The following is a 143,030-nucleotide window of genomic DNA, read 5'->3' as shown; positions in this document are numbered from 1 at the left end:
TCTTAATTAGCGCAAATCTGACACATGCTGTTCAAACTAACTTCCAGTAAAACTGGGCTCCTGAGACAGGCACCTGGTGACACAGCCCTGGGCCACCATCAGCTCTAATGGCTGGTGGCCTGTGCTCCTGGAAAAGCCCAGAAGCAGGGGCGGTTTGCCACCAGCCTCCCCAGCTGTGCCAGGAACAGGAAACCTCTCCAGCACACCTGAGAACGGGGCAGCCCCTTCAACAGTCGCAAGCTCCCTCTTGCCTTACTAGGTTCCTGGACACTGGAGAAGCCTGTAGGGATGTCAGGACTGTGTTTTCTGCTGCCTCAATCATACCTCCTCAGAAGACACAGAAGACATAGCTAGATATATCAACTTTGTAGCTTGTGTTTTAATAACAATCAAAAAGTGTACGTGTATATACACAAAAAATACATATATATATATAAAACATATATATATTAAAAAGTATCACAAAACATGGTAACCATCATCCCAAAAGAATCCTTAAGAAAACCAACCTCTCAATGCACTTGAGGTATTAAAAGGTAGTACTGAACAGAGACTCCTTTTATGAGTTAAGTGTCTGAGCAGGAAGATGTTTAGATATTTAGATAATCCTAAACTACTGTCTTACACACTCATTAAGCAGAAGACTTCCAAGTTTGTCTGTATCACTGTTCTTTAGAAATTTAATTCCTGCAGGACAATCAAGTGACTCTACCCTCAGGAAACAGGAAACAAGAAATATCGGTAAACTGACATTTCTTCAAGTTTTAGACACAAGCTGACCTACTAGTGTCAAAAGAAAACAAAAGCTGAACAGACATACAAGAGCATGGGGGAGGAGTGCTGTGTTTTTCATGAAAAAGGGAGTTGCATCATTCTCTTCAATTTGTGTAACAAGACTTTCCCAGCATGGTCAGGAATGCAAGGGACAACACAAAGCAGAATGTGAGAATTAAACTGGTGTACTCAGCATTCCTCTAGAAGATGTCTGAAAATTTTATAACAAAACCAATTTTTAAAAAGTATTAGTTATTCAGTAAATTATTTAGCCACCATGCTGTGAGCTACACAGTTGTTGTCACCTTCCTTACCTTTGGGGGATGGAGACAAATTCAGACACTCAACAGAACTCGAACTCACTATATTCTGCAACACTGAAAATGAGAATTGCTCACCATGATCACTGTACCGCCGCTGTTTCTGGCTAGAAGATATGCTTCTCTGAATTTTGTGATGAGGAGATTGTCCAGTGCTATTATTAAGATCATTACTTGGCCTAACTTTGGCAAGTGAAAGATTGCTGCTGGAGCTTGAATCACTTGCATCCAACTACAATACAAATGAGAATATTAAAACAAGGAGTTCAGACAAAACAAATTAAACATCTACCACATTATGGGAGCATTAACAGGGAAGCGAAAGATGGCTCTACTACACGGCAAATGTTGTGACAGCAAGGAAGTTGCTTAGAGGCCCCAACTTCTCTTAGATTCTTGTGCAACTTTCTTAGGTAAAATTCAGCAGAATTTGCAGCTCCTCAAAGGACAATCCAATAGAGAAAATCCATCTCTGCTTTCAGTATCTGTATCTCTACTACAGTAACCTCTCCTCAGAGAGGATGCATTTTGTAGAAGCCACCACATCAACTCCTGCAGCAGAGGAATCAAGAGCAGCTTACTGATGTCAAACCCTCTCAGCGTCATACGAAAAGGTAATCTACAATGCAAGAACTTTTTTAGGTTGACAGGTTTTGTCCTTGGTTCTCTTAAAATATTTACAGCTGGCACACTCACACTTGAGATCCTAGACTAAACAGAACAGTAACTGGCATACAAAGAGGAGTAACTGCTGATCGAGCAGAGTAGTTTTGGGGAGCGTAAAGGCAAGAGTTTACTGACTCATATCAGCGTGAGAACAAACACACAGTGTCATTTGGACAGTTGACATTTATGAGGAGAATAACATGGTTTTAAGTGTAATGGACTTCTGAGCAGGAATGCAACTGCCTATAGTTACTGAATTAATTTTTGCTTTTAACTTCACTAAGGACCCTTTCCGATTCCTTTGTTTCATTGTAAGAATGGTACTTACCTCCAATGATTTCCTTCCTAACAGTAAGTATGTAGCTGTGATTTCATCATACTTCATTTTACTAAGTGATTCTTGAATTTCTTCTTGAGAATATCCCATTCCTACCATAATATCTAAAAACCAAATACATATTCTGTAAGTAAGGGAAACACTCTGATGTTTAGGCTGGCTGAGTGTTGAAGTTGAAGAGAAAAAATGGAACATTTCAAGAATTAAACAAGTCAATTAAGTGTGAGAACATAAGCCTGACAAAATATCAATATTAAAAGATTAGTAACTTTTTCCCAAATGGCAAGTTAAAAAAAAACAACCACAAACCAAACCCAACCACCCATCACGTAAACTGTATTATGTTCTGAAAAAGACTTCATTACCTATTCTTTTCTGGTCCGAGATGTCTAATTCTGGTTCAAAAAAAGGTTTAAGTTCATCCTCCTCATGCCCTGCATTGATCCACCTGTCCTTCATGATTTGCTATAAAAAAAAAAAAACAAGGTTTGTTGGTATAGTGTACTTACCAGCAAAGAAAATGAGCTGTTGAAATAACAGCTCCCTCACCTACCGAACACTAAGGACTTTTCTCATTTTTCTTTTCCAGAACAGGCCCCAGCACTTACTTTTGTTTTGCTCCAGTGAGGAGAATCAACTATGTACATCAAGCTGAGGTTCTTCCCAACCAGCTGCATTCTAGCACATAGCTGAGAGCTAAAAGCCCGTAACACACACCAGGAGCAGTGTGCCAACTCTCAAGACCAGTAGGTCCAGGCTCAACTGTGGACATCCATGAAAGTCAGTATTGTTTTGGCCTTTCTCCTCCATAATGGTACAAAATGTGGGTGAAAGGCAAACACACCATAACCTAGCAGCCAGTAATTGCAGTTAACATTTGAAAATATGGAAATGATCATCTATTTACGCAGGAATCAACAAGGTAATCCCTCAGAAAAAGCTGTATGACATACGCAGTGTAGTCTCACATTTATTTTGAAAGCAACTGTGGAGTCAAGTGTTTTGTAACCATAGTAAATAAAATCTTAAAAAAACCCCCACCAAAACAGTCATATGCTCTACTCAACAACCTCCCTGCCCCAAACCTAACCCAAATAAACTATTCAGGAATGGTATGACAATAATAGGTTACAGCTCAAGAATACAGTTTGCAAAATACAATGTCTAGCTTTCTGATGCACCTTCTTTGTGCCATTACCTCTAGAGTGCCTCTTTTTGTTGGGTTTAGCACCAGGAAACGTTTGAGGAGGTTTTCACAGTCTGTGGACATGTAGAAAGGAATCCTGTACTTTCCCCTGAGCACTCTTTCTCGAAGTTCCTTGGTAACAGAAGAGCAGACTGTAAGCTATAGGCAGCAAATCACTTAAAACAGATAAACATACCGTATGTATTCTACAAAAACACACCTTTAAGTTCTGTCCATCGAAAGGAAGAGATCCACTCACAAGAGTATAAAGAATAACACCTAAACTCCAAACATCTACTTCAGGTCCATCGTATTTCTTCCCTTGAAAGAGCTCTGGAGCAGCATATGGTGGGCTGCCACAAAAGGTGTCCAGTTTATTTCCGACTGTAAACTCATTGCTAAACCCAAAGTCTGCTATTTTAATGTTCATATCTGCATCTAGCAATAGATTTTCAGCCTGGAAGAGAAAGAATGGTTTGAAAGATAAAATACTTTGATTTAGAATGCTACTGTCTGTTTTTACTCATTCTTAAAAGGCAAAAAGCTGGAATACCTATAAACATTAACTTACTTGGAAAGTCTTTCGGCATGCTTTAGTCTACCAGTCACGGATCCCCTATTTTAAAAACCTCTCTACAATGGCTTCAGACTATGGGAGCCGTTATGCTACCTGAAAACTGTGTTATTACCACCTATCTGTTTTCTCCACGGAAATGCATCCTGCGCTACTGTAACTTACATTTTCATCCATTACAATGAAAACAAGATACAGTACCGCTATCCTTACTTTATGTGGCATTATTGCAAAAGTTTGGTAATACACATAACCTTTAAACTTTTTTCAAGAGGGGTTTTTTTTTGGTGGTGGGTAGTTTGACATCATTAAGCTATTATATGTTAAGCAAGTTATGTGGCAACACTATTAATATAAAAGGCACAGTCTAAAGAAGGGACACATCATTTCAAGCTGAGCTACAAAGCAGCTCAGTTTCATCATCATGACTGGTCCAAGACCAGAACTTTTCATACCTTCATACCTCTATCAAACTACCCTTATTTCTTTTTAGATCTCTCAGCTAACACTGACCTGCATCAGATTTGAATATGACCAAGGGTGAGATACAATGTTTTAGCAGCCTTTAAATTAATAATAAATAAAAGCCTTACAAATCCTTTTTACTTGAAATGGTTCTATAGCGTAGACATTCTCAAAACTTCCAACAATACTGCAAACAAAAACTTGCAACAATACTGCAAACAAAACTTGCAACAAAACTTGCAAAACACATGCAAAAAAATAACTCGGAAAACTGAATTTATACTACATTTTAGTGGCACAATAAAGATCAGACCCACAGGTACAGAAGCTGGTACACATTTCACACACTTTTTCCTACTCACCTTGAGGTCTCTATGAACAATATGCTTTTGATGGCAATACTGCACTGCAGATACTATCTGGATAGAAAACAAGTCCAATTATATAAGTGACATTTCAAAGAAACCAGAGTTTCAATCACAAAGTTCAAAATTTTTACTAAAGTTATGAACTTAGAGCTACCTAACCAACTATTACAGTGACCAACATATATGGGGAAAAGCTGTGAAGTAACTTAGGTGTTTGTTATTTGATCTATTTCACTTCTACTACACTTGAAAGAGAATTTTGTTTTTCCTGTGTGGCTAATTATAGACCAGTAGAAGCAATGACTTTCAGAAAGGTTACTTAAGTATTTCCATTCCAATACTATTCACAGCCATAAAAGCTTTCCCTGTGGACTGAAGTTTTCCAGGCCTTCTCCAAAGGTGATTTTTCATGCCGCAGCATGGAAAGAACAGAGTAAGAAATGGGCTTAGCTATTAGAGAAACTACCGGGAAACAGCTTGTTTGTCAAAACTTTTTCAGTGAAAAGCAACTGTGCATCTCAGGTGTGCTGTCAAAGGGTGTATGGTTTATTGTATTTTGTACAAGAGCAAGATCAATGGAAAAAACGCTATGTCTCACATGTAACAGAATAATTTCTTCCATCATAATTTCCAAGTATCATTGAGTTTTTCCTGCTTTATATAGAAAGCTGTATAAGCTATTTACACAGTACAGTGTCCTAGTACATTCCTTTAGAGTCAGAAGCATTGCTGCAGCTCTACATGTATGGAAAAGGTTATTGTTACACGATCACAAATGCGCTCAAATACATTTTACTGTCACATGCACGTGGTCAGAATTGAGGCAGATGTTACAACTTCTTAAAAGTGGAACTGCACATAAAGTGCACATAAAAGTAATTTACTGTAATAACTATGCTTACATGATGTATTTCCATTCTTAAGGTGTCCAAGACAGAAAGATGAGGTATCATTACTGTTACAAAAATAACTCATCGTCAGGCTGCCCAGCTTAGCAGAAGGATATCTTGTACTAGTAAGAAGAATACTTCTTTCTCCCTGTATTTAGAGTAGGTTAAAGTAAGGTAAGTAAGGTTCTTGGTAGGTCAGAGACCTGCCTGACCTACCAGTCAATTCTGCATGACGCTTAAAACACCAATGTTAGTGTCTTTGTGCCCCAGTATTACTGAATCACACACGTGAAAAAAAATTTCACCTCAGAAACCAAGAAATTTATGGAAAGGTGAAATATTTCCATTCCCTACCCTTTCAATCTGTTTCTGCTTGTTCCTTCATATATTGGTTCCCTCTTACAGACTCCAAGTTCAGCTTTTTACAGTTACTGAAACTGCCGAAGTGCTCTCACGCCACCACTTGTACCATCCTTTTGGTTTTCCTTCCTTTCTTCTCTGCTACCATTACTTCAGCGCCAGTCACGAGCTCACTCTGCAGGGGCTTCCAAGGCTGACAGCATGACAAACACCCCAAGCTTTATTCAGGACTGCAGAGACATGGCACCATACCACTTGCTCCTAAACTGCTTTTACTCCAGCTAAGAGCAGAAGGTCTAGCAGATGATCAATCACTAGTTTCCTTTACAGATGCTTCTGAACTACTCTGCATTGCAACAGAATAGCACAGAGACTGCAGACGCGAGTCCAACCTAAATGGAAGGGAAATAATGTGATGCATATGACATGAATAATTGAAGAACAGCTCTCGTAACTGAATGAAAAATAGCACAAAGCTGCACTGGATTGACTCCCTTGTCTTCCACCTTCCATCACTGTTTCCACTGATAGCTCCTTCACCCCCAGCCTACTTCAGTGTGAGAAATTTGCTGATGCTTGGCAGGTGGGAAGAAGGAGGGAAGAAAAGCAGACTTTTTTTGCTAGAAGCAACAACTGAAGCATTGAAATTCATTTTGGGGGAGGGATTCTTTATAATCACAGATTTTAAAGAACAAGTTAGATCAAGTTTTCTCTAGGCAGATAAACCATCCTTCATAAGGATTAAATGACAAAAGGATAGATAAATGACCTCTCAAGGTCCCTTCCACATTGTGGACCATTTTTATTTTCCAAGACCTGTCCTAACATCTACTTGCGTTAAAAATTCTACACTGCATCTGCATCAAAACTGTGGGAAGAGGAAAGGAGGCCAGAACTAGCTGCAGTAAAGTGAGGGAATAAATACACATGAATTTTTCATTCAGAGGGTTCCCCCTGAATCAGATTTTTCTGTGGAAAAAAGACTGAACCAGAACTGCTTGTAAGTCTGTAATAGCGGAAGAAAAATGAGGTGACGTTAAGAATGCAAGACATTCTGGATTTGAATTTCTCACACATGGCTGCACAAAAGGAGTTTGAAATGGAGAACTGCAGAGAGCATGGCTGTATTTTTAGTGTCCGTACTCTCTCCTGTGTTCCTTGTCAAGCACGGTATTTTTTTTTCCTGCTAAAAACCTGAACTATGCATAACAAACTGAACTAAAAAACATTTATTCTTTTTTTTTAACAAGCAAAAGGGAGAATTACCAAATTCTGCTCTTTGCCTGCTAGAAAGGAAGTGCCTTCTCAGATAAAACACAAGTGTTTGATCCAGAAATCCCATCTACTAAAAGAAGAAATATGACCTGAAAGCAAGATACAATACAACCTACTGTAAGAACTCAGTTCAATACCACAGCACAACTGCTGCTTCAGTTTAGAGAGCCACTCTCTGTTAAACCACTTAGCAAATCCACAAAAAAAAAAAAATTAATTCCCTATTATGTTCTAAGTCTCTAACACAGAAACAGCTGCACTGAATCAGTTAAAAAGTCTACAGAGAACATTCTCCCTCCAGCAACGGCTACAAGCTATATGAAGCTATTCTGGGACTACAGCAAGGTAAAATGAATAGCTTTATGACCTGTAAACCCAGCAAGATCTAGTTTCCTTTGACACTGTCCCACAGCCAGAGTCCTAACCTCTAATAAATGCCAAGCTCTGATCAAAGTTGCCCAACTCCTGTCCTGCATGCATGTTCTTCTTTCCAGCAAAGCACAATGAGTTCGTGCTACAGGTTCTCTCCTTGGGTTATTTCTAAGGTTCTCTCTTTTTTGTCCAGCTGCTCATGCTTTTGCAGCTCTCAAGAACTTCCCATCCTTGAGATAAAGGTCCTCCAAAATTGGTTGAGCTCCACAGCCTGAAATCAGCTGTTAAGGAAGGAAAGAGCACAGCTGCCTGCACTAGCAGATAAAACTTGTAAGAAGAAACTGAAAACGTGCTTCTTTGTATTTCAGTGAATTCAAGTGAGGCCATCTCTTTATCTTTATAAACAGCAATTACTCTACCAATGTAAAAAAAACAATGAAACAAACAAACAAACAAAAAAATCAACAAGCTGACAATCTGAAGTGCATAAAAATCAGCCTTTGGTAAGCCAAATACCCAGCTCAGCAGGTAATTACCTTTCAAATTCTTTCCCTTCACATCTGTTTTTGAAAAATGAAGCTACATATATCTTGTACTACCCACATTATCCCATAAAATTAAGCACTGAGTGTACCTGTAAAACATGTTTGACCTGTTTCCACAAGTTCTCACTTAAAGGACAGTTGAATTGTTAGGAAAAAAAAAGGGGGAAGGGGAGGGGGGTAATTGCTGAACAAATATGCAGTTTTCAATGGAATTACTGCAAGATCTTTTCCCACACAGCTCCTGACAAACGAAATGGAGGATCAAGAGCAGAGAACCATACCAGTAGATGTTTTCACATCTGAAAGAGAACAGCAAATCCTTTCAAGTTACTCTGAAGCTCTTCAAGTGACATTACAAAGAGCAAGTCAACAGTCTGGGATTTAGAAGAGATGGCTGAAGTGGGAACAACTGCTCCACAACCCATCACATCTACTCCAACACAACACAGAAACACACACCAGAAACCCTCAATCACAAAAGCAAGCTCTCTACCTGCCAGAATATGAAAGGGAGGGAAGCAGCTTTAAGAAGATATGCAAGATGTTAAAGAGGAAGAAAAATTTTCCTTACTACCAAGCTGTATAACCCCAACAATGACAAATCACTTCTGGGGATATGAAGTCTGCAGCTGCTTTGGGGCTGTCCTGTTTATTTGTTGTGACTTTTTCTTTTTCTTCCAAAAGATTAAAGAGAATAAATACAAGATTTAAAGAGATGAGAGAAAACAAAGGAACAAGGATCTCACAAATACATTCCTTATGCTGGGTTTAATACACTTCTGTTTTTCTTTACTTTCATGGCTACTTTTGACCTTATTCCTTATATTGCTTTCACACAATTCTCACTGTATGACACAGAGGGAGCAAAACAGTTGTGGCACAGTTTCCTGTTTCCAAAGTTGTTCCTCTTGGTCACACTACCTACACTAGAGAAGAGTTTTCTTTACAAGGCATTTTGTGAAAGTCACTGATTAATTTCCTGGAAGTCTCATATATTATATCAATTTTTTTCTACTTTTGCATGGCTAACCTTAAGAAGTGAAGCCGTTAGAGCCTCCCAACACTGAAACTGTCATGTCATTGCCACATTTCACCAGTTTAAAACCCCTACATACTATTCAATAAAACACTCCTGTCCCTATTCATTATTTCACTTCATAGAGCATCATTAAGCTGAAGCATAATTTTGATACTTATTACTTTTCACAAGATTATCTAGGTTATCTACATGACTAAAGGGATAAAAATAAAGTAGGCATTTACAAATTTCTGCACAATAGCAGAAACCAAAAAGTTATTAGACCAGTCAGATCCGCAACTGAAACTCTAAATGCTACAAAAGCAGAGATTTGGATTTAAATTAGTTATGCAAAAATATCTGCTTATGTCCAATACCGCTTTTCTGTAGAATGAAATGCTTTTTACAGATCAATGACATTCAACATCTTTGCAGCGCTAGTTTGTCCATCATAAAAAAAGCTGAACTAACAAGCTGGGAAATTACTTTTCAGTTGACTATTTAGATCAACTATTAAACTGCATCTTTTCATGTAAGCAGGTGGATGTGAATGAATTCCTGTTACATGCATTGCCTGCGTTTTGAAACTGGCCTATTTGTAGCCTGTTACATCTGAACAACTTCCAGAACATTAAGAGACCAACTGAACTAAGGATATATGAAATCACCCAGAGGAAATGCATTTTGGAATGAAATACACTTCCAAATTAAGCAGTCACTGTGTTCTTGTAATCCTGGACACCCTGGCACACAGCACTAAGGAAACTAGCGCCACTGAAGGGACTACTAACCCCTCTGAAGTACTACTGTAACCGAAGTATTTTATTACTCAGGGCTACAAGTCCACAAGATGCTGAATGTTACTAGAAGTCGAATGCAAAGGACAGCTGTTTTACTCATTTCAGCACTAAAAACTTGAGGTTACAGGGCAAGCTGATGCATAGGAATGTAATACATACCTGTCTAAATTTAGCTCTAGCCTCCTTTTCCTTCATTCTTCCATGTGCAACCAGATAGTCAAACACTTCCCCTACAATTCAATAACAAGATACATTAATGTCAATTTCCAAACGTAGAGATTTTCTCTAGCAGTTGCCCACAGCAGCTTCACTGAAACGTATTTCAAGTTTATGATCACAGGTTAGCTTAAGAGAACAAGGCACAACTGCTATGCAATTTATTACACTGTCATCTCTACACAATAATAACTGCGTATAGAAAAAAAAAATTTCTTCCTATTATTTGTGATGGGAATTGAGCAACATACTTCTGTTTTGTGAATAAAGATCACACAAGTCCCTTCACAAACTTTCTCACAATGATCTTCTTTCGCCCCATAAAAAAAGTTTCATATATGAGAATACCTCATGATATTTGTAAACACTGTCATACAAGCACTAGAATTTTTCTTTGTGCACGTGCATAAAATGTTTCTAATAAAAATCAGAAACCTTAGCTTTAACCTAGGCTTGGAAGAGGTACCTGTAAGGAACGTCACAATAAGGAGCCTAGCTGGACACACTGACATAACCCATCACAGAACCACCAGATCTGTAAGATACACTGGAAAGTATTACTCCTGAACAAGCCCAGTGTTGTACGGCTGTGGATGACTAAAGTAGATTACTAAAGCAGTACTAAAGATCTCTTGTGTTTGGGCATTTTTTCATTTAGTCAATTTATAGCACATCAACGTGGACTACAACATTTTAACTTTACAAGCAGCGAACTCACTCATGAAACACTGACATGTTTGTGAGAGCAAAACCAAGTCATGTACGTAAGAACATAAGGACTCCTACAAACACAGACTAGAGGCAGTTTTAAAAATTCTTTGCTAATATGCAAAATTAGTGGAAACTTTAGAAGTGAATCACATATGTAAACTCTCTAAGAAAAAAAATGTTTTGTAGATAGCCACCTCACAAGGGCAGAGCTGAGTAACTCCATTTTTTGAACCAAGCAACTCCATCCAAATGGAATAAAAACCCCAGAATCATACAGCAGGAAAAGTTGAGCTGAGCAATCTGAGGGAATGTGAGGATTTTCTATAAAATAGCTTAACTTCTCTCTGTAGTGTATTATTTAATACCCAACTCAGATGATGTTCCCAGCTGTATTTCACAGCTTTTTCTTCAAAAACCCTGAAGGAAGAATTCAGGAAAAATTACAACACAGAAAGACTTGTTCACAATTTATGCAAAGTGCTACAGTTGTAGCAGTAGTTTCTTTCATTATGCAGCCTAGGATTTTCATGCATCCTGTGTACCCAGCATCTTGATACAGTGGAAATATGGGAAATTGATGCCTACCACTGAGATTACAGGTGTTCCTGTCTTGCACAACATGGCACATGCAAAGGGTACTGTTCATGGCCATTTAGACCAGTGAGGATGTACCTCTCGATTACTATGAGGAAGAGACTCACTGCTTTAGAGATCTGATGGCCTTCCTACCTCCTAGAAGCTAATCACTAGATGGCAATAGGTCTTCGCTTTTAAGTCTAGTACCACCAAACAGCATACAGATGTCTCCACAAGCACCTGTACCAGTCAATATTTTAATAGTATTTTACAAACTTTGTTTTTGTTTAGACAAATCGTGGCTGAGCATTTAGGGAGCTGCTAGAAGAAAACACAGGCAGGTAGAGAATCATTACCTGATTCATAATAACTCATTAAACTTCACAAAATCTAACATCCAAGTCAGAATGATGATTTTCTCTGAAAAGAAGCCTATCTCCCTCCCAAAACTAAAGAAAAACCTCTACTATTTTGAGATTACCAGCTACTCATGCTAAAGGGTCACACTGATAAAATGAGTGCTATTAGGTTTTAGCTAGCAAGGAGTAATTTAAGCCCAAATACCTTACTTCTAGGTCTGGCGAAAATGCCTGACATGGCATAATGAATGCTTTCACCACCCCTACCAATCAGGAATAAGTGTTTCAGTTCTTCCTACAGTGGTGTAATGCTAAGCCTACAGCTCTTGACAGCAGAAGGTCTGTGATTAAGCCATGTCAAATGTCATCGACATCTAAAAAAAAAAGAAGTTGCAGTACTCATGCTTTTGAAAGCAACAGCTAAATGAACACAAAATGTTTTATGTTTTTATGGTTTTACCAATTATCTTATACAAAATAGGACACCACAGGCAGGGAGCAAAGTACAATAAATTGAGAAGGTTGGTATTTGTTAGGGATGGGAACAATCGATGGACGAATAAAGATTCCCATTAAATTTCAGCTGTGAAAATAAAGCAAATGTTATTAAACTGCAGTAAGTTCAGAAGTTAGTTTTACCTGATTATATTGCACAAAGAAGTCCCAGAGAACATTAAAGATTTTGCTTAATATTTTACACTACCATTACATTAATATTTGCTGAATGAGAAAGCAAAACTTTAAAGAAAACAAGTGCTTTCTCCCACTTGACAGTTTATTTATATGTGTCACCACAGCAGTTACTTACCCCCACTTGCATATTCCATTATTAAATAGAGAGTTTTGTCAGTTTCAATGACTTCAAATAGCTTCACTAGAAAAGAAAGCCATTTATTAATCAGTTAACTAGTTGCAGAAGTATTATGTTAACCCCACAGAGAATTCTGTCAAAGAAACAAACTATTTGCTTACTGCTTGACTACATCAGACTATTACCCTAAAGAAGCCTGTTCTGTTCTTAAATGGAAAATACTGTCAACTCATGCAGAACAAATTTTCTCAAGAAACAATACTTTGTTTCCCACACATGGGAAAAGTAACTGAAACAGAACTTCAAAAATCTGAGCATCAGAAATAGCCCTTTTTATGCATTGAACTGGCACACATGGTGACAAATGAGTTATCAATCAGTTTGCTAGCAGTCCCGTAACAACACTCTATCATTTCAAAGTATAATCCAAAACAACTTTCTGATCACTTTTTAGTTTTGGTATATGTTTATTTTTAATGAGAGCCTGAATTCAGTCAAAATCAGTATTACACTCAAAAGGAACAAAATTATCAGCTATACAGCAACAGTTTTATGCAAAGGGACCAAAGTGTTCTGGGTTTGGTTTGTTTGTTTGAATACACAGCTCTGAAAAAGTATTTATTACTGCTACCCTACATGAAATTTAAACCCTAGAGCAGAATCATCTTCTAAAATCATACCACAACAATTTTAACAGTGAAAATGCTAAATTTCTCCTTATGTGAAAGAAACAAGATACCTATATTTGGATGATTTAAGATCTTCATTATTCTTACTTCTCTGAAGAGCTGAAATAAACATAAAACAAGAAATAAGTTAATAAAATAGGTAAAACCCATTCTTTCTAAAGCCTGATCATTTTCATAATACTTAAAAACAAAGGGCAAATATTACTATTAGCATATCAGTGAATTTCATGAAATAAACACTTACTGGAAGGAAGAGTTAAGTGCCTGCTTCTTTTAACACCCCTCCCCAAACAAATTAACCCTCAAAAAACTGAAAACAACCACGAAGCACTCCAGACAGCTCACGAGAGAAGTGATCTTAGCTCTGTGGTTCACAGATGTTTGGGGCATTACGAGCCCACGCAGCTTCTTGCTGGCCAGTAGGCCAGTACATCTCACATCATCTTTCACCCCTTCACAGAAAATACTGTTTCCAAAGTTTTGTGAATCCTCACCACAGCACCTTTTGCAGACCACTACAGCATGTTGCTGGTATGAATTCACCTCTTTTCAGTACTTCATTAAAGCCATGGAACTACTGTGCTACAACAGGACCTCACAGGTGAAAAATCAGCTGCTTATATTGCACAAAAAGTATGCTATCCAACTACACCAACAAGTAGGAAGTTTTTAGGAGCTGAAAAGGCGAGGCTCTCCTTTGGTCATTCAGAAGTGTTCCTGTGAGGCAACTGAGACACGGTAGCATCTAGTCTTGAGTTTGTCACTGCAGCTCCACTGACTCACTGCCAGACATCCAGCCTTTGAGCCTGCTTAGCCAGTACAACATGCTGAACGTACTTGCCAAAATTAACAGACAGAATACAGTGTTTTCCCTGACCCCAGCAGACAGAAGAAACATCATTACTTCAGGGGTTGAGTCTCAAAGGGATCAGCTTGCTCCCACCCTCTTCACCATCTACCTTCCCATGCTACAGGACTGTACTGCTTTCATTTATGTAAGCATTGGTGTCAACCCAGACTGACTCACAAGGTCCATGAATTAATTAATAGAAAAATTTCACAAAACACACAACTCTCCCAAATAAAAACACTCTACCTCTCAAGTTTCCTGCCCAGGTCCCTTGCCCACCTCAGCACATCTGTTTTGGCAGGACAGGTGGTAAGTAAGTCTAACTGCCCATTTGACATCAACCCTAATGCCATTACATCAACAGTGCTGCATCCAGAGACCACATATTGATTGTAAGGATCTTGGCTCTCCCCCCACAGCCTCTCTCCCCACAGCACCAATACCCACACGAAGGGTTTGCTTGAGCTGTTACTTCGAAAGAGTTCAACTCTGCCTGTCACACACAGTAAACTCTGTCCTCCTGCAACTGGAGGATAATACAGGAATGACATATCATTAACAAACCACAAATGAAAACAAAATCTATTACTGATCAGCTGTTAATTATCTTCCCCTCTGTAAACTCTTTTGCAGCAGACAATTAGAAGATGCAAGTAAATCTGCGTGTAATACTAAAAATGTCATAGGTGGTGTTACTGCAATATAAAACACTGCTTTTAATCAAGTTGGTTAATAGCAGATTAAATAAAAGTAGTTCCACTTCTTCCAGAAAAGACCCAAGATAAAAAAAAATATCACTACTACTATTATTGAAGTGCAAATGTTATTGTATTTGGAAAACCCCCAAAATTCTCTTTTTAGGCAGTATGCTACATGGCAGTTAAGAGTGTAGCTGTTCTGCTTCTGCAGCTCCCCCCTTGCCAGCCGAAGACTCCAGAGGGGTTGATGTTCTTAAGCGCTGATTATTTTCTAAGAGCCCACTTCAAAAAGAGGGCATAATCAAGAGGTTTTATAATAAACCTAACGTCAACTTCTACAGAAATACCAGCAACATAACAGATCATACTGAACTTAATGTAAAGAGACTGAATCAGAATGAAAGTCCACAGCTCCACAGGAATGCAGACTTAAGAGAAAAGAGTTTTGTAAATAAGAGATAGCAGCACTGTTATTAACAGTAAGGAAGCAAAAAATGCTACTGCACTATTTGCCTCAGGTCAGATTTCAGATAAAGACATTTAGTATGTCTGCTTATTACTAATGACTCAAAAAAATCTATAGGTGCACTTACTCAATAAAAGCAAAACAAAGTGAAACACAGGAAACAAACAGAAAACAACCAAACAGTCAAACCAAAATCTTTGTGCCTTTGTGTCTTTTAATAAAAGAAAATGAGAGGTGGGATGTAAATAAATAAATAGGAAAAAAAAACCCAAACAGACCAGAGATCAGCTGTTCTAACCATTCTCTGCTTTCTGATGTTTCTGCAAAGGCTAAGATTTGCGGAGCGGTCCTCACTGCACTCCTCAACAGACCTCCTCCCCCATGTGAAGAAAACAGTACCTGGACGCAAAGAAAAACCAAACAGCTTGCCAAATACATTTACTTATCATTATCCACGTCTGTGCCTGACACTTTGCTAGATGACAAGCTGCTCAAATGCAATCAGGATTGATTGATCAAGTCTATTTTTTGGCCATGCAAAGTAATTTCAAAACCTATGCATGTGTGTTTTCTTTTTCTCCAGAGGCACAAGTAATCTGCCTATTTTTTAATAATCTATGTTATTCCTGGAGCTTTTTCATGTATCATTAGACAAGGTAGGCTACTTCACCATCACTCTCTTGATCAGCAGAAATTTAAAAGCACTTGAATCCGTAACTATTTTTTGCTTATTTTTTCATTCACTTCTGCTGAACTTGTGTATAATATACTCTGAATACTCCACTAATACTTTTAATGGAAGCTTATATAACTGAAAGCCTCTGGTCAGCTTTTAAAGTTTGGATGAGTTTGCTTAATTCATTCTCAACTGACTGTTGGTATCTTCCACCCCCAATACTCAGATAAAGTCCGCTGGGTCAGAATCTCATCAAGGGTAACTCCACTGTTGATGCTACAAAAGATTCTAAGCAAACATCCTTAGTCTGCTACACAAATAGATTCTAGACTCAGAGAATCATAGAATTGGTTGGGTTAGAAAGGACCTTAAAGTTGGTCATCTAATTTCCACCTCTCTGCCACACACAGAGACACCTTGCACCAGATCAGGCTGCTGAAAGCCCTGTCCAACATGGCCTTGAACACTGCCAGGTAAGGGGCAGCCACAGTCTCTGGGCAGTGTCTCACCACTCTCATTATAAAGAATTTCTTCCTAATACCTAATCTAAATCTACCCTCTTTCAGTTTAAAGCCATTCCCCCTTGTCCTATCCCCACATGCCCTTGTAAAAGTCGCTCTCCAGCTTTCTTGTAGACCCCCTTTAGGTACTGGAAGGCCGGTAGATGGTCTCCCTGGAGCCCTCTCCAAACTGAACAACCCTATCTGTCTCAGCCTGTCTTCATAGGAGAGGTACTCCAGCCCTCTGATCATCTTGGTGGCCCTCCTCCGGACTCACTCCAACAAGTCCATGTCATTCTTATGTTTGGGGCTGCAGAACTGAAAGCAGTACTCCAGGTGGGGTCTTAAGAGAGCAGAGCAAAGGGAAAGAATCCCCTCCCTTGACCTGCTTGCTGGTAGCACTCCTTTTGATGCAGCCCAGGACATACCTGACTTTCTGGGGTGCAAGCACACACTGCTGACTCATGTTCAGCTTTTCACCAATCAACATCCCCGAGTCCCTCTCCTCAGGGCTGCCCTCAAACCACTCTCTGGTCAGCCTGTATTTGTGCTGGGATTGCCCTGACCCAGGTGCAGGACCTTGCACTTGGCCTGTTGAACTTCATGAGGCTCTCAGAGACCCACCTCTCAAGTGTGTCAATGTCCTCAACCTTTTCTTGCAGTTTTTAAAATACTGATTGACCCATGGTCAGAAAGAGCAGGGTCCATGTTAAAAGTGATGATTAAGAACTCTGAAAAGCTTTAACAAAGAAATGGCCCAAACGAGTGGCAAAACATCTGCACATAATGAACAAAAAATATTTGGCTGAGGAGCCAAGATCAAAAAAGGAAAACGAGAAGTGATATAGTACTAGTACAAGGGCTTGGTAAAAAAGCCCAAAACCTTACATATAATGGCATTATGGCATTGCTAATTCAAAAGAAAAAAAAAAAGAAACCCAAAAAACTGCATTTTTTTTTTGTCTAGGAGGAAGTGAACTACTACATCAGCACTTGTTTCCAGTGAGACCGATACTAGAACTGGGTACACAAGTACGTTTGCGGACAACAGGCATTATGACTAACACCACCAGCATGGGAAAAAAGCTCTAAGAATTCCCTTTTCTTTCAAAGCAGGGAAGTACCAGTTACAGTTTCCTCTTCACTAAGCAAGAGCAGCAGAGTAGTAATTAGGTCCTAAAACAACAGTTAAGAGTAGCTGCATGTGGCTACCAGACTTCCTCAGTGGCAGACAAGAAACCCAACTCTTCTGAAGAGCTGCACTGTTGAATATTGAGCTGTGAGGACTGCAGCCACCCACAGCTTACTGCAAGGGCATACTAAGAATTACTGCTCCAGAAAGCAAAGCAAGTCCTTAACAAAGTTAACTTCTTTCTGGCAGCTGAAGTATCAGTGTGGAAGACATACTACAAAGAAATCAGACCTGGCAGCCTTAATTGCCATTTGTTTCCCCACCTAAGGATGACGAGGCTACACTGCAACTGAGACACCAAGCACCACACCCTTGTCTCAGAGCAGCCCTTCCCTCTCCACCATACCTCAAATATTTTATCGCTCTCTCCAGCAGCACAACGACAAGAAGCACTTCCATCCTAGCTTCCCTGCATCTACAGGTTGTGTGCGCAACTGGCTTCAAAAGCAACAAGTCTACGGCACTGCTGACAGTGGTGCGGGAAAAGAGGCAAGGGTTTGCAAAAAAAGCCTTAACCAAGGAAAACTGCTATGTAGCGTTGTGCATTCACTCTGCTTACTGCGGCAAACAGGCATTTAAGAAAATTCGTTTCAATTTTTGAATTGAGAACAGACATACCTTGCTAAATTTTCTTCTGTGCTCATATAATAAATGAGCTTAGAGAGGGCAGGACATCAGCAATCTCACTCCCCAGATTTGATCCGATTTCTACCCTGCTGTTTTGTACTATTCTTCCAGACTCCATTAAAGAAAACAAGACCAATTTACAAATCACACTTTATAATCTAGTTTTATAAATTGTAAATAAAAATGAAATTACAGATACACAAGAGGACACCAAGCAGGCTGAAACCCAGAAACCAAAGGGCCCAAAGGCTTGTGGCTTTGCTAACTGAACCTGTGACTTGTAAAGCATTTGCTTTGTACTTTAATACGAGCTCAAGCTAGCCCTGTGGCCCAATGTCAAGACAACAATATTTGAAGGGTTAAGATTTTACATTTTTGATTGAAAACAAAATGGCCTCTCTACTTTTCTCTGACCATGCTTCCCATGCCCTGAACCCTCTCCTTCCTATCACACAGCTTTTGTTCTTCCAAATGCTCCGAGAATTTAGTAATTTTTTCAGGTCTTCCCAGTTGCACAGATCTGCCACACAAATCAACTCCACCTAATCCACGGCATTACCTAATTTGCATTTCACTTCCTCTCTGCATACCCAGAAATCACCAATAACTACAGAGATTAAACTGAAAAAGAAATAAAAGAGAAAACTGGAACCACATTATCTGCTTTTACCCATTCTACAGAATCAGCAGGAAGCTGATACCTGCTCAGATGAGAGAACCTTTCTTCTACAGGCTATTCTTTGCCTCTCAACCAAACCATGTAAGGTAAGAACTTGTGTGTTTTTCCAATTTACTTTTGCAGTATTCATTTTGATAAAAACATCTCGTTGCACGATCTCTTTAGTATTTGCATAAGATCCGAATGTGTATATTCTCCAGTTTACTCTAGTTATGCTATTTTGTTTGCAGGTAGTTCTGGGCATTCTCTCATTCAAACAGAAATATTGTAAGGAGCTTTTTTTATCGAAGTACTCAAAAGTAAATAAAAAGCTTTTTGACTACAGCACTTAAAAGGACAGAGTTAGAAAAGTCCTAGGTAAAAGGAACATTTAAATGTACTTCCTGTAGGCACTCCAAAGCAGACCGGTTGCCTTGATCAAAGAGCAGGATTGATCACTACTTACTAAAATAGATAAGGCAATACAATTGTAACAGCACACATTAAACATTTGAGGCTAGAGGGAAGAAACCAGAATAGCCATGCCCCAATTCATTCCATAAAACTGCATCACCTCTCCTGCTGCAAACTACATGAAAGGCATAGATACTACCTGGCCTCCAGCACACAGGCAGTATTTTCAAGTTTAAGAGGACAGAAGGTAAACTTTCTATTTGTAAGTTTAAGAAAGTGACCCGCATGAAGAAGACATGAGGACATAACACCATGTACACAGCTCTGTACGAGTTCACCTTGAATAACTGCAGGGTTGTCAAAAATATGTTACAAAACTAGTTATTAAATACTGTAGTCAGATGTGTGCAACGTATGCAATGCTTCAGATTCTCCAGCACAGGCATTCAGGGTTAATAGAAAGTGGGAGTGAAAAAAACAGTGCAGTTGGAAGATTAAATGCAAAAACCTACCTTTTGTAGACTAGTTGGGTTCAACTGTGTTTTGTCAATTATTTTTATGGCAACCTAAAGGAAGAGTTCATAATCAGTATTTTCCATGTGAACACTGCAGCATTATTACAAGATGGTCAAATCCAGCAACACAAATTGAAAACATGAACGTTATACAAGAAACCACTCAGTTTCTTCAGCCAATTATGTACTCATATTTGAAGTAAAAACATTTTAAATTAACAGCTAAACTGTAATTTATTTCTACTGCAACAAACTAAACAACAGAGTGGAAAACAAAACCTCCCGAGTATTTTAAGCATACTAAGATGAGAATCCCTCTTAGTCTTTTGCTTGACATTGAGACCATCACGCTTACAACAATGGAAGCTCCAACACCAGAAAGTGCCCAGATAGAGAGCAGTGTGCCTACAGGTAATAGTTACACAGTGTAATTACACAACAGATTACAGAGTACTGACTGAGCATTGGCAGTTTGTGAAGATGCTTCTAAAAACAGAGATTTCAGAACAAAGTAATTCCAGACAGATTTAGCAGGAAGTAAGTTCACCTTTGGAAATGCACTGAATATTTGTATCAATTTGCTCCCTGATGGATATGAAAAGAATTATCACTCATTCATCAAGAGAACCCCACTGGTTGTAGTACAATGATTTGGGCAAGTTCACTCCTTTACTGGTTCTCATCTTTTCATTAAATACTGCACAGAAATATGAAAGAAGAACATAAAAATTTCACAAAATAATCAAAACCTAAATTCAGTACCATGGTTAACTAGTCATAACCTGATGATTTGAGGCAATGAACAGGCAAAAGACTAGCTTCAGTGCAATGCAAGTTGGATACAGGATGAGTTAGAACAGGAAACGTGAATCTTTCTAGAATTACATGCCAACTGGTATTTTTCCTTTCTAAATTAAAGACTAAACATACCAGAAGAAACTTTACAGAAGCCAAGGAGATGGTGTCTCTCTAAAAAGCAAGATGCTGCAACTCAGCTGATTATAATACCTCACTGGTGCAAAGCAAGGGCTTTCGATTCCCCTTCAATTTTTGGCTCAAACAGTATATGCTGCTACTCCCCATGCCACATCTCCAGTTTCCCTGCATCACTTTGTGCTGTCTTTCTCATCTCATTAACTTGGGGTTAGTAACATATGGAATAAAGAGTATCTTACATCAAAGCAAATTCATATTCATACACTCAAGCACAAAAAAACACATGGATGGATCATTATGATGGAGAGAAGAAGAGGGGAACAGAGCGTTCAATGCTTGGGTGCATCACAGAATTGTGTGACGGATATGGTGTTTTCTGAAACTGAGCTTCAAGATTTATTTTGAGCCCTTCTAGATGCAAGATTTGATGATACATCACCAAAAAATCATTTAAGAATACTTTTGCTTTGGGGAGTATTTTCTTCTAAGGTATGCTACTGAAATTAAAGATCACTATTTCCAGAGGCAGAATTCCATTGCAAAACCCCTTGAGAAATCACTTCAAAAATACAAATAAACACATTAAGCAATAGGTATTTTTACATTAGCAGCTGTGTACGAAACCAAGAAAGATTTTTATCTCTACCTTTATGCCTGTTGAACTATTGTCATGAAGGTAACAAAGTTACTCATTTCCTGCAATCCCTTATAAATCCATGTTGGACATAGGATAAGCACTGCCCTTGTCAACAGCAGATGTTATTTCAAAGTCAGTTGGTGTCCCAGGACCGCCCATGCCACAGAAAATGGCTGCTTGCTTGGTAAGTGCATTCCACTCAGAAAAACGTTGCAGTTCTGTGTTCTAAACTGTAATGATTATGGTCAATCTTTGGAAGATGTAAGCTTAAGGTTATTGGGTTTCTGCAAAACACAGCTCACCTCTCTCACTTGTGCATTGGTGCCAGATGATCAGAGAGGTCTCTCACATTGGCAAACAAAGTCAGCCCTGGAGATACAGGAGAGGTACACACCTCAGTTTTCTTAAAGGCAGACTCACAGGCCTGTTCAGTGCACTAATTATGGCCTTAGAGGCAGGACGAATTTAGAGAATTCCTATTCATGTGAACACTGAGAGTACAATGTGTTAACACTGGCTGTGAGAGCTTGAACCCATCATCAGAACAGGCACCAAATTCAGGTGTCTTGATAAGGTCTCCAAATCACAGGCAAAGGGAACCTACCCCCAAGAATAGTTCTGACAAGCCTGAGAAAGAAAATCCTCCATTTTACTAAGCATAGTTAAAAAAGTTCAAATTGCCTTCCACTCTGCTCTCTTTGCACAAAGTGAATCTGGAACGGTTTCAGGTATTGTGTGGTATGGCCAATGCTGGAGGAACACAAGTCCACCTACGCTGTTACACCACTGCATCATCTATTATATTCTGTGTGAGATCGTCAGTAGAGTTAAAATTAACTTTGCTTTCACCATTCACAATAACACGACTTAAAACATTCCTCCTACATTACTTGAATGAGGGAGTTAAAGCAATCAGAATTTGAGACACTGAGCAAACTGGCCAAACTGCTACCATTCAGAATGTTTTCTCACTCTTAAATTTCACTTTTTCCAAGAGAAGAACAGAAAGAAGATGACAACAGATTCCCTGGAGTCAGACTTGGATCCTGAAAGAATCCTGTCTCACTAGGAAACTTCAACTTCCTGGCTATTAACTGAACACATGCTTTTAATGAACAGAAGGATCCATACATTTTTGGCTGTGATTCCAACCACCTCAGTAACAGCAAAAGGTAGTTTTATCTCTTAAATTGATTTTGCAAGTATGAAAAACTTGCCAGAAGAAATAACCTTTGATAAATTACAACAGAAAAGACATGGCTTAAAGTAAAAGAATTAACAAAAGCAGGTTTACAGTGAAGACTTTTTGTTTTGAAAGAGCAGACTTGAATAGTACTCTTCTAGACAGAAGATCTTGAAGGAGTGTTTCCAAACACCAGCTCTAGTGAAGTGAAACTAACCCCACCTCCATAACTCTGCAGTGAGAAGGCCACACACCTCTTGGCAGGACAATTCAACTTCCTCAGTTAGGCTGATGCTCTGATCACCCCCCAAAGGGCAAAACATTTCTCCCTTTCCGTAATTTGAGGCTGGGCTCTTAACATACATGCTGCAAGCACACTGAAGATGGAAAGGAAAGAGAGCCCTGGAACTCGGTCCAGTTAGAAACATGAAAGCTGTATCTCAAGCAACAGGAAAATTCATACTCAAGGACTCCAGGTATAAGGAGATGAGCAACTACCCTAGAAGAATGCTTGAACAAACATACCATCCTCCCAAGAAGTGCCAGAGAAGTGCTGATATGCTGCATGATTTATTCAGAAGTTAATCAGTGCAGAGATATAAAGAGGGAATTGCCATAAAGTGTAATTGAACTGGAGACTTAAAATAACATCAAGAATAGCCACACAGATAACAAAAAGAAGTAGAGTTCAAATACAGCAAGTATACAGCAGAGATTAAAAGTCATTTAAGTGTGACTCCCAAAGCTAGTATTTTATTGTAAGTTTTGGTACATAAGATGGAAAAAAGAAGAGGAACAAAGACAGGACAGCCAGTAGGAATGAGTGTGTAAAGCCAGAAAACACAGATTCAGGAAGATGAGTGCTGCATAGCTGAGGCCAGACTGAGAACTTTATCCCTGAATTCTGAAGAGTGGCAGGTTTAAAATGGGGGGAAGGGGAGGAAGGCATTCTTGTAGCATGGATTTCCAACATCTATCAAGAACAAAATGGCAGCAACAGGTTTAGAAATTACCAGTCGTCCCCCGTCCCCTGTCCCGTTCCCCCCCCCCCCCAGTAGAGCCATTTACCACAAAATTCTTGAGCTCAAAACTCACAAGGGGAAATACACAGACACAGGCAGAAGGGTTAAATGACACACATTTTCCCAAGTTAATTCTGCCCTAGGGAGACAAACAATGTATGACTACCTGGACTACTGTAAAGCCTCATCTAGGAGGATGCACAGAAATTACTGACCTAGATGAGGTGAAATGTGCACAGAGTTTTTAATTAAAAGAAGTGGCTAAAGAGATACCAAGTTGGAAGTAAATGAGTAAGAGTTCTTCAAGGACAAGACTTAGGACCAATCTTGTTTAGTATCTGTATCAGTGGCCTTGGCACATAAAGTCAAACCATAAGGATTAAGTCTGTTGAAGGAATTAAGATGCACTATCAAATACAATGGAAAACTGATATAAACAACCTTGGAGATGAGTTAGGAAAGAAAGCAAGATTCAGTGAAGTACAAGGTGCTGCTGCTCATCAGTAGAAACATCAATGTGACAGCCATGAAAAATGTTAACACCATCTAAAGACTGATGAGGTAAATACTTCTGTAAGGGCACAAGTAAACTAATGACACTGCTGCAAGCTCAGGAGTGTTGCATCCCAACCAGAAGGAAGTGAAGCAGGAGGGCCAGGAGACCTCCTTGGATGGATAAGGAGCTGCTGAGGAAAATTCAATTGAAAAAAGAGGCTTACAAAAAGTGGAAGCAAGGACAGGTGGCATGGGAAGAGTACAGGGATGCTGTCTGAGAAGCTAAGGACCAGGTTAGGAAAGCTAAGGCTCAGTTAGAATTAAACTTAGCTAGAGGTATTAAAGATAACAGGAAGGGATTCTACAGGTATGTAGCAAATAAAAAACAGAGTAGGGAGAATGTAGGCCCCCTCAGGAAGCTATCAGGAGAACGGGCTACACAGGATTTGGAGAAGGCTGAGGTTCTGAATGACTTCTTTGCCTCGGTCTTCACTGGCAAAGGCTCTGACCAAACCACCCAAGTCTTGGAAGGCAGACGCAGGGACTGTGAAAATGAAGAGCTTGCGCCCACTGTAGGAGAGGAACTGGTTCAAGACTATCTTAAAAACCTGAAAGTGCACAAGTCCATGGGTCCTGATGAGATCCATCCGCGGGTCCTGAAGGAGCTGGCGAATGAAGTTGTGAAGCCACTGGCCATCATATTTGAGAAATCATGGCAGTCGGGTTAAGTTCCCGATGACTGGAAAAAGGGAAATATAACCCCCATTTTCAAGAAGGGGAAAATGGATGACCTGGGGAATTACACACCACTCAGTCTCACCTCTGTGCCTGGCAAAATCTTGGAGCAGATTCTCCTGGAAGGCATGCTAAGGCACATGAAAAACAACAAGGTGCTTGGTGACAGCCCGCATGGCTTCACTAAGGGGAAATCCTGCCTGACCAATTTGGTGGCCTTCTATGATGGGGCTACAGAACTGATGGACAGGGGTAGAGCAGCTGATGTCATCTACCTGGACTTGTGCAAAGCATTCGACACTGTCCCACATGACATCCTGGTCTCTAAATTGGAGCGACATCAATTTGATGGATGGACCACTCGGTGGATAAAGAACTGGCTGGATGGCAGCATGCAAAGAGTTGTGGTCAATGGCTCAATGTTTTCCAGCTGGAGACCAGTGACGAGTAGTGTCCCTCAGGGAACGGTGTTGGGACCGGTCATGTTTAACATCTTTGTTGCTGACATGGACAGTGGGATTGAGTGCACCCTCAGCAAGTTTGCCGATGACACCAAGCTGTGTGGTACGGTTGATACGCTGGAGGGAAGGAATGCCATCCAGAGGGACCTTGACACACTTGTGAGGTGGGCTGATGCCAACCTCATGAGGTTTAACCATGCCAAGTGCAAGGTCCTACACCTGGGTCAGAGCAATCCCAGGCACAGCTACAGGTTGGGCAGAGAAGAGATTCAGAGCAGCCCTGTGGAGAAGGACTTGGGGGTGTTGGTCAATGAGAAAATGAACATGAGCCGGCTTCAGTGTGTGCTCACAGCCCAGAAAGCCAACTGTATCCTGGGCTGCATCAAAAGGAGCATGACCAGCAGGTTGAAGGAGGTGATCCTGCCCCTCTACTCTGCTCTTGTGAGACCTCACCTGGAGTATTGTGTGCAGTTCTGGTGTCCTCAACATAAAAAGGACATGGAACTGTTGGAACAAGTCCAGAGAAGGGCCACGAGGATGATCAGGGGACTGGAGCACCTCCTGTATGAAGACAGGCTGAGGAAGTTGGGGCTCTTCAGCCTGGAGAAGAGAAGGCTGCATGGAGACCTCATGGCAGCCTTCCAGTATCTGAAGGGGGCCTGTAAGGATGCTGGAGAGGGACTCTTCATTAGAGACTGTAGTGACAGGACAAGGGGTAATGGGTTAAAACTTAAACAGGGGAAGTTTAGGTTGGATATAAGAAGGAAATTCTTTCCTGTTAGGGTGGTGAGGCACTGGAATAGGTTGCCCAGGGAGGCTGTGAATGCTCCATCCCTGGCAGTGTTCAAGGCCAGGCTGGACGAGGCCTTGGGTGATATGATTTAGCGTAAGGTGTCCCTGCCCACGGCAGGGGGGTTGGAACTAGATGATCTTAAGGTCCTTTCCAACCCTAACGATTCTGTGATTCTATGACACTGGGGAAATTGTTATCCAGACTATTGTGAAAAACTCTGATAACATAAATCTAAAATACGCAATTATCATCAATGCTGTACAGTTCACCTACCAAGAAGAGAAACTTTTACTCATCTATCTTACAAAAAGAAAAAAATTAAGTTTTAAATACCTTCAAGGTATTCCTATAAACTAGCTTGTTAGCTTCAAAGGAATGTTACTCATTCTAGGTCAACTAGGACCAATGGCTACATACTGGAAAATATTTAGGCTCTGAACTGATTGAATGACATTTATTTCATGAGAGTGAAAGAAACTTAATACTTGAATCTTTCAAAATCTGGCCAAAGATTTTGCACTGTCACTTTATATGTTGAAATTTCAGACAAAAATAATGAACCAGAGGTCAGCACACAGTTAAGCGCAAGTAAAGAAAATTCACTTCAAATTTTGCAAAGCAACGTGTGACACATACTACCTACCTCCAACTCCTATACATATAATAATAGCAAAGAAATACTAACCAAGTACCCAAGGACTTGCATTTCCTGTGTTAAGTATTAGTAAAAAGAGAAGGGAACTTAAGTGGAAAGCAACTAAGCAACTAATCACAGTAGGAGTCAACAACTTTCTCTACAAAGGAACACTGACTTTAACACCAGAATACAACTGCTCATCACCAGAAGTGGCAGCTTACAAGAAACCAAAACAAATAAATAAAATCCCTCCCAACAACTCTTGCAAATTTATGTCCTCTCTGTTCCTCCTAGTGCTACTGAACTAGTATTAGCTCAGAACAAAGAAATTCCCTTAAAGTGCTGCAGTCAGCCACATAGCTTTCTTTAGAAGTCCTTGCTGATATCAGCAAACATTTACTTCATTAGATGGATCGGCAAGAAAAGGTCAAAAAGGTGTTTCTCCCTCTTTCAGTACACAGAGTTGCTATTAATAAAAGAGCACTAAGAAATACTTGTAACAAGCAAACAGGACTACAGTTCACCAAATCAGAACCATCATTAACTGCAAGTTATTAATTGCATTGCAGAAACTAGTTATGGAGCTGAGTTAGACACTATGAAAAGATACAGGAGAAAGCTTGTCTACACCACACAACGCTGAGCAAGACACACAAACCAGCTCTGAACAAACTGGAGTGTCTTCCTAAGGCTGCCCAGCACTGCATATGCTAACAAAACTCCTGGGAGAAACATTGCTTTGGCAAGAAAATACTGTGCTTGGGCTACTCAGACCATAACCAAGAAGATATATTCATTCTCATTCCTGACTTCCCCTCCAGTAGAGCCCCAGTAGTGCAGTACAGAGACATCAAGAGGCAGTGTTTGCAGCAAGCTTAATTGCTATATATCAAACTCTGTTTTGGGAACAGAGAATTTAGCAGAGAATTCTAGTAGCAAACTTGAACACAGTTCACTTGGAGAGGGACTTGTCAAAAATACAAATTTAAGAGATTATTTTTAAGAGAACTTGTTTTGTAATAATTACTAAAAGATACAGTTTTCCATTTTAATCATACATGAGTGGCAATATCTCTAGTAAAACATGCTAAAATGTTCACCTGGATGATATTATTCTGAGAGAATCTGCACACCTACTGCAATTCACTACTGTTTACATTCATACCACTTTACCTCTCTGCCAGTTAGGATGTGCCTTGCCAGTTTTACTTTTGCAAAATTCCCCTTTCCAATTGTTTTAAGGAGTCTGTAATTTCCAATATGTGGCTGCTCATCTGTGCAGGAAGCTATAGAGTTCCTGCAGCGAGCTCCAGAGCGCCCAGTCCGAGAGGAAACTTCCTGCCGTCCGTCTCCATGGGACGTGTGCTGCAATAAAAACACACACAAATAAGGCTGAGAAATAAAGACAAAACACATCAATGATGAGAAGCATACAACATGCAAAAATGTTAGCAATGCCTCTGAAAAAAACCTTCAGAGGATCCAACTCACACTCCAGATTCACACTGAACTTTGCTCTGATGGGGACAATAAAGAGGTTCCAAGTTCATAACACAGTATCAATTTCATCACCTCGTAAAGACCAAACGGAACATCACCTAAACTCCAGCAATAATTGAGCATTTTTAAGTAACTTACGTGGACTGCAAACCAGTTATAGAACACAGATGTATTTGGTATTATTTCCTATGTTCATTACTGTGCCTAACTAAAGCAGGAAAGCCTTTGGAAAGGAGACATAAAGCTTTTCCAAAAGCACACACAATAAAATTTTCACCTTTATTGGACAGTTTAATTCTTCTGACAAAATAATAAAAGGTTTCCTTTTTTCACTAGACTACTGTTTCTGCAAAACTTCACAATTGAAAATACACAGGACAGCCTGGAGAACAAGGAAAGAAATCTTCCCTAACATATAGAAACCTCAGATATTAGTAGGCTGAGCACCAGTTACAGAGATGCTGTCTACAACCTGTTAAGTTCCCTTTACTTGGTTTCCCTGAACAGCTGTTAATAAGAATGAATGGGTATTATCTCATACCTACAACAGCCTTTATTCATTAGATCGCATGGTTAAAATACTGGTATTTTTTCATTTCCTGACAGCCTGTTTATGAAAGAGCAGGCCCCCTCATGTTCTCAGCTCATGGTTGAGCTCTATACACCAACTTCACTGAAGTATTAGTTAGAAATACTCAGTAGCCTGCCATTATGAAGCAAACATCTGGCTATACAGAATACGACATGCTAAATTCACAGCCACCCCAGAAATGCCAGATCTTGCTCTTCTACTACTACTACTCTTGCTGAAACCCAGAAGGGATAACAAAAAATCTGTCATGCAACAACACTCAATATGAAAATCACTGTATCATAAGGATACAAGATCATAACCCAAGAGCTAACAACCATTTTGGAGGCACAACTGAAGAAATCCATGCTTACATGACACTTAGCAAGTTTCACACTTTTATTTAGTAACCTGATATAACCTTGTGACCATAAACTCTGGCATCTGGTTTGTTAATTCAAGCTCAACAGCTGTGATCAAATTCTTTTTTTAAAACACATTGATTTCATTTCAGAAATATTACTGATAGAAGTATATGGCAACTCTTGGAGAATAGTTTCAATAGTTAATATTTTAAAAAAGCCACACACAAATACGTGGTGCATATGATGTTTTAGTACCAAACTGGTTTTAGCTTCTCCTTACTGCATTGCTACTGCATTGTCACCAGGCCTGTAATTCCCATATAGGTACTAAATTAATATGATCACATTAGTCTTTCACTTTAGTAAGTTATATTGAGCTCCCTAAACAGGCTGCTGCAAGAGCGATTAAAGACAAGGAAACATTTCTTACAGTTCTTTTCAGAACTCTCTCCTATTTTTCCAACATGTTTTTGTGGGGCTCATGCTAGAACTGGACATGCAGTAGGATTAAATACAGAAAATGCATCTTCTGTTCAACACTCCACTGATTTTCCATGGACAGAACTAGCCTTCCTGGCAGACCAGCATCTGTACCTGACCACCCAACACTGATGCTAACTCTTTTTAAGAATTATTGCTTCCCATTCCCTTACCACATCTAATAACTTTCATTGCTGGTTCCTTACTTGCATGATCTCATTTGGCTGAAGTAAAATGCAGTTTCCTTACATGCAGGTTATTACGCGTTCCCGATGATTAGCCCATCCTGCCCTATTTAATATTCTAGCAACCTTTATCCTAGTTTTCAGGAGCAGTTGTATACATTTCTTCCAAACCCACTAATCACTGGCACAGGAACAAGAAGCACACCTGTTACAAGATCCAGTAAAATTTCAGTGCCTGATAACCGTTCATTGTTCTCAATAATATCTTGAGACCTAGAGCAACTGGGTAAGCGTTTATCAATAACGCTCAAGGAGAAGGACAACAAAAGCAGTTGCTCAGGTGAAGGAACTACTAAAGCCAGTGAAATCCTGTATTGGCAATTTCACTATTTTGTATGCCCTTAATGCCAGGCTGCTGGTGATGGCTGTTCAGACCACCTTAGCCACCCCTGCATGTACTGGCATAGCAATGCTCATCCTTTACACTTCCCTGCACTTCACCTTCTAACAAACCTTGCAGCAGCACACAATGCAGAGAACTTCTCTGTCAGCTCCTCTGGTACCTTCTAGTGTCAAATTATTCAGACCAGCTAAAAAAAAGCAACAACTGCTGACGCTAGATGCTAAAAGACTCCTACACTACTGGCCCAGTGATCATACACTGGGATGTTCTGTACAGGGCCGTGAGGATATTTCTTGGATATATTAGAGGAAGGCTCATTTTAAGTACAGCATCCCAGAAATACAGCTGTACTATTTACACTGCACTTCACTGAGCTGATAACCTATCTCAGTAAAAGAAGTGTACTGCAACTATTTAGACTACAGCCCTTTCACACCTGGATATATGGCACAAGCACACAAGCCGGTTTCAGCAAGTATCTGCATCTGTGCTCCCTTGCGCTTGAAATAATAAGCTGTGGTAGACCTGAGCTAGCTTATGAGGCTGTTGAGATGGAGGCATCAAATATTGTATATTCCCAAACCAGAGAATCTGCATATAGATTATTCAGAACTGATCTTACTCATATCCTACTTCATATAAACTGAATTAGGTAAAATAAAAGAGTCCATTATATTACCAAATTCTATTCCACACAGTAAACCACCCCAGCTAATGCATCTTCAGAGCCTCACTATCCTCTGTTGAGGAATGACTTCTTGTGCTCTACCATATTTTTCATGCTTTCTAGCTTTGTGCTTCCCAGGAGGAATTAACAGCTGTGAACTCATTTGGACTAGCGCTGATAAATTTAACACAATCTCCTTGTATGGAGCCTTCCATTTCCACCCTAACCCAGATCATTTCTTTTTAAGAATATGACCTTTTTCAGCTGTGTTTTTTGAATTTCAAGCTGCGTGTTCCTAAGCAGTTCAGTTCTCTCCAACTGACTTGCTCATAGACGTGTTTCGCTCCGCAGAAATCTATTTGCAACCATATTTAATTTGGGCTTTATTTCACAGAATTAAACCTATCAGCAAGACCCTCCTCTGTCAACTGAACAGAACACAAGCTTTCAAATACATGAATAAAACAGCTTTCCAGTTTCAACACAGATTTTCTTTTGATTATGGAAATGAAAGAAGACGGCTTGGTAGCATATAGTACTAAAAGGCATGAACTCAGAACAGAGTGAAAGTGTTTCTACCACTGACATAATTTTCAGGAAGCCATGACAGGTAGATGGTGTAGGCAAAAAAGCAAAAATATAGATGGTCCAGAAAAGTTTAAGTCATGCATTGGCTTGGATAGCATTTGGTTGTAGTCCAGTACTTCCCAGAGCAGAAAGATAAAAAGCAAATAGACTAAAAAGCTCCCATCTCAGCCCAAAGGAATATTAATAGCATTCTCTACTCTCTAAACTGAGATGTAGGTCATCTGTCTTTTCCCAAGCAGACCCTCACCTCTCCTGATTTTGCCTCCCTCATCCATTGAAACACAAAGATTCTGATCAATTTCAGGCTTCTTTTCCACATCCACATTTATATGGCTTCAATAATGGGGTCTGTCCTCAAAACATGAGCTTTAAAACAAATGTGTTAATTTGTAGGAAGTTTACACACGCTGTGGTAGGCAAGCTGTACTTCCTGGACGTGCATGCTGTGCAAGTGTAACACTCCCTTCATGACACTCACCATGGCTGAGAGATTCCCAAAATACCTGTTTTCATGAAAAAAAAGACCTTTATACTGCAGATGGGGAACCAAAGCAAGAAGACATTGTGCAGCTTCAAGCTAGCCATAGTCACCATCTCTTTTAAACGAAGCCTTCTGAAATCCACACGACAAGAAAGCACTTTCTTCTGTATCCTGGTATGCATCAGGTTCCATTTAAAAAATCTTTTAAAATACTGTAAAGGGGGTGGGGGGTGCACATAGTAGGAGGGCTCCCTAAAAAAAAAAACTATCAATTTTCAAGCCAACAAAACAACCTCTCTTTCTCTCTCAAAAAAGCATTCTCTTCCTCCCCACCAGCCCCACCCCGGTATTACTCAACCCAGAAGGAAATGGAGTAAAACATCTCCATTTGTGAGAAACCTTACTGCAAGGGAGGGACTGAGCCCAACACCAACTATATTTGGAACACAAAGCAAAACCCACCTTTTCGCAAAAGCCTTCCCCCACTGATGAGCCGACATCCTTTCATAGCCAGAGAATGATTAGCATGAAGAGAAAGAAAAAAGAAAAGAAAGTAAAAAGCAAATGAAGTATGAAGGTGGCAATAACAAAATCTTTTTGGTAGATGTTAGCTTTATCCAGTATCTGTATGATTAGAGGTATCTTAACATTCAGAGCATTAGACAGGGCAGAAGATGACTTGCATTAAAGTTCTTATACTGCTTAAGAAGGTGCCGATAGCTGAGAACCTGGAAGAGACAGAATCTGATATCCATTTGAAGAGCTGAAAAATATTAAGAAATTAGAATGCTCAAGACCTGCAAAAATCCATGTTTATTTACAGTAAGTAGGAAGCTTGCTTTCTACAACAGGGAGGACAAACAGTATCAACATTTAAAGCATTTGATCTATAGAGTAGTGAAAACCACCTTCTCATCAGCTAAATGAACTAATAAAATGTAATCTTACAAAAGTCTCTAGGAAAGTTTATTACCTTGGCTGTTAGCTCATCTTCATATGAAATACTACAAAGTGGTATTATAGAATTTCTTGGAAAGCTGTCAGACCAGTAACAATTGTGATGGCCTCATTCATCTCAGCATTTTGAATTATAGTAAGAAAAAATTGTACTTAGAGCCTATCCCTTACAATATTAATACTTTAAACATTCCACGACATAAGGAACATTTGAGACACTAAACTGCTTCATTACTCTAACTTGGGCACACAACATATAAAGGAGACACGGTAATTTCTGGCCATGCACTCCCCAGCAGCAACCTAATTTATTAAAAAAACTTACCAGGAAACATACCATACCTTTAAAATACAAAAACAACCCCCCATTCCCCCCACCCAAAACCCCAAAAAAACCTTAATTTAAACATGTGAAGACAAATTTCACTGCAGCCCTTCCTAACAATGCGTTGTATTTTGTTTCCCCCTTATCACATCTTTAGGAAGACACAGACTGCTGAGTACTACTTAGGGCAAGAGAATAAAGGTTAGCCCTAAGGATATTCTCAGAGGCAGTATCTTATTGTGCAGATATATACATGAAACAGCACAAAAGAGCATCTGACAAAGGAATTCTACCGGAAAGTCCAAACATAGATTTTTGGCAAACACCAAGAGGTGCCACAGCAAACACTCAGCCACAACTGTCCATATACCAGTTACTGCTCTAGGAATTCTTATGTCATCATATATTATAAGATATTATTTTCTTGTATTAAAGAATAGGAAGACATCAGGTGAAGATGTTCTATACGTGTCCTCGGTTTACTTCCCTCCTACCACTGGCCAAGGCATAAATCAGGACATGGAGCAAGGTGGATTTGTCAGACCCAGCATTCCCGTGCCGATGTTTGCATAACCAATTCTTTCATTCCAGCATATGTAATTAAAAGGCAGTTTTCAGCCTAGCTTGCTAAATAATCCATCCTAAGGCTGAACAGACATTGTTTCCATCTCATGAAATTTTAAATGCTGTCCTACAAATGAAGTTTAATACCACATTGGATATCAGTTTATCAATCCATGAAGGCAGATTTATTCACTGAAGTGTGCTACAGCCCTACCATTATGGATGCCATGATTGAGTGGAACAACTGAAAGGGTCAGAACTCAGCAAGGGAGACAAACAGACCTTCCAGAAATACATTATAGCTGGTAAAGGCAAGAAAACTAATGTGGATGCTTCCATTGCCAAAAGGTGAAGAACCCACTGTACAATTCTCAGCCTGTCATAATACTCATTCATTTAAGTGGCATGACACTTCATGAAAATGACTGGCTAGTTTAATTAGGTCATATTTGTCAAATAACCAGTTTAAAAGGAGAACCTGAACGGTAAATACACACAGGCTATACTCTTGACACACATTCCCAATTCTCCCTAACCTCAGCGGGGAGGGTGAAATAAAGGAAAAAAACCCAGGAGCAGTAGTCAGGACAAGGCAGCTACAGCTCAAAGCACAGCAATGCAACCCCTACACCAAGCAGCCTGATGGAGGCAGACGGCAAGGGGTCTGACATATGGGAAACTTTTGCTTGGCAGAAGGAGCATTACTACCCAAAGCAACACTTACACGCTCACAATTCTGGCCTCAGATGAGTGGGAAGAGCCAGTGACAACTGCACCACTGCCCTGAAGATCAGAACGTGAGAGCATCGATAGCAAAGCACTACCAGGCTTCACTGAAGGAAGGATGCTCTCCTTTGCAGAAATACAGGGTCTGGCTCAGGAGCGTATAACCACTACAGGCTCTGCTGACGTATTTGACATCACTTGGTTCATACTCTATACAGCATATGAAAGAGAGTGAATCTGTAATTCCATGATTAGCACTGAACAACACAACACTGAAGAAATCCTGCTTATATAATCAAAAAGCTAAGTCTGGTGTCAGAAAAGCTTTTTAAAAGCTCTTTTGTTGCCTCACATTATCAATATCTGACATTCATCATATCTTTCCAGCCAAAAGTTCCCTTACTGCTGATTAAGATGGATATTTATTGACATCAGCCTGAGGAATAACAGCTGAAGAGCCAACCATATTCTACTCTTCATCAATGATACTGCCAGCTAAGTTGTTTCCAGAATCATCACCGTCAGTAATTACATACTAAACAGAAAAAAAAACCCAAACCCAACCCTCACAGTTGGCTTTCAAAGAACACACTGAGCTTGCAGACAGAGAAGTTTATTTAACCCTGCAGGAACAAATTTTATTCAAAAGTTATTTTTTGTTTATATGTGTATACATACCCATAGACATAGAACACAACAAGTTGCTGCTTTACAGGCCAAGAATCTTGACCCAAGGGTTTCATCCAGGAGACCAACTTTAAGTGTTACCACAGGTGTACTCAGTACCTTTCTGGTTTATGTTTTAAGAGCAGTAAGCGTCTATTCATCATTTGTACTAAACATTTTTAGAGGCAGAAGATCTTCACACTAAGCTGAGCTAACTTTGATGTGCCATGAGTCTAAAAAAGTGACCTTCATTTCTGATCTGGCTGACATCCATTAGGCAGCATTATTTGACTGAGAAGAGGAAGTTGCAGACACATGCTACTTACATATCATATGAAAGGGAGATCTGGAGAGACAAATGCCTCCACTCTTAGAATTCCTTTGACTTGAGTCACCTGAGACATGTAGCCAACAGGAATTGTCCGCTTGCATCAACAAAAATATGTCTTTTGACTTGAATTAAAATGGAGAATTGAGCAGGTAATTATATTTAGGTGAGTGGCTAAAAAAGCCTAGGACAACGAATACAAAGTTTAGTGTACTAAACCCTGTATTTCCTCTTGTTTATTTTCTTTCCATAATTTCTGTAGCTGTGTTCTGTTTTTCAGACTGATACTTCTGAAACCATAATTCAAGACACGTTCAGCAGCACTAATAAAATACATGAACTAAGTCTGACTTTTTAACAACTACTGGAGCAAGGTCCTGTAGCTTAGTTTTTCTGAGTTACTGAAATCATGTAAACAAGGTAAAGAAGATTGCTGCAGGAGCAGAACACCATTAATTTGTGAAAAGTGTTCACTGTAGTTACGTATCTTTGTAGTTGTGACAGAATGCAAGTTATCTTAGCCCTAGAGTGCTGTGTTATGACCGGCATAAATCAAACCAAAACAAAAATAGTAAGACTCATTTGTAGCCTTCCCCACCTGAACTGGATATTCCCATCCTCTCCTCTGCGTCAGTATTTGCAGCCACACAGAATGGGGATAAACCCACTTTTTGGAGGGGTTCATTTCAGTCATATCTGAGCATTGACCAGACTTGTCCTACAGCCCTGCAGTAATCAGTGCTGGCACAAACCACAGGAGGGGAGCCAAGGCTGATGCCCCTAGCAGCTCCCATCAGTTCAAGCTGACAGTAAACCCAAATGATTAAGCAACATGGCACAGCCTACTTAGCAGAGCTGAAGAATGAAACTTCCCACTTCAAAATGCGAATATACTTGCAACGTCACACAAGCTAATCAGGTAATTTTTTGAGAACCAGACCTATCGGGTATCCCAACCAGTAAGAAATGGAGAAAAAACATTTTCCCAGTCTGTAAAACTTTGAAATTAAAAAAATACATCCCAGATGAATTCCTAAAACATTTTTAGTTATCTTGCCACCTTCACCTAATTTATTTCAAACCAGAATACTTATGACAACTGGTGAAAAATATGGAAGAATGTAGATGGTCCCTGCAGAAGAAAATCCTACCAGAACTCTTGCCATAGGCATAATTTACTCCTCAGCCCCTTCTTTAAAAGAAAAAACCAAACCCCAACAAAACCCAAACAGGATTTCAATCTATGGGAGAAAGCATTCCAATTACAGATATATCTGTAATAGGAGAAGACTGATAAATAATATATAGAATAATTCAAGATTGCATATTGTCTGCAAAAGCTCTAATGTACTTCATAGCTAATTGCTAATAAACCAAGATGTACCACACTAACTTTCACAGCATCTTAAAAGTAAATTTTTGAACCTAACCCTGACCTTACTATCCTTTTTAACGTAAAAAAAGCATATTTCTGCTGCACAGAATCCTTTTGTACAGGATTGTACAAGCACAGTTACCATCACACTGACATTTTTCAATAGCAAGTTTTTCACATTAGGCATAACCATGGAGGTAAGAGCCCATTTTAGTCTTGCTTTTCCTCAAATTACTTAAATTTTTAATTCAGACTGGCCTGCAGTACAACACATTCTAAACAGTTACCTTTTGCCCTCTCCCAAGAAACCCCAACAACTGTGCATGAACAGGTGTAAATTAAACTGTCCAAAGATTCCTTTTCTATAAAAACCTTAAAAAAGCCTACCAGCCTCCAAACCACCTGTATTTCTCTGTTTCCATCTTCATCTTCGCACTCTTCGGGAACTCTTTTTAATGAATATTTGTCCTATTCCCCACAATCTTGTTCCTCCTGCTCCTATTTCTTTGCCACTGGTTGTCCTCCATCCTGCCATATGCCCATTTCTCTGTGCCCAGCATCTTGGATTTCCTACTGTCTATCTTCTTTTTGCATTATGTTTCCACACTCCTCCCTCCTCCATCTTCTCTCCCTCCTCATCACTAGGAAACAGATTTACTCCTTCTGCCACCTAAAGATCCTTCTTCTGTGTCTACCTTGTCCCCCAGTTTTGGATAAAGGAGGTTTCTACTGCTTCTGTTGCTTTTTCTCCCACAGGCAGGACATAATTTTCAGCAAGACAGAAAAGATCTGATCCCCTCATTCACTTCTGTCCCCTATGCAGCTGGCAGCCATTGCTACACAAGATGTGGCAAGAGAAGAGCTGCTCTGTCTCTCCAGTGAGAAGCAGCTCATCACAGGCCAACAGCCAGCTTCCAACTGTCCAAGTGTGAAGTTCCTGTGATCACAGATCATCTGGGATACCTCTGCTCTCAAAACCAGGTGACTTGGAGCCAAATTTTTTAATCTCAAAGGCACCGAAAGCTTGAGAGCTGTGAGTGGCTTTTGGAGAAAGTCATGGCACCAGTATTTCCACTTCAGCAGTATGCCTCAGTTAGAAGTGGTATACACTGCCTTAAAAAAAACAATCAGGTACTGACAATTAGACCTTCTCTATTCAACAGGAGCTGCCAGCCACTGAATGTGGTTAACTGCAAGCACAGACAATGATAGTTTATGCTCACTGTCATTCTGGAGGCTAACTTCATTTTCAAAACTGCAAGTATAGGCATGGATAAACTATGATCAGCATGCTTCAACCAGATTCAACACCAACCAAGCCTTTGTCAGCAGTGGTAACGTTCCAAGCAGAGAGAAGGCACTAAAGGGGTCCACAACCATAGCCCAAATACCTTGGCACCTCTTCAGCCTCCTCTCACCGAAGCTTCAGAGAGTACTATGAATATTAACTAATTAAACTTCTCACGTGAAAGAGAATCAAGAGCTCAATTTACCTGTCAGCACAATACACCCATTGATCTCTGGGGTGGCAGAACAGTTAACTGAAGTATGAAAATTGTTACATTTGGTATTAAAAAAAAGAGACCTGGCATTCACAGCTGTAGGGGTAATTCAGAGAGACTAAATGTCAGATTTAAATTTAGTTTTAAGCAAGGATGAAGAGAACATGTTTTGGTGAATTTCTAGATAGCCAGAATATAAGAGACAGCTTCCTGAAGGATATGATACTGTATGGGGAGGGGTTGGCTCAATGGACCGGGTGAGTACTCGGATTAATCACTCCCTGCCAATATCACTAGCTACAGGTATTTCTGTGGTCACCAACCCACATTACAGCAACTGAAAAATATGCCTTAATCTAAACCTAAGGCAATTCATCTGCAAGCATGACAATCCATGTATGTTAAATTATAAAGACTACAAAACAGAAGTGTTAGACCAGTATTTTGAAGTGAGAACAATGTGCCTTAAGTGGAAGACATGTAAAAAATCTAACTTCAAGTGCTAGAACACACAGCTTGTGAATAATGTATTTCCTTGAGCACATACTCAGTCTTTCCCCCATTAAGTTATCCAGGGTAGAGTTTGAATTAATTAGAGAACCCTACCTGAATGCTTTCTAAAATGATTTACTGGGTGGCCTCTACACATATACATGGAGCTTGAAAACCTCAGTCAGGTCTGCTTACAGACCAGAACAATTATCCAAATAAACTGTGTATAGTATTTTGTAGTGTATGCTACAACTTCCAACTCCTCCCTATGGCATAGGAAGGGCTGCATAGTATTTTAATTATTTTCTTCCACAAGGCAGGAAGCTCATTGAGATTTTACAACCAAATATGCTTAGTTAGCTTTTTACCCAATAGAGCCTTTAGCCTGCAGGTTGCATCTACTGCTAAAACAAATAAAGATCACAGAAGTCTGAAGTGCCTATTATGTCAATAAAATCTAAATCCCTAGTAATGCAGTAATTGTTCCATGCAGCATGTTTCCTAACGCTTTGTCTGGTCTTGTTTTAAACAATGGGGCTACCATCACTTTTCTCAGACTATTTATGGTCAGGAACAATCCAACAGTTTTTCCTGATATTTAACCAAGGTTTCCACTTTTTATGCCAGTCCAAAACATAAGAAGCCCTCGTAAAAAAAGCCTCCTCCATCAAGTTTAGCATCTGCCTCCTAAAGAATATCAGATAAACTCTACAGAAAGCTGAATACAAAGTTCACTGATCGACTCATTTTAGACTACAGTGAGTGACAACTCCCTTCTGTTTATCATTTGGGAATATGTCAGAGCCTATGCAGAAAAATGGTTCGACAGCATACATAGGGATCAAGTAAGTTTTAACTTAAAAGAAATACGTTCCTATCTGCAGAAAGGGAGTCTCCTACTGAGCTTCGTTTGTGGCTCTCTGCTCATGTGGCAGGACTTTTATTTTTCCCCCTTCCCTTCAGCATGTGACCTGTGTGATTATTAATATTGTGTTTGACTCAATCTTGTGAATAAAGTGTCAATTCCTAAACCCTGGCTTTGTTAAGGAAAAAAAAAAAAAAAAAAGGAGAGGGGTGGGGGTAAACAGATCCCCTTGTCTGAAGAATAGTTCCAATAAAGAAACCCTTTTAATGTCATCTGAACAGGTGACTAGCCTAACAGCGTCATTATCAGCGAGAACCCTGCAAATTAAGCAGGGAAGAGGCCCATTATCTAGGTCACCTAGCCCACCCTACCAAAGCTGGATTATTACCTTCTGTTTACCAGAGGTTTATTTGGCAGCTTTCAGCAGCAAGTTTGCATATTATAAGACAGCAACCAACCGGGACCCCCCTCCCCACTGCGGATCTTCTCTTCCCGTTACCAACATAACAAATCCAATCCTCGCCACCGAGATACACTCGAATAAAGCCTCAGAGATGGGACACCGGGTTGGGGGAGGGATGCCCGCAAATGTTACTAAATGGGCAAACCGTGCTATGGGGGAGGGTATTTAAAAATAATTTTAAATAAACCGGTTATTTGGGAACAGCTCAAGCGGCAAGAGGTTAATGTCAGCCCTCGGCAGGGCGATGCCCCTGGCTGGCCGAGTCCCGTCGCCCCCCGGGGAGGGTGCCCGGGCCGGTCCCCCCGAAGCCGGCGGTACTCACGTTCTCGGTGTCGCGCTCGTTCACCGTGGGCAATGGAGTCCGAGTGGACATTTTACTTCACTCGGGCGGCCGCGAAGGCGGCGCGTTCAGACACACACGGGCCCCCAGGGCCGGGCTGCGCGTCTGCTCGGAGATGGTGGTCGCAGAGAGCCACCATGAAGGACGAGGTGGCTGGCGGGGGGCGGCGTCGCGTCGGTGCCCCCCACCCTTTGGCGGCGCCTCACGCCCGAGCTAGATCCTCCTCAGGGAGCGGAGCGGCCTCGCCTTCTCCGAGCTCATCCTACGGCCAGGCCGGGGTCCGCGGGGTTAGCAGAGGGAAGGGGAGCGCCTCATCAACCGGGAAGGGATGGAGCCAGGGGAAGGAAGGCGGCGAGTGCGCGGCAGGGGTAACGCAGGGCGGGCGGGAAGGAGGAGGCGGCAGGGCTCCGCTGCACAGCCGGGTTTCTGTCGCCGGCCCCTCTACGCTGCGGCCCGGGGCACGGCGGCCAGCGCAGGCCCGCCGCTGAGGGGACTCCCCTCTCCTTCCCCCGCCGCAGCCCCTCTTCACCGGGCAGCCGCTCGCATCCCGGCCCGTCTCTACCCGCCTGCTCCAGTCTCCGAAGGGCCTGCACCCTGCGGGCCGCGGCTGGACTGGGGAAGCTGGGTGCCCGCCTGTTACGCTTGCCTGCCTGCCCCCTGCCCCCCGCCCCTCCGCCGCTCCCAGACGAGCCAAGATGGCCGCCCGGCTTCCTCCGCGCGAGGCTAGCTCCGACGTGAACCGGAAGGGGCCGCGCCGGGGAGGCCGGCGCCGACGGGTAGTTGCCAGAGGCCGCGCCGGGGCAGGGTGTGGGGCTGGCAGCGGCGGAGCGGGTAGAGTTGTTCTTCGTGTGGCGATCCCTCCCCTAGCGCCGGCCCCCGGGGGTGGGTCGGCGGGACACCTGCCGTCCCCGGGGCTCCGCCTGGCGCTGCTCAGGCATGGCTCGGTTGTCCTTCGCTTCCCAGAGCAGCCTCGGCGCGGCATGAAGCGGGGGATTAGGGTGCGTAGGGTGTCTCCTACACAGGCCTTGGGGAATGACGAGACCCCTAGTGCGGCCGGGCAGGGAGTGAGGGGAGAAACGGTGTGAGCTGGGGCAGGGAGGTCGGGTGTTGGAGAGCACCGTGGGGCGGAGGGGGTGAAGCCGCTGCGAGCAGTTGCAGAAATGGCAGCATCTGTAGAGAAGGGACACGGGACAGACCCTGCTGCCCGCTCACAGCCAGCAGCAGGAACACTTGCATGGGGCCCACAAACGTGTCTGCTGTACAGCGGTGGTCAGGGTGCGGTGCTGAGGTCGTCTTCTGTCAAAGCATGTCCTCCCTCTTCTTGACTTCGCCACCCCAGGGGACGGTGTGTGGTAAAGAGCTCACAGGTCGTTCGGGAGCTGGGGCTGGTGTTGGCAGAGCTCACCTGGTGCAGGCAGGCGCCCGTACCCTGTTACAGCACTGCGTTTTCGTAACAGCTGGTTGCTTGTTTGATTTGGTGGAGGAGGGTGGAACCCAGGAGTATCAAAACAGTCTTAATATATCCAGTAGTTACTCTGCACAATCATTTTTAAGTGTAGAAGGAATATGGTATAGGTGTAAGTAGATCTAGTTAGGAATTAAAAGCAAGACAGAGAAGTAATTTGTGTGTATTCAGTATACAGGTGTTCTAGAAACAAATCTGTATTACAAAGAATATGAACCTCTGTAGGAAAAAAAAAATGCTAGAAGTTGTGGGATTTGGAGAAACTTGGCATCTCAGGGGATCTGGAAGCCTAGATCTAGCCTAGAAAGTGAGATAAACTAAACTTTCTAAAGTGTAGTTTATCTGACAAACTTCATGCTTTGAACTCTGTTCTGCAGTGTAAGTAATATTTACCTCGCTTTTAGAGACATGAACAAGGATAGACTTTGAACGCCACCCAATAAATAAGTTCATCTGTTACTTCATCATCAGGACTATAAGATGCTCTGCAACACCTGACTTGAGGAAGAAAACCAATGGACTTGCATGGTGTTTTATCTTCCTTCCTCACTCTCAGATTAAGCTAATGCCTTGCTCTGTGTCAACAACAGGAATTTGGATTTGAATACTCACCTCTTGTGCAAATGAGCCATATTTCTGTGCATACATACATCTGTCCAGGTGTGTATATGCTCAGGTGGTACATGTGCATAGCGGAGCCACTCTCTCTGAGTAGCAGGCAGGACCCTTTGCATGGAGAAGGGAATGGGATTTGCCTCTATCTGGCTTGCCAAGGTCAATCACAAAGTCTGAAGCAAAGCCAAGGAAAAGTATCCAGATCTCCTGGCTCTCTGCTTTTGCCACAGGGCTGCTGCTTCATCTCTTTCTTTTCTGTTGCCAGTAGGATATGTTCTTTACAATGTGTTTGTAAAAAACTGTAATTGACTTATGCTCTCACCCTGAACTAATGAGACCACTCCTGCCAGCATGAGAAGGTTGAACTGCAGACGTTGGAGCCGGCTAGCGACGTGCAGCACACCGGGCACAGTAGTGCTGTTTGCACCTATGGGTTTGCCTGTCTCAAGCTCTGGCAAAGCTGAGATCTGTGAAAGTCCTGTGCACAGGTGTGAAGAGGTATTGAAGTAAACTAAGCATTGTGTTACACGTATTTATATTGCTGTTCCATGGAAGCAGCAGTCACTCAGAATCTGGTGGATATTTAGGTAAAAATGCTAGGCTAGTTGATACAATAGGAGTTCCACTATTATCCTCAATAAAGCCCACATTTAATACAGTCCAAATTAAAAGGGGCTGGGAAGGGGTGCAGGCAAAGGGGAATTGTGGGGCAGGAGTGTTTGTGTCTTTTAGAGTCACATTTCTGACTGGCAAAGTGATTTTGAACCAAGAACTTTAGAAGAAATTATTGAGACCACAAAAATAACAGCAGCTGATTTTGCTGCTTTATTGCCAATAAATGGCAATATTGATTAGTGCTGTTTTTTTTCTGTGTAGCAAAGCTTGCACAGGGAATGGCAAACTGCATAGAAGCTACTGTCTTGTATTTCTTTGTTGCTATATTCTGTTTCTCCAACTTAAACAGATGAGTTTCAAGTGTATTCATTTTCTTCTTAGAAATTTGGCCATAGTAAAGAAACTGATTGCATAGGTTTCCTGTTTCTTTGTTGCCCATAAATATTCTGCAATGTTATCAGGTGCTACTTAAGCTGCATGCGCAAATTGGAAGGTGATTTTTTCCTATCTAAACACTCTGAATACTCAGAAAACAGTATGATAACAAAATTATGCTTTCTGGTTCTTATGCTATTGCTAGCGATAGTGATTTTGTAAGTGGGACTTAGATTACGATGTTTGTGTGTTATCCAGAATAGGCTGCAACTTGCGCTTTGAGCTGTACTGGCTACAGTGGTAGCAGCTGTAAAAACTTGGTTTTGCCAGTAGAGTTGGAGAATATGACTCAAAGACACAGGAAGCAGATCTGCTAGTTAAGGTGCCTTTTTATGTCACTGTTTTGGCTGTCACTGCAAACAATATGATACAAAATGATATCATTGTGGGGAAGAATTTAGATTTTTTTTTTTCTTTCTGGACATTAGAAGTCCAGAATTTCTCTAACACTGCATTGTACAGACAGAGCAGACCCTGACTTCAAGAGCGTTTGCAATCAGAGCAGAAAAAAAATACTGAAATTGATTACAATTGCTGGACAAAACATAAGTATTGATTTTAATGTATTCTGATGCACGGATTTCTATTCTACTCACCTCACTGTAAAGGCTGGGGACTGAAAGACATCCGCTGGTCGAGGCAAGTAGAGAATCAGCTAATGTAATTGTTATAGCTGCCTCGTTGTGCACAGCAGCTATGACGGTGTACACCTGCTGGGAATCTGCCCAAATATGAAATCATTTTGGTTTATACAAATATATTACTTTAGACTGATAATTGTTAGCTCTGGTGCAACTTTCTGGTGTTTCTGTAAGCCTTTACTGAACGCATTTTAAAATGCGTTACTTCCATAGAGCTGTAACCACTATTTATGCATTATTATTCCAACACCTTACTGTCTTTTTCTTGTAGAAATTCTGTGGTAATCCCAATCAGTGGAAGATTTCCAGGACTGTTTCATCATCAGTGTTGTCTTTAAAACTAATCATTTTGGTTTGAAATCATTTTTTGTATTTGTTTTTAAAATTGCAACTTCTACAGAATACATTATCTTAACAGTGTTTTATAGTAGGAAGAAGTGTGCGATTTTGAAAATGGAAATGGCAAAGCTATTGATAGAAAAGGACTGATTACTATCTGCAGCCTGAATCAATAGTCCATGCTCAGTTATAATGAGGCCCAAGTGCAACCCACTGTAAGGCCAAGGTGAAATGTGATTTCAATGTCAGAGAAAACAGAAAGAGAAAAGGTTTTCCTCCTCAGTTTCGTGTACTGCAGAGACTGAGATCTGAAAGTGGAAGAAAATTTTGTGTGTTGACTCCTTCCTTTGATCTGTCTCCATTTAACTTCCAGACTTGCTTTTCCATACAGGAAAAGAGCAAGTCCGCAGGGGCAGCAGGGCGGCTGTGGCGGTGCAATTGCTCTGCATTCCTCATGGACTGGAGAGACTCAGACTCTGGGCTGTGACTGTGAGAAAATAGGAGCAAACAGTGGTGGTTCCTTGTCTGTATGCCTCATTAAATTCCTTATTTGTAAGGCCAGGCACACTGTGCTTTGCCTGCAGAGCCATGTGGCATGGTGCATGGGACATTAACCTTCGTGATGGGAACGCTATCAAGTGCCCAAACTGCACTAAATCCACCACCAGTTGATGCAAATGCCTATGCGAATCATGAGCTCTGGGACAGAATCTGCTCTGGAGCGCCAGCTTAGAGCATTGGTGTCATGGGTTGGCACAAGATCGGTGTTCAGAGAAGTGAGAGAATTGAAAATATCTCCTTAGTTTTATATGAACCTGATGCCTTGTAGGTTACAAAGGACAAGTAGCCAGTTGGTGGTGATGCTAGCTCTGAATTTGACTCCATATGTTTGAAGCTAAAATAAGTGTTTTATAACAAGCCTCGTCCATTCCAACTAGTGCGTGACCCTATCAGAGCTGCGTCTTAGACATAAATCCTTTTGGATTCTTTGCCATCTAAGCCAGGTATGTTACTGTTCCCCCCACATCATTTCCTGAGTGGTTGGTACTGAATTAAAGACTTGATTCACAAGGATGGGAAAAGAATAGATGACTGTAGCAGACATAATGTTTTTAAGCACAAATTAGTAACTGGCATGCCCGAGAGTTTATAGGAAGTAACTGTTTATAGTGGTGAAATAAATTTGTATGGTCTCCAAAGCTTTGGCAGAACCAAGCCCCGAAGTCCCTCTGTGTGAATTTCCCTGACTTGTGTTTGATTTAGATTGTATCTTTCATTTAAATATTACCAGAGGCAAAGAATTTGTGGGCAATCCAGGGAAATTGTCCATGTGATTGTTCCCCATCACTGCTGGAAATTCTTGCTTCTGCTCTGGACAGGCCTGCTAATGACAGCTTCCAGCTATGGCATCTCTCCTGCCTTTGTCTCGTGGATCATCAAACTTTTACTCCCAACCAGAAATCAGCTCAGTCCACAGCCATCTCTTTAAGAGACTGAAGAGGCTGAAATCTTGCAGTCTGTCACCAAAAGGCATCCTATTCCAGTTTGTAAGCACTAGTATGCACATTTTCCTTATTTCATCTGCACCTTATCTGTTGGTCAGTGCTGCCTGTGCCAGACATGAACATGGTATTCCAGCTGTAATAACACTAAACCCAAATATAGATGTGATGCAGCTTATTTTGCTGATGCCACATTTAAGAAGCTGTTTATCCCTCTCAGATACTATGAAGTCTGGAAACTCAGGTTCAGCTGTGACTTTCTTGCTGTTTTCAGTATCTCCGACCCTTCGGCTCCATGCACGTATCCCCTATTCTAAAACTATGCTTTATTATTCCTACAGTATGATTTTTAACTTGGGTCATACTCAAACATGCATTGCTTACCTGAATGCAATTTTGCCAACTGGTTTGCTCCACACCAGTGGCATGTTCTTTAATTTCCACCCCTTCTCTCTGTCTTGGTGCCATCTGCAGAACTCAGTAGTAATCCTTTTGTTTGTTGATAGTCCTTGATAAAATACCAGTTGGCGCAGATAAAGAACTGACTGAGCAGGGTTACAGGAACATTTTTTTTCTGTTAAAAAGTTGTTGATAAGTAGATGCCACCTTGAAAATTCACACCGTGCACTAGCCATCCTAGGGTGGGAAAGGGCTAGAGAGAAAATAAACAACTTGGACCAAACCCAGCTGATTACCAGGGTCTGCCAGCAGGCAAAGGGAAGGGGTGCAAGGACCGAGGCATGGATAAATGGTTACAGGGGGACACTGAGCCAAACATCCCAGGGTGGCACCCAGGGAGCAGTACCTGCTGCCTGCGGTGCCCAAGCACCCTTCCAGGAACACTGTGGTGCTGTGTCAGGGATGATTAGTTCAACAACCATTTTATATGTGTCACGTTGAGTTGATATTGTTCCGGTTTCTTAATCAACATGTCCTGCTGCAACAAGTTGAAGGCCTTAAAGAAGTCCAGGAGTTTTACATCAGCTTCGTTGCATGTATCACTTGATCTTGTAATCTCCTTGGTGAAAGATAAGTCAGTTTGAAAGGGTCTCTTCCCATAAACTCTTGTTGATTGGCATTAATTATATCTCCCTCCTTTAATTCTTTGTTAATCTAGATCCGTATGAGTCATTCCATTTTACTGCTGGGACTCGTGTCAGGAGACAAGCCTATAAATACTTAGATCTTTCTCTCTACCTTTTCCAAAATCTTTCCCAACATCTGCTTTCCTTCAGAGCTTCCCCACTGCCCAGAAAGTTACTGGGGATCACACATAGCTGTCGTACTGTGCTTGTGCATTGAAAACATCCTTGCTAATCAGCGTGACAAAGCCAGCTGCATTATATATGCTACTGAAAAAAGGGGTTTTGAACAATGAATTAGCTCTACAATCATAAACTACCTTTGCAAAATCATGGGAGGAAATATTTCATTTGCATGTTTATTTCGAGTTTCTATCACAACCTACACAACTATGCCTACAAAGGGCCTTTTTTAAATGCATGGATGATTTAAAAAAGGGGATTTATAGAAGACCAGCCAGAGAGATGCACAGCAGAGATGGGTTTCATGTACCGTTCCCAGCATGGTGCTACACAGCACCTTTGTTCTAGTGGTAAACTACCTTTTGCCTTCCATTCTCCTCAAACAATGACTGAAACCCAGGAAATGGACAAACAGTGCCATACTTATTACTGTTACTGTAGATGTGTACTAATATAATCACTTTTTGTTTGTTTGTTTCAGAACATCAAGGAGATGACAAATAACATATTTGGGCTTGTTTAATAGCAAAAGATGAGTTGCTGGTTTGAAAATATTTGCTAGAAGGTCAGTAGCTTCAAATTGAATTGGAAAAATTCCAGATTAATGCTGTTGCCCCAGTACTGATTAGAATTCACATCGCATAAGACCATAAAAACACTTTTGGAGAGGGAGAGGATGTTTTATCATCTAAGCATAGGGCAGTTTTAAAGATGTGTAGAAGAACAAAATTAATTAGGGGTATTTTAATATTATCAAAATAAAAAGAAGGAATTAGGACTGTATTAATTTAATTTCAAACACATAGGTAATAACCTCAACTCCTGTGTTCGTCTGCATCTGTGTTTATCTGAACAGGTATCTGAAATTGCTGGTGAGCACCAGGTTCCTCCTGGCTGTCTCTGCATGAGCCTGGCTGGCACTCCCTGCAGGGAGGACATGCACCCAGCTCAGGCTTTGGAGGAACAGGACATCTTCATCCCAATATAGTAAGGGCACTGTCTCTGCTTCTTTCCAGCCAAGAGTGCCAGTCACAGCTTAGCCTTTTATTCACTGATGACAGTAAACATTTTGGGATTAGGGCTGCGGTCTGTATGAATCACATAGCTTTGTATGACTTGCTAGAAGTGCCCAGCGCTATATAAACCTAATAAATGAATAGTCCCTTTTGGCACTGAAGTCTGTGATGGTGCAGGTATTCTCTGTTGAGAAAATTCAGCCTGAGGCATACAGCTGAAGAGTTTTCTCCATGTATCATGGAGTTTCCCTTTGAATAGCTTGCATCAATTGTCTTTCCACATGTTATACAGCATCACATGATTTACAAGCAAATGTCTAACTACAGCTATATGACATTAATTACCATTCATTGCTTTTCTTCCCTTTTGCCCTTCCCTTTTCTAGCATGGTACTTCTCCTGGGACTTATTGGACCAAAGTCTCTTTTCACTGTTCATGGAAACACCATTGGAGTGGCCACTGCTGGGAGCAGAGGAGGCAGGCAGCCATAGGAACCCACTTGCCTGGGTTGTGCTGCACTGGGGGCTCTGCACCCCTGCCCTGCCCTCACTGAATACTCACTTTGCTATCTACCTTCTCCCTGGCCTCTTTACTACTCTGGCAACAGAGGGATAAGTCTTGCTGGCAGGATATCCCCTTGCAAATACAGAATCTCATTGAGCTAATCAATAATTCCTGTCATTGCCTAAAGTTGCTAAAAGTAACATTCCCTTCCCTATTTACAGGAGATGCTGAATCTGGAGTTGGTACTATTAACACCTTTAACATTTCTCCCATTAAGATTTTCTGCCCATAAAAGGCTTTTCATAGTTTCTGTTGGTTCTGGTTTTACTTTCTTTCATGGCTACTGAAGCTTGAGCCACCTGGACTTTGAGGGGTCAGCCCTTTAAATTTGTTTTAAAACTCACAGTAATTACAGAGTTTTCAATCTGATTCTGAAAAGCAAATAATATTGAAGAGAAGCATGGGGGTATGACTTTGGATGCTTTAGGAACCTTTTTCATTTACCCCTTTTTTCAGTAGCAAGATGAAAAAAAAAAGAGAGAGGGGCAAAACACCCATGGAAAAAAGCCACCAATAATTTTTTATATAAAACTTCTCTAAGACATATTGAACAAAGGCAAGGTTCCTCCTTCTGGAAACCAGCAGAATGGAGAGGACTGGGTAGATTTTTAAAGATTCAGTAAATGCTTGCTAATATTTCTCAAAGAGCTTTCACTGAAAGCACTTTACTGTTTCTACATTAGCAGGTGAAATGGTTTCAACCCCAGTAAGCAGGGAGATAGGAGCAGTGCTGTTTCATGCTGCCTTGCCCTGGGAAGGGAAAGGAAGGGTGGCATCAGAGGGGCTGGGACCAAGTGGGCACTGGGAAGCTTCCCAGGGGAGAGGAGGAAGGTAACACACATGTGGGACACAAAGGAAGATCTGACAGACTGGAAAAACATACGGATCTGAGGGATGGGGAAAGAGCTAGCGGATGGAAAAACATGTAGGCACTAACTCTGGGAGAATTTTCCTTTTCAGTAAACCTGCTCCTCTAAAAAGGAGGAGCGAACTGAGAGGCCATATTAGGTCCCATGCTGCATATAGTCCTGGATGGTTTGAGTTCTTGTTTCCTAATACTACCTGGCTTCAGTGAATATTGCAGTTGGTTACTGAGGGGATGAGCCCCTGTGACACCCTTTAAGAGAAGGAAAACTGTTCTGCCTCCTTATGTGAAGCAGATGACTTGCTTTGGCACTTGTCCCCAAGGGACATTGCTGAAGGTCTGAAGCGTCACCTCTCAGAACCACCTGAGAGCAAGCCTGGCTCACTTGGGGCTGAAGTCTGACTGCAGTGAATTGAGTGGGGATGTTTGGAGGACGTTAAAGGGCTCCTTTAGTGGGTCTGCTCGTTAAATGAAGACGTGTTGTTTCCATAGGTCTGTGATTGCTCCATGTTTGCCATCCGCTGCCATGTCCCATCACCCCCTCTATGGCATTGTGTCCTTGGACTTCAGGATCTCTCCCAGGGCTTTTTAGGAAGACCCAGCACAGACTGGGAGAGGACTTGGGAAATGCACTCTGTCCTCAGCAGGTAGCAGTGTGGGGCAGGCACAGCCAATGCACCTCAGCAGTACTGACAAATGCTGTGTAAGCATCCATACATTCACACCCATATGTTTATGTCTGTCTGCGTGTGCATGCATATAAACAGGAAACCACCTTCTGCTCCTTTCATAACAGACCCTTCTGGATTCTCTAAGTGTGATGCGCACTCCCCTTGGGAATCCATGGAGGCTGTAATGTATAACAGAGAAGGATTTATCATGATCTCTGATGTGAACCTAGAGAAAAGACTAGTACTGTTTTCTAAGTAGTGCATTGGGTTTGGGTTCAGCTATGTTGCTTTTAATATTTTATGTATGTGAATGTGATGTACTGTAATGAAAACACTCTTGTATCTTTTTCTAGGAAGTGCATCTTTCAAAACAAGGAACGATGTCAAATGATGGAGAGGAGCTTTAGGTCTGGAAGGCACAAGAAAATGCATAAAAGATGAAGTCCTATTTATGTTTCTCGCATGCATGAAAAAAAAAAAACCCAGTCAAAAACCAACCCACCTACATTAAAGAAATGCTATTCAAGCTACAAAGTAAAGCAGCCAGCGTGTGGCTTCTCTGTACTTGCACATTAGGATCCAGGCTTTAATTACAGAACTGCACACTGCCTTTCCAGAAGCTCTGGCATACAGGACCTGCTTCTGTAAGGGGACACAGAGCTGCGCGTGGGAGAGGAATCCCCTTTGCTTTGCCACTGGAGGTGGAGGGACTGCAAAACTCGTGGATGCTGAAGTCCAAGGGAATTGTGTGCAATCAGCTGTAAAGGCAGCATGGAGCCCACACGCTGGCCAATGTGGAGGAGAGAAAGTCATGGAGCTGTTAGCAGGGCTGTGCTGTGTGGTTAGCTGGGTTAGAGCAGGTACCTCTACCAGGAACAATATAAATGCATTAGCGCAGTAGAGCAGGCTAATTTTCCCTAAGCTCAGCAGTTAAACTCCTTTAGGGCTCGCACAGGGCTGCTTCAGGTATGTTTCCAAGCAGGATTTTAGCTTAGCTGTTGTTCTGCAGGTGGGAACCATCCATTTTGTGTGTGGAGGTGAGCCTGGCTGGGAAGCCTTGAGGAAACAATGAAAGGAGGAACATGCAGAGGCAGCCTTCCTGTGGCGTCTTTTAAACCGGCAGCTCTGTAACCTCAGCTTTCTGAAGGTCACTTGCACCGGTGTTTACCTCTGCATGGGCACTCCTGGGTCGCAGGACACACACTGGAGGTTCCTAGCAGGCCCACCATGCTTTGGTGATGGGGCCAGCAGCAGAGCCAGAGTGCCAAGGCCTCCAGGCAAAAGTGTGATGGGATCTAACAGAGTGTTCGTCACTGTGGAAGGCTACCATCCACAGTGTGCCAACTGACATGAGGTGCAGGACCAGAAGGTTCAAGCTGATGACAGAGGAGAAATGCAGATGAGAATATTTTGTTCATCCAAGGCATTGAAGGGACAGGTCCTAATGGGGAGAGGGACTCCTCTTTTCTCCTTTTGTCCTCTGAGGTCCATCTCTTCCTCTCCCACAGCTCCTTATTCCAGCTTGTCCCTCCTCATCTATCCCACCCCTACATCAGACTTTCCCCCTCCTATTCCCTCTGGATACCCACATCTGTATGTCCATCCCAGAGCTTTCCCAAGAGGTCAAACACAAAACATGTAATTCCCCAGCCCCACCCTCGCCCGGGCTTTCCCAGCACGGCAGCCAGCCAGCACATCGGGGGCCAGCCCGGGATAGAGATTGGAGCCTGGCAAAGCGCAAGTGTCTGAGACAGGTTGTACAGTGAGAAGCCAGGGCTGTGTGACAGCAGGCAGCGCTGCCAGCCTGCAGAGACATCCTGTGCCTGAGCAGCCCACGGGGCGGGCAAAGGCAGGGCATGTTCCTGCAGACTCCATTCGCAGTGGCTGTGTGGTTGTAGCCATCAGAACACAACTTGTGGATCACTCTGCCTTATTAATCTGGGAAAATAACTGGCTTGCTTTCCATGGGCGTCCTGCAGCGTCACCAGTGCCGGGCTGCGTGGTGAGCCGCTTCTGGGAACTGACTGCAGCGAGGAGCAGGCACTTCTGCTGGAGCCAGTGTCTTCTGCTTTACACCAGGCAAGGGTCTGGCTCTGAAATGTGTTTCAGTTGCCCTCTTTCCTGTGAAGCTGAATGCTTGCATGGTCTTGTGGGCTTGTAAGCATCTAATAACTTAATAACAAGTCGCATTAATTCATCTTTTTGCTCTGCTTTTACTCATTAGAAAGATGGAAGTAATTTTTTAAAAATAAAGCATGGCATATGCCACATGTGGGAAGTGGTGATTTCTAGCTGTGGACTGAGGGGGCAAAAACTGTATAATGTATAACTGTATCATAAATAATAAGTCTGATGTCTGCATTACTGTGATTTTACACTAGTCTAAAAGTGGAGTCGTGAAGCCGAGACTCAGCCCCAATATGTTATCACTCCATTGCAGAGCTACTAAACGTTGGGAACCAGATCCTTGCTGAGCAAGAGGAGTTTCATTAACTTTATCCTTCAGTTGAGCTAATGAGCCAGGCTACAAATCCTCTGCATGATTCAAACCCAGTACTTCTACACCAGAAGGTAGGCTGGGGTAGGTGTGGAGTCCTGGACAGAAATCAAGGGCTGGCAAGATGTCAGGGAAATATCTGCTCATCTGGTCTGCCTTCAGTGCAGCTACCCTGACTTGTCCCAACTGATGTGCTGGCCCTGAAGTCACAAGGCAGCACCCAAACCTGCAGCATGCTGTTCAGTGCTTCTGATTTCTTTGGGAGACATGAGTGGTAGGCAGGATGAGGTCCAAACCTCCTTGGCAGTGCGGGTTCAGAGGAGCAGACATTTGCTGCTGACTTGCCAACGCTTAGTCTTCCTCCAGCATACCCACATCTACAGCAGATCCGCTGCCTTGGGGAGCTGAGATGTTTGAGCTCCATTTGTGGCACATGCATTGAAATGCAGAATACAGGCAGGGAGATAAACCAACCCAACCCAAACCACACCACAGCAACAGAAAAAGCCAAGGTACAGCTGCCCAGGTGGACTTGTGTCCTTCCAGCAGCTGCAGACTGTGAATGAAGAAGGAAGATGAGGCCAGCGTGAGGTCCTCTCTGCCCTGCTGGCCCCTGCCATGCTCTGTGCTGCTGGTGGTGCTGCAGCAGGAGACGGTGAAATGTGTCTGACTGGACACTGCTGCAAGGGGCCCGAGGCAGGCTCCCCCCCCATACACAGGCACACACAATCCGCTTTGCAGCATCGTGCACAAGAGGCAGAGCCACGTGCCATTTGTCCCTATGGGTTTATCCGTCCTGACCCCCTTGGGCTGCTCTATCTCCACTCCAGTGCTGGGAACAATGCCCTGCTCCCCATGCTGCTGCTGCCCATGGGTGCCTGCACCTCTTGCTGATGCAAGGTGGGCTGCCTCTTACCCTGCACATCTGCTGTGAGCTCCAAGAGCTCCACAAAGGCCTGATCCTCCTTTTCTGCCAGGGAGACAGCTGGTATCTCCATTGCCGGCAGCAAAGTCCTTCTTGATGTTTCCCTGCTTAAATAAGAGAAAACTCAGGCTCCATCACCGCCAGAGAAACGCTTCCTGCCCAAGGGAAGAAGATATCCCCTTTCCTCTCTTTCTACCATAAACCCTTTCATTACAAGCAGTAGTAGAGTGTTCACTACAAGCACACAATGGGGGAAACCACAGGTTTGGATGCCAACCAGAGATTTTCTAGTCCAGTGAATCTCACAGTTTTCACATCCCCGGCAGCCCTGCTCATTTCAGGGCCGCCCCCGTGGCAGGACTCCTTCCTCTCCCTATGCTAGAGGAATGGGATGGTCCTTCAGTGGGATTACCTTTCCACAGGAGGGTAGACCCCATCCCCATCCCAGCTCCCCATTCCCACTGCAGCTCCCCATCCCATGCGTGGGGCCGGCCACCGCGTGCTTCCCCAGTGAGGTTACACAATGGCTGTGGAGCGGCGTGTCAGGACACGGCGTGTGAGTCACCAAAGGTACTGGAGTCTTACATAACCCCAGATTACATCTTCGGAGTGAGTGCACTTCAGCTGAACGGGCTGTCAGGAGCCCTGACAAAAGCGGCAGCCTGGGAGGAGCACAGCAGAGAGAGCAAAAACTGCTGTTCCTTCCTTCCCCCTGATCCTTATATCCAGTCCTTCTGCTGAGACCTTCTCCAGATCCAGGAGGCTCTGGGCAGTCAGAGGACCAGGGCAGCCCTCGTGTGTCCAGTGGTGTGTGATGACAGCTCCTCCAGGATGGGCTTCACTGCAGGGTTTGGCTTTGAATCTGAATTTTACATAAACAGACTGAATTCACTCCAAAGCTCACTGTCCTCTGCTCCTGAGCCAGGGCTTTGCCTTCTCCAACAGCTGAGTCTGTTTAGTCCCACGTTTCCCTCTGTGCCTGTATGGCAAGTCTTTCCTAGGATTTCTGCCATTCTGTCTACGTAAGCTGCACATACTGGGGTATGGTGACAGCAGGACTGCACACCCAACCCATGACTGACAACACGTGTCTGAAACCTCTTGTACAGGACCCGTTTCAGGATCTCAGCAGGGTCTACCTGGGCAGAAGGACTTTGCTGGACCAGCAGTCAATCCTGAACTCCAGCAAGGAGGCTGTGACACAAACCCAGCTGCCAGCTTGGGAATGCGGCATGCTCAGAGGTGTAGTCTGAGAGTGTAGGCGAGCACTAGAAGAGTTTCCAAGTGATGGGATAAATTGCTGATTGCTTAACTTTGAACTGAATCCACCTTCTAGTTTCTGCACTGGGCCCAAGCCTCGTGATGGAGTTGATGGGTAAGCTCACTTGTGACAGCCAAGGTATTTAGTGTTTCAGGCTCAGCTGAACGTTGATCAGGCAGCTTTTCTGGCTCCAGGCAAACCCAGGGCCAGGGGAGTGTAAAGGGTTTCGGCATCACATGGACCACCAGGATCCCAAGCCAAACTCCATCCAATGCTTGCCAGCTCCCACCAGCAGCCTGATCCAGAGCTGGTGGGCTAAGGACATACCTGATCAGCTCTTGCTGGGCTGGTCACGTTTCTCCACCAGGAGGAAGACAGGGAGTGGGAATCCCGTGGCCAGGTCCTGCCCCTGCTGAGGTTGAGTTGGGTTGGTGAAGGGGAATGAGTCACCCGGGGGGTGGGAGAGGGACAAGAGAGCAGGACAGAGTGCTTCTTGCGTAGGGAAGAAACCAGCAAGTGAGGGAATCTCTCTTTATGAATTGGATGATTTCTGCATAAACAAACTTTTAAGAAAGTCTTGGCTTCATCTCAGTGTGGAAGGGGAACACCGTCTGCAACCGCTATATTACGGGCTCCCCATACGGCTGAGGCTTTATGCAGAGCAGCAGAGCATGGCATGGCCAAGGATTGACTCACCAGCAGCCAGGAATGGCAGCTCGTGGGAATGGGAAAACCAGAGGCACAGCTCAGAGATGAATTTTGCCAAGCAGTGTCCACCATGGATGCCAGCTGGGGCTGGGATCTTTGCTTCCTCCAGGCGTGCACTAGCTCAGGCTGGGGCACCCTGTGCAGCACCTTCCCCCCGTGATGTTCAGAGCCTGTGAAGAGGTCAAGAGCCATCTCTCATGGCTGAGAAGTCCCTCTTCTTGTAGGCAGCAGAACCCAAACACCTCCCCCATATGTGGATGCCATGACCCCAATCGCATACATGTGTATCATCTCCATGTGCTACAAACACAGGCCAAACCTTCATGCATTACTCATTCCAGCAAGCCCAGAGGGGTCCTGCATTTGAGCCAGCTGCTTTCCAACTGTTCCTCAGTCTCTTCCAAGGTGGAGCCAGCCCTGTCGGGTGGTCAGGTTTTGACAGCCCCAGCGGCCTCCCGACACAGACCAGCCAGGTGCTGCTGCGCGGGGCAGGGAGTGATGGCTCCGGAGTCAGGGCTTCCCTTCCTTGCAAAGCAGCTAATCTTAACAGGGTACGTGAGCGTCAACAGGTGCTGTGCAGGGAAGGGAGACAAGGGGATATTGGTGCAGCTGGAGGAAGTATTTATAGCTGCTTTTCACACCCCCCCGTATAGATCACATCTCTGTTAACGTATGTAACACAATCGGGAACCTGAGCTCTGTGTTGTCCCATGGCTGCAGTATTTCCTGTGGAATCCCCCACGGGACACAAAAACAAGCTAAAAATAAACACATTAAAAATGAGGCACATACTGAAACATGTGCATGCCCCTGCTTCCTCTCCGGCCAGTGAGCCGGAGTGACAGTGAGTGACAAGAGGGGCAGAGAAGAGGACAGACCTTGGAGAACTCTGTAATAACTGCTCTGGTGGGTTCCAGTCCCCAGAGAGCTCCATGCATGCAAAGGTGAGAGCATTTGCTGTTGATGGGGTTAAAGTGTCCAAACATAAAAAGCAGGAGGTTATGAAAAGATTACCTGGGAGGAGGAGAGCAGAAGCAGGTTGGGAATCCCCAGCACTCCCATATAGTTTAGAGAAAGATGCAAATTAATGTTTTCCTATACGTCAAGAGTCTGGGTCACAGCTGCTGGGCTGCCTGTTAGGCTGCAAGCAAAAGGCAAAGAGAGGGTTTGGGCCCTGGTATGGATGCTCATGGGCCAACACCCATGGGTAGCCCCCTGACAAAGCATTCATTATTGCTCTGCAGGGCCTCCCAAGCCCCCATGGGCAGCCTCCTGCTGCTGCCACATCCCTGCAGTCAGGCTCTGGACACCAGCTCCACTGGAAATCATGGCTGTGATAGAATGTAATTTAGCTCCTGGAGGGAGCAGTGAGGAGCAGACAGGACCTGGAGAGGGTGGCAGCATCACCTGGCAGCTCAGCTTCTCACTCTCCCTAGGATTCCTCCTCTCTTCTGGAGGAGGACTGGGATGCCAGGACACTTTCTCCCTTCCAATGGGGAAACCCGTCACCTTGCTGCTGCTGTCTGAACGATGACTGACATCTGCATTCTCTATAGGATCAGCCATTAACAGCATACATCATTAATTAGGACAGCACCAGAGCTCCTTGGAGCTACAGTGTCCCTTGGAAGGAGGGGAGCTAAATTCCCTGGAGCTGAACTGAACCTGAGCTTCATACCCTCTAATTACCTCAGGCTGCTGTGATTCAGATGTTCCCAGCAGCGAGCACGCAGCAGGCAGCAGAGTGAAGGAAGGTGGCTCTTTCTGCGGATTGATTCAGCCGCTGCCTTTGTTCCAGCGCTGCCACAGCTGCTTACCCCGCACTCCTGTCACTGGATTTTGGCAAAGCACGTGCTCCTGGCTGCCACCAGCATGTGCTATTTGTGGTGTCACTCCAAACAAAGGCAGCTCTTTTCCTGTCCCTGCCTCTTGCCACGAGCACAGAGGCAGAAGCATCACTTACAGTATGGACATCATGGGGAGGGATAGATACTCTGGTCACTGCTCTAACTGCCTGTCAGAGCCTTTCTCTTGCTATGGGGGCACGTGATGTTATAAGTGAAAAGGTGCCTCAGATGAGCTGCTCTGGCATATGGTCCCCTTCCCCCAGCACTCTGCTATTAGCTGCCAGAGATGAAAAGCTGCTATGTGCAGAGATAGAGCTGGAGGTGTCAAAGATGTCACCTGCAAGCTGCTCCTTGAGGGATGGGGATGGGATGGCTGAAAACAGACAGCTGGAGGACCAGAGCGGCATCATACTGCAGCAGAATGCAGCCAGGGATAGGTTGCTCAGCCTTCTCGCACCCGGTGCCCACTGCACAACCCACCTCCTGCTCCATGTGTGTCTGCATCCCCCACACTGCAGGGGTTGAGCATTTTGAGGACCCCTCCATGCATGGGAACAGTGGGAGGGAGTGGCACAGCATGGGTGTTGGGGAGCACAGAACTCGTCTCCTGCAGTTCACCAGTTAAACTCCCTTTCCAAAGGGGCACATTGTGCAGAATGAGCTGCACATGTACAGGCTGATCAGCTTTTAATTTTTGGAGTGCTTTTTAAGCAGCACCAAGGGAAAGGAGTCAGCACACTGAGAGAGAAATAATCTCACCCATTCTGTGCTAGTGGGGAAGAAGGTGCACAGGGATAAAGGCTACCGGAGTCTACCTCTGTTCAGTGTTTGGAAGCCAGCCCATGTCTGTTTGGATATTTCTGAATATGCAAGCTAGAGAAGAGGAGGTAAGGTCCTTCATGTCTAGGCCAGCCTCTGTGGTGGCGACTAGCCAGGCAGGCTGGATTCAGCATCCCACTTGCCCTAGGCTTGGAGTACAAGGCCGCCCGAGTTTATCCCCTGCTGAGGGCAATCCCTGCTTTTCCAGTGCCAAAACCGAGATGAATCAGCCCCCAAACACCTCCCACCCTGGGCTGATATACTGAGAATAGTGTCAGGAGCACTTAAAAAAAAGCACAGTGCTATTAATACAGATTGGGGGGTGGGGGGAAGGTTGGTTTTTGAAGCTGGATTATGGGGTATTTGAATAAGAAAGACTTGGAGTCTCTGTATGTCATCACAGCTGCTGTGGAGGCAGCCACATCAGGCTGTCCTACTCCCCATCCCAGATGGATGGAGGAGAGGCAATCCAGTCCTCACAGCACTGCTAAGATGGGGTTATATTTTTGTACAATTAAACACGAAAGGCCACTGCCCTCTCTCCATCTTCCATTAAACCCATTTTCTTATGAAACTGGAAGCATTGATTAACAGCCTGCTAGGGGAGACAAATCCCTGGAATCTTTCCCTGTGCCCAGGAGGCTGTCCCTGCTCCAGGGTAAATGTATGCCTCATTTTTTGCTCTGCAAAAAAGAGAAAGGACTGAGCTGTCTTCAAGGAAGCTACAGATCCACAGGAGAAGAAAAAAATAGAAAGAAAAAAGAGCATTTTCTTTGGAAGTCGTTTTCTTCTTAGAAGTTCTTTCTGCCTTTTTTTATTAATAATACAACACCCTGGATGTGTCAAAAAAAAAAAGAGACTACATCTCCTGGTGGGGAGCTCCAGCCTCGCAGAGCCAGGCGGTGCAGCCGGGTTGTCATTTGCCTCTTGGAATCTCATTGCCTAATCAACACGTCTGTGAAATCACTGTGTTTTCAAAGCTTAGTTTCCAGAGCTGCTGGGATCAAAGACTGGGGGAGTGGGGGCAGAGTGGGGAGGGGGAAGCCTGCTGTCTCCATCAGCAGCCCAGCACTGAGAAAATACCTGCTAGGGAAAGCCTGAACAAGGGGTAGTTTAGTGCTCAGAGCTGGGTTCAGTTTTTCAGAGCCAATCAAGAAAATAGGGATGCAGAGACCAGGCTTCCCTTTTTCCCTAAAGGGGCACCCCCCTTTAGGGAAAAATATCCACTTGGAAACGTGGGCACCCGCTTGGGTTTTGCAGGGTCTGGCTGGCCCTACCTGGGGTGGGAGTGCTGTGGAGAGCCCTGGAGCACAGGGAAGGGGCTTCAGGGGCCTTCCTGGAGCCACCCTGTCCTGCTGCAGGGGACATGAGTGGCACTACCTTCACACTGTCACCTCAGATGGCAGCAGCACCCAGGCCCAGGATAGCCACTCGCCTGGCTTTTTGACTCTGGTTGTCCCACCTCCCAGACAGACTTGGGCCAAGCACCTTTCCCCTTCTGATCTCGCAGGTATCAAGTGAGAGGAACTCAAATACATTGAAATTGCACATATCTGGGTCAGACAATGAGGTTTTTGCTTCTCTGACACCTGGAAGGACATTAATTCACTTGTCAGGCAGTCACCTGAAAGCCCTCCCAGAAGATGCAAACTATTCTTGTGTTTGAAGAGGTTAGGAAGACCTGGAAGGGGGAAATCTTTGAGAAAAACCCAACTCTGGTGTCTTCATTTATCATGAAAAATGGGGAGACACCGGTTGGAGCTTGCCTGATACTGAGCAGCTGCTTGTACTGTGAAACCACCATGTTGAGGAGCACCCCTTTGGTTCCTAGGCAAGAGGGAGATGCCCATCTTTATCTCCCAGAAATATCCATAGCCTGGGTGAGTGAGTTACTCGACTCTAGGATGCTGTCGGGAAAGGTTGGGCGAAAAAACAGAGGCACTAAGGTAACGCATGGAGCTGTTGGCCACGTGGATTTGTACCCACTGCTAATTTGCAGCTGCTTTTTGGGTGGCAGCTTGGTCAGCCCCTCCATTGGGCACCAGTAGGCGCAGTATCCTGTGGGGAGAGGCAAATCCATGTTGGAGGTGTGGGATCTCGCTGCAGGATGCTGCACTGCCCATGCCTGGGAGAGCTACATGGATACAGCCAGATGCCAGCCTCCATCAACCCATCCCACCACCCCTGTGCCAACCCTGTGCTGCCCAAGCAAAGCCAAGATGCTCAGCCTGTCCAGAAGTAGCTTCAGGCAGGATCATGTAAGGAACTCTCTCCTCCTGCACAGCTGATGCTTTTCCTATTTTGCTTTTGCTCTGTGTGATATGACTGCAGAAAAATAACATCACAAAACAGCATGAAAAAAATCCAAGATGCTCAGATTCATCCTGACTGCTGGGCAGGAGATCCCTGCAGCTGTGGGTACCCCTCATGTTAACACAGCTCTTCGGAGGTGTTTAATTATAGCATCCCAGGTACTAGGAATGCAGATGGAGGAGGGACCATGGGACAGCAGGGTGCTGCATGGTGAGTCACTGGTGAGTCCCAGCACCACTGCCGCGTCCTTGTGCTGGAGGAGGAAGGTTGAAGCCTCGAGATGACCAGCAGGACAGGGCAGGTGCCCCTGGGGGCAAAGCAGCTCCTGGCTGCATGTGCAGCTCCCTTGCACGTGGCATTTGAGCAAGCACAGCTGGTGAAGTGGCTCATTCACAAGATGCGTTACCTGGAAACAGTCAGGAGCAGCTCAGAGGATGCAGCTCCTGCCTCTACAGCATTCACTCTGCCACGTGTGGAGACGTGGTAGTTGTTCCTACTGCCAAGGGTGAGCAGGCTACATATGGCCTCAAATGTCAAGGGCATCCTTTTACCCTCAGAGCATGTGAACTGAGGGTACATGGATGGTGGGTTTGAAAGCATCCTGTGTAATACAAGCTGGAGGGTATCAGAACAGAAGTCCTCCCTGGGTATAACATGGATGTACTATATACTTTCTGGAAGAAAACACTTCATGATTTACACTGTGTGAAGGAGAGGCCGCTGTAGCTCCCCTGTCTCTCTCAAACACTTTCTTGACAGTGGTTTTGGGAGCGGATTATCTCCACCACCCTCACCTCCATCGACACCCTGCCCCATCACACGGCTCCCTGCTGTTTCCCTCCAAAAAGGCATCTTCTCCACTGCAATGCTTTGACCATCCTAGAGTGGAGGGTGATAAGGTGACCACTCTGCCACCTCCCTGCCCCGAGGCTCCCTGTGTCTCCTGGCGCCCTGTGGCAGGTGTGACCCCACTTCCCACACGGGCTGCCAGCAGAGACGGGTGTGCGGCTGGGGCCGGGAACACCCCTTCCATCCAGCACAGAGCATTTTGCACTTATTCCCCAAAATGACGCAGAAAGAGCAGTGAACCTTTGTGGGTGCTGGGAGATTGGAGGGCAATCACAGCAGACCCATAGCCAGAAAGTACTCAGGAGTGTGAAAATTGGAGAGAAGGACAGGATTTTTTCGCGTATTATTTTTTTTTCTTCCTTTCCTTTTTCCCTTCCTTTCGCTTCCCTTCCTTTCCCTGTTTCCCTGTTCCCGGTTCCCGGTTTCCCTCCCTCGGTCCGTTCCCGCAGCGAGACGCTTTGGGCCGGGCCGGGCCGGGGGTCGGGCGGTGCCGCTGGCGCACGGGCTCCCCCTGGCGGCAGTTGCCGTGGGTCCGTGCGGAGAGTCGCGCCCCTCCCGGCCCCGTTCCGCAGGCAGCCCCGGGCAGGCAGGTGGCGGGGCTCGGGCCGCAGGCGGCACCCAGGCCGGGGCCGGGCCTCCTCCCATCGCCTGCCGGGCTGCGTCCCGCAGCGGGTAGTGTCGGAGGGGCCTCACGCGTGCGTGCATACGCTGGGGGAAATAGGGTCAGGCTCCGCTGGGATCCTCGGCTGGGTTCCGCTGTGCTGCAGCCTGGGGACACGCGGGGAGCGGCTCTCTGCTGCTGACAATAAACACAATTTAGGGAGGGAAAGTGGGCCATGGGAAACTCTCAGCACTGGTGGCCTCTCTGACAGCCAGGTACCTCTGCAGGCATAGACCTCTCTGTGGGTCAGCCCTCTGACAGCTACAGCTATCTCCATTACAGACACCAAAATCCACCACCACCGACCAGCTCTGGACCAAGGCAGAGACTGCTGGCCACCAAAGCAGAGCAAGTCCCATGGAGCAGGAAAGGCAGAGTAGTCCAGGAGGAGCCATTCACACCAGTAGCTGCTCACAGGTTACCAAGTGAAGGCCGAACGGCAGCCAGCCTCTGTGAGCCAGGGCTGAGAATGGGTTCATGGGAAAGGGGGAGAGCAGAGAAAGGTGCCTGACATCCCCCACCACCCTGCTATGCGCAGGGCAGGTTGGGTCATGAGTCAGCCGCTCCTTCCCCATCCCGCACACATGTGCAGGTTTTCCTGCAGAACAGGTTTTCTGGTATTAGCGATACCATTGCTGCTGTCTTCGGTTCCACCCCCTGGCACAGGAAAAAAAACAGAAACAAAGGTAGCAACAGTGTCATGAAAGACTCTTGTAAGGTAAAGAAGCTGCAGTTAGTACCTTGTGCTCGTGGAGCTCCCAGCTCCCCAGGGCACATCACCAAACACCCCCAGAGAAGGCTCTCACGACACACAGGTACCTGTTCTCCCACTTCTCCTCCCACCAGAAATGCTCAGTTTTCCTCTATGATTCAGATAAAACCACCCCCTTGCCTGGGATAAGCCTGTCGGTGTTACCAAGCAGGAAGGCCTCACAGGTCTCACATTCCTCCAGCACCCGTGTACTATGGTCACCTTCACCTCCTGGCTTCCCGGTCATTGACCTGGACCAGCCATATCCATGGTGCTAAGCTTGGCTTCCCTGGTGCCTCCCTCCCAGCCCACCCTCCCCAAGGGACCTGTCCTGAGCAGATGAGCACCCCGACATGGCCATGCAAAGCATGGAAAGGCATCTCCCGGTCTATAGAAGTGAGGAGGTTCACCAGGACTGGTTAGTGGTTCACCAGCTCCAGAGGCTCCGTGAGCATCTCTTGCTTCCTATGGCATTTGTTTTGCCAAAGTCAAGTGCGTTGCTCCTGTCTTTTGGCATCAGGATTGAGCAGGAGCTGGCTAGGAAGACCCACCACCTCCCATCCCCTTTATTTTAATCAACATGAGGAGCGCACAGTAGTTCTGCCTACGTGTTACTACTTTTTATGGTGTTTTTTTCAGCTCTGGAAGTCTTGATTCCAGCAAGTTGTGCTACTTGCTAAAAACTCTGGCTCCTCCATTTGGCTGCAAGGTGAAGGTGGTGCTCTTGGGTGACCTCCATTGGGTAGGATCCAGCCTGCTTCCCTTACAAGAAAGGTTTCCCTTCCCTTTTTCTGTACTGCTCCGCTGCAGCAGGGACTTCGCTGTTCTGGAGGTGGTGTGTTCCTGACAGCAGCCTGAGTGGATGCGGTTACCTCATTGATCCGACCTCGTGGGGCTTGGCTGATACCATTCGTTTAAACCGGTTCTCTGGATTTTGTTAGAAGTCTATGATAGTCAGTGACTTTTTCCTTAAAACTGCGCTTTCTGCAATGGAGAATGCTAACTCCTGGATTAAATGTCAGGTGATAAATAGGAATCTAAAAGAGATTTTTTAAAATCCTATGACTTTTCCCACACAGAGCAGTATTTTCCCGTCATCGCAGCTGTGCTCCTGCATCTCATTTCTCCACTGAGCATCCTTTCCTATCAACCATAACCACCCTGATCCCCACAGCACATCCAGCCTGGGACCACCAGCTCCTCTGGCTCACTATAAATAGAGATAGACTATGAGCACAGGTTGAAGGAACAATGGAGATGGAAGCCTTTAAATCTAGGTTTCCCAACATCAGAGACCATGTGAAAACCCCTTAGTTTCTTTATTTAAACTGTTCTTTTATTTAGTCTTTTCCTATGCGAACTACTCTGTTCACAATTTGTATATCTATAATTTGTCCATAAGAGTATTATTTATTTATTCTTACTGAAATAATTCATCAACTATTCCCTAACAACACAGGGATAGGATTCTTGTGGGGAAATATACTTTCTTAATGTTTCTTTTAAAGATGCCAGCTCTGTACTTTAATTGCATAGATACAAAGCCAAACTCCATTGACGTCAGTGCTCTTAGCTGGGTTTTATTGACATCAAATAGATATAAAAATCAGTACCAAGCAAAAATTCAGAGAGAATAATACACCCACATGAACCTGATACTTCCCTTATGTCCATTGTCTGGCTGAAGTGCCTGTGTCCCTAGGCTCAGACCAGATTTGCATCATCTCTTCCCCACTTGAGAAAGAAAATACTATGCAGGAAATGTGTTTGTCACCACGGTAATGAGGTAAGATTAGCAGTGGAAAAATAGCACTTTCCAGCTCCAGCCTCAGAGAACGTCAGGGTCCTGGGAGCAGGAACAGGCTCAGCCACCTCTTCCTCCTCCTTGCAACTGTGTGGCTGCCTGTGGCCAATGTTGGCTCCAATAACGTGCGGCTGAGTAACCTTGGAGCTGAGTGATGTGGAAGGAGCAGAGTGAGAGAGCTGGGAGAAGCCCAGCCTGGGGCCTCCCCAACCTGGCACTTGGGCTGTGGCCCTAGTAAACCTTGAGTAACCACATGGGCAAACCCATGCACAGCCACAGGCCTTGCTGTTCCCAGCCTTGCCTTACTGATCTGGTTTCACCCCAGATCTGCCCTGTCATGATGGAATTACATGGCCATCACTGAAAGGTAATGGCATTCCATTCACAGAAACACAGCTTTTTTTCTGGGATATGTTACTAAAGAGTTTTAGCTGTTTAGTAAGCACCAACTCTTGAAGCGCATGCAAGTAGAAAAACTGAGATCCAGAAAACATAGTTTAACATTTATTGGATTTCCCTGACACCATAACAGGAGGAACTTGACAATGATCAGGTGAACCCCTTTTTTTTCGGTTGCTAAGCCAAGATATTGAAGACTTTTTTTCTTTTTCCTCTGAAAAACATCAAGGAGTTTTTATGCATAATTTTACAGAATTGAAAGCAGCATCACCTGAGTGCTGGGGCCATATCCTTGATGGATTCAACTGGAACAGCTCTAAGGAAGCTGTGGAGATACCTTGGTGCTGGTCCTCACTAGGTAAGGAAGTGACATCCTAGGAAAGCTGGTCAGTGCCAAAGCCCCTCACAAATTCTAGGTCTGGAGACAGACTGACACCTCTGTGCAGTAAGATGATCGTCTTCAAAATGAAAAATGGCTACAACAACTCTGTAAGACTTAAGCTGAAATTTAAGTGTACAAAGAGAATTTCACAGGCTTTAAAGAACAGTTTTCAAATTGCCTTTTTTTTTTTTATTTCTGGGTTTTCTGTTCCACATCTTCACAGTTCAGTGGTGTTACTGAATGCCAAGGAATCAATCTTCAGCAACAGCACTCAGGGGCTCTTTCAGAGTAATTCCTTTGAGAAGAAAATAGCTGGTACAGTTTGAAAGAGTAATTGGTAGGTCAACCACTTTTGTTCCATCTCTCCCTGCCATTTCCATTTGCTGCTTTCACTGGAGGCCCAGAGCTGCTGTGACCTTTATTACTACCCTGTAGCAGCCCTCAATTGAAACAGCTTTGTTCCACATTACTACATTAATTGCTCTTCAGTGATACCTCCTCTTTTCAAACATCAAGGTTCAGAACTTGCATAACTGAAATGCACCCATTTACTAAGTGAGTTATAGATCAGCTTTTCACTCTGTGGTACATCTGGCTAGTGACAAACCAACTGAGCTCTTTGACTTGGGTGGAAATTGAGATGTTTCAGTGAGCATCTCAACCAAAAAAGCAATGAATGTCTTAGCAGGGAAGAATGAAAACCTTGTGGTAATGCCTCATACAAGTGACCCCACAGAGCAAAATGCACTGTTTAAAAAGCTGACCTGAGAGCGTCACACCACAGTTACATGGGCTGGGGCAGCCACCAGCACATGTAGCAAGGGGAAATAAGCATTCTGCACATTACTATGGCTCCTGCAGCCCCTTCAAATTGCTTCCCTTTATCTTTAGTCATTGCCTCGCTACAAGCCTGAGCTGTACACTCTCAAGAGCAAAGAGCATGCTTTCATATAATGCATTCCCAGCTGAGTGAGGCCCTGGCCTCTAATGGCAATTTTTAGGATCCCACTGAGGAAAATGAGCTCAGGCAATTCTCATACACACAACAACCACCAGGACTTCAAACTGTGGTTGAAACCGCTGAACTTTCATCTGCTTGCAGTGCTGTCCTGAGCAAAGCTGTCAGCTGAGAAACTCCCAGTTGTGCTGGACAAAGAGGAGCCCCTGATGAAGGCTGCTGAGCTGCAGTAAAGCTCCCTGTTGCAGGCTCCTGGAGGGTGATGAAGGTTTGTAAAGCTAAGGCCGATAGACCTGCACTAGACCTTCCACCTGCCAAGTCACAGCATTCACGGAGGACTTTAAAGAGACTGTGCAGTATGAAGTGAGGGGAATCACCCAACACTTATCATTTCCTTCCCAGATGCCAAGAGTCTCTTTGAAGCTTGGAGCAGATTGTATCTTAACACCAAGTCGCATTTTGAATATGTACTTGCTACTTCCATCATCAGCAGCAATAAATTCAAAGACTCAGGAAACTCAAGTCAGACTTCTTCCTTTCCTAAAGAAACACTTATGAAATGAGCACTCATTTCTATTAGTTGGTGGAATTCTTAGTCAAAGATCTGGGTTAGAAACAGCAATGTGTGTGAATGTGGAGTCAGAAGCATGACACAGGGCCAGGAGTTACTGGCGGCCTCAGTGTTTGTAGAAGTCTCTCCCATCTGAAGATGACAGTACCGCTTCATAGTACTTAATCTAATCTAGCTGTGGGCTACTACTGACAAAAACATTTTCACTCCCTGCACACTCCCACCACATTTATCCAGAATCTACCATCATACAGCTTTGCTGGCATTATCAGTTCACTGAGCCTACAGATTTTTCTTTGGTGGATTTACTTCTGTGCTCCCTACTGGGAGGAACAGGTGTGTCCTGCTCATCAACATGTCTTTGGGTAGGAAAAAACAAGAGATTATCCCCTCTGCTAGCACCCTACAATTATGATCAAGTCTGCTTTAAACTGAAACTAACTACATCTCAAATGGAACATCACTGTGTGTCATAGCTGGTAGAAGCCAACACCATGCAAGAGATACTTCAGACAGAAGCCATTTCTAGGATGTGACCAGAAGCTATGAGTCGGATCTGCAAAGCTGCATCTGCAGACTGTCAGCATGAAGCAACTGATTATCCTGGTCTTAACTGACCTGCACCAGCTAAGAACCAGGCGCACAAGATCAGTAGAGGGTGCTGCCCATGCTGCAAAGAATGCTCCAGAACCATTGGTTAAGAGGCCATAGCATTCCACCCACAGCAACTGAGCACAGCTTCTTATTAACCTTTCTGCAAAGCCTACTCAACCACCTGCCCAGAGAACTTGCCCAAAGTACAAGCACCCACTGCAAAAGACAACTAGCAGGGAGACATTATTTCGCAAATCTTATTTCCCAGATCCACTGGTGCCACTGGTGAATGACTTCACTTTCTGGGTATCAGCAATGGCCGAACAGTTAATACAAGCAGGCAGGACACCCAGGGCTGAAACTGCGCCTCCTAGATGATGTTTTAAACCCTTCCCTCTCAAGCTTCTGACACCATCCCTCAAGTTCTAACCTTTTGCTTTAAGACAGCTCCCCAGGTTCTACTCTCCACATGAACTTAATGCTGCCCAGTTTTCTACTGCAGTATCAGGCAAGTCAGGAGCATTATCTGTAAAAGCCACACTGTACACCACCGAGTCTTTCAAAGATGTCAGCAGTAAGTCTGTATTCAAGTTACGAAAAAAAAAATTAAATCATTGTTCTAGTACTTCTACAGTGAGCACCAATTAAAGGTACAGTTCCAAATGCTTCATGGCTTCACCCCATCTAATGCTGTTTGCCACATCTACAAGTACTAAGTGATTAATTTCACACCAGGGCCACCTGCAACACAACTGTATGCTCCTAGACCTACACCTTGCTGTACTCAAGTTCATCACTATTGTAACTAGCAAACAATCATCTTCATCCAACTTTATGTCTGGCTAGAAAAAGCAGTTCCCTGTGGACTGAAGCCTCCATCTCAGAATTTCTAATGCCAAACCTCACATAAAAAAAAATTTAGTGTCACTCTTACCACCTCTTTTTTTCAGAACACAAGGGTGTGAAGGGCAAACACCCTCCCCAAACCCACATACTGACCCACACTCCTGAGCCAACCCCTGTTGCTCACACACCATGTCACACCAGTTTCCCTGTTTAGACAGGCTAGGTTGCTCTTTGTGTGCTTTACTAAAGGACTCTTGGTACCTCATACTGGCATTTATTATCTACAAGACTTGCTCCCAGAGCTAGGCAGGTCAGCTTCAGGGACTCCTATGCTCAAAGCACCAGATTATGCCTTGCTCATCCCAAATCAGGCTGCCACAGGAGCTGTTAAAAACCTCAGAACAAACCAACAGCTTATGCAGAAAAAAAACCCTGTCAAAACCCTTAAGAAAAGCCCACATAGATCAGAACCCAGAGTTGGCTTCTGCTCTAAGGAGCTGGCACTTGTACTCTCTACCTTACTCAACACCTGCTTCTTGCCCAGGTTTCAAACCTCAACATTAGCAACAGCCTTAAGCTAAGGCTATTTTTTTGTCTCATTCAAGAGATTGTCTTGACATTTGTCACTCCCCCCCCCCACTTTGCACATTTCACCAAGTTGTGCAAATACTTACTTGGAAGAGAAATAAAGGTGCTCAGAGTCACAAATGAAGATTGACCAAAACCAAATCCTTTATTTCCACAATGGTATAAATGTGCTCCAAGTATGTGTCCAACACAAGTTAGAAAAACAAAATAGAACATGCCAGTTGCAAACTGGATCAGTCCACTGACGTGCTGACTCCTCGGTATTAGGCTTAGTTACACATGACCAGTCACAGTAAAAAGATACATTTTAGAGTACAAAGAGTAGCAGGATGTTAAGCCATTTCAGCTTGTACACATACGAGTCACACTCCTGGCAAAAAATGCAGAGACGTTTGCATTACTATGCTGGAAGCTATATTGCATCACTTCAAATGGCATCAATATCAATATCATCATCTTTATTGTTTGCAGGCTTCACAGTTTCAACTTTAGGTACACTGGCAGTTGTAGAGTACACCACCTGTGGAGACAAGACACTTTTACTACAGCACCTACTGACATAAGCACTAATTTTAACATCGGGAGCTGTAACACCAACCCGCACAACCACCATCCTGTTTATTGCCACAAGCTGCTTAACGCATTCTGAGCTGCACAGCACGGTCCAGCACAAGAATGAATACTGCTTAGAAAACCCAAGTTCAAGCATGCTGAAACAACTAGTCTGCCTTTAGAAGGCAGAGACATGCATGTGTAGCTGTAGGAAGCAGAATCTCATGTCCAGGAACAAGAATTTAGTACTAGGAGAAAACAAAAATTTTACATACAAAAAGAAGTCCAGCCACAATTAGCTGGAGCATAGCTACCAAAGCCTAAGCTACGAGGAAGACAGTCACTTGTTCTTAACTGTTCTAACACTGACACAGCATTAGAAACAAAATGTTCTTTCAGTTCAACATGCAGTGGTACATGAAGTAAGCCACTGAATAGCACACCAAACCAAGAACAAGACAGAAAGAGCAACCTTAGAGTAGTTTTCAGTAAGTGAACCTGTCCTACCTCTATGTTTTCATCTTCATCCTCTTCTTCATTACCGGAAGATTCTTCTTCAGCTTCCTTTAGCCATTTAATAAATGGTTCTGCTTTGACACGGATTTCTTTGGCAAGCTCCTTTGCAACGTATTTCTTTGACGCCTGAGAGGACAGACTTTGCTTGAAGACTGAAGGACTTCACATCAGATCATACCCATATACAGCAAGAGCGTAACTTAGAACTCTAACCTCATCCCACTGCCGTGAGCAGCCAGTTTTAAAAAGGTTTCTCCTAGTCATCAACTTACGTCAGATTAGTTTAACGACACCTGCACAAGCTACTATACATAAAGGAGAAACCAGACACAGTATGCCAGTCACGTATTTAACTGGTATAGTATGCAAGATACTATCCCTTACCTTTTCTGCCCAGCCAAGGATAACTTCTTCTTCCAGGAGATCTGCATCATACATTTCCTTCAAAATATGCGGTATTTTAGAAATAAGCTGAGACTGATGCATGGCTACCACACACTCAAAGCCATGGAGAAGGTACCTCTGAGCTTTCTTGTTGTTGTGGCAGAACTAGAATTGCAATAAAAATGAAGTAATATTAGTTTCCCCACCCTCCTCTCCAGTCATGGCTCCGGCTTCTGCACTTGTCTCAATGAGACAAGATTTACAGCAGGTCCTGCTATCCCTCGCAGCACTTCTCACCAGCTTAAGCAGTGCTTTAAAAATCTTTGTCCCTACAGTACACCAAGCAATCCAGGCTTAAGCTGCTGCTACCAAAACCTCAACCCAACAGTTAACCTGGGTGCAAAAGGAAGGAGTGCTTACACGAAGGAAGTGACGCCTGTATTTCCTTATCTGTTCCCGAATCTTTTCGTCAAAAAGGACTTCAGTGAGAACCAGCGGGCCCATAGCTTTCACATCCAGTCTCTCTGCCTCTGCTACAATGTCTTTATCGGAAGTATCAATGACACCTTCTTCCTTCTTTTTCTGTAAGACAGGAACACTTTAAATCTACTGAGTTAGCTTTAAATGCTCTGTGTCAATACTTCATTGCACTGCTTCTTCCTTCATCAGTGGTGGAGCCAGTACTTTGGTAGAAGCTTATGCAGCTTGTTTGTAGTCTCCTTACTAACATCTTACGCAACTACAGCTGTGTGGCTACACTAAGTAAACCACATGAGAATATTCACCTTCACAAAATCAAACAGTATGTTGACTCTTTCCTCTACTGTTCTTTCCAGGTCTTCACTAAGTGTGAGGTTCTTTGCATGGTCACTAATTTCATCCATTCTACGCCTTTGGGCTTCTTCTGTTGTGTCTTCACCCCAGTCATCATCCTCCTCCTCCTCCTAAAATAAAAAAAAATTAAACCAAGAGATTCATATGTTATTACACGCTTAGTAATAGCTTAGGAGCACTTTCAAACAAGTATTTATTTTCCACTAAAGAAAGGGCTACACTACAATTTGTAAATGGAAGCTAGGTGTGAGTTCATAGCCATTTGCTGGGTTACCTCAAGCAGTTTTACCATTATCTAGCACACTCATGACATGCTCCTGGTTCAAGGAGCCTGACTGCTAAAAGCTTTCACTTGACAAGCAACACAGAGGTTGTTACTGAAAAGCTGATAAAGCTTCTAAAGAGGAAGCACAACGATGCTTCTATTCCAGAAGTGAAGTTCTGGATACATTAAGAACTTCTAGACTGCTGCTCCCTGCTAGTCAGCATTGCACCAGAAATTCTGTATCAGAGCAAGACCCCACACACCTTTATTTCCCTGCTTTTTCTTCTACTTACCACAACCTGTGGAGGAGTTATCTCCTCTGGTGGTGGGGGTGGAAGTGTCTCACTGCTGGACACAGAACCATTTTCTTTATCCTTGCCTTTTCTATTCTTCTTCTCCTTTTCTTTCTTTCCTGTACCAGTGTCACCGCTTTCTGAAAGTCAATTTTAATGTTTTATTCTACGAATCAGAGAAAGCAAAGAAGTCCCTGCACTATTACACATCTGCCAAATCCCCAAGTAAGTCTAGCAGCAAGTTATATATAGTACTCATCCCCACATACACTCAGGGCAGCTGTGCATCTGCTGGGAAACCCAGTTCCAGCGAGTCTTGCTTATCATCAAGACATGAAGTTGTACAAGTCTGTATAACAGGCAGCCTCACAAAGCAGAGGCCCCTGGAATAGGTTAGACTTTTCTATTCTAGCAAGCTTAAATTGCAGCAGGCAACTAGATGCTTACTACAGAGTGTTGCTTGCACAGTTCAAGAACACTGCAGTTACCTTTCACTTTTACTTTCTACTTTACTCTGACATTAAGGCAAAACAGCAATATGCTACTGCTGACTAGCTCTCCTCCTGCTCAATTCTGTTCTGCACAGGTAAACCCAACTTTTCACAAATACTCCTACTTGGGAAGGCTACAGGATTACAAGGGAAGAGACTGCTCATGCTGAAACTATGAGCGGAGATACTTTATCCTGACCCAAACATACTCTATGAGCATATTAGAGTCATTTTACATTTGAATTATACGTAACCAATTTGTTTTTCTGCTTCATTAGCAGCACTCACACTGAAGAGACTCCCTTTACCCCCAATAAATAAGGATAAACACTTACCAGGTGGGTTTTTGAGAATGAACGTGCAGAGTTTATGGTTTGTGTCAAGCATGCCTCGATAGCCACAGGCTTTGCAAGAGTTACCTATAGTTTGTTTCTTAGGATTGACATGCTGTAAAAAAGAACATCCTCCCGTTAATATACCACTTATAGAACAATTACTATTAAAGCCTAAATCCAATTTTAGCACCAGAGATTTTAAATGTGCTCTGCTGAAAGTGACACAAAGCATCTGAAATAGACATGCAGCTGTGAAGTTCTGAACTGCTATAAATGTAGGACTTTTGCAAAGGAGGTATAGATACTCAAGTCAGCTATGAACTTCGCACCACTTCCATAACCATCTAACAGAGCATTTCCACAGTGCTACCACTAATACAGAGTGCACTTACCAGATCAGTTTCAGGATTCTCACACTCAGGACAGAGAACAAATTTTTTAATGAATCCATCCAACATGTCTTGCAGCTTATTCGCCTCATGAGATCCATTGACAATGTAACGGTCATTCTTAACATCAAACTGGGTCTGTGCTCCCAGCTCACAACCAAAATATTTGGTAGGATCTGTAAAGAAAATATAGTTAACCACCAATGCCTATCTTCACATCCTCCCTGTGCTTTTTAAACATCAAATACTGGTTTTTTTTTCTGCTCATTATTTCATCCCGAGATGATCACATTTATTTCTTAAGAGTTGTGGAAGAACAGTATTAATGCTTTAATAGCTACTTAGCACTACCATTTCAAACACAAAGAATGAGCAAATACGCATTGTCACTCCAGACTACTTACACGTTGGAGGCCGATTAAGCGCCTTTGCAACGTCAACCATGTTGACTATAACAGTCTTTATTCCATTTCCTTTGCCCTCCACCTATTGGGGGGGGGGGGGGGAGATAAAAAATAAAGGTGTTTTAAGATTAAGTGACTGCAACAGCCAAGCCCAGCATGTATGCCCCAATTCACTACATCAAGGTTCTGCTTTGAAGTGCGCCTTCTCAGCAGAGCTAATCTGTGCTTAGTCTGGACAGAAAGGAGCAAGCACCCTCCTTGCCCTGACTGGCTGAACATCATCATTACCTGCCTCTTTCTCCTCTATCAAGGGAGAAAGTGTGAAACATTACCTACTTGCCACTAACAGTTAGTTACCTTGGCAATCAGACGGGGCATTTTGTAGCGATAGAACTGATCTGAAACACTGCGGTTGACGTTGACAGACATTTTGCCTTATTAGTAGCTTTATCAATAAGATGAAGAGATCTTTGATTGCAGTTTTTTGGTATCTTCTGTCTGGAGAAGACGGGATGACATAAACGACTGCAAGAGTTCTCGGTCTCTGACATGAAAAAATTTTCGCCACTGAGGCTGTAAGGTTCTTGCTTGTATGCTATGTTTCCCCAATACAGGTACCAGTGGCTGCGCAACAGCTCTGCAAAGTGTTAACAAACAGAAAAGAAATTAAGTTTTCCTTAACACGCACCGATTTGATATTGCTACAGAGCTACGTAAGGGACTGTATCTAGGGTGAAAACCAGAGATAAGAAGTACATTTATGCTACGGCTGTCTTCAATTTGTGAAACTGAAAACAACAGCCTTAAATTGTACTGCTAAGAACTTGTCCTCAACTACAACAGAGCTTTCCACTCTTACTATTCAAAAAGCACTCAACAGCTAAAGACTACTTTCTGTACAATTAAATCCTGAAGGTGTGATGCAATCAATAAAGGAAAAGCACTGCTTGGTTTATTATGGAGACCAACAGTTCTTGCATCAAGAAGGTCATGTGATATGTTTCAGGCTGCAAGGCAGAAGAAAAACATGCAAAATATTTGGCAAACTGTTTCAAATTCCACATAATAGCATGAACCTACCACATAAACTGAAGTCTGTCAGCATGTTGAGTAATACCAGTAAAATAAAGCAGCAGCAATCTGTAGCCCAACAGAGTTTTTACATGGCTTACCATTTTTGTTTTTTGGAGTGGAAAAAGAGTTGAAAATTAGGTAATTCTCCCTCTCACTTATGGATTCTCCTAGCAGCTTCTGTTGAGTTTTGACTTAACAATAAGCCTGATAAAGTCTGACAAAAGTTGCTTCACTGTAGAAAGCCTAGCAATGCAGAGGTACAGAGCAGTGCAGGAGCTTTTCCAGTTGTTTTTTTTTTCTTAGGGGAAAGGAGGGAGGGGGAAGAAGGGGAAGGAAGATGAATCCTATTATTAAAGTTGCCTTAAGCAGTATTCACATATTAACATGTGTCTCTATAATCAGATCCAAGAGTACTTAAGCCACAACTGGTTGACTACACATGCAACCCTGACCCCAGCATGGCTGTTCTGACACATCATCATGCTGTTATCATTAACGACAAAAGTGCTGACACATTAAAATAGCCTCCTTGGTATTTACACCTAAGAGCATATCTATTGTTGCCATGTGATCCAAGTGCCTCTGGTAAGATTTAAAGCAAAGAGATTTGTACATGCCCAATGTTCTACATTGACCCAGATGCATTTTTGCCCTTCCTCAGCAAAAAAATACACTGAAAGCTTCCTTTCAAGCACGAGGTTTCCTTCCCCAAAATGTCTAAGTGCCACCATCTAACCAGATCACGTGCTTGCGTAAGCATGGAGGAAGCAGGTTATCTCGGGGGCTGAGCATGAGCTTTCAGAAAGAACATGCCGTTTCTCCTCCTTCCAGATTACAGCTTTTGTCTGCTGTCGACTAAAGCTCCCTCTCCTGGTCTCTAGGACACCTCATCCCAAGCACCACCCCCCCATATGCTACGCACAGAGGAAAAAGCGGGAAAGCAGACAGACTCCTTGCTTCAAAGCACCGTCTCCCCGCCCCACTCTGCCCTGTGATGAGTCATAAATGCAGCAATTAAGCACTGACTCAGCCCTAGAAGAGCCAGTGGAAGTTACCCCCAGCCACGCATGCGCTCTTCAGTGGGAGAGGTGGACGCTCGGCGGCTCTCCCCCAGCCCCTGGGGCTACCCCTCGGAGGAGCAGCACCCCGCCTTCCTCGGCGCCGCGTGCGGAACTGCGCCACAGTCCGTCCCGTCCCCCCCCCCACACCCCAGGGCTGCGCGCCCCCTTCCCGCCCGCCCACAGTTCGGGGAGGCGCGGCCCGGCCGCCGCCATCTTGTCTCGTCGCATGGCGCTGGGGGAAGTGGGGAGGAGGTTGGCGGCAGGATAATTAAAGAAAAAAAATTAAAAAAAAAACATAAAAACCTGGCCAATGGCTACACGTGAAGCTTCAGGGCTTTTAAATTTCTTGCTCCCTCACCCCCTCGTTTCTCCTCCTCTCCTAACAAGGTCCCGGACCATTCGTTACACAGAGCCTCTTCCACTAGCCACCATTTACCCAACAACCCGACGCCCCAGCCTAACCTAAGGCAGCCGCTGGCACCCCCTGCTTACCAGGGCCCAAACCCACTCCACAACTCTAGCTGCCCTACTCCACCCAAGCACAGCGCCAACACTCACCGTTTTCGTCCAATAAAGACATAAACCCAACGCTGCTTGCCCCGGGCTGCGACGAAGCCGAATGTGCAAGAACAAGGCCGTAGGGGCACTTATATGCAGACGGAGAGGGTGAGGGAGGCGGAGGCGGACGCCGCAGCCTCCGGGTCCCGGCGTCCTGAGGCGGGCGGTATCAGCAGGGACAGCAGTGCCGGGCAATCTGCAGGCAAGACACAATCAGGGGCATCATTAGTGGCGACACCTGTGAGGAGAGGGAGGAGGAGGGGGGATAAGAGGGAAGGGGGGAGGGAAAGGCTGCGGCCGGCGCGCAGCTCAGGCAGAAGCGGGCGGTTGATGGCTGAACCCCGGCAATGGCTGCCCCGTACTCACCTCTAGAATGTTCTCGCTCTGACTGAACAACGCCAAAGCTGGGATCAATCAGCCAGCGGCGCGCCCCACCTCCCGGCCCCACCATTGGCTCACCACTCGCCTTGGGACGAAAGTATTGGCTGAGGCCGCACCGTCCCCCTCCCCCACTGGTTGCAACCGCTATCAATCAGCACGACGCTGCCTCCGCCTCCTTCCTCGTCTGCCCTCCCCCCGGCAGTGCCCCAAAGGACATCGCGTCTACATCGGCAGAGTCTCGCGAGAGAGCGCGGGGCGGGGGGAGGTGGGGGCTGAGTCAGTGCGGTCGGGTGCGGGGCGGGGGCTGTTGGCCGTCGCCTGTCTTCCCTCTCCTTCTGTCGGGCGCGGGGAGAGACCCCGCTGCCGCCAGCGCCGCTTTGTCTCTGCGGCAGGGTGGTCCCCTCTGTCTTCCCCTCAGGTCCGCCCTCTCGCCTAGGGAGGCGAGCAGGACGCCCCGCGGTCTCGAGGGTCCCTCCCGTGTGGGTCGGGCCCGCGCAAGCCGGTGGTGTTGGGCCCGAGTCCCGCTTTCGCTGTCCTCACGCAGGCAGCGCGGAGCAGGCCGGAGGAGCCTGTATCCGTGTTGCAGTCGGGGGCGGCCAGGCTGCGACCGGCCGGTACGAGCGAGGCAGAGCCTCCAGTGCTGTAGGGATGAGAGCTTGGGTGGGTTTCACCTCGGAATTGACCGGCAATGGCTGAATGCTGGACGTTTGATCAACTGCATTGCAAATAACTTAAAGCAATTACGTTGGTGAATAAGTTGCGTTCTTCCTGTACTGCCTAATTTCAGGGTGCAGGAAAGAGCCTATTAATTGAACTTCAGTGTCATAAAGACTCAGCTTTGGGTAGCTCTGGGTGCTTGGGCTACCTAGTAAAGGGTGATGCAATCGCCATGTGTATAAACTCTCTATTCTTAATATGAAACCCTCCTTTGCTAAATCGGGACAGTGGATGAAATATATATTTGGATTTACATGCACTTTAAAAGCAGAAAACTTTGGTCATTTCTTCTCTTTGCTCTACTCTTTCCCAATGTATTCCATCTTAACTCTTCCAGGATAACAGGAGTTACGTATTTTGGACGTTTAGAGTGTGAATAATGTTAAAGTGGCAAAGAACTTTTATTTTATCAATTGAGTGATGAGCCAGCTGTCTTACCGCTATAAGCACTCCCCAGCAGGAACTTCTCAATTCCTGTGTCTTCCTGAATAATGAAAAGCTTGATGGCTGTGTGGGTGTATGGAGGAAAAGAGAGGGAAGGAAGATAAAACTACTAGTGAAATGAAATAATGTCATATATTCTAAATCTCTTCCTGCCTGAAATTAGTTTTGAAACATAGGTTTCCCGGCTGACTTTTGATAACATGATGTGGTAGAAGGAACCACCCCTCCTGTTGAACCTTCAAGTACATCTTGAACATTTCTGGTGTGATATGCAAAAGTACTGCATCCAAATATGAAGGTGATTGATAAGTGAGGTTTTCTTAGAAATCATAAAAGCTGGGCTGTCATGAACACTTCCAGTGACACACAACAGTAAAAATCGTGTTCCCTCGGTTGGAGCAACCAGAGGTAAATGTGCACTTCTCGGTGCTGTCTAACAAGGCCCTCCTGTGTGATGACTGCTGCGCCAGTTGTAGGTCTCTTTCCAGCCTATGGAATAGCAAATCTTTGTAGTCAGGACACCATCCTCTAAAATGTCATGTGACTCTGTCTTGGACTCCACTGTCTGCATTTGAAAAAGTTGAAAATTCTTCAGTATATGTTAAATGTTTCACCCAGCAACACTTTGTAAAACTTGTGAAAGGGTTAGGGCAAAATAAAGACTCTTTTCCAAAATATGTGAGGCTTTGGTAGTTACCAGGAGGGGAAAAATATCATAAAAATGTGGGAGGCAAGAAAAGCACAGCAGGAACTCCTTTGCTGTGAAAATCCACAGTGTGTATGACTTGCTAAATGCCTCCTGTCTGTGGCTTTAGTTCCATGCTACAGCACCTATGAGGTTAATGAATTGCAAGCGTTAGAGCGTACTGCTGCCAACACCACTTTATTGAGCGGCGAAAGGGAAATGAGACCCTGGATTTGCTGCTGTTTGACATAACGAGTAACTATATAGTATATGTAGTATATAAATCAACATTATTAAGTTAAAGAGTTACCTTTTAAGATAGTGTTCCTTCTGCAAAAAAAGCAGGCCCCATCCAGTTGGAGTCATATGATATTCTGGTTTATGCAAAACAAACTATAGTCATGGATTATTGTCTTCTTGGTGCCTACTTGTTGATTTTTTTCTCACCAGAACATTTCATTAATATTAAATGTTAGATCCCAAATAGTTTTACTAATTCTTCATTTTTATAGTTTGCTCATTTTAGTGTTTTGTGGCTTGGACAAGGCAGAAAAATACTTCCTCTCCTCCCACTTTAAAATGTCATGGTTTCACAAATCGTGAAGTTCATCATTCACATTGTTTGTGTGACCTTCAAAATGCAGACTGTGTGTGCTTTGCATTTCATTGGTAGAAGCTAAACAGGTTTTTGATATACTTTTGTAGTTAAGACATTTTAAATGGCATTAGTAAGTCACATTTTGGAAGTGGGTTCATGTCTGAGGAAGTTTTCCACAGTGGACCTTAGGGCATGTTTCATTATCACAGGAATGATTTATTATCATTGGTTCAGCCTTGAACAGTTCAAGTTTGTTCTGTGTTGCCTTGCTCAGTTTTTATTAAAAATAACAAAGAGTCAATCTCTTTGATAATGCAGAAGAATAAAAATTTTATTGAAAATCTTAATGTATGTATTTAAGATGTAAATCTTCAAAAATGGGCATTGTAATGATGTGTGTTTATATTCTCTGATAGACAACTTCGTGTCCTGTGTATTCTTCAGCAAGTTTGTTGTCTATTAGTGATGTGGTTGGCTAGAAACATGACCCTATTTCAATGCCCACTTGGTAACCTTGCCCTTGAATGTTTTTTTCCTGATATAAGCGGTACAGTGGCTGTTTCAGAGCTGTTGTTTTGTCCAGTGTGGGCAGGGACCTTTAGAAGATGGGTTAGTGATTCCTCATTGTGCCATCTTCATGCTTTGGCCGTAATTTCAGTAATTTAAGGAGATGGAAGGAGGGCCAAGATCATGTACAGTTACACTGAACCCCGAGTAGCAATAGCCTTTCTTCTTCCTATCTTGCAATGTGTAAAGAAAGTTTAATTATTTACATGCCAAGTTTGAATATGCAACCTTTGGGAAGCATGAGTCCAAAATCCATTGGGATTGACACTAGACACCCATCAGTAGCAAGAGCAAAGGTTAATTCTGGGTTTGATGTTCAGGAGCTTGACATTCACTGCTGTCTGCCAGTGTTCATTTTGGGGAGGCTCACCTGGTGAAATGCCTTCCTTTCTATGTTCTATAACATTATTGTTCTTGTGTGCTATTATTAGTACTTCAGGAATTAGTAAATGCGGGAGAAAAAGGAGAGCAAGTGCATGATGTTAGATACACATATAGCCATTATTTATGGTAGTTATTTTTGTGGCTTCTATTACTGTGCAGAAATGCTAAAATCTCCCAGCTAATCTTTGGGTGTGAGTGCCCTGAAAGGGCTCAGTATTCAGCTGGCAGCACGAAGCAGGTCCTGCCCCAAATGTGTTATCTCAGTAGACATGGTGAGGCTCGCTCCTGCTCTCCCTCTTTCTCTGCCTATGTAAAGGAGGTGCATCAGCAAGGAGAAGCAACCAGCTTTCTCTGCAGAATCTAAGCTAGCATTTGGTTGCTGTAAATGCTAAGGGGAAAAGATGCTTTTTATGTGTCCCAGGGTTCCCTATTGGAATGCAGTGTGGGAGATGAGTAGAGGCTGGCTGGGTAGGGGAGCAGTGCTAAGGGGGTATTGGGCCTGACTCTCCGTGCTGCTTAATGTGAGAGCTTCTTCCAGATGTGTCTTTGCAGGAATACCCTTTCCAAATAATAGTAGTAATGTATCTTTTTGTAGACCAACTGGTATATCTGGAAGGATAGCAAGCTTCCTGAACAGCTGAATAATGCCTGACCATGTAGGCTGAGAGAAGATGGGCTAAAGGTTGTTTTGTGCATCACTGAGTTTTAAGTGGTGCGTATCTTCAGCAATGCATTAGAAAAGGTGGTATTTGGGCTATTGGGCTGCATGGCCCAGTGGCCATTTGAGCAGTCTCACTGTGTCTGCTAGGATACCATGGGTTTTCATCATGGTGTTTATTTTTCCACATGAACATATCAATTTGCTACGTGTGTCCTTTTCTATGCTGGTGATTTTTCAATAGTGTACCTTTAGCTTTGGCATTGTGCTTGGCTGGTTCTTTGACTGTGGGAGGAGTCTGTTGGGAATTTTACAGGCAGTAGTTATTTGGATGAAAAGACAAAATAAAGCATCGTTTTGAGCAAATAAAACCAGGCTGTCTGTGATTAAATAAAGGCAAACTCACAGAAAAAAATGAAGAGTGCAGATGGGGTGGAAGTTCAATCAGGAGGTGAATTCAGCCCGTCACAGTTCGGACCACATTTCACACCTCCTGTGAAAGAAGGATGCCCCCATCTTGCAGAGCTGTCTTTTCTCCATATATCTCAGCAGTATGTGGAAGTGTCAGTGGTAGAAATTGGAGAAGCCAGGTTTCCTCAGTTTGTCCAGGTAGCAGCTTTGGCTTCAGGCCTAGCTGGCAACCACTAGCATTATCCAGCAGCTGCATGCTTGTGGTTGGGAAATCTGCCTGCTATGTTTGTATGGCTGCTGCGAGAAGTGCATGTAGAAGATAAAGAGTCCCTGGAGCATATAGCTTGCAGCTGAGAATGTGCTGCCAAAGCTGCCTGCCTGTTCATTATGCCCATTAGCAACCACTGCATTTACATTTCATACTGCTACTTGTCATAGCCAGGCTTCAGACATCAAAATCTGTCTGCTTGTGCCTTGAGTTAAATCTCTCTTCCAGTATCATTTTGGTGACGTAAGCTTTCATTTCCATTTCATTAAAAAAATTACTCAGGTCCTCTGTGGCTATCGTGTCCTTTTCCAGCACCTCCACGTGTACACATGTTCTCTCTCATCCATTTTCTTTGGCCTCTTATGGCCTGGCAACTAGGGTTCTGATTATCACTGTTGATTTCCCAGCAGATCTTAACTCTAAGTAGTAAAAACAGTAGCAATGAGTGCTTAGTTGCCTATTGGCTTTCTACTTTTCCTAAGAAGTAGGTGTGGTAGCTCCTGGTTTTGTGAGCCTGTCTCCGGAACCTCCTCCAAGGCTAGGGAGACCTTGAAGATCCTAAATGCTCTCAAAGTCCTTCTCCTGTGGGCAGAAACATGTAGCTGCAGAGCTAGTTTCTAGGTGTCTGCACTGCTTGTTGCAGCACATTTTGCTCTTCTATTCTGTTCATTTTAGCATGGAGGAGTTTCTTTACTTTAGAGTAATATGAGGGCATTGCTGGGAGAGCTGGGGTTTGTAGGCAGTACTGAGACCCAGCCAAGGATTATATTTGTTCTTCTGCTGGCAGATCTAGTAGAGGAGAAAGTATCTCTGATGCTTGTGCTGAAAGCAAAGGAAGGATCTGTTTTGAAGGCAAAGGAAAATCTTTATATTCTCCAGAACTAAACCTTTGAAGGTGCTGCTTGGCCTGGAGGACAGAACCACATATTTGGAAACAGACAGCTACACATATAGCAGGAAAAGTTTTGTTTCCAAAGTCTGATTTTATACCCCTTACAGAGTTGCCTCTCTTGAAACACTAAAGGTATTTTTCAGGGCATTTCGGGTTTTGGAGTGGATGATGTGAATTTGTAGGTTGTAATCCATAATTTGCTGCTTGTTTGGTATATTCTGCCTTAAGCTTGAAGGCAGCTGGTGCAGGCCTCTTAATAAAAATACAGGGATTACCTTTTGTAATGAAGCAAGTAATATATGACTGCAATGCAGTGCCAAAGTCTTTAAGTGCTCTGGTAGTTTGCAGCTCAAATATTTATGTTACTAAAGCAAATTACTGGCCAAGCAGAAAAAAAAGCCAAAAAACAAAGTGATACTGAAAATAAGAAAATAGAGGCAGAAACTTTGTTCTATGGTTTGCACATGTGAAGTGTTAAGTATGCTTAGGATGTTACATAGACCAGTAGCAATATTAAAATAGCTGATAACACGCATGGTTTCCAAGAGTGGTGTAATCAGTTAAACCTGGTTTTGGGGATTCTGTCATGGCTAATGAAACCTGGCTCAGAGCACTAATAATGTCTCACTCTAGCCATCTACCCATGCCTCATGTACCTGACTATCAGTGTATTTGGAATTATCCACGGAGTTCAGGAGCGGGTAGCTGGGGCTGAAGAGACAGGTGAGTGCATACGTGCACATGGATACATACAACATGATTGCATAAATCTTGCTTGTTTAAGAAACAAGGCTAAAATACCCCTGAATGTGAATCCAAGTCAGACATGGTATTGACTGTAGTTTATCATGGTCTTATAATGTAGATTTTTTCTTTTTGAGATCAACCCAGGAGACACACTGAAAGCAGAAATTTCTTACAAGAATATTACCTCCTTGAACTGTTTTTAAAATCAGTGTTTGAAAGGCCTTAAGATACACAGTTGGGTCAATGAATGCTCAAGTGCATAATGGGGGCTGAATTTTGCCTTGAAGCGCAAGGATGTTAAGACTCTAAGAAACAAATCTTGTCCCCATTGATTGGTTTTGAGCCCTTTGCTTGAGATAGTTTTGAGAAACAAGCTTTCCTGAAACAGGCATTTTCTCAGAGTTGAAGTGATCTAAAATAAATGCTCATAACATGATTTGTGGCTACCACACTCATCTAGGAAACTATGGTACCAACCACTGGATTACATTAGGTGGTAGCTGTAAACATTTTGACAGTGTGACTCTTTCAGAACTTGATTTTAGGATTCCAAAGTCATTGTGTGCATGTAAGTGAGATGACTGGTATAAAACATTATTCAGCCCTTGGGAATCTAATTTATACTGACTTCACTCATGTCCTTAACATGCCTTTTTGTTAAGCCTTATTTGCACAAATACTTCTAAGCACAGTAGCATTTTTGCTTCAGTGCCTGATGTAGTCATGGGGCATCTGAATAAGCTATAACTCATGGTTGTGCAGTTCTCCATGGATTTTGTATGTGGTATGTCTTGTCTGCACTGAAGTACACAAAGTAGGGCCTTTTAAAGCTGCTCACAACCATACCACCCTCTGAAAGACAAGAGTTTGAGAAGAGTGAGACCGGCTGTTTTCAGTGTTGCTTTGCTGTAGCTCACCCACAGTTTGTTTTCAGTCTTTCTCATGAATGATTTACTGTTCTCTTTCTATCATGTTACATTTCAATTGTTGTCTCCAGAAGGAAAAAAACTTTCAAAGGGTTTTTTAGGGTTTAATGTATTGTTTGTCCTAGATATTGGGCATGACTTATTCAGAAGTGTGTAATAAATATACAGGTCCTCTTATGTCTGCTTGTTTGCAAAGGGGACAGATTAATAGATGTCTAAGTGATGGAGGAATTCTCTGTTCTAGGTCAAGTTAGGGAGAGCATGTGCGTGCAGGTGGGATCTTGAAAGTTATAAGCAAATACTTGGGAGCTCATTCAAGTCCATGGAAATTCACCACTTTACACACAGATAATGTGCCAGTTTAACTTGGAGACTTCACTTCTGGGATGTCTTTCCTGATAGTAGCTTTGTGCATTTATCCCTGATTATGGCATATAGATATAATACTTTTGTCTTCAAAGATGTATGCTTATAAATGGTTGACTTTAGTTTGTAGATATCTGATGCTTTAGTTAGTAGCAGCTACTGTGGCTATGGCTAAAGAAGGCACTCATTTTCCTTGCTTTTTTTTTTTTTTTTTTTTTATATATGGTGCACTAAGACAAGCAGTGCTGCAGCAAGGGGTTTTGATAGATTATCTGCTGCGAGGGTGAGCCTCTGTGTGAGTCTGCATGCTCTGGAAGGTGTTTACTAGCACACTTTTGATAAGCTTTCTTTTCATTTTACAGGTAACAAACTGGGAATCTCCGTGCCACTGCTGCTCCCAGAGAGACTTGTGGTGAGCAGCTGAGTCATACAGGTGAAGCCTGAAATGTCTCCGCTCGCAGATATGAGGGCATCCCATTGCTTCCTCTGCAGAGAGTCCTGAGTTTAGGGTGTTCTGCACCCTGCAAAGCGTTTGGGTGGGCAGCAGGGTGAATGACTTGTCCCCTGCACCTTGTCCAGCAACGTGCTAATTCTGGTGCTCAGGGAGGCATATGCTGTGACGTGTGCAGGCAGATCTCTTGCAGCTTACTCAATCCATGGAGCAGCAGGGAAGCAGGCAAAGCAGTGGTGGGCTGCCAAGTCACAGCCTGCTAGCTGGGTTGCTTGTCAGCACAAACCTCGTTACCCGCTGCTATGGAGTAAACTGCTCAGTAATGTCTCCTCTTTCCCTAGCAAAGGTCTTAAAGAGGCAGCTCTGTAGCTTACCTTGGGTTGTGGCAGATTTGGCTGATTTTGCCTGTTTACTTACTGTGCTCCAGGTCTGCAAACAGTGTTGTGTTTGCCATAGTGATTCCAACCTACGTATTTCTGCTGAGAGATCTTTGAAAGACTGGTCAGTATTGGAGAGGTTTGTCTCCCTACATCTCTGGACTCTGCACAGGGCTATTGCAGAAGAGGCTGTGCAACATATTCTTACAAACATATTCTTCCAAAAACCTGCTAATGAGAATGAGTGAATCAAAGGGGAGTTGTTAGTCATAGGTTTCCCATGGCAGTTGTTTTCATGGAGCACTGACTAATGGCTGCTTCCCAATGAATAAATAAAATTACTAGATAAAAGGAAGTTAAATTCTTAAGCCTTTACTCAGGACCAGCTAAGCTTTAGCCATTTTCTCTTACCACTTCTGAAAGCTTGGCGTGCATCACTTGCATGGGAGAGCTGTGCCAGAACTGTGAAGAGCTCCATATATCTTAACTCTTGCTCTTACCTTCTTACACTGTGTTTAAAGCTTTTTAGAGGGTCTGTCATTGTGCACAGTCCATGCTAAGGCTCTGAGGACAGACAGGATTGCATTTATAAATCCTGCTTTGAAAACCTCTTGATAATATGTGCTTAGAAGAAACACCTGATTTATTTATTTTATTTGTCCTCTGGCTGTGGCAGGATGCCCAGTCAAGCTGGCCAAGTCCCAGCACAGAGCAATTTGCAGCTCCATTTAAGTGAGTTCAGTTCATTTTGGCCATATCTCTGCAGCATTTCCCAGAGCCAGTCATCTGTGCTTCAGCTGATCAGGGTGCAAACTGAACTCTGGCTTGCCTGGCTGAGCTTGCCAAAAAAAGCATTAGCTAAGCAGAAACAGCTTGTAGCTGAGGGCAAAGGTGAGCGTGCATTAAGTATCCACATCTTGATACAGAAAGGATGTAGCTACACTCAAAACAGGGGAAAGGGGACTGGGCAGACAGACTGTAGCCTGAGGTGACCCAGGAGTGCAGTACCACACTGCTTGCTGAGAAAGGCCTCTTTGTCTCCCTGCATTACGCCTGCCTGTTGTGACTGAGATGCAGGACAAATGCAAGAAACCCACCTATATGGCCTTGGCAACATTTTTCTGTTTTGTGGAGTTGCTTTGTTGTGCTCAGAAAGGCCTTGATGTGTTGGACTGTTGTGTCTATCTCAGCTCCAGCCAAGTAATTTGTGCAGCTGGCTATGCAGTTCCCTATTCCCTAACGTGCAGGCTAGGGGATAGGGAAGAGTGGCTGGGTGTTGGAGCACCTTTCTAACAAGAGAATTCACTGCTGAATCTTATCTGGGAAACAGCAAAAAAGAGGCTGAAGTTCTTCCTCTGTGTCTAGGAAGGACTGCGGAGCAGAGGTGGGGAGGAGACCTTTAACTATCTCCTACTCCTTCATCACTGGCTGACCTGTCTACCTGATCCTGTGTCATACAGCAGGACAGCATTTGTATTCCTCCCCTGTTCCCATTTAGATTAGAGCTTGACCAGTGTGACCTGCATTTCCAGACCACATTTTGAACATAGCTAATGCAAGCTTTGCTCTGACAGAAGCCCTGCTGTGTCTGTGAGTATCCCTTAAAGAGACAGGGATACAGTTTTACAAGGAATGCCCTTATCAGAGTGCTTGAACTTCACTTGCCTATGCAGTTCGTTCTTGTCCTGACAAGGCTTTGCCACTTTGTTAAATTCAGTCTATAACATCCCCCCTGCCATAGGCTATAGATAACATGATAAAATGGACTTGTCTTCCAGTTACAACTGGTTTTCTTTTCAGACTGTCTTTCATATCTCTTTCTGCACTGTCAAAATGGTCTATGGACTGTGGGCCTTGAAGTCATATGACTGAACATGAGAGATACCAGTTCTGTGTTTCCCTGAACTTTGGCAGGACTGAAAAGATTGGATTTATAACTTGATCTCCGTATTTACCATATGCCTGTTTGGCAAAATAGTTTTCTTGAATGGCATGCCCCAGTTCTAAGTTCGGCTCAGTGCTGTTTGGTGGGGCTGTTTTGTGGAAAGAGCTAGCTTCATCCTCCTGCAGCAGGGAGGATTCAGCCAGGAGACACCTTGGGTTCTGGCATGAGGTAGTCTTGGCTGCTGCTAGGGAGAATCAATTCTAGCAGCCGAGAATGTCTAGAATATAATGTTTATTTCTTTCAGTTGCCCCTGCTTTGATGTCCAGCAGGGACAACCTCTGAGCCCACTGGCATGACAATAGCTTTGGTCACTTTTGGAAATTTGGGACTATGTGGGTTCAAATCTGCACCTTTTGCATGGGAGGGCTGAGATAAGCTCCATATCTGAGCTCCAGTCCTGTGTCTTATTTGAATGCTTTCGATTTCCCATTAACTGTGGAGCTTTAAAAGTTAAACAGCAAGTCTCTTCAGACCCTCTTCTTTCTTTGTTGCTTTCATTTTTGTTATCATTCCAGCTCCCTAAGGGGAAAACTAACTGCCATTTGCAGTTCACCACTGTGTATTATATTTATTGCCTTGGTCTTGCTCTCTCTCAGAGCATGAACCCAGCTGACCAACTTCTTATCAGTTTGACAGGCTGTGACTGTTGTCCTGGTGACTAGCGTAGTTGCACTATCATCATGTACAGAAGGCAGCAAAAGTGATGCTTCGACCTGTGGGTGTAGCTGTGTATGCACGTGATATGCCAGTAAGTCAGGAAGATAAGATCCAAGTCTTGGTCTATCTATGTGACAGATGAAGCAAAAACAGAATGGAAAAGCATGCAATGTTAATAGCTATAAATGAAGAAATGGGAATGTGTGTGGGAGTTGCAAATGCTCAGCTCTTCTCAGCATCTGATCTGTGTACCTGTAATTTAGTGTGTTTATATTTGAGGAGGCTTGCCCAACAGCCTGCTGTCTTTTTGCCTTTCTGTCTTTTTCTACCCATTCCATTTCTTCCATTTCCTCCTTATATGTATGGACAGGAGAAGAATTACTGTTAGTAACACTTCTGAGTCACGTTTCCCATCCAGACACACCATGCTTAACCCATTCATATGACATATACACATTCCTGTACAACATCAACTCTAATTCACTGATGTCTCACACAAGTCAATCAGACTGATTTTGTGGTGCCCTGTCACAGATTGTCTGCTGGGTGCTAACAGAATGCCCTGCTATGAACATCATACAATCCAAGTGGAAGACAAGAAACAACAGATGGAAAGAGATGGGTAAGAGAGCACAAAGAAACAGCGAGACATCATTACTCAGCACATAGGCAACGGTGTCAGCACACCAGCTGCCTAACACTTGGGACAGCTTTTGCAGGCTCCACAGCGAGTTCTTGTTTCAGCATTGTCTGGTTCACTTAGATATTGTCAGCTTTCAGCTATCACAGACAATGTGGAATGGGTAACCGAGATAAAACCAGATACTGGCTAGTCCTAACTATATGTTAGTTAACGGGTAAGAACATACTTGGGTCTTCTACCTGTGAAAGGTATATAACAAGCCTGCTGGTTTCTGTGCTGAACAGGGACAGCTTTAACCTGCTTGGGTTCAAGCTAGTGTGCCCTGTGTTACATGTGCAAATGACATGGTCATGTAGCTGTGGTTGCTGTTGAGAGGCAGTATCTGGGTAATCCCCAACCTAGCTAATCTTCTGTGGCTAGTTGAAAGTTGTATATGGCTGCTTTACTGTAAAGGCTGGCCTTTCTGAACACTTATTCCAGGCATAGCTCCACAGGCATCAACAGAATTCTGCACTAGACTCAAAATCGTGGAAAGGTAAGTCTGATCTGCTGCCTGGCTTGTTTTGCTTATAGATCTATGCCCTTAGCATTGCTCTTGCCTGTGTTTGCTTATCTGCAACCTCCAGAGGCCTTGCAGCAGATAGTACGCTCTGCTAGACCTGCCCACCCTCTGCTCACATCCGTGTATCTCCAAACAGCCTGCGCGGGGGGGGGGGTGGTGGATTTTGTGGGAAGTGTTTGTGGGGGAGCTGATGCAGTGGATCTGTCTCCTGGAACAGTCTCTATGGCGATAATGCTTCAGGGCAGGCTGTGTTTTCAGTGGTGGTCAGTAGGGAGAATGCTTGTGGGCAACATGAGCCAGCCCCCATGCCAGGGCTCCCACGGGGAGATGCCACATCTCCTGGCTGACGGATCAGGGCCCTGCTGACTAGTGAGGAGAGGTTTAACGATGTTGTGGAATGGGGCTTCTGTCATGCAAAATTCATGGTGCTAGCAGGCCATTGTAAATTAAACATTATCCTCCCTGAAAAAGACGAAAAGTCTTGATTTCATGCATGTAAAAAGTAAAAATCTAGCAAGGGGTGTTTAAAGAAAGAGGGAATTCAGGGCTGTCTTGTGTGTGCCTGACTGACGTGTCACTGAATCTCTCTCAGCAGCTTTTCACTGGAATGACGCATGCATGTTGCCCGTGAGGAAACGTAGCAGTGAGGGGAACATCACTTCAGTTTGCGGAGGAGAGGACTGGAGTGGTCTGCTTAGCAGAAACAGAGGAGTTGCATTTCTCACCTCTGCAACAGCTTCAGCTTCTGGGGTGGCTTCATGAGCTTCAGTGGGACAATGCATGGAGCTGGTGGGCAGCAGAGCAGACCTGCACCTGCTCTCTTGTTACAGGACAGCTGATAACTTGGCTCTCAGTACACTTCTCCTTTTGCTTTTTATTTGCCTGTCTATTGTCCTGCACTCATTAGTACTTCTTCTGTTACCAAGATCAGACTGTTTTCCTTGGGCTTTTCATAACTCTCCCAGGTGTTGTGTATATTGAAATTTCTAAGGGACTTGTAAAAGTCCCATGTCCCTTGAGCTAGTAGGGCATGATTATGTGGCCCTTCCTTTGTAACATGAGTTCTTCCTCTTATGGGAAGCCAGATAAATGAAGAAGAAGCTGTTGTTTGTTGTTGTTACAAAAGGCTCTTGAGATAAATGGGAATCTGGCACCAACAACTAACTGTGTAATTTCAGAAGGGTGACTGAAATGGCTGAAAACGAGTTTTTGTTGTTAATGAGTGTGGTGAATAATTGCTGCCTTTGGTTCTTTTTTAAGGCGGCATTAGTTTGCTGGATTTAAAAATAAGATAAAGAACATGTCTCAGTGGCTGATGAAGTACATTTTATTTTCATATGAATTGATCCAAGAAAAGTGTATTTACAGAAAATACAGTGCAACGTCACATGTGATGTTTGCAGGTGATAGGTAACAGAAGTGACCCATGTGAGAGTCTTACGAGGGGTGGGAAAAAATGGAAAGTTGGGGTTATAAGAAGTTGTCTTCATGATATTTATCCCAAATGGTGGTTTTCCTGGAACCAGGGTTGGAATCATGTGGCACAGCAACATTAGATGATGACACAGTGATGCATGGCTAATTCTCAGGCCATTCTAGCAAGTTTGCAGGAGACGTCCCATGTTCCTACAATAGCCCTGAGCATCCCTGCATATAATTCTCACTCACTGCCCCTGAAACACAGAGCTGAGTTCCCATGCTGTGCCACCTGGAAGAGGGCCTACCCATTCCCCATTCATTTGTGTTGTTTCTGTTTGCAGGAAGATCTACAGTTGCCTCCCCTGCCTGGAGGCCATAGTTTGTGTAGCATTATCTATAGTGCGTACCTAATGCTCTGTGTCAGTGTGGTCTTTGCTGGAGAAAGAAATGTTATTTGTAGTTTGGAAGCTGAGTTGGATCTGGTCCTGTTGTCTCTGTCTCTGCCTATGTTGTTTCTTTCAAAGTTCCTGTTTCTTTTTGGGGGGATTCACCGAAGTGGTACCAGCAGTTAGCTCAGGGAGGAAGGGCTGCCTGGGATGGAAGCTTGTCCTGGGTTCAGCAGTAGCAGTCATGTTTTTCCTTTGTGTTAGCTGGTGCAGTGCTGTGTTTTGACTTCTAGTTTGAGAACAGTGTTGGTGAAGCCGATGTTTTCGGTTGTTGCTAAGTGATGTTTACCCTGACCAAGGACTCTGTGAGGCTCATGCTCTGCCAGGGAGGAGGGGAGGCTGTGAGGAAGCAGAGACGGGGCGTCTGACCCGGGCTAGCCGGGGAGGTATTCCATACCACAGCACGTCATGCCCGGGGTGGGGGGTAACTGGAGTTACCCGGAAGGACAGGGGCTTCCGGGTGGAACTCGTTTTCTTGGCCGGTGGTATCGTATTCTCTTCCCTTGTTATTTTCCCTTATCATTGTTTTAGCTGATAGTAGCGGTGGTGATTTGTTGCTGGACTGTTCTTGTCTCAACCCGTAGGAGTTGCACTCTCTCGATCCTCCTCCCCGTTCCTCCGGGAGCGGGGAAGGGGAGAGCCCCGGTGCAGGGGGGGGGGGGAGACGGACACGGACCTTGGTTGTTGTCAGCTCGGCACCACTCACTGGGAGTGAGTGAACAAGTTACCTGACTGGGTTTAAACCACGACAAAGCTTCAGGGCTTGAGATCAATTACAAACGATGGCTGAAAACAGATTTTCTGAATTTGAGTGTATGCAATACCACCAGTGTTCATGGATTGCCAGAGAGGAAACTGGGACCCCCCAAAAGCCCTAGTTCCTGGGGTAGCAGTTCCTGGGCAGAGGCAGAAAGGGTGTCGGTGAGCACCAGGTCCTCCCAGCCAGCTCAACCCCTTCCCTTTCCACCATCGCAGGACCAGTGTGTGCCCATGGTTTCACCCTCTTAGCAGCAAGATCTGATGTTGCCAGTTTTGAAGCCAAGAGCCAGCAGTGTCTCCCAGCCATGCAGAAGCCCTGGGCTAGTGGTGCTGTCCTGGGGGTTGAGCATGAAGGATTTCCTTGTGGACTTCCCTCCTGCCAAGGTGACTTGCCCCAGCAACCAGAGCCCTTGTCAGATGTGCAGCCCACTGAAGTGACTCATCAGCCAACCGGCTGACCGTGCAGATCATATACATGTGAATTGTTTCATGTGAGTGGAAATTCAGAAGACCTGTGTGCCTGGAGTCTAGTTCTGATACTTTTTGTGGTGGTTAATTTCTGGAAATTTAACCTGTGGTTTATCAGCTCTGAAATACATACATTGGCATCTGAGCTACTCATTCGGAATTGCTTCTATTGTTGATGGAGAGAATTAGACAGTGCTGGTATGTTGTTTGACTAGCCTGTTTTCAATGTCTGTTTCTGCTTGAAAGGAAGGTCACTGCTTATGCCTGTGCCTTTTTTGTCTGGTTATAAAAGCAGTCTTGGATTATCAGCAGAGATGTAGACTTCTTCACACTGGCCATGCAAAGTTAGTAAAAGAATTCACATCCCCAGAACTTGAATCACCTGTTAACTCACACACTTGGCAAAGTCTCTGGGTTCCCCAGACAGGCCAGATGAAAACCAGGCAGATAGAGACCTGGACACAGAGGGTCCCTGCTAGGTTCTGGTTACAGGGGCTCTTTTTCTCCTTGAGGAGTTCCATCCTGGCTTGATTGTCTGATGGATATCTATCAGGGTTGTGACCGCTAACCTGCTGAATGAAAAGCTGGTACAGGATTTTGTTGCCTCAAGTTGTTTTGTTTGTGGGAAGAAGGTAAGAAAAGGTCTCTGAAAATAGACTTGAATCTCTGTGGAAGATTTCTGTTGCTGAACTTGCCTCTCCTGCTGACTCTTGCAAAGATTTTGATTTTACTCTTTCAGGAGTTTTGAAAAAATATGTGCAGTGTTTTCTAGCATCCTTCAAACTCTGCCCGATTCCCCACCTCTCATACACCCCTCACATCTTCTCTGCTCCATATCCTTGTCCCTTGTTACCTGCATCACTGTCTTGCTTTTTCATAGCCTCTCTGGGCTCCTGTCTGGTTTGGTTTACTTACTGCTGATGTGTTTTTTTTTTGTTGACTGCCAAGGCACGCAGCCTGCAAGGTCTCTTGTTTGAGTCTGACTTTGCCTTTTAAAAAGAGGCCTGAGATCTCAGTAACCCATCCAAAAAAACTGAAAAAAAAACCCCACCCCGAGCAAGACAGACAGGAAAATATACAGGGGATCTTTCTGTGCTCTCATAAATAAAAGTCAGACAATCACATGGTTTTCTAAAAATAACACCCAGAGCGAGTGTTCAGTAGGAATAATACTGACCTAGTTTGCATGTTGCCGACATGCAAAAAAAGAGTTAGTGAGGAAAATCCAACTGCATGATGTGGCATTTGCATTTGCTGAACCAGATGTGAATTGAGAGGTGGTTATATCTTATATTGTCCTCTCGGTGGTCACTCTGGAGGTTTCAAACAGAGGAAGAGGGGTGCTCTTTGACAGCATGGTCCCCGCAGTCATTTGCCTTCTGCCTGCGCTGGACATGTGACACACACACTGCCTGTGTGGTGCAGTCAGTGAGGGTCTGCATGAGCAGAAGTCTCCTTCTGTAGACTCAGTCCCTGTCTGGAGAAAGGGTGAAACATCTCTGTGATCAGAGGACCTGAATTTATGTATGTGAATTTAGCTGTCTGCCTCCACCTATGATGCAGATCAAAATGTTTTGGTATTGACTGCCCAGCTCCTGCCCTTGTCCCCCATGATCAGCACTGCAGCATAGCCCTCAGTGGGAACTGTACCTTTGGGGGTACAGAGGGTGTCTTGCACTAGCCCCTGCTTGCCTGCTCCTTCTCAGCCCACCCAAGAGGATGTTGCTCAGGTGCTGGCCTGGAGCTGCTCCCTGTGAGCAGCTCAGTATCAGTGACAGCAGCCATCAAGGGCTAGCATCAAGCTGGCATCCATCACAGCAATGGACACACTCAGGGTCCTCTGATCACTGGTCTGGTGAATGTTATTGGTTAATATGAAAGATTACTGGGTCTGGCATATGGAGAGGCCTGCTGGCATCTTGGGAGATGAGGAATATGTAGACAAAATGAATCAGTAGCAGAGGCAGGAAGAAAAGGACTTGGAGGCCCTTACTACAGGGCTGACCAGCCTTTCAGTCCCTCTGAGCCACATACCACCATAATTACATTACTGAGTGCCACACAATGCACTTCCCATCTCTTGGAGAACTGGCAGATGGAGAAGTGTCCCGTATAGCTCACCAGCAGGACAAGACATTGCCTTGTCAAGGCCTCTTTTGTGTCCCAGAAGTGATGGATGTGCTCTGTGTCTGGTTGGATCCCATCACAACCTGGCAATGTAGGGATCAGCAGACCTCACCGGCTCTTTTCCTCTTGGCATGATGTGAACTGGCAGTCCGTGATCCAGCACAGCCTTTCTGCTGGCAGCCCAGGGGCAGGAGCTGCCTCCAAGCTGCTGGAAAGCTACAGGTGGCTCTGGAGCAGCAGGCGGCCACCCCACTGTGCGGTCATGTCCTCCATGGCTTTGGCACATCTCAGCCTCCCCATGGAGTCGTGGCTGCCTGTCCTGCCATGTATGCTGAAATGCGGGCTGCAGCCCTTTCCAGACTCTGGAATGAGAGCAGAAGCATGTTGAGGAGTGCTTTGTGCAGATTTGAGTAAAGCTTTTTTATGACTAATGGATGCCATCACTTTCCCTTAAGATTATATCTTCTTTCTTCCCCCACCATGACATGAATTTCTGATTCTCCCAACAGCCTCAATGCTGGGAAACGCTCTCATTCAGGCATAGAATCTAGGTCAGCTGTTGGTAAGAATAGAGCAAGCCTTCATTGAACGTGGTGGATGGGCCTTCTGTAGGATGGTGGTTTTTTTGCCAGCTTGTTTTGTTCATAGTGAGCTCTGAGAGTTGACAGGCATTTTCTGGATGGCAGCTATAGCTTCCTGCCAGCAGGCTGGATGCAGGCATTACTGATGCAGTGCGTCACAGGGGTGAATCAATAATATGAAACATGGATTATGGCTTTTAGGATTTTTTTTTTTAACATAAGATGGGGCACTCAGTAATGAAGATCTGTCCCTCTGTTCAAGAGGATCCGATTTGTGAGATGATATGTTACGAAGATGCAGCTTAAATTTTTCCTCTGATTCCACACCTATAAATAACTGCTTTTACATATGGCATCTAATTATTTAATTGTATATGCAGATTAGGTAGTCATTTACATGCTGTCATCAATGACAGCAATGAATAGCGCTGGCAGTTATTTCCAGGCGCATATGGTAATGCCAAAGGTTTGAAATACCAGTCAGTACCTGCCATACATATCAATATCTCTCCCCATCTCTTCCCTTCAAATAATGTTAGAATAAATTAATATCACAAGGTACAGCTGCTTCTTCTAACTGTAGCACGGCAGATCTGTTGTGTTATATATTTTAGCTAAGGATACAGTCCATCTTGGAGTTCCTCATTTATCTGTGTGTGATGGCCGCTGAACATGGGTATTTAGAGGTAAGAAAATGTTAATATGCTTTTTTTCAGTTGTAGTTACACATGCAAAGGATGGAGGAAGGCAGTTGCAGACATGAAGGACTCAGGTCCCACTTGTACATAGTGGGATCCATAGCTATTTTGATCCAGAAGATATTTTACAGCTTTTTGGCTTTCCCTTTGCGTAGACCTAAACAGTTACGCAGGGTAAGGTTAGTAGGAATCAAGGCTAGGGAGTGCCCAGTTCATCTTCTCATCCTCATCAACAAAGTCAGCGCAGTCTTCTTTTTCCTGATGTAAAACATGCATTGAGCACAAAAGCTTATATTTTGCTCCCATGTTACCCATTTTGCCCACCTGAGGTATATTTAACTGTTAAGAGTGTGCTAACCGCCAAGGAAACCTCAGTGAAAATGTAGCCATAATTGGGCTTGAAAGCTTCCCATTAAAACCTTGCACAGAAAATACCATTAATACAAAATACCACTAATACCAAATACCAAAACACCAGTTCGTTCAAACAAACAAGCTCCAAGGCATCTGCTTTAAAATCCAATGATTCTGTGCTGTGTCAAGATCAGCTATATTAAATTGGTTTGCAGTTTGTTCGATTTTCAGACCCTATTGATGCCAAGGTATTTGTTGCCTTGTAGCCATGAAGCATACAAACACTACTTCACACTACTATTTCTGCTCACTAAACAGATGTGTACAGCTAAGAGGCTAATATTCTCTTTGAAACTAAAGGAAATAGTAATTTACTTTAATCCTTCATTGGAAAGTGTCTTTAATGCTCCTTTATTAATTGAGTTTCAAGAGTCTCAGCTCTTGACAGCCAGTAGATGACATGTGCTGGAGATCTATGGTCATAACAGTACAGATAACTTGTTCAGGATGGGAAAAAAAGTAGTGTTTCTGTTTTTAATTTGCTTGATAATTTAGAAACATCCTTACAAACTACCTAATTTTAGTTCCTTGAGGACCACATCTTTCTCCTTTGCAGGGAAATTCTTGCTGTGCAAGATGAATGCTGGCAGAATGGCTGCAATGAAGGAGGCAGAGGAGCACTGCCAATGTGCTGGCAGTTGGTACTGTGCAGCTCTTGGGAGCTGGGTTAGTGTCTCTGAATCTTTATATAGCACCCCCTCCATGTTGCTGAGAAGTGGGAAGTAGCAGGAAGGTGAGTTACATCCTGATACTGGCAGCAGATTAATGCATTACAAATGCTCTTCCCTTTTCTTTACCTTGCTTGTACCTGATGCCACCCCCATCCTCCCCAGGTTTTGCCCACCTCTTTTGTTGTTGGTATTTCTTTAATTCCTCTAAGAATGGGCCAGCAAAATGTGGAAAGTCTCAGGGAGCTTCCACATCATGCAGCAGTGCTGGATTTTCTAGTGCAACATCTCCTCTAAATACTTCTCTGGTTTTGGAAGAGAACACAGTGGTGCAGTGTAAATTGTTTTATTACTGTGTGTTTGGGAGGCCTGCTTTATTCAGCCTGAACTCATGCTGATAAAAAAAATAATGCTTCTCTTTGTGCTCATGCCTAGCTCCTCCTCAGGGTGTTTTTCTGTAAGTTTCAAAGGATGATTACCTCTCTCCTAGGACCCTTTTCCTGCAGCGAACCCCTCACTGTAGCTAGCTAGCTCCAGTGTTTAGAGATTGCAAAAATCTCTTAAAAGGGACCTTTTTACAGCATGAAATGGTATCTTCTTGGTTCTTCTGAGCTTTACCAGGGCTAGTGGCTAAACCAGCTCCCCGCTCACAATGTCTTAGAAGCCAATCTGTAGTTATGATTTTTAGCCTCCAGATGATGTCCAGCAGATGTACCTGTGGAGCTATGTCAGTACAGTGGGGGTGAAACATGGGAGACTGGAAATCACTCACCTCTTATGGCAGGAGGAAAAACATGCAAATGATGTAATGTGGATTTTCAGTCCCAAATCTCTGCATGTGCTGCTCCATGTAGGGCTGTGGGTACAGATGTGAGTAGGAAGTTTCCTGCAAAGTTGAACCTAAAGTTTTTACTGCTGAAAAGAACATATGTGAAAATATATTGAGAAATCCTTTTAATCTAAGCCAAATGAGAAGACTCAAATAAAACCATTTTAGGCTTGTCTGTCCAAATGGAGTTAGAATATTCATGATACAAGCTTTCAAAAAAAACCCCAAACAACAACCCCCTGGATAAAATCATGGATCATCTCAAAAAGAGACTTGGTGGTGGTTGAGCTAATGCATTCTTTACCAGACTAGCAAACAAAATCCATAATTTATTTTTTAAGAAAGCTTTTTCCATCCCAAGGATAGCAAGCAGCATTTGACTTGTAGTTTTTCTGTGGCAGACCTGCCCCCGGAATCTCCCTTGGATAACTCTTTGGATAATTTCTAGGATTAGAAACCAAGCTGTTGGGTGGCTGTTCTTCTAGGGATGTGACCAGACTGACAGCCAGTAGCACTGCAATGCTTTCTGTGGTAGAAACACTTCCCTCACCTGTTCAGGATTTGAGCTTTCTGGGCGCTGAAATGACCAGAGTGGACCCTGAATTATAGGATGTCCTGGGTTCAGCAGTAGCAGTCATTTTTCTCCTTCTTAGTAGCTGGTGCAGTGCTGTGTTTTTGACTTTCGGCCTGGGAACAGTGCTGATAACACCAATGTTTTTAGTTACTGCTCAAATGTTTAGACTGATCAAGGACTTTGTGAGCCTCATGCTCTGCCAGGGAGGAGGGGAAGCTGGGAGGAAGCAGAGACAGGACACCTGACCCAAACTGGCCAAAGAGGTATTCCATACCACAGCACGTCATGGCCCGGAGGTAATGGAAAGTTACCTGGATGGGCTAGTGTGCTGCGGGGTTGGACGAGGTATCCGTCAGTGCTCGGTTGGGTGGGGTGGGGCGAGTTATCAGTTGGCTGATGGTGAGGTGTTGTATTCTCTTCCCTTGTTATTTCCCTTATCATTATTATTATTGGTGGTAGCAGTAGTGATTTGTGTTATACCTTAGTTACTAAACTGTTCCTATCATCAACCTGTGGGAGCTGCATTCTTTCGTTTCTCGTCTCCATCCCTCTGGGAGCAGGGGGAGGGCAAGAAGGTGTGTGTGGGGGGGAGTGAGAGAACAACTGTGTGATTTATGGCTGACTGGGTTTAAACCATGACATAGGATTTAAGGTGTCAGAAACTACCCCTGGAATATTTTGCCTTCACGTTTTCCTGATCTCTTGAGGCAGAGAGGCCAAGACGCCTGTCCTTCAACTCCCTCCTTGGCACAGTATACTTTGCAGTTTGGCATAGGGTATATAGTGTCTATATTGTTTGTGTGGAGGTATATATGGTCAGAGAACAAGGTCAGGTAGTACCTCTTCTTCAGCTGCTGCCCGTGCAGGACTCCAGCACCCCTGGGCAAACAGATTACGTCAGCCTGACTCAAGTTCCAGCTCTGATGTTTTCCATGCAAGCTGCTTTCCCTGGTAACATCTTGCCCATGGAGAAATTAGAATACAGCCCTCAAACCTTTACTGAAACTTTACATGCTGCCCAGCCCACGCTGTAGCAGGCAGCGGGGGGGGGGGGGGGGGGGCATATACCAAAGCGTGGTGCCTGGGGCAAGGGGAAGAAGCTGATGGTCTTAAGGAGTTGTTGTCAAAAGGGAAACATCTTCCTTAAAGCAATGCTTGTGTCATTCTGAAAAAAAAACCCAACCTCAAAACAAACCAAGACCAGAATTAGGCAGAATCCCCAGGAATTAGCTAAAAATGTTCCAAAGGATTGGCAAAGTAGGTTACTAATTAAGTGAAAATTGAGGTCAGTTTGGAATAGGGTCCTCACAATCAGGAGGACAACAGAGGCAGTGCAAATTGTATATCACATCCAAATGTATTTTGTTCCAGTATTTGGGGCAGGGAAAGGGGCAGTATTCAGTTCTTTGGGAAACTTATTCTTAGGACTTTAGTATGGTTTCTGAAACTGCTGGGACCATGCAGCCTGTCTGTCTATCAATCCATCCGTTTCCTCATCATAAACTGAATTCCTTCAGTTTCAGACAAATCCAGGGCAGGACAGAAGTGTCAGATTAACTTCTGCAAAACGGGATGAAAATCAGTGGCTGGCTGGAGAAGAGCTACTCAAGTGAACATGCTCAGTAGCAGAAAGAAGAACATTCCTTATTTCCCCTTTGCTCTAACCATGGCTGTCAGGCAGCAGTGGCAGCTCCAGATTAGCTCCAAAGTCACAGCTCTTTGGCTTGTTTGATGTAGCACAGGTGTTGGGGAGGCAAGAGGGTGCAGCCTGGGGCAAGGAGGTGCCACAGGGAAGCAGCTTTGTTTCAGCTGTTGCTATGGGAAAGGTTGCTTGTATTAAACATTTCTGCTGCTTTATTTACTCGTGCACACACAGAGGTTCTCTGAAGAGTCAACAGGGGATTTGGCGAGGAGCAGAGCCAAGAAAACCATGTCTGTGTACCTTGGAACTGAACTGCTGAGTGGAGTCTCTGGTGTCTGATACAGGCTGTGCCATGTTTTGTTTCTCAGCAGGAACAGTGAAGGTCTATGTTCTCTCCTCAGCAATATATTTTCATGATACACTATTTTGTGTCAGCCACTCTCTGTCAGTTTGGTTAAAGCTAGCTTTAAAATTGGTTAAACCTGCCTTACAAGCCATTCAAAGTTTGTCAGGGGATCAGATGAACACAGAGATGCATGCAACCTGTGGCTGCATTGTCTCATTTCTTTAGGAAATAAAAATAAATATATGCTTTCCACAGAATGGCCAACAGCTAATTTTGCACAACTAATGAAGTCATCTCTTGCATATGACCGCTATGGCAATGCCAGTTGCAATTTCAAACTGGAGGGGAGGGTATTTTTGTGCTGTTTGTTCATTTTCTCTCTCTCCAAAAAGCCTACCTTGCTTGTAATACAGACTGGCTGTTCTTTGATTACTGATGAAATCAAAGATGCTGCATGTGGGTGGAGGAATGCATTGTCAGACTACAGCATAGCTTCCCAAAGTGGTTTTGTGTGAGTTTGTATCCTAGGGAACCACCGTGTTTCTGTGCCATGCTCTGCGTGTTTTATTATCTTAATTAATATTCCTTTCCGCCATCAATTATGCCTTTGATTCAAAGTTGTGGAGAGTACCAGCATGTTCTGGAAGCAAGAAGGGAGTTGAAAACACCCCCAGATACTGCAGATCCAGCTCGCCTGCTAGGACCAAGTGTATTTCATAGAACAGATGCTACTGAGCACAAAGTTTCCATTGTATATGCCTGACTGTGTTCATGCAGAGTCCCTGCAAAGCAAGCAGGGACATCACTGCATTGCTGGAATTGGAATAGTAACGTAATTGGACTCTTGCAAAGTCATTTAATTTGAAGTGCTAATAATCTGACTTCATCTGATTAGCATCCAGACCAAACAGCTATTGTTCAGGTCAGGCACACAACCCAATTATTATGAAGAGATTTTATCTATAAATGCAAAAGAAAGGGGAAGCAGCAAGATAAAGAGTTAAGTCAATAGAGAAACAATATAAAAATTTATCTGAGCTATTCACTGGTTGAGTGAAACATCCCCCAGACAAAGGAATTACAGTTTTTCAGAGATAGAAACACAGGCTCAGTGACGTGGGGAGGCTGTGGGCTTTTCCAGGATCTCCAGGCAATGGGGGAAACTCCTGAATGCTGGGGATGGTCCCGGAAGACAAACTGCTCTTTTGCAGTAAGCATAGCATGGGTCAGGGTGGGAAGGAGAATGAACCCCCTGCAGAACCTTGCACTGAGGATAAATAGAGGCATTGAAACACCAGGAAGAAGGGGCTGGGACAGGCTTCCAAGAAGCGCCTTTTGAGGAAGAGGAGGCTCATTCGATACACCTGACAAAGGAGATTGCTCAGAAGCAGAATAGTGCTTGTCACTGTGCTATGTCTTTGTGGTTTCCTACTGCCCTTCTTTCTGCTTGGAAGGACTCCCCTTGGGTGGGCAGCTCAGGAGCCCATGGAAGAGGCAGGTGAAATATAGCAATGTCCCAATTTCCCTCCTCAAGATGGTGGTTTTGGACAGCAAGCAATCCCTTTGTGTTATGTTAATGCTTTGTGAAAAACCTTTGTTATAGTTTGATCGGGATGCTTTTCAGCTCCCCTGCTGTAAAGGTGTAGCTTCCTTGCAGACTTTGCTTATCTAGGCATAAAACCATTAGTGAGAGCACTGTGGTAGAAGATGTTCTTGCAGAGCAGATCATCCCCACGTTTAATGGCAGAACCTGAGCAGTAAAATAGCTCATAGAGACAGAGGGGAGAGAGACCTGTGCACCCTGCATATGCTGTTAAGGCACATAGACCCAGAAAAGCAGGCTGCTGGGTGGCCTTTTGGCAGCTCCTTTGTCCTCTCCTGGTACATTCCATTCCCTGTCATTGATGCCATACTTCAATCCTTGCCTTTGGAAAGTAGTTGTGAGCAGAGGTATGCAGAATGGGTGATGATGGATTGTTGCTCCCACTGCCACAGGAGGGATATGGTGTCACCTCATGCTGCTGACGGCCTCAGCACCCACAGTCAGAAAGGCCATCCCCAACTTGCTGTCCCTTCATAGAGTGCTCCTACCTGCCTTCTCCCTGAGTCAGCTGCCTGTTTTGCCCATGCATACACATTGGCCCTGGTTTGTGAACAAGGTAAAGATAGAACAGGTCAGCTGGTTGTTGGTGTGACAGTATTCAAGGATGTGCTCTGAGGGCACTCTCATCTTGGGGAGTGGCTACCATGGCTTAGATTGGGTGGAGTGAGTGGGCCATGGAGTAAGAAGTGGTCCTTGCCTCAGGAAATCTGCCCATCTCTGCTCAGCCACTCCCCACAGGCTCATATTGTATTCCCTTGAAAGAAGTTTTCTGGGAAAATACAGCAATTCCCATACATCATGTTGCCCCAGTTTTGGGCATGATCTGCAACTGTAGTGTGTTTGTAATCTGTATACTGCAGAGAATCTTGCCTGCAGCACTGGTGCTATGACATCCAATTTCCTTCCACAGAGAGTCTATGGAAATGTTTTTTGTTAGAGCTGGCTTGTTGGAAAAATGCTGATGAAGTGAAACATAAATACATTGTGTTGGAATTTTCATGGGAAAATGTTGGTGAAGGGTTTCAGCATGCCTGGAATACATCTCTGCATCACTAATCCTCCTTCTCCGTCTTGTATTCATATACAGTGCAGCTATAATATTACAGAAGAAATATTTTAACTTCAGCCGATTAAAAATTAAGGTCAAAATGGAATGTACATAAATCCTCTCACCTTTCAACTCTTTTCACAACCTGGGAAAAACACTGCGTTGTGCAACCTCAGTACTTCCTACTGGCAACAACTCACATGTATCACCACTGCTGGAATTTCTGTTCGTCCTTCCAAATGAAATGTATTTCCTCCTCTCTGTCATTACAAATGAATCAAATGGCTCCATGATAACATGCTGGTGGAATTAAGCACTTGGTAAAAGAGCCAGAACAACATAACATTTACTTGTTTTCCAAGTAGGAAACTAGTGGAATTTTACTGTCACGCAAATGTAGAAAATCCTGGAAGAAACTGCAGGCGTTAAACCCAGAAAGGTGAATGCACGTATTTAGAATGCTGTATGGAAAAAAATGCCTCTTAAATGCATACCCCCCAAAATCAGTGTATGGTTTTGAATCAGTACAGCTTGTTAATGGGTAATGCAAGACTGTGCTCAAATGATGAAAATCCTCAAGTTCTTGATTTCATTTTTATGATAATGGAATGGAAAAATAAAAACCAGTTTGTAACTACCAAGCAAAGAGAGCATGGTAAGGGCAGCAGTTCAGCTTATCTCCAAGTGAAGTGTCTTTCTCACAGCAATGCAGGGACTTTTTGAAAATCTATTTTGACCATATGCTCCTGAGTTAAATGGTACTTTCTGTGTAGGAAAGGTTTTCTTTGTGTTCTGAGGTTTGTGATCAGAACCTTTAGCAGCCCTGGACTCGCCAATAGCGTCCTTGCACTCAGTGGGCATACTTCTTTCTCTTCACTGTGGATGTTGGCTGGTGAATAGACCTATATGTGTGCATACGCATGTGTATTGCTATAATGTTATGCCATTTATATATATATGTATGTGTGTGTTTATAAATGTAAAATAATATGAAATAGTGTATATAGTTGCTATGAAATTGCAGAATCCAGAAGGCTGAGATGGCTCTTATCTCTTCTGAATGGTGCTGCTAAAACATGAAGACCAATGTCCATTCTCCAGGGCTTTACTTCCCTGTTGGCTAACACCAGGCTTGCTGGGAGGTGAGGAAAAATTTGGCTACAGTGCCAGGCGTGATTTCCCTGCCAAGAAAGAGCTCAGGTGCAGCTGGGGCACATGGGTGGAAAGAGATAAGTCCTTCATAGAAACTATTAATAATCAACTCCCTTAAACTGAGAAGATTGTCATTGAAACAACTGGCAGCACACAGGGATGCTTTAGTAATTTAGAAAATGCTGAAAATCCCGCTGGCTTTCCCCCAGTGCTGGTGGTTAGATTGGGGTGAGGTTTTGACATCATTTTCCTAGAAGAGAGAGAGAGATTACATAAAAGGGCAGGCAGCCTATAAAAATATCCTCACCCAGCATGGGCAGGAACCAGGGTCCACTTCTTTGAAGGCTGCTGAAGCCTGTAGCAGCACAGAAAGAAAATACAAATCTGGGAGAAATGACTTCTCTTGCAGACAGCTGCTAAGATCACCTTGCATGTTTTTCTAACATTTCTAACTCTTGTTTTCTGATAGTGTTCTCAGTTGGACAGAAGGTGTCTGAACCTGCTCGGATGATGAGGAAGACAAAGTATTTCTGGGGAGCCTTTGCAGGAAGAGGCAGCAAGTGGGAGAAAGCAGCCGGGGAAAATGTAAGGATGCTGCCCAGGGCCACACATGAGGAGAAGAAGCAGCAAGAAGCAAAGAGGAGAGGGAAGCTGAAAAACATGACAGGAAAATTGCTGAAGGTGGTGGCCAGTGGAAAAGAGGCAGCGGAAGAGAAGGCTGGTGGTGTGGAGATGGCAGGGAATTTGCTGAAGATGGCAACCAGTAGGAAGGGAGTGGAGGGTAGGGTGCCTGCAGGTAACCTTGAAGTTATCTCTGGATACAGTCCTGGACCTTCTCTGCCTCTCCCAGCACTGCAGGCTCTTGTTTTTGTTAGTTTCTGGAGTAGGTGCTTTACACTTCCCTCCTCCCAATCCTTCACCTGAGTTCTTGTCCTTCATGAACTGTGGGCTTGCTCTGTATTTCACTTGCCCTTTGACTCACAAGTACTTCTCTTGCTGTTCTTATTTTTACCCCTGCAAAGACTCCTGATATGTCTTGTGAGAAAAACAGTGTACTTATGACTGACACACTGCTGAGTGTGACTGTGCTGTTCTTCCATAGGCAGGGAGGGGGAGGTAGGTTGTACATGAATTAATTGTTCCCAGTAAACATCTCCTGTGTGTTGCCTGTATTGAGGTAGGACAAGTGCAGCTTGTTAGACCCCTCTGGAGCAGCTTGCCCATTGTTTTGCTGAAGATCCTTGCATCAGCCCTTCTCTATTTTGTGTCACATTTGTTCCTCCAGTCCTGTTTGATTTTATTCTTATTACATAGATGAGGCATTTTCATAGATGAAAGTTAAGGTACAGGTGATAGCTTTTTGCCAAGAAAGGTTTGACCAGATGATCCTTGAGGTTCCTTCCAACCTAGTATTCTATGATTCTGATAGCGGAAGCTCATATGCTTCTCATTCTTCACTCTATACCCAAAGCTGTATCCTGAATACGCTTCAGAGTCCCACTGCTTCTGGCCTTGTTTAACTTTCCCTGGGTTTTCATCAGGTTTGATTTTTCCTCTGGGTTCTGCTCCAGATACCTTTGGACAAATCTTCTTAACCCTTTATTGCTCATTTTTGTCATCTATAAAATGCGTAGGACCTAATCTGCAGCTGTTGTGAAATTACATTTAACTGTTAGTGGTGGGCTGGCTGTGGTGGGTAAGATACTTCAGAAACAAGCACTGGTGGAAAACTTCTTGCAACTACTGAACTTCAAGGATTTTGTGTCTGTCTTGGTGGGGTGTCTGGTGATCAGGACAGTGGCTCAGTCGCCACAGCTTCTTGCAGACATGGAAGTCATGGGCGGGTTATGTGAATTCTCATTGCTGAGACAGTGCAGATAGGTAGCCCACCTTCCGATTTTCACCTTTGGGCAAAATAGCACATTGGCCATTTGGCCTGGTTGAAAAGTCATGGCAGGGAGAGGGCTGTGCAGTCCCAGTCTAAGACAAGAGCTCACTGGCAGGAATGACACCCTACCAGACTGTGAACAGGCAGGAGCGACCTCACAAGACAGCCTGCAGCACTTTGGTCCTGCCAGGGTTTCTGCAGAGAAGGCAGAGGATTCCTTCTAGGCTTGACTTTCACCTGTTGGCTCTTGCAGAAGATGTCCCTTCTCTAATGCTTTTCTTCTGGACAAAAGATACATTCATGGTCATTAATGAACCTGCATTGCTCACATGAGGAGGTCTGCTGGGATGATGGCAGAAAGCTACAGATGACTAGTCTGCAGGCTTAGTTAGCCTGGAGGAGAAAGGATGAAAGAAAGCAAGAGGAAAGAAACTGCTTGCCCTGAGGAAACTGAGAGGTCCTAGTGCTAGACCTTACGGGAGGTGATCTTGTGTAGGTTCTGAGGAATTTTGGGATACTTATAAACTACATGCTTCAGTACTCAGATATTAAAGTGATGGGTCCTATAGAAGAGTGAAGAAACATTAAGTTGTCTTGTTACTCTCTGTGTTGCAGAAGAAGCCATCTGTGGGTTCATTGAGCAAGGAAAATTTCTTGAAGCTTGTCATCATATTTATAATCTGGAGCATTCTGGAAACGATGAGATGGGAAAGTCTGAATCACTTTATAAGCTACTGGCTGAACGAATGTGGACTGTGGTGGGTGAAGCGTTCAGTGGAAGTGGTAGGATGTTCCTGGAGCCATTGCAGTCAGTGGGGGAATCACTGAAGTGGGAGAAGCAGAAGGAAGCAGAGTGGCTTGGCAGGAGCCAAGAGACTGGGCCTGTTTCCACCTGGAGTCCAAACTTCTGGAGGAAAGAACTGGAGGAACAGCTAATACAGTACATGACAGCCCGAATTCCCCCGCTGAGTTCCTCTGCTAATGCAAATGAGAATGCATTAAACCAGCATCTGATTCAACTGGAAATGTCATTCCTCCCCAGCCTGGAGCACAGAAGTGATGTCTTTCAGGAAGCAGGACTGCTCAGCACCTACACCTACTGCTGTCATGCCTCTTTGTCTTCTCACCTTGCCATGCTTACTGACAGTAGCCATTTCAGCTTCAGCCAATGCCTTTTAGTTTATGAATGGGGCCTTAAAATGTATAAAAGGTATGTTTGAAGGACTTCCTTTTCTGTACATTTTTTCTATGTCTCTATTCAGTTCCAAGCATGATCCCTGCTTCCTGGTAAGGCAGTGATGTTCAGGACTCTTGTTGAGTTTAGACCTGCCCACTCCCTGCTTTATCTTCTGTGCTCTCAGAATCAGATCCTTTTTGCATTGCAGTACTGCCTTTTTCTAAGTCATTGGTATTGGGCTCAGGGGCTTACCAGAGGTAGGCAGTTATTTCTCTGCTGGACTCCTGTTGGACGTGCATGGTGTCCTGCCTTCTTCACCAGTTTCTGTTCTTGTATTAAGACTGTTTTAGCAAGGTCGATGATACTCCAGTTACCCCAGTATAATTTTCTCTTGCCTTTATGTCATCATGGTGCTCTGCAACTTTTCTTGTTGGCTCCATGGTTCTCTTGCTGCTTTATCTGGCTTGTAGTTTGACCAGTTGTTTTTATATTTTCTGCATTAGTGTTTAGGTAACAAGAAAAACATATAGCAGGTTATTAAATTCCTGCCCAAGATTGAGAAAATGGATGTGGCTTTCCCCGTGATCTGAAGAGCAGCACATCTGGGACCTTTTGTCTCAATGTGAATTAAAAGTCTGTGGGTGTCATCAAAGCCTGAAGCTTTCTTGTGATGTCTTTTTGTGTGACAGTGGTAGATGAGGTGTTTGATTCTCTGAGTCCCTGGTTACTTTGGTATTTTACAGCTCCAATCTACTTATACCCTAATAGTTTTCAGCCCTTTTGACTGCTTCCATGCAAGTTTCCATCCTTTGTTCCCGGTGTTGATTGCACTTATAAATGCTCGATTAGCAGTTCATCAGGTGGGGTCTTCCCCTCACCAGCTCCAGAAGGAGGGAGGCAGGGTGGTGAGTACATGCTGGTGCATGCTGTCCTCATAGTCCTCATAGAATAGTTAGGGTTGGAAAGGACCTTAAGATCATCAAGTTCCACCCCCCCTGCCATGGGCAGGGATGCCTCACACTCAATGGGTCAAATGTCACCCATGTCACCCAAGTCTCTGTGCAACCCGTCCTTGAACACCTCCATGGGAGACATGTGGCTAGGATACACCCATTCTACTGCTGCTTTTAAAATGGTAAAATTTTTGAGTGACGGATTGATGAAATATTGAAAACTTGCATGGAATTGGAGGTGAATAATTATGTAATCTAAATATATAAAGGAAAGCTCAAAGACAGGAACAAAAATCTTATGCAAATGCTGAATTCCTTCAATAAAAAAAAAAAAAAGAAAAAGCAGCCCATGACTGTAGTAAGGTCAGAATGTGGTGAAGAAAGTGGAACTAAAAACAGCAAAGATTCCAAACTTAACTATTTGGGTTTTCCTCTTTGAGTACAGTTACAACCCTAATGAAAGCCCATGTGTAGTTGCAGTTGTCCTGGTATATAGCTGCTTCTTATTTAATTCAGAGAGAATACATGACACTTGTAAAATGGTACATCCATGAAAGCGTGGTTGGGTGACTCTGCCCAAGCCCATGAAGGAATTCAGCAGCAGCAATGAGGGAAGGGGAAAGGGAAACAATGAGCAAAATATGTAATTTGGGCAGCAAATATAGGAAGAAGGAAAAGAAAGAGCACAGAAGAATAGTTGACAAAAGGTTATGATAATAAATCCCATGCTGCAGCTGCCCTGGCACTGCAAACACCACTGGGTGCTTCCAGGGCACCTCATTTGCTTTGCCGTGGAGCCAAGCAGGGGGTGCCCGGCGGGTGATGGGCTGTGGAGCAGTGGGAAGCTGCCCCTCTGCTCTTGTTTCTGTACACAGTGGCAACGAGACACATCTGAGACCCAGACAGACCCCCCAGCACAGCCTTTCCTTTGGTGTACAGTGTCTCCTGTGGATTGTTTTGAAGACTGAGGAAAAGTTACTTGCAGTCGCCAAGGTAAGAATGAAGATTGGGGTAAGAGTTTTACCCCAATCTGCATGTTTTATTCACATGGTTTTAAAACTCCTGTTATTAAATTAACTGCTCTCTTGCTAGATGAGCCAGCTCGGCTCAGGTGTGCTTGAGTCCAAGCTCTCTATCTTGGCCAAGTTTCATTACAGAGCCCAGAACGAAGCTCCATGACTATCTTCTGTCAAAAGGATGCTGCCCTGCCCTTGCTGCTTAGCAAAGAGATACTGGGACATTTGCAAATCTCCCTCTGTCTCTCTGATGCATCTTTTTACTGCTGCAATCTACTCTGCTCAGAAGCCAATGTATCTGGAAGAAAAGGGGTTATGGGTGAAATCCACTTCCTTCTTGAGGGCCATTTCAGGATGCTATTCCTCTTCTCTCCAGCTGCTAATGAGCCCACAGTGGGGGTTTTAATAGCCCTTTTGCCTCAGCTATGCACGATATTGAGGCTGCAGGCTTTGCCCTCACAGCCTTCCCCGTCCTGCTGGACTAACACTGCTGAGGCTACAGCAATTATTTCCAGAGCCCGGCACAAGCAATCCTGCAGCTATTGCACACCCGGTACAGCCCTCAAGTAAGGTCAGAGCAGGGCTTCCTGCCTTGTGATCTCACTGCTGACCTCAGCTCCAGGGCTGCAGCATTTCTCTTTTCTCAGCAAAGCTCCCCCTTTGAAGAATGTTATTGAAGCACATGGAATACAAATGAAGTAGGAAAGATGCATTGTAGCAACAGGGAGCTCCAGGGGAAACCATGCTATTTGGAAAACTCAGCGTGGCCTATTAGATTCAGCTAAAGCCAAAATGCAACAGCAGGAGTTACCATACTTAAATCACTTGCTTTCCCTTTCCACCAGCCCCTTGGGAGCAGAGGAGGGGAAATTCCATGGCAAACTGCTGAATCAGCCAAGGGAAAGTATTCTCAATTGCAGAGATTTTCCTCAAGACCTATTTCCTGAAGGAGAGCATGAAGGTAGTGGCAAACATGGAAATAGAAGTGCCAGCTTGTGACAGGATGCTTAAAGCCTGCTGATTTTAGGGTTTAACAATGAGGATCCCTATGGCCTGTTTCTAATCATTACCCTGGGGAAGACCACATGTTCTTAAGGTCTGTTTTTAGAACCCATTTTGTTGAAGGAAATGACTACTCAGGGTAGTGCTAAGGTTACCTTAGAGCAAGTCACTGGGTCATTGACAAGCCCTCAAAGATGCTGACTAACAGTGATGGAGAACTTAAACTTTTTTTTTGTTCACTCTAATGTAAGAGCTGGAGAAAGCTTTTGTTTAACCATGAGCTGTTTTCCTGATACACCATGCATGGAGCAGGCTCACCTAGATCTGGCCATGGTTGTACTATGCTGCCCTGAGCTGGCTGCATTTTTTTGTGCCACCTTGAATGTAGAGCATTGCAGCTCTACACAGTGCCATGTTGTGCATAGAAAACAGAGCTGGAATTGCCGGAGTGTGTGGCACAGCAGAATCTTGGCTTGCTTCAAACCTGGCCAACTTAGGACCAGCTCCAGGTTCAAGCTAATGAGATTAAGTAGGGATGAGCTGACTCCATATGGAAAAATGATGGATGTCTCTTTACTCAGCTCAGTGGAATAGCTGATAAAACTTGTTTTATCCTTCTATTTCTTTTTCTAGGATACTCCAGCCCTTCATTATTCCAAATACACAGGAAGCTGCCCAAGAGCAAATATCCAGTCAGTTATCTCTGGGTGACTGTAGTATATAATCATGACTGTAAATCACCTGGTGTGTGTTTTGTCACTTCAGTGGATGACTAAGTTTTTCTAAAAGAAAAGAGACTGACCAAAATAAGCTATGGTTTGCTTTGCTTGTGAATACCTGGCTTATCACTGCTAGTGCCGGCCTGATACCTGTGCAGACTGAAAGCACTTTAAACAGAAATTAGTGATGAGAACTCTGACCACATCTGAAGGTGCTGAGAGCTTAGATGCCACGTGGGACTCAAAACCACTTCCAAACACTCCTGTGGGGAACTCAGACAGTGCTGCACAGAGGCAGTGTTCCCTCAATCTGCACATGTCCAGGGCAAGGGGGCTTTGTGCCTTCTGAGGCTGCAAGGTTGGGGAACTAGAAATGATGGTGCCATTGACTGGGTGTTGATCTGTCACTGCCTTGCTGTAGTGGGGAATTTTACATGAGTGTAAGGCAAACCCTCCAGCATGATGTCACGGTTCATTCTGGTACTGAGAGGTGGAAAATGAACTTTCTGTCACCTGCTTCAGCAGCCTCAGCTCAAAGCTGTCTCTTTGTCCAGAAATGGAGATGGCAGGGCCAGACGTACACACATGGACAAAAACTCAAGGCAGGTTTACACTGGCCTGCAAAGGATCACTTGGGTTTGCGTCTTTTTCCCTCCCTTCATATTTTCAGGTAGATGAAAGGAGGGCTGAGAAGTTCATGTGCTTTGGAGTTTGGGCTGAGGCTCTGCTGCTGTCAAATGAATAAAGCTGTGTGGTTATTCTGCTCCCCTGCCTGCTGCTGTATTGGTGTTGCACTCCCACACATGCTGAGCATCTTAGCCAATTTTGACCTCATTCAATAATGATGTAGGGGTCTCAAGGATGTTAAGTTTTTGCATATGTTAGAACAGCAGCTGGACAGATGAGGGACACAATCTATAACTCAGCCCTCTGCATTTTCCGAGAGGAAGTGGTTGGTGGGGCAGTCAGCACAGGTGAGCTGGTCACCCATGGATCTAAAGCTTTACAGCATTGGGTGCCGTGTCTTGGTCAGACAGGGAGGAACAAGGAGGAAACTGGGTCTGTTTATTACAGCAGAAATTCTGTTCCTCTCCACGTTGGAGCTTTGGTGCCTGAGGTGTTTGTATTAATTCAGACACATCATCTGATGTGTCTGAGTACCATGGCTCAGCAAGTTACTGCCTTGCAGTTGCTAACTAAATGTGTGCTTTGTCCCATTGGGGAGCAAGATCTTTGTGTTGGCTTAAGCTGACACATTTTAGTGTGCAACTGTGGGAGGCTAGAAATGTTTGTGCAGCTCGGCTGGGATGTGTTATCTCAGCATGTTGCATTTACACAATTGCTCACTGTCAGGTGATGGCACTCGGGAAGAAAGGAATTCTTCTTGGGTTGTTTACAACTCCTTATGTGTCTTTGATGAACACTTCAGTGAGTATGCAGAGCAGTTTTTTGAGTATACTTTTGATGAAATTCTTAAGTGACAGCCACAGATTTCCTAATTCATCAGCCAGAAAAGATCAAAGACAGAAAGGGAAGATCAGACTTTACATTCTTTCTATTTCCTTGGGGGAAGATGGAGAAATGAAAGAATAAATAAGCGAGACAGACTTTTGAGTTTAAAGCTTCTAGAAAGGTCAGATCCTGTTTTAAGCAATGAGGCCTTTCTCTGCACTGTTAGTTTTGGTTTTACAGCCCATTCAAACTAACATAAGCCAGCCAAGTCTTGGGAAATTTCCCAGAATGCAGCCTCATGGGGCTCATCTCACCATGACAGTAGCTCTAAACACTAACCCAGCTCCTCTTGGCACTCACAAGTCCCTAGCTCAAGTGAGGGAATGCTTTTAATTAATGCTGGCTGGTTTATGCGGATGCTGGTTGGAGCTAGGAAGGGTGGAAAATCTCAGCTACAGTAGCTGGCAGCACAGAATAATGTCTAAGTGTTGTTTTGCTGTGTGGGTGCCTTCATCTGAGCTAAGCGAACTAGGGAAGACTGTAGATAACCCGAGCTGACACTGGGATGAAAGGAAGCTGCAAATCATTTAAGCTCAAACAAACAATGTAGAACAAAACAGAATAATGTTATTAGGTCAGCTGGAAAATAGCCAGGCTTTGGGTTAAATGAGACAGCCAAAAAATAGAGGCAGAAATTCATCTAGTCCAAATGCATAATGAGGCTGGGAAACCTAACTCTTAACGAATGCCATTATATCTCAACTGTTTTTTCTCTGTTCTTTCAATATTTAGAAGGAAGTAGGGAAAGCCCTGAAAGAAGCCTTTGATATTGGGAAACCCCCTTGTGCAGATGCTGCAGTGATTCAGGTAAACTGGTGGGGACTGAAAAGCTCTTGTAGTTTGGGGCAGTCATGGTTTCGCACACAAATATGTAGGTATTTGGCAAGACCCAGTTTTGCATGTCTTGGGCTAAGCTTGATGTGTTAAAAGTTTGCAAGTTAGGTGCCATCCTTAAACTGTATCTGTTTGCTCCCAGACTTGTTTTTGTCTTGTACATCTGTAAAGAGAACTAAACTAAACTACGTAAAAAATGATGAGCTGAGATTAGCTGATTCAAGCTGAAGCTGCATTTTTATATATTCACCTGGATTTTCATGTAACCTGTTTGGGAAGTCATAGTGTATGTTCTGCAGAGCACCTCTATAAAACCAGTGAAAGCTGTTGAGCCATGGCAGGTCCCCATATGTGGCAGTGCAAATGTGACTGCTGCCCTGATGGGTTAGCCAGTGCAAGGGACTACTGCAGAGCACAGTGAAGGTGAATGTGCAAAGGGCATTGCAGAAGCATGCTCTGCTGGTGTTTGAGCAGTATATACCACGGCCAGAGGGCATTTGGATAAAGACTCTCAAAAGGCTTAAAATAAATCCCGGGGTTTACATGCTCAAGTGATGCTAGAGATCAGGGACAGGCTGTAGCTGCCGTGACTGTATCCTTCTTTCCTGCCACCACCACAGTGGCTGTCCTGTTTCAGGTCACAAGAGAGGGAAGTAGCCCCATGGTCTTTTCGGATGGCAGACAACCTCAGGCACCCCACTGGAGGCTGGTGGTGGCCATTGCAGATCAATAGCAGCTGGCCTTCCTGGAAAGGATACAGCTTCATCTGGCAAAAAGAGGCTTTTCTGACCCAACTCAGACCCAGGTGCCATGTGCAGAGCTCACGGAGACGACTGCTCCCTCCTCACCTTGCCCCATCACCTTGGAGTGGTGGAGCAGTGATGTACTCAGTGATGCACCTGTTCTAGGGTAGCTTTTTATTTCCCACTTTTAGCTGACAGAACAAAAGTTTCTAAAGGGAATCAGGCCAAAGCCTGGTTGAATGCTGTAGTCCTCATATCTGCAACATTTGGCCATGCTGAAGCATGACCAAATTTTGCTCTGTTATGTATGTAACTGACAGGCTAGGATGCTCTAGGGCAGGTGATGGAAAAGCCTGGATAAATAGGCAAGCCTTATGAAATTACCTCCTCCTCATCAATTTTCTCAGGGTGACACTTACAGATCAGATAGAAAATGAACAAGGTGTCATGGAAACTCATCAGCTGTGGTTTCCTGACACTTTGGGCTGGCATATATTATCCCGTCCATTTGGGTGAACTGTTACATCTGCTGTGAGCAGTGGAAAAACCCGTTCCTGATGTGAGTCACCCTTTGTCTGCGGCTGGTGCTTCCCAGAGCACTAGGAGAGCGCAGTGTATGAGCCCATCTGTCTCCTTTTATCCACCTGGCTCTCCTCCCCTTGCAAGCTTTTGTTTCCATGGAGCAACTAATGGGCAGCATTACATTACCACCTGCTCCAGGCTGCCCAATAGGGAGTGGATTTTGGCTGTCTGGCACACAGGCACCTGGGCTCCCCAGCTGGGGTCAGCATGGTGAGGCAGACACGGTAGGGTTTAACGTGTATTGCTGTGTCAGGTGTGAGAGGTGGTGGCTGGGGAGATGATGCCTGTCTTCTTCAGTCACTCCTGGTGGAGGAGCAGGGCAGTGAGAGCTGCCTAACCTTCTTTATAGCATCTGAATCCAAGTTCATCTGTGAGGGTGTCACAATGAAGTGCAGGTGCTCCTGCAGATAGTAGGTCTTCGACTGAGCTGAGCTGCCAGGCTGGACATAGCTAGCAGAGAACATCTATAGGGATAGGCTCTTCCCCAAGCACAGGACTTGACTCCAGCCTGTTGACTACAATGAAAGTGACGGTAGCAAAGGTAAAGGATCAGACATTAAAATCAGGCTCCTAAAAATTCCTTTTATTTCCACAAAGGCTCTCAAAACCAAACCTGAAGTTGTTACCCAGAAGGCAGGGGGATATGCAGCAGCATGAGGGGTAGGATGTATTCCTGCTCACTGCATAGGGAACAAATGGCTTTGGTCTGCTCTCCTCTCATGCCTTGAAATCTACAGATACTAACAGAGAAGACGCAGGCTGCCTGGCATGTCAGTGAGAGCCTGAGTGAGAAGGTGGAAGCTGTATGTCTGGAGGAGTGCCTGAGGTTCCTGGAGAGGTAGGAAGGACGCTGTTTCCTCCTTGGCAACTTCCTCAGTGCTCAAAAGAAAGAAATCCTGATAAAGCAACTGGTGATGCACTGTTCACCTGGACCTGCCATTGCCCTTCTTCGGTTTGATGGCTGTTTCCCATCCAGCTGTTACTGAAGAGGCAGCATTTCACTGCTCTTCATGTGCTCAGCATTTGCGGTTGGAGTAAAGCTGAGGGAACAAAGTGCACCTGGACTTGTCTTGACAGGTTAAAGCCTTGGGGATGTTCTGGAGAGGCTCAGACCTAAAAACAACCAGAAAGAGGGGCAGCCATATGGCCACTGTCCAGGCTTGGTCCTGCTGTAGATCCCGTTTTGGGGAGTGAAACTGTGCATGCTGAAGACAAATACTCATGGAATGTTTCTTCCATTTGCTGCTGATCTGATGCTGTCAGATGTGTAATAAAGCACACCAGTTAAAGATGTGTCTTCCTGTTTTAATTTAGCTATGAAAATGAAGTAAGAAACTTTCTCCAGCTCGATGGCTGCCCAGAGATCTACAGTGGCTTATCGATCCTGGAGAACTGCTGCATAATCAGGTTAGAAACCAGGCCCTAGTAGCATGGGAAGTGAAATTAATTTTCTGCAGTCTGATTCCTTCTAACTCTGCTATGGGGTCAGCCTTGCCTCCTTGGAGCTGGTCATCCAGCTCCATGCACACCAGCCCTTAAGCATGGAGGGAACCAGCTGCAGTCAGCAAGACCCTTCAGTGCTGTTCCAGGAGAGGGAGACTCAGGTAGGGGCTGTATCTGTGGCCAGGGCCACGATTGCTGCATTGGCAGCATCATGCTGCTGCATCTTGCCTGCTCCCAGGCCCTGCAGGTGCAGGAGCCGTATCCTGTGCTCCACCATCTTACTCTTCCTGGTGCCCACGACACTGAGGCAGGCAGCAATGCTGTGTTGCATGTGGGAACATTATTCTGGCCAACCCTGCCATGTGTTGTTGTGTGATTCCTTTCCCTGGCCTCATTCTTCTTCATTAAGAAAGCCTCATAAACATTGCACTGAGATGCATGTGCTGGTGCACTTCAGGGTAAGCCCAAGCTTAAGTGCTTTGAAACCTAGCTGAACATGACAGGCTTTCCCTGGGGTTGCTAGGAAGGTGGGAAGCAATAACGAGCAGAAGGATGGGGGAGGCTGTTTGCACCTATGAGCTAATTTCAGGAGTGCTTGCAGCAATGAAGAAAACAAGGTTGTTTCTCTTCCTCCTGTGTAAAATTATCCAGGGATCTCTGGAGTCAGCAAAATGCCCAAATCCAGCATACTTGACATCAGAGCCTTGTGCTGAGTTTTGTTTGTTGTATTTCCATGGTGCTGGTCCTGAATCCTAGACTGAATACTTATGAGGCTCTTTTATGTAATTCTTTACAGTGATACTGAGAATGAAGTTACACAGTGAGTTTTTCCAGAAAGTAAAATGTCCAGTTTCAAGCTGGTGACCATTTTAACCAGGATTTCCTGACTTGAGGGTTGTTCTGATGGAAGATAATTGCTTGTCTTGTATTTGTAGGTGTCAGAGGCACACAGGATGTTCATCCAGCCCCGTTTATCAAGGCCCCTTTATGCCTACTCCTTTCTGAAATACTGACTTTTTATCTAAACTCACTAGTGATGGATACAAGTGGCATCTGTGTGCAGTGAGCTTCTGTGTCCTTCTGGCAGTATCTTAATGAGAGCCATCCAAAAGATGGGTACACATATGCAAGCCACTGAGCTAGTCCTGGACCTGAGCACGTGTCCATTCAATTTAATGATGTTTTGGTTACAGTAGGAAGAGTTTCAATCTGAGAGAACAGCCTGATTTCATTGATTTCATCTGATCAGTACTTTCTATATACTTTTTTTAACAGGGCTGTCTGGCGTAACCTAACATACATTTACAGTGCCAGCACTGGTCAAGATGTTAAGGTAAATGGATTTCTAGACAGGATGGAAGATGAGATTACTGAGCATTTTCTGCAGACAGTGGCTTCTAAAGTCAAGGTATGGGAAACCCACATTAATACTGAATATTTTCAGACTGTAAGGCAGACACGCACTTCACTCTCATGTCCTCATTTGGAAGGACTGAAACCATAGTTTGATCTTCAGGCCCAGTGCCCTCCTCTGCCTTGTCTGAAGCTGTATATTGACAGCTTCATCTTTTCCACTTTTTGGAATCCCAGTTCCACTGTTGGTAGTATTTGCTGTTGTGCTACAAATGGGCACCTCATGGTGTTCCCGAGCACCCAGACCCCAAGGGTTGAACCTCACCTGATACCTACTCATCCCCAGCGGCTGGGCATCTTCCCAGGGCAGTGATAACTCGCAGGACCCAAGGCTGAGGTGGGTAGTCAGGATGTAGATAGAGAAGGCTGATCAGAAATATACCTGTCCCCTGGGATAAGTTCCGCTCCCTTCATACTTTCTAATATTAGACTATTGGCCCAGACACCCATATTCGTATCTGATGCTCCACGTCTAAATTGCACACAATTGCAGGCTCCTAATAGCATGTGGTTGTGTATGCTTCCTTGAGAAGCTCCCCTGAGCATCTTCAGGCTCATTGCACAGGTTCCCTCAAGCATGCTGAAGGCAGGAAAAAAAAATGGCAAAAGAAACTCTGGCTACACTGTGCAGCTTTGGTCTCCAGAGCTCATTGCCAGCCAGTCCCATTGGCCCACATGTCAAGGTGGGAGTTGGAGGTGGGCAACCCTGGGAAGGAACAGGAGACCCAGGTCTCAGGCTTTCAGTCCTTCTCTGACTGTGTCAATGTTGGCTTTGAATTTATGCCCTGCCTACCTTCTAAATGATCTCTGTACTTTCCCACTGCATAAGAGGCAACAGCCATGCTGGCAGCAGGGTGTCAGAGCAGAAGGGTGCAGAATGGCTGGTTCTTGCTCCACTCCCCATCCAGAGGGGCACATTTTACATAGTTCCCAGATTACACCTATTGTAACCCATTTTTTATAGTTTTCAGTCTTCCAGGTTTGGTCTTAAGAACGTAACACATCCTTCCTAAGTTCGAATTGTTTCTTTCTTTAATGTTTTCTTTTCTTTGAAATGAAGGCACAGGATGCTGCAGCTCATGGGGGAGTCTGTTTCCGAAAGCAGAAAAAGCAAAAGCACAATAGTCCATGTTTGCTGTCTTTGTGGTGTCTGTACATGTGCACCCTTTGACTCTGTCTGCCCCTTTTCCTCAGGGAACACTGAAGGAGCACTTCAAAAAGTGTGACAGCAGTTTTCACCACATCCTTGAATCCTTAAAGCAAAGTTTTTTGGTATTTGGGAAGAAAAAAACAGACACATATGAGGTAAGAAATAAGTAAGAAGGTAAGAACAAGATATTACTCAAGAAATTACCAAAACTAGTCCTTGAACCTCTGGATGGCACAGTATTGGAACATTAATCCAAACTACAGTTTTGTCTGTTTTTAAAAGAGCTTTTAAAGTGGTGTCAGTCCAGTTCCTCTATCCAACAGAGTTGGATATCGTCTTTAATCTGTAATCTCAGCAGAGAAACCAAGTGAAGAGATGTGGAAAATGAATGTATCTCCCAAATAGAGAAGGGAGCATTGGGCCATCTCCGATTCTGCCATTGCCCCAGTAATATTGGAAATCTTCTCAGCTTCTAATGTGCTTTAACGTTTGTTATAAGGAGTATTTATGCCTTTGATGGAGAGTGGACACACAGAGAACGGAAAGGGCCAGATTCCCAAAAGACATAGTCTCTCAGGCAAAGGGTTGGGAAAGAACAAGTTCACAGGGTACTTGAGTTTTTTCACCTTTAAGGTAGCCTAAACAATTTTTCTAGAGTCTCAGAGCACCCTTGAGTCTGTCTCTTTGATAATGAGATTGGTACCCGGGGTACTCTCTTTTCCACACAGGTTGGATTTGCTGCTGCTACCTGTGCCGCACATGTCCCCTAAGCACTGGACTCTCAGGTCTGCAGGGTCTTTGTCAGTGCTGATTTTAATTAATATTTTGATGTGTGGAAAAAGGTAATGGAACAGAAAAAAAAAATAGAAGCTATCCTTTTGTTGTTCGTATCCTGACATTATGTAAGATTATGACAGATCACTGGACATTATGTCACATTAATGCTGGGGCAAACAGCAGCTTGGTAGTGGAGCACTGTGCCAGAGCTGTCCATCTCTTGCTTTGTCTGTTTTGGACAGGGCTGGGGATTTCCTGTACCTTTGGACTGCAGCCTAACACTGCTTTGTTTTCAGCTGCTAATGAAACGTGGTTTATATGCAGCAGCCCATCTCCCCTTAGAAACCTCACTCTCCCTTTTGGGCACTGCATGATCTTGGCAACGGGGTTTCTCCGCAGGTAGGGGATGGCTCAGAGATGTCCAGGTGACTTCTCTGTGCCCAGCCACAACTGTGTGCCCAAAGGTATTGCCCTAGGCCGTGTCTGGTGGGGGATGATCCAGGGAGGCTGGATCTGGCTTTGTCTATAGACCAAGCTGTCCCCAGGTGATATGTTTGTTAGCTAAGGCAAGTGTTGCTGCTGCTCTGGAGTGTCAGTGGCCTTTGGGTCAGCTAACTGGTCCTATTGCTTTTGGTTGGATGACTCCACACTTACCACCAATGTTTATGTCATCCACATGCAGCTTGGAGATACTCCATGTACTAGACAAGGCATTTTAAAGGAATACTTAAGCAAAGAAATGGGACAGCCAGCTGCATGGACAGAATATCCACTGTCTACACTGGTCAGAGCCCTACAGGTATGATTTGGTGCTTGCTCAGTAAAGGGAAGTTAATCTATGTGTCTTTGCTCCGGAGCAGGCTCTTGTCAAGGCTGTCAACGCCATTGTTATTGCAGAGTACGTGCAGGCCCTCCTGACCACTTCCAGGAAACTGTCTTCTGTGCAGAGGAGGAGGATTGTCAGCAAGATGGAAGAAGACCATAGGATGCTGCAAGACATCTTTAAAGAATGCTTAGTAAGTCTTTGATATGGTTACAGTTTTGCTCTGTCATCAAGAACAGTACCAGCAGAGGAAAAGGCTCTGAAAGCAACAGAAAAGCTTACAGGGTCTTACCACAGTGGCAACCAGCTTCACAGAAATGACAGTCAGATGTGCTGATGGCCCTTCTGATCTGCCAGAAGCTGTTAGTTTATAGTTTTGAAATGTATGACTAGAGGAGACAAGTTTCGCACTCCTGCCACTGACGTAAGAATGAGGTGAGTTCCTCTGAGCTGGTGTGACAGCTCCAAAGCTGTCAGCTCCCCCAGGCAAGCCTTGGTACATGGCATAGGGGTGCAGATGAGGAAGAGCTGTGTTTCTGCCAGTACTTCCCTTTGAGCCTCTGGACTGATAAACCAGATTAGATGCCCCACATCTTCACCTTCTCCGTGTGTTGCTCTGTATGACTGCTCCTCCCTGGACATGGTGTTTGCGTTGTTGCCCTTCCGTCCAGCCTTCTCCCTGCTCCCGCAGGCCCTTCCCAGCCTCTCAGAGCTGAGCTGATTGATGCATGAGCCATTTTCCTGTGCTGCAGCATTTCCTCATGGGTGGAAACATGATGATGCTGTTGTGGTTGGTGATGGCTGCACAGGGAGGCATGAGTCTTCCTGCAAGGGAAAACTCACCATTAGGAGGTAAAGATGTATTGCAGAAGGGACAGATGGGGTGTAAAAGTCAAAGAAAACTTGCGGGAAAATGTTAGGTCTAACTTGTAGAAAAAACTTTAGAAGCTTAAAAAAGTCTCTTTGCTTAATTCATAATCTGGTGTAATTGGCAGTGCTGCACATAGCATCTGTGGATGCCACCAGGCTGTCACATGGGTCCGTTGATTACCCAAGGGCAAGGACTACAATGCCAGCAGCATCCCCCCCTGCAGCCACTCAACCCAGCCAGAAAATCACTGCAGTGCAATGTGCCCTGGCACAGCCCTTTTATAAATGCAGGCCGAGAGTGCCCACATAGCGCCTCATAAGAGGCTGGACTGAGCACCACACTAATGGTTGCAAAATCAGTCTGGTAACAGGACTCAAATGTGACAGAGGAGATAAAAGAACACAGCTTTACTGTTTTTTTATACTTTCAAAAATCCCGAGTCATTTTCCTAACTCATGAATTTAAGTGCTAGGGACTGGAAATCTATTTTTGCCCATTTGAGTGCCCCTGCAAGTCATTTGTCAACAATTCTTACTTTGTCCAAAGAATAAAATGAAATTGAAATGATCATCTGTAGGCTCCTTTAAAAAGCTGTCAGACTCATTACAATTAATGCATTAGTTTCATGGTGGAAAGCTGGAAGCTGCCAGTGCTTTTAGCTGAAGACCCGCCTCTCCTGGAGTGATCAATCACAGATGAGTCAATGCTTTGAGCAATTGAACCACTGGGAATAGCAGGAGGATTCTCTAATCTTAACTCTGAAGTTTACCAGTAATGCTGCGCTCAGCATCAGCTTTGGATGTAATGTGCAAGGAAAGCTGGTCTACTAAACCCCTAGCTTCAGCTTGGGTGGAAAAAGTCTTCATCTAGTTAGCACTACTTCCCATGCGTCCCCAGCCTGTTTGCTTTCTTACTTGAAGTGGGAGCCTTGATTTGCAGGGGACAGCCTGATCCTCACTCAAATGAGGTACATGGTTATGCATGCAAAATATGTACTCTGCTATGGACAGAATTTATCGTGCAGTTGCTGCACAGGCTGCACCTGCTCCCTGCCCTGCTCTGCCCTCTCTTCAGGCTCTTCCTTCCCCTCGGTCCTCAAACACATTAGGTAATACCTTGCTTCTCTCTGATGAGCAGTATGTGTCAGAGGCACTTAAGTACTGCTGACAAGACACCTCTTTGTTGTCCTTTTAGATTGCAGATTGTTTACCTCTGACCTTGCCTGTCTATATAGTGCTTAATGAAATCTGACAACTTCAAATTAATTAGCATTTTGTAATAGTGAGCTTGCCAAGTATGAAGCTGTGCAGTATCGGTGCCTTAGGAGCTGAGTGCAGCTTGTGCGGTGTGCAGAGCTAGACGTGCTGTGTGTCTGCAGTGCAGAGGAAGAGAGAGAACAATGTCTTTGGATATTGTTATTTATATTTTCGATTTATATTCAGTGCAGAGGTAAGCCCCACAGAGAATATGGCCTGCTGTTTCTAATGCCCCATGGAGATCAGGGGAGCCTGGGCTTCTCCTGCTCCAGTTTGGCAGCCTGTTCTCCAGGTTTGCTTTGTCACAGAGTCTCTGTTGACGTGATGGCATCAATAATTCAGGAAAGCAATTTAATCGCATTACTGCACCAATGAAAAATGTGGGCAAGACCTGAAGCTCTCTCTTGGCAGTTCATCTGCATTCTGCTTTATCCAGCTTTGCTAAAAATGCTGTATGTTTCTTGGTGAGGCTTTCTTCTGTGTGCTCCAGTTTAAAGAGAGCTGACCATATGCATCTACCAGCCATGTCATATCCTTTACAGAGTCCAGCCCTGCTTCCCATTTTTTCTGTTTTGCTGATAGAGGATCTGGTCCCCTCACCCTCTCTCCAAGGTCGATTTTCTGTCCCTGGGCTTACTCCAGGGCAGCAGAAATGCCAGAGTGTCTGGCCAACAGAGCTTGTTTTCACATAGGTACAGGGCTGTGCTTACTTCTGGAAGCAAAACACTTCCCAAAGGACAAAAGGGCCTTGAGAGGACAGACAGTGCAGGGAATAATATGGAATATTTGCCTGCTTTGCCACAGGAAATGCAGGAGGGGATCCTGCGCTGCAGAAGGTAGTCACCCAGCCCTGGAAGAAGTTTGTGGCTACACCCCAGTTTCTTTTCTCCTATTCTAGAGGGAAATCAGGCTTCTATACATGCAGACAGGCCTGCAAAGCTCCTAACCCATGCAGCAAGATCCTCAGTCTAATGCGAGTCCAGCTTTTAGCACGTGTGCATCTTTCCTTGCCCTGAGCACACCTTTACTTCTCTCCCCAGGGTCCTGCAGCTGGTCACCTCAAGGATCCTATACAAGCAATTTTAGAGCTTATTCAAGCTTCTGATTCTGAGAGGATGAAAATAGCCCTTTTGCCTATTCTCAGAGAATTTCCTGATCTAAGGTAAGGTGTTTTATTGGTTTGACTTCTGCAGTTCCTTGCATGATTACTTGCCACCAGAAGACCTACAGCAATATTAGTCCTGTGATACATTTAGCAGTGTGCTCAGCCAGGCACAATGTTTACCTTTGAATGTACTCAGTGCTGTCTATTTGCAGATGCTGATTAACATGGTTTATAACATTGACAGACATTAACCAGTGGAGTTGAGTTGTCCTTCTGTAAAGGTGAAGGCTTGATCAAACGGTTGTCAACAAAGCAGGAGCGCTGTGGAAAAATACTACCTGAATGGACAATTTACAGGCACATGTGTGCCACATATAGGTTTCGAGAGCATCCTTAACTCAGGCATTTCATAACTTCCAAGTATTTAGCATTTGGCTTTAATACTTCACCAACCCTTTTCTAGGTATAACTATTTCCACGAATTTCTAGGTGTATTCAGCGAGAATATATACTTCCATTCCCACAGGAAACTGTTAACAGAAAGGAAACCCAATATTTATTAGAGAAGGTGCGATCTTAGTAACTGCATTTGTTCCAAAGTCTGTGGTTTCTTACACCTATTTTTTGTTCTGATGTCTTGTGCTGGTGACTGTGTTTTTCCAACTTAACATGATTACAGTGTAGGACTCTCTGTCACAGGATGCTGTGAAGGTCAAAAGTGTGAATAGCTTCAAATGGGAAGCAGACAATTTGTGGTAGATAATTATTTCAGTGCCTATTCAACATGACAGGCATGGTGTAACCCCCAGTGAAGGAATTCCCTAAACTGCAAACGGTCAGAAGCAAAACCCCAAGAAACACAGAGATCATGTTATGCTTCATCTGGTTTCTGTATTCTTTTCCTACTTTTGAAGATGCTATTGAGTAAAAGCTGCTTATGTGATAGAGTATAGCAATTCTTATTCTCTTGCATATATATACACACATATATATAACTATATATTTATATATAGTTATATAGCAAGTGGGCATAGAAAGTACTCAGAAGATTATTTTGATCCAGATCTCAGAGGAGGTCATCCTGGTGTGAGTAGATGCACAGGTCTTGATTTCAGCAGGTTCCTGTATATTTAAAATTGTTTGGCTTGGATACAATTGCCCTGTTTGTTAACCAGACTAAAATGTGTGGCCACACTCAGCAAAGCAGTGCTATGTAGAGCAAAAGTCTTAGAACCTTCCAGATGAACAAAATGTAGCTCCGTTTGAAAAGATATAAAAAATGCTTCCAAATGGTCAAATGCAAATTTCAAATGCAATCTTTTTCTAGGAGAAACCTAAACTGAAGGTTCCTTCAATTTCATGGGGATGCTGTGGGCACTAGGCTTGGCGCTCATGAACTCAGCCATATCTCACAGAGCTTTTGTGATATGGCCTCCTCCTTGTTAGGTGTCCAGTAGGTGTCAAAAAGCAGCTCAGCAGTTTCAAATCTTTGGTCTGGTCCAGCAAAACTGAGTGTTGGAAAGCAAGATTTTTTCCTTGACTCGTTCACTGACCTGCCTTCTTAACCTTTTGGAAAGGAAGGAACATCTGAATGCAGTGCTGAACATCAAAGTTTCGCTCAACCGAGAAGACAGAGCTGCTCTCTTGGAGGCATTTCATGATAATTGCAGGGACTCAAAACCAGGAGTGAACTTGCTTTTTGCAGATATAGAATTGAAACCTGGAAAATATGGACTCTGTGCCTGCCTCTGCTGTTAGCAAAGGTAGGTGCATGAGTGTAAGCATGCTTGTGTGTAACACGCATACCTGTGCAGGCATAGGCATTCCTGCTTACGGGGAGGTGGAATGACTGTGTCTGTAGCAGCACCTCCCAAGGTCCTCATTGCTGTATACACTGCTTCTACTTCCCTCTCTCTGCCTGCAGATTTCTATGTCATGAAGCATCATGTTGTAGGCAGTGCAGGGTGCTGAATGCTTAGATGTGTGATTCAGGTTACAGCAGGGACAGAGAAGATGACAGGGCTCCCTGTCCCTTGCTCCCGTCTGTGTGCCTCCACAGCAAGGTCTCTTCACAGCATCCCTTCCTTCCCAGCTCTTACCATGTGTGCATGGGCAGGGTCTCCCAGGCAAACGCTGCTGCCTACTGGCAGGGCGTGCTGTCGGATTTTCTCCTCAGTGGTCTTCCTGCTTCCCTGGTGCTGAGGGAGGGATGTGCGAGCCTCACTGCAGTCCCCTCCAAGACAGCTGCATTAATTAAGCTGGGCTTGCTCCTGTTCAGGTGACTGTGCTGCAAGCACCAGAGGTGAGCGTGTTCCCTTCATGCTGGCAGCAACAGCCAGTGGCAGAAAGGAGGAGGGATCAAAGTCAGAGGGATGACTGTCACTATAAGGTCTTTAATCCTCTGGCATGAATTGCCAGGGCTCATTTGAATCACCTGCAATCACCTCTTGGTTTCCCAAGTGATTCCTTCTCAGTCACAAATTGGGCTTTTTGGGGGGGGGGGGGGGGGAGCAAGGGGGGGTAGGGGATAAGCTGCAGCAGATCTTGAAACTAAGCTGGTCCTGAGGATTTAAAAATACTTCTTAGTGGAGAACATGCAGCTGTTTGCTTCACTTTGAATAATCTGCAACTTCATTTTAGTCCAAATTTGCCCAGCTCCAGCTAAGAGCCAGAAAATCTTGTGTTATCTTTGCCAGGCCAGAACCTTCAGCTACCAGAAATAGTTCCCCCTTGGTTAATATTTACGGATTGTCACCAGTCACCTTCTGTTGGATAAACTGACTAGACCGAGTATCTCAGGTTGAGAAGCACAATCCCTTTCCACCTCTTCCTCTGCTCTCTGGTGTCACCATTTATTTATAGCTCCCCATGTTGATGGATGAAGGATGAGTTATGCTGAGCTCTGACCTGAGGCCTCCAGGCACAAGCAGGCAGCGGGCTACCATGGTCTCAAGGAGAGAAAGCAATTAGAGAAACTATTAATAAGGACACAGCTTTCCCTTCCTAATCAAGACTGATTGGGATATAATGAGCTCGCTATCAGCCACCTCCTTTTATACCCTCCTTTAATCAGGAATTACCCATGGCATCACCTTCACTTTAGAAGAGGTATTCAGGAACGTGTTTTAAAACACTGTAAATCAGATAATCTCCTATTTGCTGAAATCCCCTGGGTAAATAGGCTCTCAATCCCAGAAAACCTGGCTGAGTCTGCAGTGTAGCAGAAGCACGTGTGTGGCACAGGTTGGCAGCTTCATCCAGGCTCGGGGATAGCAGTAGTGTTGAAAGCAGTTCTGGGATGTGCTCAAAGGAAGGTCACCTTCCTCCTTCCATCCCAGCCCTGTGATTTTGCTGTTCCACTCTGGGGTGTGACCTGCAGGTACATTGGGGATCCTCTGCTTTCTCCCAGACAGGGACACAGTAGCTGCTCACATTTGTCCCTTCTGTTTGTGGAAGTGGGAAACCTTTGGAAAAGTGTTGTCTTTAACTGTTTCATGTTAGCATGAAATGACCTCCCAGAAGAGGAGTGAGCTGGTTTGGCTGGCGTGGGCAGGAAGCAGCAGGGATGCTGCCCACAGCTGTGGGCCCATTGATTACGTTAGCTGGCATAGCCCAAGAACTGGGGATTTTCAGCAGGTAAATGTTGATACAGCTTCATGCAAGACCCTGTGCATAGAAGCAGTGTTGTCTCTTGCACATATTCTGCTGAGCACTTAATTACCCAGCATTTTTCTTACTTTCCCTCAGGCCTGCTGTGAGAAACGTGAAGTTTCACTCCATGTGCAGTGTCTGCAGTCACAGCTCCTTGAAATCTTCAGTGACCCATGCAGCCTGATGTACAGAGAAATCTGACAGCTATGGAAGACAATTCCTGCACTTCTGCAGGAAAATCAAGAGGCCCAAATCCTAATCTTCTATGCAGAGTCCATGTGGAAGGTGAATGGAATACGGCAGAAAGATATTCTTAGCTGAGTCCTGCTAGTTATTCCCAGGATGTGGTGGGTGGTGAGTGGAGGAGGAGGATGGTCCCCCCTTGATAAATTTCTCTCTGCTTCCATCCCTTGTTTCATGCACTCTCATGTAAAACTAGGGACTGCTGCAGCACAGTGTCATGGCAGATGACATGGCAACACAACCTTCACCAGCAACCTGGGACCCTCTGTTAGGGAATCCTGCCTAGCCCATAGTTCTGGTGGTGCCTGCAGGTTTGGGCACCTAGATCCACACCCCCAAAGCCCTGCACCAGCGGGCTGCAGACAGAGCTGCCTCTTTTCTTGCTCCCCACACACGAAGGCTGTGACCTCCTTTGGGGGCACCTTGCCATGGCACTGGCTGTGGGATGAAGAACTCTTCCCATATGAGTTTTATAGCACTGAAGCAGAGTCTTGCATTGATTTTTATACCTCAGTTACTGGAAATTTCCTTTTGGAGAGGGAGGGGAAAGCCTCACAGGCAGCAGGCAGTGAAAGGAGATGTTTTTCCCAGCCTCTGGGTAAGGTTTGTGCTGTTTTCAGATGTAAATAGGCAGTTCTACTGGGAAAACACTGACTTTTCTTCCCAGTTATCTATGGACTGGTCACAACCTCCAAGCTGGATTTGGTTCAAGGTCCTTGTTTGCTATTGTGTTAATGTAGGCCATTACTGCTCCTCTCTGGCCATGTAAACAAGCAACAAAGCTCTCCTACCTCAGCAATGCCACTGCTTTTCTGGGCAGCCATTCCCCCTCAAATCTGCTTCCCTAACAAGAAAAGGGGCAACATGTCCAGGGAGTCTCTGTGGGCTTTTGGGGCACCACGAGAGGGCAACAAGAGCTGTCCTGTGCCCTTCCTGATTGCATGCCTGCCCCAAAGGCCTTGCTGCTGTGTCCTTTGCAGTTTATAGCTGTCCATTGCTGCTTCAGTGACACCTTTGCTGGACATGGGGAGCTGGTGGAGATGCAGCCTGGCTGTGGGGTGTGAGTCGGGCTGTGGAGCTGGGTGGACCCTGCCTTCCAAGGGTGCCAACTCTGCCGTGCACCCTCCTCTACCACCCATGGCACATTCAAGAGTAGGAGGGATGATGGAGCCCACTGCGACAGTGGGGTCAGAGTCAGCTTCTGCCAATGGGAATTTCAAGCGATGAACCCTCGAGAGAAAATAAAAGTTCCTTTGACATTTCAATCATTTAAAATAATGCCACAGCATGTGAATGGCTCCTGCCACATACATGTCTCTGTCTGTGTAACATTTCTGCCATTTGACATTCATGGTCAGATGAGGGTATGTTCTGCTTACAAGTAATGGTTGGTAACCATAGGGAATGCTGGGCTTGGCACTACTGACCTGAAATGAGATGGATGAGGACCAGCCTCGTGCTATCATGACTGCTGCTGTGCCTATCCTCCCTGGGTGGGCAGGGGATGGGCAGCACTTTCTACTGTGTGTGTGTGTGCAGAGGAGCGCTGTTTTCAGTAAGGTTTCTTAGCAGCAAGTCTCTGCACCCTGTGTGTAGCATCCAGTCATGAAGAGACTGAGTACAGACTTGAATTTGCCCAGGAGGTTTAGCACTGGCGGCACATGAGGTTTTCCAGAGCCAGAGGGTCCCGGGACATTGGCTGGGGTGGACATCTGGGTGATGGGGAGATGCCACCTGGTGTGGAGGCAGATGGTGTGGGAGGGATGTCCTCATCCACCGGCAGGTCGTGTGGGGAGAACAGATGGTGTGTGTGGAGGCTCCGGGTGGGTCCCCTGGTGGGGAGGTGGTGGCAGAGGGGATGCTGGGTCCCTTCCTGTGCTATCTGGGGTGATCAGAAGGAGAGGGAGGCTATGGGGAAGGGAGATGAGGGATTTCCCTTGTTTGGGGGGATTTTAAGCCGCTCCACTGTGTGCCCTGACCTTCCCAAGCTGACCCAGCCTCCTCCTTCCTAGCCTTCACCCTAAACTGGGGTTAAAGTGCTCGGGTGGGATTTGTGCTGCTCTCTGAAGAGGGATGGGAAGCAGGGTCACACTCAGGATCCTTCTGCAGGATTATCTTGTGGCCTCAGGATGTGGGCAGGAGCAGCACTGCTTTTGCCCTCAGCCTGCCATGGAGCCATGCTGAGCATTTCCTATTTGCCTTTATGTCCAGAGGCTCCACCATTGCAAGCAGAACAGCATCGTTCGGAGCTCAGCAACCAGAGGCTCCCTGCACAAAGACCCCCTCCCATCCTGGGTTTCACTGGGATCCCCTTGGTGTCAGGGTCATGCCACTGCCATGCTCACCCGTCACCTGGATGTGCACTGGGCAGCACGGAGTGACACACTGCTCCTGGTGGTTTGATGCTCCAGCTTTTTTGGGAGCTGCTTTCTGTCCATCACCCCTCTGGCTGTGCACCAGGCCAACAGGTTGTGTGGTGAGCAATGATTTGTCACCCATGTTCCCCACACTGCTCGGGGCCAGGGTTTGGCTGGGTGCTTTGAAGTGCTGCGTGTGGCAGAGCCTCACCAGCCTTCCTGTCATCTGAGCTCCTGTCTTGGAGGGTCACCTTCAGTGCTCGGTACTGAGGACAGAGGAAAACAGACACTTCTTAACTATGCTGCAAGGTCTGAGGAAAGACCTGACATTTGCTGAGCTGCCACCTGAACTTCCCAGGTTTACTTAGTGGCTCTGCCAAACATGTGTGACAGTGAATGGAAGGCTTAATGGTGAAAAAGCAGGTAATACTGAGGACCTGGGACATGCTTGAGCTCTGCTGGATAGCAAATGAGGAGAGTCAATGCTTAAAACTGTGAAACCTCAGAGAAGGCAAGCTGACTGCAAAATGTAATAAATTGTATTTTATTCCCTTTCATCCCCTCTCCCAAGGGGAGCCTGTCCATTGTGGGAAACTCATACATTGATCCCAATAGTAACCAGAGCAACTTGCATCCACCTTTGGGGCTTTCCTGTCCCACTTCGTGCTCTGCCAGCACACAGCTGCGGAGCAACGCCTGGCCCCTGGGTGGGAATGGCAGCATGACAAAAGCCACAACAGGCAGTTCCCCCACGGGGAAACACCCAAAACCACCGCTGAAGGTTTGATTTTAATGCTTGAATATCTGCCTTAGCCCCAGCACGCCATGGTCCTTGCGGGACGGAGGAGAAGGCACCAGCATCTCTTGCTCTGCACCGAGGGCTGGGCTGGGTCCCCAGGTTTCCGCAGTGGCTCAGGGGACACACCGGGCAGGGAAGGTACACGCGTGGTGCCATCTAGTGGCACTGGGACACGGAAAGGCTCTGTGTTTATATTATTATTATGGGGCATTACCGGGGTATATGCCTGTGTGGGACAGCAATGGTGTGGGCTGTGAGTGTCCCCTTTCTGGGGTGTGAGACTAGCAGGAAAACAGAAAGTTGATAATTCTGGTGTAAAGTAGGGTGCACAGCACATGTAGGTATTTCTGCCAGCAGAATAACTAGTGGTTTTGTGCGTACATTGTGAAAGAAAGTGGTGAGCAGAATCGTCAGGATATGTCTTGTGCTTTATAAAACGAGCTTGTGGGTGTACGGAGGAGAGGTCCGGAGGCAGCGCTGCAGGGCTAGACCCCAAGGAACTGATTTCTTCCCTCTCCACAGCAGTCAGGTTTCCTGCAGCAGTGGAGGGCTTTAGGAGAAGGTTTTAGTTGGCAATCTGACCTAAGACCATATTGACAGCAGAAGATGAGTTCCTGCCCTCACCCCCAGGTCTCTTCCCACTACCTCCATCATATTGGCTCTTGGAGTTGGCTCCACTTCTGTGACAGCCTGTGTGGGGCTCCTCATGCAGCCTGTGTGGGGCCATTACATACTGCCCAGATGGGCTGTTCTAAAAGGGGTGCCAGTCTGCAAGCAGTTAAAATAAATGGCCTGGTTTAAAAGAACTGTTGGGAAAACCCCTGTGATCAGGGCTGGGACAAAGCATTTGCAAGAGCTTTTGCAAGAGCAGACTGATTGGAGTATTTTGTTGTACCATATCCTTGCAGAAGGATTGGAAAAAAAAAAAAGTAGAACAAATCTTGCTTCAGTGATGAGTGTCAGATTTTTTCCTTCACTAGTTTATACCCTCCAAACTTCTCCACACTGATCTTTTGTGATCTTTTGTGCCTAACAAAATGGGCTTGTGCTATGCCAAATGATGTCATTTTATTACACTCCAACTGCCCAGTACTGGGAAAGATCTGAATCTCCATTCCCAGCCACAAGCTGCAGCTCCTGCTGATGCTGCCATGTGATCCAATAGCCCATTTTGCTCCTGTGTGCCAGGGTCTCATCCAGCAGAACAAAACCTGGGAGGGAGAGCTGGATCTGCAAGGCGAAGGATGAGCCCATGCTGAGCTGGTTTTGCAGCCCACAAAGGAGCTGGGATAGCCTCTAAACACGAGTTCTGTGTTAAAAGCTTGTGGAAGGGGAAGAGCAGTTCTGTGCACAGGCTGCACTCTGCCTGATGCGAAGTACCCATGTACAGAGCATCATTGGCATTGCACAAGGCTGGATAGTGTGGTTCTGCGACATATGTTAGCAGCCTCGCCCTTGCTTCATGGGTGACTACACACCAGAAATGTCCTGGTGTAGGTGACAGCACCCGCCTGTGCTTGCAGCTCTGGGCTGTGGCCGCCAAAGGCACTCTTGTCGCCCCAGGTCTGAGCTGCTCCTTTCACCCACCGGTCTCCCCACTGCAGCTCCAGGCAGGGCTGTTTGGGCAGGGAAGCCAGGGCCTGGCTTGGCACTGGTCTGCTGGTGGGGCTGGTCTGCTGGTGGAACTGGGGAGGCTGGGGGCTGCCACCTGTCCTGGGTGCCTGGGCACAAGGCTAAAGCACAGGCTGCAATGGGCAGCACACAGCCACAGCTGCAGCACTTGTCTGCAGCTTGGGCCTGTTCAGGGTAGGGGATGGGTAGAGCGCCGACCCCTCTCCTATGTACTGTGACCTGTCTATATGTAACTATACTGGGAGACAACTCAGGCACTTGTGGGGTAGATGGACATCTCCTGGTGTGCCCCCACCCGCCAGCAGTTTGCAACCCTTGCATGTGCACTGATGCCTGCTGGGGCCCACTCAGCCAATACCCCATGTGCTTGTGGATGGGGGGTCTTGCTGTAACCATGTTTCATGACCCTTTCAGTATGAATCTTCTTTCACAGGTTGTCCAGGTGCTTGGGATTTGGCCCTGGGCTGGCTGACAGGACACACGGGTGTGGGCCCTGACAGTTCTCTTCTGGAGCAGCAGCATGAAGGGAATTGTAAAGACCCTCTGCCAAGGTGTGACCCTGGGCTTGGAATGCTGCAACCTTCCCTGTCAATAGGGTCTGGTTTTACCCCTTAGCCCTGTGCCAGCGCTGCCCTGACAGAGGGGCTGCTCGTTGTGGTCAGCTCTCGGGGCAGACTCCAGACACATCCCTATGTGTAGTCACCTCGCTCCCCAAACCGAGGAGGTCTGATTGCCCCAGCCTGTAGCCAAGCTGCCTTGGGTCCCCCTTGGAATGTGTTTTCACCGCCGCTGAGGCACCCGTATCAAGCTGGGAGCTGCCACTAGATGGAGGTAAAACCTGCGGGAACCCAGCAGGGTGAGCTCGGCGTCCTGAAACCAACCGTGTGCTGGGCCGCATCACCGGCAGCGGGTCCAGCAGGTCGAGGTAGGGGGTTCTCCCCCTCTGCTCTGCTCTTGTGAGACCTCCCACTGCAGTACTGCATTTAGCTCTGGGGTCCGCAACAGAAGAAGGACCTGTTGGAGCGAGTCCAGAGGAAGCCACGAAGATGCTCAGAGGGCTGGAGCACCTCTGCTGTGGAGACGGGCTGAGAGAGCTGGGCTTCTTCAGCCTGGAGAAGAGAAGGCTCCCGGTACACCTTAGGGCAGCTAAGGTCCAGAAGGAGCGTGGAGTTGGCAGCAAAGTTTGTTCATTCACAACGTACGAGGAATCCTTGAGCGAGTGAGTGGTTTCCCGATAGTGATGGGGGAAAATTTGCCATCACACAACCAGGGCTTGGTATCAAAGCCAGCATAGAGCTGAATTTCCCTGATGACAGCCGTGCCTTGCCTTGTATTCCCTTAACTTGTTTGAGGGCCAACATCTTGTGTAGCCACAGTCTTTCCTAAATTAATCTATGCTGGTTCCTTCAGTGCTTGCTCAGACACCACGTTTCTGGACTATCAGTCATTCTCTCTCTAGTGTTTTGGACTTAGGAATGCCAAAAGCTGACGCTGTACAGTAACTGAGTTCCGAGGATGGCAGCTGGAGAGGGGAGTTTCTCTCCATGTTTCCCAGGTGCCACTCCTATTTGCAAGTCACAGCTAGAAAGTATTCACAGTGTTGACACAACCTGTTCGTGGCCCTTCATTACTCCAGAGTGTTCGGTTTTTTGCAGACTCATGACTGGGCAGGCAGTTTCCTCCCTGTATTTGTGCAGTTGTTCAGTTTGGCGTCCTTGCTGTGTGCTCTTCTTGTCCTGGTTGAATGGCATCCTATCAATTATTTTTTTTCTAGATAACTCCAAGATCAGATCCTGTCCCCTCTCCCTGCCACCACACTTGCAGTCCCTGGATCTCTCGTGAACATCCTCTGCACTTCAGCATCCAAACCATGAATAAACCTGCCTTAGACTAGTCCCACGGACTCACACTCAACACCTTATGGAGTTTTGCTCTGATCATGGATCTCCATCCAGTTTCATGTCTGCTCCCAGAAGCATTGTAAGAGGAGATTCCCAGCCCAAGGGCTGTATGCCCAGAGATCTGTAGCACTCCCCAGACTTGCACCAAGCCATGGCTAGCAGTGACATCCCTCCTGCTCCCCTGCCTTATGTCTGCTGACACTGTCAGGGGCAGCACTTGACATTGGCAGAGACCACAGTTCCTGCCGCACTTATTTACATGAATGATGATGGTGTCAGCAACCTTAGTGAAGAGTCCCAACATCTGCAGCTGCTCTGCTTTCAGGGAAGAGGTGCTCCTGTCATGGAGGGAAAGAGAAAAGATTTATGCAGAACAAATTTGATTAGAACAATCTCGTTGTATTGCCTTGGTATCCTTCTCATGCTTTAAAACTCTTTAATTTTACCAATACTTTATTAAGAAATAATCCCAGGACTTATTCCAACTCTAACTATTCTATGAATCTATGATTCCTTCCCTCTTTTAAGGTCAGCACTGCTTGCTCCTGCCCAGGGAGCCACCTCACTCTTGGCCATCACTGTGGATGGCTGAGAGATTGCTTTGACCAGTTTTCCAAACATGCTGCGCTGGGACAGCTGGGTGGATGGAAGCCACCTCTGGCAGACTCCCGTTTATTCAGCCTGCAGTTGGAGGTACTGTCTGTTAGCATTAACTTATTTCATTTATTTTTTTTTGGCAGCAGTGTTGGCATAAGCAGTGTGTCCCCCTCTGCTGGGGCTAGTGCAGCTGTGTGGGGCTGGGGAGGTGGCAGTGGTGATAGGGGTGACAGGGACAGCATAAACCAAAGCTGCTGATGGAGCTGCTGCACATCTGAGCATTTGCAGTTGTGATTCTCATCCCTTGGTACCAGCATCTATGCTTCAGCTTTCCAGTTGCTCCCCAGGTGCTTGTGCCACAGTTTTACATGAGTCTTCTGCAATCTGAATAACTTGTTTTCTTTCTGTAATTCCTTCTTAAATTTCAGGGGATTAAGGAATTTATGATTCAGCTGAACTCCCATAGTGCTGCACATCCTCCTTCTGCACTTGGACATTTCTTCATGCCTTTGATGTTATTTCCTGAGGACCTGCCTGCCCCCTCTGAGTTCCACTTTCTTCTTGGCTGACCTGCCCTGGGGTCTCTCCTGTCAAATTTATGTCTGCTGCAACCTACCCCCAGTGACTTGATTGTCCCAGCTCCTCCTGTCCTGAGAATTGGTTTCTCTCTCGTCTCCCTATCCCTGATGCCTACCTTCATCTCTCCATGAAGAAAGGGATCAAGAAAGCAGTGCTGGGCCCTGTATACTCAGTGCAGGAGTGAGGAGCACTTCCCAAGGCTTCCATGGAGGCTCAGGCTCACAACAGGCATCCCTGGGTCAAAGTAGGGCAGTACACAGGTACGTCTAGGTAGAGTCACTCTGGAAGCCAGGGGAGACTGGGAGAGCAGAGTAGAGGGCCCTGGAAGGGAAAGGGGGTCTCTCTGAAATAGCAGCCAGGGGAATATGTGGATATAAGAGGTTTGAGAAGCAAGGTAGCCCAGAGGCTGCCTCATGTACCCAGGTGCCTCCAATGCTGCCAGCCTCTGGGGCTCCACAGAACTGTTTTGGGAACAGGAACTGCCCTGAGTGCATGACCCCCAGATAAATCACTTCTGCCACTGAGCTTCAGCTGAAAAGGCTGCAGGGTGCCCCAGGAGGCCTCAGCACATGGCCCTGGGAAGAGCTGTCAGACAGCAACACTGTGCCTCTGTTTCCACTCTATGCTGCAGCACTGCTGCTAGGTGCCCTGCCACGTTTTGTCATGCATGTCCCACATGTAGGAAGGTGCAGGGGGTTTGTCTGTCCTGTCCTGCTGCAAGGCTGTGCAGGCAAACACAAACTGGGGTCTGGCTTGTGAGTGTCCTGATCTTCAGCAGAGGCTCAGCTGCCAAAGCCCCTGGAGGTAAGGAGTGTGTTTGGGACTTTTGTTCTCTATCCCAGCAGAGGGCTGGGATTGTATTTAATGGCTGGCGTGGCTGGAAGGATGCAAGGAAAAGCAGATATTCTGGGAAATCACATCTCCTCAAGCTTTTGGAAATGCTCAAGGCTGCCAGGCATGACACAAGCTTTTAGTTCTGCATACTTTAATGACTGTGTCAAAGCAGGGCTGTAGCTGCTGTAACTGTAACAAACAGCTATAGTTGCTGCAGCTGTAACAAAGCCAGAGCATGCCCTGAATCATTTGTTGGAAAAGCTGTGTCTTTCAAGAAGAGCAGCTCCCCTCTCCCTGGGGAAATGACAGAGCACTGCCCCAAGGGAACAGCATTCTAGGCTCATTTAGACACCATCTGATTTCCATTTTCATGAATACAAAGACGTTTATGTTAGCCTGAAGTGTTTTGCACAATGCTGAGCTCATATAACTTCTGCATTGATGAAATTCCCCTTTTGCGTCAGATAGGATGCAGCTGGGTACCTCTCTGATGGCTGTCAGTGTGGGCTGGAGCTCCTGGAGCTGTTGGGCTCTGCCAGTGTAGGCAAGACAGCACAGCCACACCAATGAGGTGTCCTCCAGCCTGGGCTGATGCCTCCAGCATCTCCCCCAGGGCTGTGCTGGGAGCCAGTGTTAGTGGTGCTGGGGACAGCCGCCTGTCCTCTAGCAGCTACTGGTTTTGGAAAGACGGCTGTTGACCAGAAGGATCTCCACTGAAGTCCTCCACATCTGAAAACACATGCAGGATAGAATTGCCCCAATAATGGATGTGTCATCAATGAAAAGGTCCAGCAAATGGGTCTAGACAGTGTGGCTGATGTACAGAGGTAAAGAAGAAGATAAAGGGCAATTTGATAGCAAGCTACAGGAAGGGTGGTTACAAGGGTGACAGAGTCAAGGTGTTCTCATTAGCAGGAGGTGATATACCAAGAGGAAATGGGTACAGGCTGTGGTTTGAAAAGTTCAGGTTCAAGATCAGGGAAATAATTCTTCCCTAGGAGGTGATGCAGTCCAGAGGGATAGTGGACTCTCAACTTCAAGGTTTTTTGAGACTCTGTTAGGCAAAACCAAGGGATGACCTGAGCTAGTGCTGGCAGTGTCCCTGATTTGGTCAGGAGGTTGGACTGAAGGCCCCCAGAGTCCCCTTTGAGCAGAGCTGTCATCCTGTCAGCCCTGTGGCCAGACCAAGCTTATTTACAGCTTGTCTGAGTGCTCATTTTTAATGAACCATCACTGCTCAGCCACCTGAAAAGAAAGAGGAGTTGAAAGCTTTGTGGACTTTGCCTGAAGAGTTTGGTCCCAAGCATGGTATAACAAGGAGATTGATGGAGTGAAGACCAGGAGTGAAGAGCACTCTTATCTGTCTGTCATTTTTGAACATTGACCTAGTGTACTAAGAGAAAGGGTAAACAAAGAGAAGGAAAGCATAATTGAGAGCAGACTAGAGGGGTTTGCATCTCCTCAAAGTCAGCAGTCTGTTTTCTTTACCACACACCATGCTGGGATGGGACCATATGGGACAAAGTTCCTGCCAGGGATCAGATAAGAGCAGAGTGGAAGGACAGGAATTTCCTTGTGCCACTGGATGGTCCTTCCCAGTCTGTAGCCTGTTGGCATTGAGGACCTACGTTTTTGTATTGCTTTCCGGGAAGCAAGGCCTCCCAAGAGCCTGTGGGAACAGTGGAATTTCCCACAAGGCCCTGCTTTCCCAAGGCATTGACCCAAGAAGTGATTTTTGCTCAAGATGTTTGTTCTTGTTGATGTGACTGGAGCATAAACACATGTCCTAGTTGCATGCAGAGACATGAGGCAGACCCCCATGCTCCCATGAAACCAGATCTCCACAGGGAAAGAATTTGGGAGTTTTTGGTGAGCTAAAGTTGATTTAAATTTATAAGTGATGTCCCTCTTGTAAAGACATTTTCTACAGCTAACATAGTTCCATCTTTGTTTTGTTTTGTTTTGTTTTGTTTTTTTTTTGCTGGGTGACAAAAAGAAAGCACACAGGAGCTCTTTTGGGGGGAGCACGACGAGAAGACAGATTTACCAATCTGACTTCCCATACTGCCTTTGGGATCGAAAATGAGTGTGAATGAGGTTTGGCAGAGTCTGAGGGTGGCCTTTCACAGAGATATTCACTGCTTCTCCTGAACCTCTGGGCACCACATCAAAATTATTCAAATGAAAACAAAATTCAGAGGGTTTGGAGCCAAATGTCACAATCCACAAGCCTCAAATGACATGGGTCAAGCCAAAAATCTCTCCAGCTCAGTGTCCTCTCCATGGCAGTGGCCTGAGTAGATGCCTGGGGAAAACAGAAGGGACGGGAGAAGTATGATCCACCCCCATATATTGTCCCAGGCACTAACAGTTTGCAGCTTACACATTCCCTGAGCCAGGGCAGTGCCTGTATTTAAAAGCCTGCAGTGTTGTTTTGTCACAGTTGCTCCCTCTCCACCCCCCACTGTCTGCTTTCTGCCTGCAGCTTAGCTTTTAGCAGCCACAGCATCCTGCAGCAGGAGCTGCTGCAGTCTAATTACACCTGTGTGAAAAACCTTCAGTTTTCTGGGTTTGGGTTGTGGTTTTACCACCTTCATCTGATTTCTCTTGTGTAGGAAGAAGCAATTTTCCTCTTTCCACCCTCTTTAGTCCTCCAATATTCTGGAGACCCTCATTCTCAGTTGTCCTGTTTCCACCTGAAGAGTCCTGTCCTGCTCAGCCAGAAGCTCTGCCATGTCTCTGCTAACCCCACGCCTTTCCTGAACCTTCTGCTCCTCTGCTAGCACCTCTTTAAGATGAAGGACCCCAGACTGTGCCCAGAACTTTGAGCTGGGGCTGCCATGAGTTTTTGTCATGGCATGATTTCTCACTCCTCATCTGTTCATTTTTTTCCTTCTTGTTAACTCCTCACTTTGAATTCGAGATTTCTTCTCCCTTCCTCACATTAGGTAACGTTTCCACAGAGCTACCTGCCCAGGGTCTCATTTGGCTCCCCTGTTTTGAATGTAAAACAATGATTTTGCATCCTTTTGCATATCTCTCCTCTGCTACTTGAACACCTGCTTGCCCAGTATCATAAGGTCACCTTTACTGTCACGAGTCATTTGGCATCATCTGCAAAAGCTGTCACTTGCCTGTCCACCCCTGCCCAGGGTCCTGTGGAGAGCCCTGCACAACCCTGATGGAAGGACACCCTGCTAGTATGAAAATAACTCCTTATTTCCCATCTTTACTCTGTTACCCATGCCTGTGAGAGCTTCTCTCTCATTCTATTGCTTCACAGCTTCTCTCAGAGCCTTTGGCAACACCTTATCAAATGTCTTTTGGAAATCTCAGGGGGCTACAGCAACTGCATCTCCTCTGTGCCTCCTTGCTCACCCCTCCCAGGACACCAGTTGGTTTGTGAGGTGCCAATTCTCCTTGCTGAGCTGGGCTTGTGTAAGGGATTCCCTTGTGCATCACCATGAGAAAGGTGAGAAAGGCACCTGCCTTTCCAGTGCCACCCAGAGGGAGGGGCCAGGCTCTGTGGGTGTCTTCCAGGTTATTTGGGAACATCCAAGGGCTGCCCTTGACACAAGGTCCATGCCTGCTGCATACCAGAAGACTCCATAGGTCTTCTGGCTGGAGGCGGCCTGCCCATTCCTGCCCCGGTGAGGAGCCCTTCCTGGGCATGGGGCCACAGTGCAGAATGGGTTCATCTGCCTTGTTCTTCTGCAAGGCTCACCCAACAGTTTTGTGTCTGCTTGATACAAATCCACAAAGAGACAGATCTGCGAGGTTTCCTAAGGCTTTTACATATGTCTGCCCAAGCATATCACATACCTGTCCTTTCTCCATCCCCATGTTATGTTTGAGCTTTCTATCTCAGGGTGCAGGAAACCTCCTTGTTGTCCCCAAGGTTTTTCAGTTTTGTTTCATAAGAACCACAGATGGGGACACGCTGGTGAGGCTGCTGCCTTGCCTTACAGCAGGGATGTCCTAGCTGCAGTCTGGAGGGACATCCTGTTGGGAGAGGCCATTATACCCATGACAATGGCTTTCCTGCTTCCTTTTTATAACCCTGGATGTTGTTCACTTGGTTTCAAGCAAACAGGGCTTGAAGCTAAAGCTGGAATTATGGAGAGGGGGTCACAGCTGTAGATTCTGGTGGGAGAAGCTTTCTTTTAAGTTGGAAAATCAATATGAGGGACACGTGGGAGACATGAAGTGTGTCTGCAGAAAAGACACATAGATGGCAACCAAGTAGAACACTTGGATGCTTTTCTGCAGTTAATTAATGGTAAAAACAGTCAGTTGAGATGGGGAAATGACCCAGTTGTGAGTGGGAAGGAGTGCACATGTTTGGGGACACCGCTCATGTGACAGTCATGCTCTGTGCCAGTCATTCTGGTGTGCCCCATATGGGGCTTGGCCTCTGATTGCTGCTGCCTTACAGCAGTGCAAGCCCATGGGTTCAAGGGAGGCCCTCCAGAGAAAGATGCAGGCAACTTTGCATCCAGGAAAGTGATTTAAATGCTCAGATTTGCTCTTTGGGAGTCCTCAGACATGCAGTAAGGGGGGTGTGGGGAAAGAGCAGAAGGAAAATGTTATAGCTAGGTCCTTCTGCAAGCGGTGGGCTGTGGCTGACCAAGCTGGAGAAGGAACTGCTATTTGAGGTTGACTCTCCATTTCACACACAGACTCCGTTGTGCATCTGGCCACAGATGCCAGCAGAGGTGCTGGAAGAAAAGGAGATAAACAGCAGTGGTGGCAGACTTCACTTGAGGGAAGTCCTCAAATGACTATAGAATCATAGAATATTTAGGGTTGGAAAGAACCTTAAGATCACCTAGTTCCAACGCCCCTGCCATGGGCAGGGACACCTTACGCTAAATCATATCACCCAAGGCCTCATCCAACTGCCAGGGATGGAGCATTCACAACCTCCCTGGGCAACCTATTCCAGTGCCTCACCACCCTAACAGGAAAGAATTTCCTTCTTATATACAATCTAAACTTCCCCTGCTTAAGTTTCAACCCGTTACCCCTTCTCCTATCACTACAGTCCCTAATGAAGAGTCCCTCCCCAGCATCCCTATAGGCCCCCTTCAGATACTGGAAGGCTGCTATGAGGTCTCCACGCAGCCTTCTCTTCTCCAGGCTGAACAGCCCCAACTTTCTCAGCCTGTCTTCATATGGGAGGTGCTCCAGTACCCTGATCATCCTCGTGGCCCTTCTCTGGACTTGTTCCAACAGTTCCATGTCCTTATTATGTTAAGGACACCAGAACTTACACAATGCTGCAGGTGAGGTCTCACAAGAGCAGAGTAGAGGGGCAGGATCACCTCCTTCAACCTGCTGGTCACGCTCCTTTTGATGCAGCCCAGGATACAGTTGGCTTTCTGGGCTGCGAGCACACACTGAAGCTGGCTCATGTTCATTTCCTCATCGACCAACACCCCCAAGTCCCCCTCTGCAGGGCTGCTCTGAATCTCTTCTCTGCCCAACCTGTAGCTGTGCCTGGGATTGCTCTGACCCAGGTGTAGGACCTTGCACTTGTCATGGTTAACCTTCATGAGGTTGACATCAGCCCACCTCACAAGCATGTCAAGGTCCCTCTGGATGGCATTCCTTCCCTCCAGCGTATCAACCGAACCACACAGCTTGGTGTCATCGGCAAACTTGCTGAGGGTGCACTCAATCCCACTGTCCATGTCAGCGACAAAGATGTTGAACAAGACCGGTCCCAACACCGATCCCTGAGGGACGTCACTCGTTACTGGTCTCCGGCTGGACATTGAGCCATTGACCACAACTCTTTGTGTGAGGCCATCCAGCCAGTTCTTTATCCACCGAGTGGTCCATCCATCAAATTGATGTCGCTCCAATTTAGAGACCAGGATGTCATGTGGGACAGTGTCGAATGCTTTGCACAAGTCCAGGTAGATGACATCAACTGCTCTACCCCTGTCCATCAGTTCTGTAGCCCCATCATAGAAGGCCACCAAATTGGTCAGGCAGGATTTCCCCTTAGTGAAGCCATGCTGGCTGTCACCAAGCACCTGGTTGTTTTTCATGTGCCTTAGCATGCCTTCCAGGAGAATCTGCTCCAAGATTTTGCCAGGCACAGAGGTGAGACTGACTGGTGTGTAATTCCCCAGGTCATCCATTTTCCCCTTCTTGAAAATGGGGGTTATATTTCCCTTTTTCCAGTCATCAGGAACTTCCCCTGACTGCCATGATTTCTCAAATATGATGGCCAGCGGCTTCGCAACTTCATTCACCAGCTCCTTCAGGACCCGCAGATGGATTTCATCAGCACCCATGGACTTGTGCACGTTCAGATTTTTAAGATGATCTCAAACCAGATCCTCTCCTACAGTGGGCGCAAGGTCTTCATTCTCACAGTCCCTGCGTCTGCCTTCCAAGACTTGGGTGGTGTGGTCAGAGCTTTTGCCAGTGAAGACCGAGGCCAAGAAGTCATTCAGAACCTCAGCCTTCTCCAAATCCAGGGTAGCCCGTTCTCCTGATAGCTTCCTGAGGGGGCCTACATTCTCCCTACTCTGTTTTTTATTTGCTACGTACCTGTAGAATCCCTTCCTGTTATCTTTAATACCTCTAGCTAAGTTTAATTCTAACTGGGCCTTAGCTTTCCTAACCTGGTCCCTAGCTTCCCGGGCAATATCCCTGTATTCTTCCCATGCCACCAGTCCTTGCTTCCACCGTTTATAAGCCTCTTTTTTCCTTTGAATTTTCCTCAGGAACTCCTTATCCATCCAAGGAGGTCTCCTGGCCCTCCTTGCTGCACTTCCTTCTAGTTGGGATGCAACACTCCTGAGCTTGGAGCAGGTGATCCTTGAATATCAACCAAGAGTCTTGGGCCCCCCTGCCCTCTAGGGCTATATCCCATGGAACCTTACTAAGCAGATTCCTGAAGAGGCCAAAGTCTGCTCTTTTGAAGTCCAGAGCACTGAGCTAGCTGCACTATGGTCCAGTACAACTGAAACCATCCATGTAGCAGGGGTTAAACTGGTTTACACTATCCATGAGGTGTCCATTCCTCATGCACACTGCTATGCTCGCCCCATAAGTAACAGCTAAAGAAAACAGTGAACCACCACTGCAATCAAACCCCAGCCATTAGTGGTGGCCAGGGAAGGAATGAAGA

The 143,030-nt window shown here is 44.9% G+C and overlaps 3 protein-coding genes, 1 long non-coding RNA gene and 1 other non-coding gene across 22 annotated transcripts in view; 2 read left to right on the top strand and 3 right to left on the bottom strand.

Moving 5' to 3' along the window:
* The window catches only part of MARK3 (microtubule affinity regulating kinase 3), a 64,168-nt gene extending 22,781 nt beyond the window's left edge, over positions 1-41,387 (bottom strand). For 3 of the 16 annotated variants that reach the window (XM_061464062.1, XM_061464067.1, XM_061464077.1), the window contains exons 1-13: positions 40,633-41,386; positions 32,510-32,548; positions 27,981-28,172; positions 19,906-19,959; positions 13,363-13,411; positions 12,621-12,686; positions 10,110-10,180; positions 4,685-4,741; positions 3,504-3,740; positions 3,296-3,415; positions 2,463-2,562; positions 2,089-2,201; positions 1,173-1,326 (exon numbers count right to left, since the gene is read on the bottom strand). In XM_061464062.1, the coding sequence (XP_061320046.1) occupies positions 1,173-1,326; positions 2,089-2,201; positions 2,463-2,562; positions 3,296-3,415; positions 3,504-3,740; positions 4,685-4,741; positions 10,110-10,180; positions 12,621-12,686; positions 13,363-13,411; positions 19,906-19,959; positions 27,981-28,172; positions 32,510-32,548; positions 40,633-40,683 (1,303 nt within the window). In that variant the 5' untranslated portion in view covers positions 40,684-41,386. Of the gene's footprint in view, positions 1-1,172; positions 1,327-2,088; positions 2,202-2,462; positions 2,563-3,295; positions 3,416-3,503; positions 3,741-4,684; positions 4,742-10,109; positions 10,181-12,620; positions 12,687-13,362; positions 13,412-19,905; positions 19,960-27,980; positions 28,173-32,509; positions 32,549-35,611; positions 35,739-40,632 lie in introns of all 16 variants that reach the window. The other 13 variants (XM_061464071.1, XM_061464073.1, XM_061464072.1 and 10 more) reach the window with 9 other exon arrangements.
* A 4,090-nt stretch (positions 41,388-45,477) lies between these two features.
* On the top strand, positions 45,478-51,183 carry LOC133274618 (uncharacterized). The gene is made up of 2 exons (XR_009745198.1): positions 45,478-48,514; positions 48,930-51,183. It is a non-coding gene; the product is annotated as an uncharacterized LOC133274618 (long non-coding RNA).
* An 18,354-nt stretch (positions 51,184-69,537) lies between these two features.
* Positions 69,538-77,085, bottom strand: EIF5 (eukaryotic translation initiation factor 5). Its single transcript, XM_061464127.1, has 12 exons — positions 76,940-77,085; positions 76,574-76,769; positions 74,238-74,517; positions 73,881-73,962; positions 73,480-73,652; positions 73,088-73,199; positions 72,262-72,401; positions 71,655-71,813; positions 71,290-71,451; positions 70,870-71,034; positions 70,477-70,611; positions 69,538-69,937 (listed from the first exon to the last, which is right to left on the bottom strand). Exons 3-12 carry the CDS (start codon positions 74,307-74,309, stop codon positions 69,845-69,847), a joined length of 1,293 nt encoding a protein of 430 aa, XP_061320111.1. The 5' UTR covers positions 74,310-74,517; positions 76,574-76,769; positions 76,940-77,085; the 3' UTR covers positions 69,538-69,844.
* On the bottom strand, positions 72,600-72,723 carry LOC133274827 (small nucleolar RNA SNORA28). Its single transcript, XR_009745296.1, has one exon. It is a non-coding gene; the product is annotated as a small nucleolar RNA SNORA28 (small nucleolar RNA).
* Positions 77,086-87,317: 10,232 nt separating the features above from the next.
* On the top strand, positions 87,318-129,729 carry LOC133274626 (uncharacterized). 3 transcript variants are annotated; one of them, XM_061464114.1, is made up of 13 exons: positions 87,318-88,138; positions 104,496-104,822; positions 106,530-107,124; positions 108,920-109,037; positions 113,026-113,100; positions 115,190-115,290; positions 115,767-115,859; positions 117,171-117,303; positions 118,503-118,613; positions 120,093-120,251; positions 123,226-123,347; positions 124,868-125,053; positions 127,038-129,729. In XM_061464114.1, coding segments are annotated over exons 1-12 (2,016 nt in total). In that variant the 5' UTR covers positions 87,318-88,137; the 3' UTR covers positions 125,049-125,053; positions 127,038-129,729. The 3 variants fall into 3 exon arrangements, with proteins under 3 accessions (XP_061320098.1, XP_061320097.1, XP_061320096.1); XM_061464113.1 differs by lacking the exon at positions 87,318-88,138 and adding an exon at positions 96,206-96,830; XM_061464112.1 differs by lacking the exon at positions 87,318-88,138 and adding an exon at positions 103,334-104,016.
* Positions 129,730-143,030: the final 13,301 nt, after the last annotated feature.

This window comes from Pezoporus flaviventris, unplaced genomic scaffold (genome assembly GCF_033815535.1).
Source record: "Pezoporus flaviventris isolate CSIRO_AGI_PZ_B2104156 unplaced genomic scaffold, CSIRO_AGI_Pfla_v1 ptg000036l, whole genome shotgun sequence".
In the NCBI taxonomy this organism is placed as follows: domain Eukaryota; kingdom Metazoa; phylum Chordata; class Aves; order Psittaciformes; family Psittacidae; genus Pezoporus; species Pezoporus flaviventris.
Note: the sequence above shows the minus strand (reverse complement) of the source record. Positions and strands in the feature narration are given on the sequence as shown.

Coding starts and splice junctions, on each gene's coding strand:
- EIF5 (XM_061464127.1), bottom strand. CDS start 74,309: ATGTCTGTCAACGTCAACCGCAGTGTTTCAGATCAGTTCTATCGCTAC. Junction 73,963..74,237: donor TGCCCCGTCTGATTGCCAAG/GTAACTAACTGT, acceptor CCCCCCCAATAG/GTGGAGGGCAAAGGAAATGG. Junction 71,035..71,289: donor ACAGGCGTCACTTCCTTCGT/GTAAGCACTCCT, acceptor TTGCAATTCTAG/TTCTGCCACAACAACAAGAA.
- LOC133274626 (XM_061464112.1), top strand. CDS start 103,935: ATGGTGCTGCTAAAACATGAAGACCAATGTCCATTCTCCAGGGCTTTA. Junction 117,304..118,502: donor CAGTGGCTTCTAAAGTCAAG/GTATGGGAAACC, acceptor CCTTTTCCTCAG/GGAACACTGAAGGAGCACTT. Junction 118,614..120,092: donor AAAAAACAGACACATATGAG/GTAAGAAATAAG, acceptor TTTGCTCCGGAG/CAGGCTCTTGTCAAGGCTGT.